Genomic DNA, 129,439 nt, shown 5'->3' with positions numbered 1-129,439 from the left:
GACGTGTGTCAAAAAAAATTCTCGATTTCTTTACTTTTTCATTTTTACACATTTTTAGTCAATTACTTTAATAAAGTATCTACAGTATTATCACTATTTATTCTAAAGTCATGATACCTACCTCGTTTTGTTTGGCATGAACCAGTCTTTCAAACGGAACTACTCGCATGTACACTCTGCATCAAACAAATTGCGACAGCTAACGCCGTGCAGCTAGGCCACCCAGTATACACCTTCTTATCCCATAATCGTGTCTGGTAATGAGACCCCCTCTCTCTCTCCTCCTTTCTTCTCTCCCATCCTAAAATTAGCTAATAACATGACCGCAACTCTAATTTCAAACTATCACATGTACACCGTATTAATATCGATAAAATGAAATAAAACCAAGAAGAAACAAGATTCATAAGTTGATTTAGGGAGAAACTGAAACACACACAATGAAAAAATTGAAACCAATGGATGTCTATTACACAGGGGTTCAGAAATGAGGCACAGAGAGAGAGAGAGAGAGAGAGAGAGAGAGAGAGAGAGAGAGAAGGCGAGAGAAGAAGAAAAAAGGGAGAACAGATATAAATGTGGAATTTTAAACTTAGTAAAAAAAAAGAACCTAACATTATAAAGTTCCGTTATCAGAAATCCAACAGTAATATAGAAATAACGTTTCTTTATATATATATATATATATATATATATATATATATATATATATATATATATATATATATATTTAAAGGCTATTCGAATATATAGAGGATGCTTGAAACATTCATTAAGTCAGTTTCAAAGAGGATAGCATACTCAATTTCCAGTAGAACTGTAGATCTCACACACACATTTAGTTTAACACATGCTTTGTTTTCGCGTGGTTCGGTTGTGAATTCGGTAGTGTTTATTGGACATACTGATGCAAACTAAATTCTAATAAACCCAGTAGGTAGCGTAGGTCATATTTGCCATTCCAGACTACTAATGCAAAGTGAACAAAAAAGAAGAAAGAAACGAAAAGAAAAAGAAAGAAAGAAAGAAAATTGAATGAGTGCTATTTTACAGTTAAATTTTTATCAAAAATATCTTATATTAAAAGTCCAAACCGTATCATAATAAAAAGTTACAAATGTTCAAATGGAAAATGGATGTTCCTTATAGATGTAGCAGACCTTGCATGTTTCAGATTTCAACGTGAATAAATCAGATTGAATTATAGGATGGAAACAAATTTGTGTCGAACTAGTATAAATAAAATTTTGTTTCCAAATAACCAAAGAGGTTGCTATTTTCTAGTCTTTTCCGAAGATTTATCTGTTCCGAACATCCAGCATCATTTTCATCTCTTGCAAATATAACGTTGTAATTTGCACAGATAGAAGGAACACGTTAGAGCTCAAACGGATCATAGTGTCAGTCGGATGATGTTGATTACCTTATGGATCACCACTGGGTAGAGGATTCAAACCCATAGTGACCCGGTAATTCGACTCAGACTCGGTAACCCAGATTATATAAAAAAGATATTTTGCTTATTCCGTTGCGTTTAAACACTATTTCTTTCAGACATGACCAGGAGTGGAGATGTTATCCCCAGAGCACGAAAAATTCGACGTTGAAGATGCCAGTTAATTACATGTTCCAGACCAGGTCTATCGGGCTCTTGCTTCGTTTTAACTTTGGAACACACACACGCACATGAAGTGAAATTGAATAATGCAACGGCAGGATAGGGAAACGTGAAGAAAGAGAGAGAGAGACGAATATCAATATGAAACATACTTATCATTAAAGTGTATGATGAAGAACACACACATTGTTTATTCGAAACACACACATTGTTCTCGCCACTGATGCTTTGTAAGTTCTCCAACAGAAGACTAATCTCTGTTTGCAGCCATTATTTTACATGAAAAGTTATACAACTTGCCGGGGAATCGAACCGAGATTTTTCGCTTGGAGGTCTGGTACTTAACCACTATACCAGTGTTTGCTTTAGCCAAACTTTGTCCAACAAATGCTGTAATATTTCTTTCTGAGAACGATAACACGAAAAGTGTTTACTGCAGATCAATGAAGTGTTTCGAATATCCTGATAAATCCTTTATCCTTTCCGAACCAACATTGGTATATCGTCTCTATCATGACAAAGGTGTTTGCTTCCACTTTTTAAAGCAATGCACGTCTAATATGAGAAATCGATTCTTCACTATCACTTTGTAAAAAAATGCAGCTTTGGCGTGAATAGGATTTGAACTTGTGCTGGACAGCTGTATTAGTCGTAACTCCATTACGTTACCGCTACACTATCAGTTTTATTATTTCCGTACATAAATTACAAGCTGAAAACACAACCATGGGAGCTAAACATAATTAAGTACAAAAGGAGGCTGAAGCCTGTTTACTATATTACATAATATCACATATACTACACATCACAAAAGTATATTATATGACATTAAAAAAATGCCATTTGCTAGTCTGAAAGAGAAGAATGTGCGTTATTGGAAAACAACTTCCAAAAACCGGCTAAAAAGTGCCGGTCCCTGTCGGGGGTATATAACTTTCGACGTGTACGTTTCAAAAATTCAAAATACGTGCGTGCATCTAACAAGGTTGTGAAGCGCTGAAAATATACGAGAGTGCTGGCAATAAGAAACAGCACCGCTCGATGTTTAGTGGGGGGATAAAAATGAAAATCAGTGAACAACATGAATTACACCGTGAAGTGTGAAGGCGGGCGACGGATTATGCGTCCCAACACCTTTTGCATGGTGTGCCAAATTGATTGCGAGCCGACACAGTGTGCACATCGATGGGCTAATGTGTCCTCTTGCTGGCAGTGCTCGCACAAGGCATCTGGGGCTCGTTGAACCTCATAGAGATGCGCCCATGTCGGGAGAAGTTGATGTACTATCTGAAACCACAAAACCTGCATGTACTCAGGTATGACAGGGTTCGAGATATTAGACCACACCTGCGGCCAATCTACGTTTGGATACAGCTGAAGTACTCGTAAATTAGAGTGAGAGAAAGAGTGCGCGGTGAGTATCCTATATAACGAGCGTGCATTGTGTTCTTGAGGATGGAGAACCATCCCGGAATAATTCCAATATCGGATAAACGTTTTGATATAAGCCGGGCACTCATCAACGAATTGGATATAAGGAGGGTTTTGCGGTTGACTATAATCCTTCCAAAAACAACATACCCAATGATTAGTGATAGAGCTGAGTGATGAGAGTGCCGCATAAGTGTCAGCCATAAACAATGTTTGGCACTTGATACGAATATTAACTAAGTCCAACCCGCCAGCGGAACGAGGCAAATAAAGGGCTTGACGGGAATGCGAAAATAAAAACCTTCGCCAAATATGCCAAAGGAATAAGGATTAAATTCGTTTGGCATAAATTTCTGGGAAAGGAAAAACGCGCTCTGTACCACAGTTTAGACACAACAAAAATATTGATAAAATGAATACGGTGAAGTAAATGGAGCCTACGGAAGCACTGTGAATAGAACAACTTACGAATTTGCGTTAAAAGGGGAGCCCATACTTCATCATAGTTGGGAATTGGGTTAGACGTGAAGTGGATGCCTAAAATAGTGAGTGAAGTGACATGCGGTAAGGCCGGAGAAACCAAAGGATCCTCTGGGAGCTGGAAACCATCAAAAGACAACACCTGTGTTTTGTTGTCGTTATACTGCAAACCCGAGCATCGGGAAAAACGGGTCAGTACAGGAAACACGCCCTGTAGTGAGACAGGATCAACTCCTGTTCTGGTCAAATCGTCAGCATACCCAAAAATGTTTTGGCTGCGGAACAGGGAGGGTCCATTCGAAGACAACATGGCCAAACGATGGAGAAGCGGGTCTAAAACCAAAGCAAAAAGAACGGTGCTAAGACAGCACCTCTGGCGCAGTCCGCGTCGTAAAGAGATGTTCGGGGAGAGATGTCCATTTATTTGCAAGCGGAACTGAGCTTGAGCATATAGATTATGATTCACCTAGCAAAAAACAGTGGGAAAACCCCAAGATTCAAGCGTCAGAAGAAGAAACTGATGGTCTACTGAATCATAAGCTTTGGCTAAATCCACTGCGAGTGCGCCAGCGGGAACATTGCGAAGGTGATAATACGCAAATAGATCTCGCAGGGAGCGAAGCGTGTATTGTATGTTATGCGAGTCATGTAGCGCAGCTTGATACGGGCTAATGTATTTCCGAATAATAGGACGGAGTCTGGCAGCAAGAACTTTTGTAAATAATTTAAGACCCACTGATAATAAGGTCGGCGGACTATCATGCCATCTGAAACTAGAAGCCAAATATTACTTACTGTAGCCTTGATCATTGCAACGATCAAGCTTCTTCCTGTAAGGTTATTTGCACCTAAGTGCACAACGAAATTTATTTATTCGACGACCTAGAGAGAAATTAGTGCTCACTAGTAAAGGAAACCACATTCAATCCAGAAAAAATACAGAAATAAAAACATATTAAGCAGTAATTTCGCCATACAAATTCAAAAGTATGCGAATAATAATAATAATAATAATAATAATAATAATAATAATAATAATAATAATAATAATAATAATAATAATAATAACCTATATTATAAAATTGAAAGTGACTGACTTATAATCTCTTGAACCACCCAACCGATCTCGTTATATTCAACATTGATAATGTTCGGACCTGTGAGTATTTTTAACTATTCGTTTTGGTGGTGTTACTTAGGGGAGGGAGAAGATGGAATAATATAAAAAATAAAGAAAACTTAATAACTCTTGAATCAAAAGACCAATCTGGATGAAATTTTCAATATAGATTACGTTTGTGCGTGGAATGCTTTTAATCATTTCACTTTGATGGTGGAATGTAGGGAAAGAGGAGGACGGGGAGATACATAAAAAATCAATGTAAATAAAAATAAGAGTGACTATGTTAATGAGTTAATAAGTCTTGAAGCACCGAACAGATCTACATCAAATTTTCAACATGGATGAACTTCAAGCCTGGATTGGTTTTCATCATATCACTTTGACGGTAAAACTTAGGGGACTGGAGGGGAGGGGAAAGATATATAGAAATAAATTAAACTTAATAACTCTTGAACCACTCGACCTATCTCTATCAAATTTTTAACATAGATGAGGTTCGGGCCTGATATGATTTTTATTATTTCACTTTGACGCTAGAGCTTAGAGAAGGGGAATGAGCAAGGGAGATATATAAACATAAATAAAATTTAATAAGTCTTGAACCACCGTACCAATCTCGATAAAATTTTCAACCTAAATGAAGATCGAACCCGAGATGGTTTTCCTCATATCATCCTGATGGTATAACTAAAGGAAGGGGGAAGGATAGCACGATTTAAAATAGAACGAAAAATGACCGATATTAGTATCGAATCTATAATTTTTCGAGTCGCTGAGATGAACAGTGACATATCTGATGCCGTTTAAATCCAAATTCAGCCCGCAAAATTGAGGAGGGGGAGACATATAAAAATGATCAAAGTAACCAATATCATTGTGGAATTCCTACTTTTCCGGGTGGTTGAGATGAACAATGACACTGAAGATGCCGTGCTCCGCAATATGGGAAGGGATATATAAAACTCATCGAAAATGACCGGTATCAAAGACCGCTTTAGTAATGGTAAAAAGAGACACTAACGCAGCATATTATTAGTTTTCTCAATTTAGCCCAGCAAACAAGCCAAGACGTTAACAATCAATAAAATCTACCCGAATCCAGGGGGTCGGGGGCCGGCCCCCCTAAATTTTCACTACCCCCTAAAAGTTTGACGGTAGGGTTGCAAATGAACTATAATATGGTAATGAACTATATTATGGTTGGATCGGGCTACCTCCTATCTTCTGCCTGCCCCCCCCCTTAATTTTTGGGCTGGCTACCGGCCTGAATATAATTAAACTAATTATTGCAAACTTGGAGGACATTAAAATATTGCAGCATAGCTCTCGATGTGTTTATAAGTCTTTGAGGCTATGGAAGGCAGCAAAGAAAATTACGCGCTGAAATTATTCGTAACATAGGGCCCCTTGAATTAGTCGCCTCCAGGGCCCCAAAAGCCTTAATCTGCTTTTGAGTATAATGTAATGGTAGAAGTAAAAAATATATATAAATGCTATATACCGTAGTGGGAGTGACACTGACTGCTCTGGTGTTAAACTGTAGTATGGTTCTGATCCGATCTTACCTAAGTACAGTAGTATGTCTTGTGCTTAAAATTTCCTCCATTCGCACGATAGTCACAAATGAAACTCCAATTTTAGATCGACTTACATTCAATAGACTGTCTACAATTTGAGATCGACTTAATTGTCAATACATTCCCCAAAATTGATTCAATACAACCATACGAACATTGAGTGTGAATCAATATTTAATAAGTACAAGGTTGGGTCAGAAGTATCGTTAGCTACTTAATTCTGGGGATGTCGCATGGGTTTAAAAAATATGATCACTAAAACACATATTTGCTTCTCCCTTTCCCGCACCAAGATATTTTCAGAGCCATTCCATGCACAATTTATGGTGATCCAGTGATAGTGTACTGTACGCGTCAAATTAAAGAGAGATTGTGTTGAAGCAATAGTTTATTATAGCCTTTACTATATATTCTTGTCTTAGTTTCCTTACACCCACCCAACCAGGTACATTCTAGGAACGTGCCATTTAAGTACCATATGTATCGTTTACGTACCTGGTACTTCAGAAATGTACATTTCATATGCATAGCATGTGTCGCTAGGTATGTGCCTTTCGAGGATTTTCTGACACTTGAAAGGTACTTTTACATGCTTCACTGGAATGTGAGGAATGTGAATGGCACATACCCCATGTACCATGGCATGGTTGTGCGTAAGTTGCTTCGTAAATTTTCGGGAAGACGTAAGTTTAAGTATAAACTAACTCCTTAAAGAAATTCAGCCTGATAATATAGACATCCTTCAGGAAATGTCGCTTTTCAGTGGCAATAAGCCTGAAACCGGTGAAACATCTTTTACTGATTTAGCTTCTTCTTTCACCTTCTGTGGAATTTGAAGATAATATCGACAAAATTGAAAATCAGTGGCGATTATAAATCTTCGATTCAAGAATTTTTAGAAACTAGCTGAACCTGTTCTTTCTACACAGCGCATTATTCGCATATGAGCATAAATCGCCTTATCATTCCTTACAACATCTGTACACGTCTCTTTACAGACACAAGTTAAAGACGTATTGATTAAAAAATAGCCAAGGGGTATCAGAAAGGGGAGATTTTTCGATTATTTTTCTGAATATCTCGCACCGTTTGCAAGATTTGAGCCTACTTCCGGTTGGAGTTTCTAATTCATGTATGACCAGTGTTTTCTTTCTTCTTGCATGCAGTATGTAATAAGCAAATACATTACATACAAAATTAATATAATGTCAGTTATATATGGTGCTTATTGGGAAAAAACACTCCCCAAAAAAGTTCATCTTAGACTGGAGAAATGGTTATCCTTCCTTTTCCATTATTATTTGGCTATGAAACTAATGCCGGAGACATATACAACCGCTATATACAACAGTGTGGTGTTGGAATGTGTAATGATTAGGATGTGATGTTTTATTTTATTTTTTTGAAATTTCAACACTTCCAATGTACCCGTAAAAATGTACTAAAGAAATAGTGCCCATGTTTGTTAAATATCCAATTAGAACTGGACAATCTACATGAAATTTGCAATCGATCAGTGAAAACGTCATCTTTCTAGAGCCTGTAGTTTCTGAGATCTCATTGTCGAGAAACATATATGTGTATTTTAAAAGAGCTCCAAAGATGGCAGCACAATTCATTTGCATGTATTTCGGAGAAGGCTTACTAAAGGCAAAGGCCTTTGAACAATAATTTAAAAGGATAAACTTTGTGAAAAATATTTATTTCAGTAATTTGTTTAAACTACACTCTTTTAAAAATATTTGTCTTTGTTATAAACGTGAAATCACAAATAACCGTAAATCAAAGGTTTGAATGCTAAGATTATAGGTTAGAGCTCGATATTATATGTTTCAGATATGCCGATCCCACCACCACCGGTGCATGCGCTTCAATACGCAGATGACACCGCTTATCTTGCATTGGGGTCATCGGTGGACCGCATCTCTATTCATTTACAAACAGCCATAGATAGTCTCATCGCCTGGTGCTTAAAGTGGAAACTAAAGATCAATCCAACCAAAACCCAGATGACGCTCTTCGGGCCAAATAAAAACAAATATTGCCCCACACGAAATCCGGACCGCCTCCATATCACCGTCTTTGACTCCACTATACCTCTACGCAATAGCCTGAAATACCTGGGTGTGCATTTTGACAGCCATCTGACGTGGCGATTCCACCTTCGCACATTGGAGCAAACCGTCCGCCAGCGTTTATATCTACTGAGTCGGTTGAAGGGCACTACATGGGGCTTAGATTCCGAACTCCTACTCTATACCTATAAGGTGTTTGTTCGTCCTGTAATCACCTACGGCCATCTAGCCTGGCTATCCGCCTGTAAATTCTATTATGATCGCCTCCAAGTTCTGGAACGCCGCGCCATTCGCATTGCCTATTCACTACCAGTTCGCACACCCACCGCACTTGTTTACCAGCAAACATCCATGCCGTTACTTCTAAACCACATTTATCGCCTCCGGACCCGCTATATCACCCAGCATATCAATAATAACCATCCAATTCTTGCCGAACTTCTGGACCAGGCACCTGCACTTCCTCGCCGTGCATATCCTCCTCTGGATCATCTCCTGGCTATCTATGAAAGAGAGGCGCAGACGGCTGATTATAACCCGGACCGCCGAATCTATCATAGCCATCCATCCGTCTATCCCACATAATTTATAATTGACACTTACACACATGCTTACTTATCCACCGTCGCTGACAATAAAGGCTGAATAACATCCTCCTCCGGCTTTCATCACATCCTATTCACCATCCATCTTATCTGGCTTCAATAGTTTAGTCATTACTCTGGCCACAGAGACGGCGTAACCGTCTACGGCCCGCCCGTCGCACGACGGGAATGAAAAAGCTTTATGTTATGTTATATGTTATGTCGCTCGTAAATGTTACTGTAGTATTTTAATAGATAGTTAAATTGCCACACAGATGCCGGAGGAGGGCATATATTTTCAGTTAGTTGCTTGGCTTTTTTTAAAAGTACAAGCTTCTAAATTCGAACGTAAAAATAAAGCGATAAGGTTTTAGTATTTAAGTACTCGCACCCCCAGTTGCATAGCACTGCCCTAAGGAACATTACTGACATGCCTAGTACATTCCTGGCACATGCCAATGCCAAGTAAATGTGTCAAGTACATACACGGTACGTGATATACACATAATAGATACATTCCTCGGTATGTGTCATGCACGTACTTTTGGGCGGAAGTAACCTTATTCCTTACATGTGTATTTCACATGATTGCTCTATTCACGTACCTATCATGTACATTCCAATGTACCTCGAGGAACATTCTTTACACATGATCAGTATGTACTTGTGTTGGGTGGGCATACTGTACATTTGCAAAAAAAAAAAAAAAAAAAAAAAAAAAAAAAAAGCCGGATCATGACCACCCCGACGCCCTCGTTAACGACGCCCGTGGTTATGGATTAGATACACGTCGCTGGAATTTTCCTCACCCCACCAAGTTAATACCGAGATAGTCCCCCAAATATTGGCTGGGGCTGCCTCCTTTCATATCTTCTCTTGCTTCATAAAATTAATAATCACGTGAGACGGCATTTACAATATGATGTATTTATTATGGCAAGAAAGAAACAAATATCAGTTAGGATTAATAAGTGTACCTTTTCTTCTATTGTTGTGAATATATTTTTTTTCAATTAGGCTAGCAGTTAGCGTTTTTGCTTTGAATCAGGAGGTCCTCGGTTCGAATCCGGAGTTCGGCCATCCTGACTGAGACTTTCCAGGGTTTTCCTCAGTTTCACCAAGCAGATGCCAGAATGGTACCTTAACCTACAGGCCGTGGTCGTCTACTTTGGGCTTCCTATCTCAGTGTTGTTATCCTTGCTGATCGCTCCAGTGTAAAATAGCCTGAGGTCTGGTAGCCTAGTAATAAATAAGTAAAAATAAATATATTAATAAACCAATCATGATAAAGACAAAATTTGTACCATTATCAGTGTGCAACTAGTAAAATTTGTGATAACTGAAATAGTAGATTTTTCATTTAAAGAAAGAAGAAGAAGAAGAAGAGAGAGAGAATTTCAGATTTACATTGTATTTTTTATTATCAAGCTGTATTTACGGTATTCCGAAAGAAAAAGTAGCACAGCAGTTTCCTCCTAAAATGACCTCAGAAGAGAACTGGATTCATTTGGCTGGAACAAGATTGGTTCTGTGGAAGGCGAACCGATTTTCGGAAAGTCACCCAGATGGTGGAAAATGCTGAATGACAAAAAGAACTGATTTCCGAATGAAAGAACATGAAACATGAGTAGAGGTGAGGTGATTTTGAATTTTACGTCCCGTTCAGCAGCGAGGCTATATGAGACGTGGACCTACTGATTAACGTGGAATCCGAACCACATGAGCTCCCGCCGGGAATCGAACCCGGGTCTCCCACGCCAAAGGCGGGTACGCTAACCGCTTAGCCACGAAGGAGCTCCAAAAACATGAGTGGAGTATATCTGTCCTTCGTGCTTCTTCTGTAGCCCATTTCTGACTGTGACCCCCGTTCATCCAGCCATTTTCTGCTTCTCATCTCTCAAACATCAAGAACATATTTGTTTCCCATCGTATCTCAGTTTCGCGCGAAGCGAAAAGTAGAAAGAATAGGAGGGATGCTAGGTGTTTGTGACGAGAAATATAATCTTCTCCTTCTGTCTTTCTCACACGCGCACTAACACATACAAAAATCACAGAAAACTATGTGTGTGTGTTTATGGTTGGACAGACCGAGGAAGTACGACCATTTCCGAGACCAAACTATGCGCGGAATGGAATTGCAAATTGAATGAGATGGGTGAAAGAAAGAAGCAAACTACAGAAATCGATCAGAAATGAAAAGGTCGAAAAGATTCGTTCTTTTTAACCAACAATTCAGATCAATAGAATGAAAAGAACGAAATTTCCCATCACTATTAAAAATCAGGAAAATGAAGCAAGGGTATAAATCACCCATAATTTGCTTCTCTAAAAATAAATCATCTAAAACTTTCCGAAATTAGTAAAAGTTTACTTGGCGATAGTGTATCTTCACAGATTTTTTTTTTTTTTTTTTTTATTTTTTTTTTTTATTTTTTTTTTTTTTTACAAGGTTAAACCGGTCAAGGGGTACACCCTTTCTTCGGGAAGGGCATGAAGGAAAAGCTAAGGGATAGGTGAGAGAAGGTGAGGGCTAAGTGATTTATTTTTATTTATTTATTTATTTATTTTTCAGTGCATTTTTTTTTGGGGGGGGGGTTTGCATTGATTAATATAGTTGGGTTTTCACATTCTTTATTTCTTTTATTTCTTTATTTATTCAGGGCATCCATTGCATATATCGGACTCTTCAAATATGGAGGGCATCATTTAGGTCTATAATCGGCTAGAAAATGGAGCTAGGAGTTCATCCACGGGATAATGAGATGATAGATGAATGCAGTGCAATTAGACAAGACAACACACAGGGAAGATGGTTAGTAGAGACAAATGCAGGGTTATCTTCTGTTCTGTGGCAACTCAGAACTAATGAGCACAGATGAGCCTCTGGAACCACAATGATGAGTACTAGTGCAAAGATGGATAGATGTGCCGAATCTTCACAGACCCTTGTTCGAACCCCAATCCAAGTACTTCAATCTCTTCATGATGAAAATTTGAAATTTCAGACTTAGCTGATATAAGTGTTTTGATATATGTCTAGTTTGACTAAATTGTTTAAATACGTCTTTTACAAGAAATTTAGTGCTAAAAAATTTTGATAAATTTTCTATAATTTTAATGAGATCCAACCATAGACTGTAGTATGAATGTGTGCTGCCATCTGTTGCCATCTATTACCATCATTTAAACTATAGGCCTACAAATATTTAAATATCTATCATGCACTCTGTCTAGTAAGGCATTCTAAATGGTATTTTAGATTTTCTTTTATTAACTACACCCATATACAAGAGGAAGGCCTCTACGTGAACTGTAGAAGATTTCTATTTAAACATTGCTAACCATAACATCGTTCTTATTCTATGAAATTGTTGTCAAGACGAGTTCCCACAGGCGGTTTTGGGGAACTGAATACGTTAATGAAAACATTTTCGAGAACATAGTATTTTCATTGAAATTGACTGATCAAACTGGTGAAGTTTGTTTGTCTCGGTTTTCGTTCTTCAGTTCAGAAAAAAAAGAATCAACCTGCAAGGACTATTATGTTTTAGCTAAAAACGTAAGGTGTTCGGAAGATTTGTATAGCTAATTAATTTGACGAAGGAAACAAGGAGTTTGAAAATCATATCCATTTTTCGTCTTATGATTTTTTTTTTAATTTCCAGAGGGAAAAAATAATTTTAAAAAAATATACAAAAGGGGCGTATATTTTCTTGAATATCACTTTCAATAGAGAAGGAAGTCTTTTCCCCGGTGATTGGCTTTAGCTACTAGTTATTTTATACTTCAATCGGCAGCGCAGAACAGCTTCATTGTTTGAACTTTAATCAACAATAGCGATACAGCTCTCAGTCGGTGCATTTTAACCCTGGATTACAAACCTTATTTTGTGCCTACGTGGTTACAAACCATTCGTAAATTTTACGACTCAATTTTAGTCTTTTTGTTATTTCTGTCTGCATTGTTATTTTTAAACCTCAAAATGCGCTTGTTTATAGAATTATATCGGCAATAATATTGGATTCCTTTGGAATACTTTATTGAACAAGTAGGCCTACATGTAGGAGTTGCTAGTTGTATACTTGAATTGTAAATATGACGTCATTAAGAAATAATTACATTTATGTCGGAAAATTGTTTTATAGATATTACAATAATAGATAACTAAAGTAAAAGGACCAAGGCAACTAAAAATCGTAGCACTTTGCATATCAACTTCGAAAAAAGGAATTAGGTGCAAACTTGAAAGTTGTCATTCCAAACTTTTTCATTTTTCCTCGTTACTCACCGCGCAACACGCAGCTTTATTTTCAGCACAAATCGTCTTCCTCCAGTGCTTACACAAGTGTGTTGTCATTCTCCTTTTTCCTGACGGTCACTAAAAGCAAGATTTTCTTATTTCTTGTGGCAGGTTTGACATAGGATTAGTGATGGGGATGCGCCTCATTAGCAATATCACTAGAAAATGGAATGAAATGAAATATTTGAGTTTTACATCCCATGATTATGCCGGTTTGGCTAAAGGAGACGGTTATGATGAGTAATGAATGAAATGGTGGAATGAAGAAAGTGAGAGGAAACGGGAGAACCCCGAGAAAACCCACGCACACGGTGTTTGTCCAACACAAAGTTCACTTGGCGAGGGCTGGGACCGAACCCGGGACTCCAAGCACCAAAAGTGACCGATTTACCACTGAGCCACCGTGGTCCTTGCAATATCACTAGAGTCTTCATCAGAAGATCTCATCCAACAACCTTTTTATTTGATTATTTTCACGTTCTTCCTCACTGTCTCCCATAGTTTCTCCACCAACGAAGACAAGAAATAGTTATAATACTATGATACAACTCTTCATTGTTTATAATCCAAAAACACTCATTTAATGTTAAAAACAAGAAAGTAGGTTTGTCAAAATTTGTGAAAAAAAAAAACATCGTTACAAACCTTTCGTAAAAATTACGACTAGACCTTGAAAATATGCATGATATAACCGACTGACACGGCTGTGAAAGCAAAACTAGCCTCTGCTGTAAGATCTAGAAAGGTATTGGGGAGGAGAACGGCCGCGCGTTCGCGGTTCAGCGAATTCAATAATTTTGGACATGTTGTTTCGTAAAATTTAGGAATGGTTTGTAATCCAGGGTTAACCACATTTAAACTATTTCGCCTTGTATGCTGTATTCTAATGAATTATGCAATCAAGCGTTTTATCCAGTATACATACCTTTGCAAGTGAAATGAAATTAATTTCTTTCTCGGTGTAGAGTGAAGTCATATTTTCAGTAATTTCCAGGGTAAAGTTCCTTAACAACTTACTCTAGCACATTAAATGGCAGTAAAACACATAAAGGTCTGTATCTTGTTTAATTTTGATACTGGATTTATTTCTGCCAAACTTTTGGAGAGCCTCTGTATAACTTTAAAGACTTCACTTTTTGTTTATCGTTCTGAATTTATCGTAAATGTATTTTCTTTGTTGCTAAATATTAAATTTGTATTTCTTTTAAGATAGTGTTTCTGACTCAGGCGATGACACAACAGAAAAAAATAGTATCTCTGCAGGTTCTTATGAATTTTTTTAAAGAACCGCTCGGATAAGATGTTTAGTGGTGTATTCTGAGAAGGACTAGTTGCAAAAGCAAACATGTGATTTTTTTTCAACTAAACGAAAATATCAAATTTTATTTAAATATTTCAGAAACAGGAAAACAATAAATTCTAACCAAATAATTTCTTTTAGTTTTTGATAACAGAATAAAATATAGATTGAGTTTCACTTTCAAACAAATTAGACTATCCGCGAGAATATAATAATAATGGGTAATTCTATATCCCTTTCGGGTACCTGGGTTTTGAAGGGTATTTTTTAGACTTTCAGTCAAGCAGCTACTGCATCGTCACTATTTATCTTAGGATCATGGTTCATACCTTATTCTCTTCAGAATGGAGCTGCCTTTCAAATGGTACCAGTTGCATTCCATATACCAGGAAAGGGAAAATGATGTCAAAGGGAAAATTTCGGGGGGAAATTCTTTCACAGTTTGGGCCCCTCTGGAACGGCCCTGTGTGAACGTAGAGATCTAAAAAAATCTGATAAATAGTACTTGGTATACTGAATGTGTGTGCCAAATTCAAAGTTTTTATCTTGAATACTAAGGGCGGGAGAAATTTTATCAAGAATTCCCACAATGCCCCAAATTACCGCAAAACTTCATGATCTCAGATAAAAAATTTCTTGAGACATCTCTATTTACCCTAGGACAATAATTCGCCAATCATTCCCTTCAGAATAGAACTGCCTTTCTGGCGGTAACATTCACATGTCTCCATCATGTATCTAAGGCGGGAAAATCCCGAAAAATGGGATTTTTTGGTCTAAATATCCCTTTTCAACTTTTAGCCCCTCTGGACCCCCCTGCTTTAACGCAGAAATCTGAAAATAATATGATAAATACTACTCGGTGGACTGAATGTTTGTGCACAATTTCAATCTTCTAGGTGCAAAAATAAGCCCGCCAAAAGTATATATATACCGACAATGTCCCATATTCCCATATACAGAAGTATATTTTGATAAAAATTACCTGACACATCCCTAATTACCCTAGGGTCATGTTTTGCCCATCATTTTCTTCAGAATAGAACTGCCTTTCAGACGGTATAACTCAAGTGTCTCCACCGTGTATCTAAGGCGGGAAAAGTTCGAGAAAAGGGATTTTTTGGTCTAAATATCCCTTTTTCAACTTTTAGCCTTTCTGGACCAACTGTTTTAACGCAGATCTGAAAAGAATCTGATAAATACTACTAGGTGGTGTGAATGTTTATGCACAATTTCAATTTTCTAGGAGCAAAAGTAAGCCCGCCAAAAAATATATATTCCGACAATGTACCATATTCCCGTATACAAAAAGATATTTTGTAAAAATTCCCTGAGATATCACTAATTACTCTAGGGTCATGTTTCGCCCATCATTCTCTTCAGAATACAACTGCCTTTCAGATGGTATGACTCACTTGTCTCCATCATGTATCTAAGGCAGGAAAATCCAGAAGAAAGGGATTTTTGGTAAAAATATCCATTTTTTCAACTTTTTGCCCCTCTGGATCCCACCTGTTCTAACGCATAAATCTGGAAAAAATCTGGTAAATACTACTCAGTGGACTGAATGTTTATGCAAAATGTCAATCTTGTACGTGCAAAAATAAGCCCGCCAAAAAATAATAAACATAGGCTTAATAAAAGAAAATATATATTTTAGAATTATGACGTCATCACCTTCTATGTCTTGACGCAGGAAGGTGTGAAACCATACGTAAGGTCTTCTACAATGCCTCTGGACTTGAAAAACAAAACAAAAAAAAAAAAAAAAACGGACGAAAAACCTCAAATAGGAGAGTTATAACGCAATGTACCATGAAACACTCATATGGTACAAATTGTATCATAAGTAACCCAAAGGGTTAAAGTCTCTAGAGCATGTTCTCATTTGTAGAAAATTTTTACCCAAAAGTAAAATCAGTGTTCTTCTCCATGCAAAGAATAACGGAAAACATACATACCAAAGTTCAGCTAAGTTAACAATTAGGTAGTCCAATTTAAATATACTCTTTTCTTGTGCAACTGGTTTGATATAACTTTTCCGCCACAAAATTTTTGTTGTTCTTCATTACGCAAATTCCTTTCAATTTTCATTTTAGTTTAATTTCACACAATACGAACTTTGTATCGAAGCACAAAATAATAATATCTGATAATAACATCCTCTATATGATAAAGTGACTACTAAGAAATATAAATGTAGTCATTCGCTCCTTACATGGTTCTTCCAATTAAAGAGGGGATGTTTGCTACACAACCACGAAAGATCGCAGAGGGCAGCACCATCGACTACTTCAATCAACAAACAAGGTAGCCAGCTAGTAAACACTTATGATAGCATCACTTGTCTAAAATACACACAGTACGTAGGCTGACTTTTTTCTCTGAACAAATAAATTCTATCACACAACACTCTTCAATCATAAATGGAAGGGTGCGTCGTAATTGGCCCAATATTTAGGACATGTTGAACACAATAAATCGGAATTTGGAATAAGGGACGACAAGCAGCTCTTCTTATGTTATTTTTACATTTTTATACATCCCTTGTTTGGCTTCATTTGTGTTAACTGTGTATAGAATGAAGTGGAAAATTGTGAGTAACCTGAAAACCACAGGTAATTAATTGATTCTGACCAAATGAGTAGGAACCCTGACCTTATATATAGCCTGAGATTGGTGTCCCGGTTGTTCATTTACAAAATCTGGGTAAATTTGGGGAAAGGAAAATTTAGTGAGGGGGCAAAGTTATAAATTTGGAGAACAGAATTCCAATTGGAGAGGAGAGTAATAAATTTCGAAGGTGAATGTTAAATTTGAGTGTGAATAATTTCTTGTGCTCTGGCCTTTGGAGAAATAGTAGTCCCTATACTGACTTCTAGGTTAGTTGGAGAATACCTTCACAGCTGAACCAGCCCAGGTTAGTTTTTGATTGATTTGTTAGTAGGTTTACGTCAATTTCTTCACCGAACTTATACCAGGTGTCCCTAATGTCATTTTCACACCAAGACACTGAGTGGCACGTGGCTGTGGAGCACCACGAAACAACTTCAGTTGCCGTCACTGACCGCTCTTGCGCAACTATATTGAGCAACTCTGTGTCCATCACTCGAGGAAAACATTACTTTAAATTGTGGCTTTCGAATGGGGACACTGCAGGGATTGTGAATATATATATATATATATAAACGAAACATGTACGCTTGATTTAGTCGCGGGTCTTTCACCGCTTCCCAAAAGCGGAAATTTTTAACACAGTAGACAATAATAGTGATAAGAGAAGCTTATTTTATGCATACCTTTATTTCGTATTTGTATAAATTTTATTGAATTTTAATTTTGCATATGCTGTGAAAGAAGACTTCAATTTCTACAAATTCTTGGTCTTTTTTGTTGTTTTAAATAAAGTTACAGAGAATGATGAGTTTGAGTTTTACAATATGCGTTGGTACAATAATAAAAGAAATTCGTTCTGAATTTTCATCTGTAATTGTTTATAATTCAAACACTAAGAACTTCATTAAGATGAATAAAATAATCGGATTGTTGAAATTTATCTAGACTGATATTATGACAAGGTGTTGAGGGGCACATCCGCAGAAGGGGTGCGGAGGAAGTGCAGTGCACCATACTCAACCGACTCTTCGATCTGTCTACTGTAAGTACAACGTTAAAATTCCATTTATCTTCGACGACCAATGATTGAAGCCAATAGACTTACTAAATCAATTATTATTTTGAGACTGTTTGATTTGACTTCAGTTATTATTGTTATTATTATTATTCAACTTTTGCACTTTTCTTCGTCTTGCTTATTAAATTTTCGTTCAAAGTGCGCCCCAATCCCGGGTCTAGTGCTAAACCCAACATTGCCTAGTCGTTTATTATATTTTGTTATTTTGATATTAGTCACTTATATTAATCATTAGGTTTTCAGCCACCTCTAATGCCAAATCAATCACTTCCGGATATTCTATTATTATTATTATTATTATTATTATTATTATTATTATTATTATTATCACGTACCGGAACTTTACGTCCGTCCGTTACTCCCACGATAAATCTTGAACAAATTCCAATTTTTTATATTCTGTTTTAGCAACAGATATGTTGAGCTATTATGGTATCTGGTCCAAGTTAGTTAATGGAGGCAATTGATGAACGGAACGTGGTAGAAATCAACCATTTCCGGTTTTAACGTTGCCATTATAGAGTGAAAGCCGTAATAGATAGCGAGAAGGGGTTTCTTCAATCGATTAACCGTTCCAAGAGTAATTTCCATGTCCATCCTTAATACTGTATTAAAACCGGAAGTGGTAAAATTCCAGCACGACTTCCGGTTTCAATATTAATCTACACATAGGAAAATCGATAAAAAAGCGAGAAGCGATTTCCTTAGATTCGACTTAGCGCTCTAAGAATAGTTCACTTATTCTCTCTTAACACTTTGTTCAAACCAGAAATGGTATAAATCAATTACTTCCGGTTTAAACGTTGATCACTATCAGGTAAAAACGGTAATAAATAGGAAGAAGCTATTTTCTGTAATAAATTGTGTTTCAAGAATAATATTCCATCTCGACTCTAACCTCTTTACTAAAACCATACGTGCTATAAATCTTCTGAAATTTTTGGTTTCCATATTAATTTTTTTTAAAATGCTGGCGTGCTCCTCTTTATCGTCTTTACAGGAATTATTATTATTATTATTATTATTATTAAATCATTAAGCAATGAAATAAAGGATGGAAATATGTTGTTGACAAAATCAAACATATATTGATGGGACTCTTTGTGGCTAAGTGCTTAGAACTTTGCTGTTCTTGCAGGAGCCGGGTTCGATTTCCGGTGGCAGGTACTGTTGTTTGTAGATCTACTTCCATATAGCCTAGTAGCGTAGGTGTTGAAATGAAGTTGAACTGTAAGTAATAAAAATATATACACAAACATATTGATAAATAATTTGAAAGTATGATACAGCCCAGTTTTCAATCTCGTTGATAACATAGGATAAGGATGCACAGTACACACATTCTTTTTTCCCTCTACGTTTATTCTTTTTGAGCACCAAAAGAAGAAGCGCGTGCTTACTACTAACAGCCTTTTCTCACAGTGGAATAACTTTAGACGATGGAAATGATTCTACGAACTACATAAAGGGAACAGTCGCCAATTGGACACTGAAATTTCGAACCAGGAAATGCTATATGTGTGTTTCTGCGTGTTCCATGTATTTCCACGTGTCCTGGGAACACCATCCATATTTTGGGCAATAATAATTTTTAAAAAAAACAGAAACGAACAAGAAACCTTGGTGTCTACTGTCGGTTACCTGGTTCATATTTCTTATCACAAGCAGTGACGCAATTCCGTGACGTGATACGGCTTGCAAAATATCACTGTTTGCTATTTGTATGTAGTCTAGGTTTATTTTCTTCCAGTTGCGTGACATTTTTCTGAAACACTGATGTGAAAAATACTAAATAAATATAGCGTTAGCCAAGTGGAAACACAGGAATTATAATAAAGCTACCTAATGTTTTCACACTTGTGAGTAGAAAGGAGTAGGGCAGTGTCCCAATCCTACGTCCCACGGTTATGCCGGTTAGGCTAAAGGAGACGGTGATGATGAGTAAGAATGAAATGGTGTAATGAAGAAAGTGGGAGGAAACGGGAGATACCCCGAGAAAACCCACGAGGGCGGTGTTTGTCCACCACAAAGTTCACGTGGCGGGGGCTGGGATCGAACCCGGGACCCCAAGCACCAGAGGTGAACGCTCTACCACTGAGCCACCGCGCCCCGCTGTTGTTTACTTAGTGTATAATACGGCAAATTTCAAGAAAAGCTGTATTATCAGCATATGGAAATAACTGAACATTTTGTGGGGGAAGAGGCTTGTCAACAACATAAAGTAGATATAATAAGGGTGATAGTAAAGAGCCATAGATACGCATGTGTGCATAAATATAATTTGATATAACTGTTGATTAATGTATTCGTAAGTACGGTGGCCAAACAAGAAATTGTAAATAAAACGGATATATGCGATAAGAAGGCGAAAATGTAGCAGTTTTAGAAGCAAACCCTAATGCTACACCACATTAAATGCCTTCTCTAAATCAAAGGGTACCAGACAGGATAGCTAGGTGGTATTATACTGCTTACGGATGCAGTTGAGGAGACGCAGAGGCTGATCGTTGATGCTGATTTGTGGGCGGGAGCCTGCTTGATGGTGTGGTAAAGATGGTAATGAGAAAGATAAGCATGAAGTCATTTGGCGATATTTTTTCCTAGGATTTTGGTGAAGATTCTGTTGAGCTGTATCGGACTGTTTTTTTGATTTTAAGGAACAAGAGAAATTTGGACGATTTCTAATGAGCTGGTACATAATTGTTCCGTGTAGTAAATATGACCAAGATGATTGAGCAGTATTGGTGGATTGTCTTACATGTCGATAGATGTTATTGATTTCAGGGGCATTATAACGTTTATGATAGATGACATTAGTGATTTGTGTGGTAAAAATGGAGGCAGTGAGTGCTTTTTGAGTAGATATGTTGTGCGCCATGTTGGGTTGAAGATGAATATGTGATGAATTGAAGTTGAAATGGTCTACAGGAAGACAAATAAATTGCTAAGTGAATGATAGGGGTGTGAAAATCTCCTATAATTCGGAAGCAAAGGTTTTAGCTTTTTCTTCTCTGTGCAATGTGTGATCGTGGTGTAAGAGAGGATAAGAGGTTTACTACTTAATGCGTTGAAACGCATCTAATATTGCGAAGGGTGTGATATGTCAGAAATTGTGTTTCAGGTTTTAATCCACTGTCGTAATTTGTATACTCTAAGATAATTACACACTGTTCGGTGGAGGGCTCTACGATGCTGAAGAGCTTCGCGGTTGCCTGGGCAAACATTCTGTATAGTTTCGAGGTGAGTGTTTAACTAGGCGAAATTAGCGCGGAGGGATTTTAGGATGATGAGGTGATATATATGCAGTTTGAGGGATGAACTGCTCGGTTGCGAGTTGAATGATTGCTGGTTGAGATTAGAGTTGGTTTACCCTTAGAGTACCAAGCCTACAATGTTAGGTAAAGTACTAAGCGTGGGTAATTTTGACCCATTCCTGCTTCTTGTTAAAAAAAATATCAAGTTTCATTAAGGGAGTTAAAATTTCTAACGTACAATGAAAAGGACAATGTACCTGATCGTTCTTTATATTCCAGTAAATTTCATACGCTGTATACTCTGTCAGTGGCGGCTCGTGATTCTTTCAGACAATACCTGAATTATAGTACTGTAACATTAGAATAATACACTGTCTTTAATAGGAATAAATTCTGTCACACATTGTATTTTGATTACACCTGACAGTCCGTGCAGAGCGGTTTGCTGGTGCAATGCGCTTTGCAAACAAACTTGTGACATTTTACATGCTTTTGAAGAGTCAAGAATCACATGTCTTGCTAAAAATAAAACCAAATATTTGAAGGAACTGAACAAAAATATAGCAATTGCTGAGAAAGATATGTGTAGTGGTGAGAGTGGATGGGGAAGAGAGTGGGAAAAAGTGTTTGATAAAACTTTCTACTAATCTCACCCCAATCAAAGCTCGGTAGAACGGGGAAGTGATTGTTGCAGGTAAAAGAAAAAATACCGTTTCAATAAGCATAATAATAATAATAATAATAATAATAATAATAATAATAATAATAATAATAATAAAATATGTTATTTTTGTGTGCCGTACCACAGGGTACCAAGGCTAGGTCAAAACGACCTAGCTACCTTTTCTGTCATTTTTTTGGGTATTTTCTGTTTATTTTTATATGATTTTCGATTTCCAAAAGTAAAAATGGTTGTTAATGGAGGAATACCTAAAATATTAACTCACTACCTCTCTTTGATATTATAGCATTTCTTTATAAAAGAACATCTGGGCCAAATTGACCCAGTCTTGGTATTCGAAGGGTTACATTCATTTTCAGTAAAAGAGGGATAGGACGCTGAGAGTGTATGAGTTTAGTAAGTTTAGTAGCGAAGTATGAGAAAAGGGGGTTGTGAGACAGAGGAGGAATTGTGAAAACTTCAGAGTGAGTGTAATGGGCAAGTTCACTACCCAGGAGATCTAGGATGTAGATGAAAATACTGTGGGCGAGAAATGAAGTGATCACTATGTGAGGAGTAGTGTTAGATCAGGAACGGATTGGTTTTGGTAATGGGTGAATGAAGCCTGTAGTAGAGGCAGTAATAAAATTTTTAAAAGCTGTTTCTCTCGGTCTGAGCGGCTATGGATGTTAATATCAGAATATATCAGCAATGTCGGAAATTATTAGACATATATTGGAATGGGAGACGAATAGGACGGCCTGGTCGAACACAGATGACTGTCATTGTGACACATAAAGATTTGTAATAAATAGTTATGATTAGATGTTCTGGAATATTAGGTGGGGAGTCAATACTATAGCATGTGTAACGATAAAATACTATGCCACGCCGCTGGTGGCGCGTCAACCCGGAAGCTTCTTATCGTTGGATATCCTATCGAATGAGTTGATAGCAGGTAAATTTTTAACTAAGTTTGGGAGTGAGATGCGTTTTACTGATAAGTAATGTGTGAAATTGTTCCTCGTGTAATAGTTGTTCAAATATGAGTATATGAGGTAAGTACAGGAGAATGTTGAGAAATAGAAATAAAAGTCATAGTAAAATACCTAGGTATATGATCACTATGAGGTTAAATAATTGTTTCGACTGAAGATACATGAAAGTGCACGTACGAACCAATGTAAGTCGCAAGAAGATCAAGGTGAAGAATGTTGCGAGCTGTGTGCTGAACGTGTTGTAATATTAATGATTGTACAAAAGATGAACGTTTGAGGAGTGTCGGTGACAAATGTTAATAGTTTATGAATATAAAGAAATTGATTAGTCTCTTGAGAAGTCTTACCTTTTCGATTTTGAACATAATGGGTCAATAGTGGTACTACAAGTTTTTCCGCTTAAATTCTTCTGGAGCAAGCCAAGACTTACACTTCTAGCTGTATGTCGGAGGCGGGAATTGATGCCAAGTGTTGTAGGTTGGAGCTTGTTGGAGATTCGGACAGCTTTTGATAGGAAGAGAAAAAGTGTGCACTTCTTAGTAGGATAACAGGTTCATGGGATATACCTGTTAATAGGATGTTCCTTGTATTCTTGACAGCCTTTACCTCAGAGAGGAAGTGGTCGTAATGAGCAGGATGGTTCAAATTGGCGTCTCTTTTTGAAAACGAAGATTTGTTTATGCAAACGGTCGTTGATAGTATCCTGTGATGTTCTCAGAATTCAAACTATGTTCGTTGGTCCTTGATTGTTCCGAATACGGATGCATTTTTAAAGCTACATCTCACTTCAGTAGTTCAGCTTATATATCGTCATGTGTTATAGATGGAGGGACCCCTCGTAATACTATTGACATAGTATGTGGCTGAGGTTGTTAGTGTCGGATGTTTTAAGAGAAGTTAAAATTACAGTTTCTCTGAAAATTTCAAAACTGTATTGTCACGAATTATTTTGCGAAGTTAGCCGACTGTGATTTAATGATGAATCCATTTTTTTTTTTTGTTTCTATCATTTGCGAAATATCTTTGCGTTGTCGATACTGGAGAAGTTACAGAAGTAAAAGCTTCGAACTCAAGTACTTTGGATTGTAGTTTTGCAGTAGGAAGCTGTAGACATGGTGCAGAGAACGATAAGCCGGTCGGAGTGAGAGTCTGAGCTCGAGATGCTATGTGCATTTGTATGCTTCTTAAATGGTGGTGAACTCGTTGATGATGCTTGGTGGTTGGCACTGATTGGAGAATGAGAACTCTGATAACTTGGTTCAGTGTATGCTCTGTCTCGTCGATTTCTCCGCTTCTTGTTTATCTTCAAAGGATGCGTAAAAGACTGTACATCGTCAATTATCATATGGGATAAAATAACCGAACTGAAGCAATATCCAAAACTATGAGATGAGATCAGTATAAGAATGAAAATGGTCATAATGATGATCAAAAATCATACTACTTGTATACTCCAGCTAGGTTCCGCTCGTGAAAGCTCTTAATTTCTTGCAACCTCTCGCCTGTTAATGTGTCAGCATCACTGTGCGCCCACACGAGTGCAATAAACACAGTCTAGACTTGGCAACTACGCCTCACTACATGTAATCCAGCTGGGAAAGTTTGCGAATCTACTACTTTCTACCGGCCAGTCAAAATGGCTAGCAACCTATGAGAAGGTTACGCCCTCTGTAACGTGAGTGCTGAAAAGGAATTTACGTGCAAAGTGTAAGTGCTGGTCTGTGTTCTATCGAAATTTTACAATTATACGGTATAACATCTACCAAAAAATCAAAAAGAAAAAGAAAAAATTGGGCATGAGGGACTTTGATCCTTAGCATTATAAAGGAAGTAAACTGTAATGCTCGCCCTTGCGCTTACAGGGTTTCAATTTCTATTGCGCAACATATTATATATAGTTCATCAACGCATTTCTGGAAACACGCTTGAAGTAAACAAAATTTGGCCCAGTAAAATTTACTAAAGCCGCCACCGCAGCAACTCGCCACGGAAGAGAAGAAAAACGCAATCTCCAAGTTCGTGTGGGCACAGGAGTATACAGAGACGATATACAAATCACATCGAACGGATTGTTAGAATTTCCGTAACGAACTTAGCTAAGAAAACATAGACTAATTAATATATCAATTGTGGAAATAACTTTGTAAACTGCGAAATTCAAGTTTGAAAACATTATATTATGACACCAGATCATACACGAATAATTCCGAAACAAAACAACTTCGAATCATATTAAGTACAGTACTTTCAAGTCAATAACATTCAATACTGAGTAGGTTTTCATCATATTGTCTTCTTTTTAAACCATCCTTCCATACACTACAATGTTTGGTAACTGAGGTAAGTATTCATTGCTTTATTTAGTTATTATTTGTTAAATATTTATTTCTATAGTGTAGTAGGCGTAGTACATGTTTAGCAAAAGTAAGTTTTAGCATAATGATTCTTATGTGTTCTAAGTTTAGTTTGCTTATTATTTGCGTCCACTAATATTTCGTATTTCTTTTCAGAGGTTTCGTCGAGATTCTTCAAATTCAAGGATCACCAGGCATTCCTCTTCATCACAGGTAAGTATTTCTCTTTTTATTCTATTTTTTATCGTAGACGTTATTATATATTATTCCTTTAAAATTCATTATAACTCTTATTTTATCAAATAAAATTACATCTTATCATATTTCATTATACGCGCTATATATTTATATATTAAACGTCATTATACCGATTCTTCATTTGATTTAATATACTTTCCTTTTACATGTTAACCTAGTTGATGCCGGTGCTAATATGAATCTTCGTACGACACATGTAAGTATTTGTTTACATTGTAGGATCGCCATTGCATTGATCTAAACATATTGCTGAACATGTAGATATGTACACAACTTATTTCGCTAAGAAAAGTTGACATATATTTCAGCACATGAAATTGTTAATAAACGTCAGAATAGTTATTACTGTACCTAGTGTCCAACGAAAGCATATTGATGTTTACTTAGATACATTTACTTTATTCATAGAAACTGCGACTGACATGATGAATATATGAGTCCAAAACATGATATTGGAAAGGATCGTTTCATTTTGATATAACATACGAAATAGATTGTAGAAAACTATTAATTTTGACGAGAGAATAATTTATTTTATTGCATGTTATTCATGATGATTTACAGTGGCTGAATGGTGTTTGGGGTTTAGAAATCCCCAAATCACTTACTTTCTTAATGGGAGTACATTTTAATTATTTCGTCCCTTCACCAAAATCAAAGTATTAATTAAATTCCGAAACACGTTGAAATAACTGTTTCAGACAAATATTGTGTATATTTTACATGATTATCAGTAATATCTTAATAATCAATTATTGTTGCTTCTTTTCCGATGTGAGTCCTTATTTTTTAAAAAAAACATAATTGTGTATATTCAAATTTTCTTCTTTTTCTTCAGCAAGTACCATAATTTAATCTTTCTCGCCAACTTGAATATTTCAAAGTAATATGTCTATACGAAACCCTGGGCACAGATTAAGAATGAGTGGAATATTGCATAACTTCCCATAAACGTAAAGATATTAAAATTAAATCAATGAATACAACACATAATATAAACTGAATATGCGAACAAAGAAGGCAACAAATAAAACATAAATTGAAATAAACAAACTGTAGTGTACAGCTGTCATAGCGGGGCACTACAAAACATATATAACACACAACTTAATATAGACAGATTAATTCAATATAAATACAATACAACTAGAGAAAATGAAAAATTTGTAAAGTGATAGCGAGGATGGAGAATGAGGGGAGGTGCGAAGCACAAGACAACACATGGGTATTTTAATCAGACAAGTGAATGTGTCTTCTGCGTAGGGTCATCTCTATGTGATTATGGGAACCGGGTAAGCCAAACTGAGTAGAAAATGATTACTGTGCAGGATACGATGGATCAAAGAGTGGAAGATGCTAATGAATAAAATAATCAGATATAAACTTCAGCCGCAGATTAGCCCCAATTCGTGACTTTTCTTTTAATCATTTTTGAACAACTGCAACAACAGTTTTCTTAATTGGTATCTTAGCAACTCTGGATGAGACACTTGTCTGTTTCCGGGGAAGATGTGGATTTCATATTATATAGCCAAAAGACTTGCAAAATATGGAATTAAAATGTTTAGTCTTGTTGGGGAAACATTATACTACACAACAAATATGGAAGCGTATGTGGGGACAGAACCAGAAGGTTCGTTCCAGATAGATAACAAACCTGAGGAAGTAGTGAAGAGATTCTGACAACCGATTTATGGTTCATCTCGCAACGTGACCTTTGACAATAATTGGTTTACAAGCTACAATTTAGTTAAATCAATGAAAGGGACAATAAGTTAACAATTATAGGGACAAATCCTAAAAACAAGGAAGAGTTGCCCCCATGTTTGTGAATGCCAAAAAAAAAAAAAAAAAAAGGAAAGAATACAGGAGTGTGTTTGGTTTTCATTAGAACTGCACCATTGCCTCCTACGCACCTAAGAAAAATCGGTGTGTAGTGCTGATCTCAAGTATGCATAATCACAGCAAATTAGATGAGAGTACCGGAGATAAGGGGAAGCCAGAAATCGTCACACTTTACAATGAAACTAAAGGTGGGGTGGACACAATAGACCAGATACGTACTGAATATGACGAAGACAGAAACACTAGACGATGCCCAATGGCGTTATTTTATCACTTCTTAAATGTAGAAGCGATCAATGGTAAAGTTATACATTCAGCGAAAAGAGCGAATACATTCTAAGAGCGAAAATACCTAAAGAAACTGAGAAAAGTTTGATGAAACAGAGAGCACTGAGTAAATGAAATCGCACAGAGCTTCGAAAATCGAAGGCAAGGTTTTCTGGATTGATTCTAGAAGAAGATGCTTTTGTACCTCCTCAACTAGGAAAACGAGGACGATGTTACACGTGTAAACACAGTAAGAGCAGATACTTTTGCCAAACGTGTTGTAAGTGGATTTGCCTAAGGCACGCAAAAATGATGTGTGGAGACTGCTGTAGAATTGAAACGTGAATTTCCCTATGTGTAATACACCGCTATTAGGAGAAATACTGGTTTACTTCTTTCTAGTTAATAAATATTTTATTTTGAGTGCCGGTATTTAAGCAATAAAATAGTCACATAGTTATCGAGCTTATTATAACAAGAAAGATATTGCTTCAATGAAATGAATGTACAGTTTCGCTTAAAGTGTATCCACTGTCTGGTGTATTTTGTATTTAATATTGTAAATATAATAAAAATTTAAATCCTAGTTCCCATCTTATCAGGCAAAACTGTTTCTCGGTCCAGGAGGCAAAATGTTACCATTCATGAATTTTTTTTCACATTACCACTGTAGGGTTAAGAACGATGAATCTCAGGAGAATAAAGTGTTCTGACAGAGTGTAAACATTAGGGACAAGGGATATGCTAATAGCGATTTTGTGTGGGGTCTAAAGTGAAATACTAGATACTGCATGAATAAAGGATGCTGAGTTTGGAAGCGTTTGTTGATATAGGTTAGATTGTTTTTCGATATGGTACTGTAATATGGGGAAAGTTATGCGTTGGTATAGCTCCAGAGTGGGGCTACGTAATCGGACAAGGAAACCTATGTGGAAAACTTATGGTTATAGGATCAAAAGTTTTTGATAGATTTTGGATGATGCGGCTATCCACACCGGAAATCTGTGTTCGGCACTAAAAAAACTTTGAATATACTTCGGATCGTCTATGAATAAAGTTCAAAAAGATGACATCAAACTGTAGAAAAATTCAAGTTCGTGCTCCTGTTTCGAGAAAAATATTTGTGCTTTTTCTGTGCTTTATCATTTCCATTGTGAATCCAGTAGTAAGCTTAGGCTAGTCTGCGTTTGACAGTATCTCCAGCTGGAAATGCAGTGAAATACCGTTAACTCTTATTGCTACATAACACTCAATTAATATAATTTACAATGTTCAACACAGATGCCAAGGAAAGAGTGAGAGTGACTTGGACAACGTGATCCCACGCTAGAGAAGAATGCCAAATCAGGTGCTCCATATTCTCTGTTTAATGTGGTGATGTACAGAAGAATGCTGATCAAAAGTGCAGTGAACAGAAAACCACGTTTAAAGTATAATACCAAAATACACAAAGCGTTAAAAACAATTTTACGGACTGTGCTATGAATATTAGTTTGTTGCTGGAATATGGCTGTTTAGTGGTGAGTGAAACATGTTTGAAAGAATCGGTAAGGAATAGTGGAATGCCGTTTCTCAACCAATTCTCTAAATAGATAAACGACCGCAAGACCATAGGGGAGGAGTGTTCGTAGTATTAAAATAAATGGGGCAGGAGAGCACAGAATCATCTTGTACGTGAGTGTGAAATTATTTGAGCTGAGGTAAGTCTGTCCAAAAACACAAACTTCGTCGGGTGTTTCTGCAGACCATATGGAAACAGTCCTCAAAGTTTACTTGAAACATGCCACGAATCACTTCCAGTTGCCATCACAGGGTGACACAGTTGCTCATTTTGGTGACTATAACTTGGGCTTAGATATCGATCAACTGTAAACATGGGATAACATCAGACACAAATGACATCCCTTTGTCGACAATTCTATTCAAGGACTCGATTTGGGATAATACAATGTTCATAACGCGCGTAAAAATAACAGCTTAGGTTATGTCATCTCTATTTTTCCGACAGAATGTGTCATTTCATATAAAGAGTTGCTTCTCCCAGACCGCGATTTCCCCGTTCCATGTCTTACTCCCAATCCCAGAAGCCAGCAATCCAACTCAAAAAGAAAGTTTGTGCCTGCCTGAAGTAGGCGCCTTAGGATGAAATTTGTAAAGTACTATGGTGTTACAGTGAACACTTTTACTAGATGGAACAATAGACGAGACAGTGGGTTCTTTCGCCGACGTTTTTAATGCAACAATAAATACTTTGTACTGTTCAAAAAAGTAAAAATAATGAAATCTACAACAAGGCACGGCGAACCGAGTCGCCACACATTCCGAAATAAGAAAAAGCTTTGGGAACTGTGGTATGCATTTCCAAATGAACACATATCTTTAAAAGAATTTCTGATATAGGACTTCATATAAAAAAGCTATTAAGATGCAGCAAATACCTAGACTATATTTAAAAAAAATCAGACACCAGCATCAACAACATTAAACAATTTTGGTCTTAGGTCTAAAACTTCTAGGATACCTCTTGTAATGTACAATGATGCAAGAGGTGCAGAGGTTGAGGGAAGAACAGAAAATTTTAATGAATTATTTTGTAATAAATTCTAAACTGCATAATCAACATACTTCCCTGTTCAATCCGCTTGCTCGTCCACTTTATCTCATTTATCTATCACTCCTCCAGAGGATGAGTTACTTTTATTTTCTCTCCGGCCTGAGAACCTCTGGCCAGGACAATATAAGCTAAACCTTTCTGCGTTCGACGTCATCTATTATTTCTTTTCCACCTTCGCTCATTTTTATGGATGTTTCAAGAAAACCTGTTTTTGGAAAACAACACGTTTGTCTCCCATTTATAAATCTGAATTAGAAAGTTATGTGTTATCCTGAAGCAATATCTCGCTACTCTGAAACATATCACTCCTGTACGAGAAAATTATCAAAGACATTACTTCCGGTTCAGTACAATCTTAAAGTTGGTATTGGAGGGTGGACGGCCCATCTGCCGTCAGAGAGAGCCAAAACGTGATTTTTTTTTTTGTTTCCTATTTACATAAAATGTAAGTAAAACTTTCATTATTTTTCAGTCGCTGTTTCATTTTTAACCTCCCTAACACAAAAATAATAAAAGAAGACCATATCTGTATGAGTTAGCATTAGAACTAATAAATGAAAACCTGAAAGCTCGTTCTGAAATCTCAATTAAAAAAAAAAGCTGCTGTTCTTGGCACTGTACAGAAATCAATCTACAGATGATGATCCGGTCTAAACAATCCGAAGAGATATTTGCTACATCTTCGCGTCAAGAGAAAACAGAACTTGCCTTGAATGTAATGATTGTGGGAAAAACGTGTTCAGGAGGCAGTCAACAATTACTACTAGTTTCAATACATGCCAGCAATCTCAGAAAGAGGGCAGTGACGTGGATGTTGATTAACTTTGAACCCGCCTTGAATCTACATATTGTGGAAACACATGTGTAAGAAGCACTCAATGATTACTGCTCCCTGCAGTAAATATCAACATTATCACAGCTAGCTCAGTGACATGGATGTTGATTAGGTTATATTCTGTTCTTTTGTGTTTTGTTCAGTGTGTTCACTCATATTTAGCAGTGTTGTAATTTAATTTAAATTAAAAGTATACTTTTGGTCAACAATGATTTGTCTTAATTTACTAAACCTAAATGCGCCAAAACATACACTTTGCATCATGCACAGTGCTGAAAAATGTGATTAATCGATTACGGCCGAATTGACGTCGTCGCGAGCGGAAACGTGAATTGGCAGTACGTGAGCGGATCAAGGTAAGGAACGAGATATTTAACGAATTTTATCGCGAACTTTTGACAACTAAGATGTTTCGCATTTGTATATTTTATCACGTGTGTAACTTGACAATACCATTTTATGTACAAACATTATTTTTCAGTAAATCGTTTCACATATCTTACAATATCTTTTTATTAACAGAATGTGGACTTCATGTAAACGGTTTCCACAATTCGCATAGCCACCTTTTACCTGTATGAGATAGCATGTTTCCCCAAAAATTGCACTTCGATTACACCATTCTTCATAGTCTTCACACGAGAAGATCCTCCCCATCTGTGTTAATATATCTGTTGCGAAATATAAACTTTAACCCTTTCCGGATCCTGGTATTTTGGGCTATTTTTTAGACTTTCAGTCAAGCAGCTACTGCATCGTCACTATTTATCCTAGGATCATGGTTCATACCTCATTCTCTTCAGAATAGAGCAGGCTTTCAAATGGTATCACTTCCATGCCCATACCACATACCAGGAGAGGGAAAATTGATATCAGAGGGAAAATTTTTTTGTCCAACTTTGGGCCCCCCTGTGTGAACGTAGAGACCTCCAAAAAATCTGATGAATAGTACTTGGTAAACTAAATGTGCGTACCAAATTTCAAGTTTCTATCTTGAACAGTAAGGGCGGGAGAAATTTTATCTGGAATTCCCACCATACCCAAAACGACCGCAAAACAACATGATTTCACGGAAAAAATTTCCTGAGACATCCCTAATTACTCTAGGGTCATGTTTCGCCCATCATTCTCTTCAGAAAAGAACTGCCTTTCAGACGGTGTGACTCACGTGTCTCTATTATGTATGTAAAGGGGGAAAATTCCCCAAAAAGGGATTTTTTGGGTCTAAAAATCCATTTTTTCAACTTTTGCCTCTCTGTTTTTACGCAGAAATCGGAAAAAAACTTCTGGTAAATACTACTCGGTAAACTGAATGTTTGCGCAAATTTTCAATCTTCTACGTGAAAAAATAGGCCCGCAAGAAAACATTTCCCTACCATGCCCCAGTTTTACACTATGCAGAAGTATATTTGGATTAAAATTCACTGAGACGGCCCTAATTACCCTAGAATAATAATTCGACCGCCGTTTTCTTCAGAATGGAACTGCTTTTCAGATGGTATGACTCACGTGGTCCTATCATGTATGCGAGGCGGGAAAATGACGAAAAACGGGATTTTTGGGGTAAAAATATTCCTTTTTTAACCTTTTGCCCCTCTGGTTCCCCCCCTGTTTTAACACTGACGTCGGAACAAAAAATCTGGTAAATACTACTCGGTGGACCAAATGTTTGTGCAAAATTTCAACCTTTTACGTTCAAAAATAAGCCCGCCAAAAAATATATATTCCGACAATGCCCCATTTGCCCTATATAGAAGTATATTTTTTAAAAATTCCCTGAGACATCCCTAAATACCCTAGGATAATAATTCGACCGTCGTTCTGTTCAGAATGGAACTGCCTTTCAGACGGTAGGACTCACGTGGTCCTATCATGCATGTAAGGCGGGAAAATTACGAAAAACGGGATTTTTGGGGTAAAAACATCCCTTTTTTTTACCCCTTTAACCCCTCTGGTTCCCCCTGTTTTAGCACTGACATCAGAACAAAAAATCTGGTAAATACTACTCGGTGGGCTGAATGTTTGTGCACAATTTCAATTTTCTACGTAGAAAAATAAGCCTGCCAAAAAATATTGAACATAGGCTTAGAAAATGAGAAAAGAAATTTTTGACTTATTACGTCATCACTTCCTATGTCTGGACGCAGGACGGTCTGAAGCCATATATAATGTCTTCTACAAGGCCTCTGAACTTTGAAAACAAAAAAAAAACGGACGAAAAAGCTCAAATAGAAGAGAAATAACGCAATGTACCATGAAAAACGCGTATGGTAGAAAATTGTACCATAGGATCCGGAAAGGGTTAATTAAGTTGTTTCTACACACTTACAACACTTTTGTTTTTAATATGTTTTCTCCTGTGTGTTTTAACATATGTATTGCAAAATGTGAGCTCCATATATATATATATCTTCTTTTCAACTGTGTGTTCTCATGCGTGTGAGATTTTCATCTCTGTATTAAAATGTCCTGCCAAACTTGTACACCAATTACTTTTCTAGACTCGTCGTATGTGTAAAGTTTTCCACTTGTGTATATTAAAATTTGTCTTGCCAAGCTTGAACGCGAATCAAATTACGCACTAGAATCAGAAGTTGCTAACTCATTATTGCTAGATTTTACAGGATCACGCTTTAAATTTTATAGAAATATGTTGTAATAGCGATATATCAATTCAATGATCTAAAATTGTGTGCTGGTTCGTTTTGACAGGTATGCGATGTCTTACAGTACCAGATACTTATAAGGTAAACAAAGTTTGTGAATAAACTTAAAAGCTGACTTAGCAACTTTTCTTATAAAACGAGTGAAAAGTTGGTAAGTCAGTACACTCAACAACTTCTGAGTACACAATAAAGACTAGGTAAGGAATACGAAACATAGCTACGAACTTTACTTTTAACAACCCACATGCACATTCACTTTACATCATCATCCCGCGCTTCAGAAACAACAGTGAGCGAAAAAGAGTGTAAGATACTGTGTACCGAAGTTTTGGTACACAAACTCTTTCCGAACATACACCACGAATTCCGTTAACGTCATTAACACTTTAGATAAGAATGCCGTTAAAGTCGCTTTAAAATCAAAGACGTTAACAACTGGAGTGAAATCATGTTGACTATTATTTGTGAGTCTTCTTTTGACACATAAACCTTAATACGATTTTTGCGTGAAGTTGGTCTGATCAATTTAACCCATGTGGAAGGGAGGACTTGATTTTTGACCCCTACTTTTCTTCAATTTGCCCAGTTTCCGTTAATGAGCATGAAAAAATATCGTGTGAAATGTATGCGGTGAAAACGGACCTGCGCAACTATGTATCGGCCAGCAAGATGCGGCCAAATCGCAGATGGTCCAGAAGGCCCTAGTGTTGGAATAGACATGTAACATGTTTATCCGCTGGACATACACTTGTAGCTGATGAGGAAGGTGCCTGTTTCGTAGGATATTTATCGTGAATTTAAGATTTTTTCTCAAAACTTGACTTAACATCTTGTGACTGCGTCAAATCCTTTTCTATATCCTATGTCTAGTTACATGTCTTGCCAAACTGATTCCAAACTAAATCCTATTCAACACCATTTGCATGTTTTAGGTTATTGAAATCTGTGTTTTAATATTGCCATTTGCTAAATGTGAACTGCCAGTAAATGCTTTCCTACACTCCCGCACTTGTGATTATTGTCCTGTGTGGATTAACATGTGTCTAACCAAATGTGAACGTCGATTAAATGCCTTACCACACTCTTCGCAAATGTGATATTTTTCTCCTGTGTGGATTAGCATGTGTGTAGCCAAATTTGAACGGCGATGAAATGCCTTATTACATTCTTGGCATTTGTGATGCTTTTCTCCTGTGTGGATTAACATGTGTCTAGCCAAATGTGAACGTCGATTAAATGCCGAACCACAGTCTTGACATGTGTAAGGTTTTTCTCCTGTGTGGATTAAAATGTGTCTAGCCAAATTTGAACGTAGACTAAATGCCTTAGCACACTCTTGACATGTGTAATGTTCTTCTCCTGTGTGGATTAACATGTGTCTAGCCAGATTTGAACGTCGATTAAATACCTTATCACACTCTTGGCAAGTGTGATGTTTTTCTCCTGTGTGGATTAGCATGTGTGTAGCCAAATTTGAACGTCGATTAAATACCTTACTACACTCTTGGCAAGTGTGACGTTTTCCTCCTGTGTGGATTAACATGTGCGTAGCCAAATTTGAACGTCGATTAAATGTCTTAGCACACTCTTGGCATGTTTGATGTTCTTCTCCTGTGTGGATTAACATGTGTGTAGCCAAATTTGACCGTCGATTAAATGCCTTACCACACTCTTGGCATGTTTGATGTTCTTCTCCTGTGTGGATTAACATGTGTGTAGCCAAATTTGACCGTCGATTAAATGCCTTACCACACTCTTGGCAAGTGTGATGTTTTTCTCCTGTGTGGATTAGCATGTGTGTAGCCAAATTTGAACGTCGATTAAATGCCCTACCACACTCTTGGCATGTGTGATGCTTTTCTTCTGTGTGGATTAGCATGTGTCTAGCCAAATGTGAACGTCGAATAAATGCCCGACCACACTCTTGGCAGGTGTGATGTTTTTCTCCTGTGTGGATTAACGTGTGTTTAGCCAAACTTGAACGTTGATTAAATGCCTTACCACACTGTTGGCATGTGTAAGGTTTTTCTCCAGTGTGGATTAACATGTGTGTAGCCAAAGTTGAACGTCGAGTAAACGACTTACCACACTCTTGGCAAATGTGAGGTTTTTCTCCTGTGTGGATTAACATGTGTGAAACCAAACTTGAACGATGTTTAAATCTATGACCACACACTTCGCATGTGTGATGTCTTTCTCCGGTGTGGGTTAACATGTGCTTAGCCAAACTTGAGCATACACGAAATTCCTTTCCACATACTCCGCTGATATGGGATTTCTCACCAGTATGAACTAACTTACCGCTTGACAAAATTGAACTTTGATTAAAGCGTTTATCACTGTTTTGGTACGTATGACGCTTTTCATTTTCCTGTGTCAGCATATGTCTTGACAAACGTGATCGATGAAATTATTTGCCAAACTGCGTCGAACTATGACGTTCCTCATCTGAATGAGAAATGGCTTTCTTTAATATAATAAACGTATTCTCTTCTCCGTGGGAAGCAAATACGTTATCGGGCCTGTAACATATTCAACAAACAACGAAATGTGATTGGAGATAATGATTAAGTAGCAAAAAAAGGAATAATTCGCTATATTTCATGATAAAATTACGCTCAATTTGTTTTGTTACATGAAATATTGTAGAAATATGAAATGGAGTACCACTGAGAAGTCTCCATATCTTTCCACTTTCAAAATAAGAGGCTGTAGTTTTTTTTCATTATATCAAATTGAACAATCGTTTATATCGTGGCGGTCGTAAGTCTTTGACCATGTAATGGTGACTCCTTTGAAACAAATGGAGAGTATCATGATTAAATCTGTCGTATCTGTAGTTTCGTGTGAAGAAAAAACAAAGTTGTGAACCAAAGGTTTAAGAACAACTCAACTTATTATTATAAACTGTACCGAAGATTATTCACTTATATCATCATAAGTGGAAAACAAAAGACGTTTTGGAACGAAGAAAAAAGTAACATAGAACTTTACAAGCTGAGGCAGAGAGACTTAACGTAGCAAGACTAAAGACGAATCGTTTACAGCGTAGTGTTCGTGGTTCAGTGGTCTAGACGCTTGACCAGTAATCTGGAGGTTCTTCCACCAAATGCACGTCCAGCAACTTTTTTTCTCTGTACATTAGGAATTTTTATTGCGATTGATCGGCAATGACAGACGTTTTATCGCATTCAAATATTTGAATACTCGTTTGTTTCAATGCTTGAACTATCAAGAATTCATGAATAATACTAGTAATAATAATAATTATCTCGTGAAATACTTTAACAATAAAAACTTATTAGCTCAAAGGTCATACCATTACAAGCAGAACGTGACATTAGCAAAAAAGATGTTTCGGTTTTGTGTAATGTTGCCCATTAAAATGGGAATTTCTCATCTCGATCCAAAACATACCGAACAAAATCGGGATGAGGCTTAATATTTTAATTCGAGACGGGACAAGGCTAACTCGCAATATCGTCACGCTTTGGAGATGAGAATCGAGACGAGACGAAAAGTATCGTAAACATTGCTCGTCTCATCTCGATTCTCGAAAGAGTATATGCTACTCTTTAGGTAACAATTGCTCTGTAGACTGAATCTTATATATTATTTTGTTACCTTGTATTTCAGTGCACACTAAATTATGGTCGGTGTATATATTTTTGTACCAAAGCTTATAGAATTACATCTGCAAACTGCACATGTAAGTTTATTATCACCCTTAGCGTTCAATGATATTCAGTTCTTTTTATTACAGTTATTTTCCTCAAAACGTACAATAGAATATTTTCTACAGGAAACTTTAGCAGAAAATTTTCGATTAAATTTGAGTAGCTGGAGAAATGTCTCACGAAGGTACGGAACCCCTTTCCCGAAACCTCTACGTTTAAGTAAGTTTTGCCAAATTTTAGAGCAACCTTAAAACATTTAATACCATTATTATTATTATTATTATTATTATTGCTGAAGTGTTGTAAATTTAATGGTTCAACCTGTTTCACCCAACTCCCGCCTAGTGAGTATTGTGCTGAACAAACAGAGTGTGTTTCGGTTTTTTCCGTGTTCCGCTTCCTCCCACTTTCTTTATTCAAATATTTCTTTCGTTCTCATCATCGACGTCTTCTGTAGCTAAGCCGGCCTAACCATTACTTAAAACCAAATTTTCTTACGGGTCTTGTGAATTCAGAATCCCTACTTTCTACACGAAATTTGTCTCGAAGCTTTCCGTTATAACATTTAGCTAGTTGTAGGGACGTATGGAGAGTGTATGTCCTCATGGTCCTGACACTTCTCTTTAATCCCGACTATATTGTAACGTCTGGCTACTGCTACGGGCGATTTTACAGGCTTAATACAATGTGTCCTTGTACGGAATTTCTTATCTATATTTTTATTATTATTATTACTGAATATTTGATACCTCAATATTGCGTCCTACTGCGATGCAAATAAGCATACTGAAATTACGAAAATGAAAATAAATTCTTTGGACACACTATAAGGAGGAATTGAGTTATAAGAGATACTTTGCAAAGAGAGGAAAAAGGTGTCAGCTACTGGACAATATGAAATTCGAAACTTCGGATGCCTTAAAGTAGGATTTGTCTTCATCACGATACCCTTTCGAAGTAACACCCTTTATTTGGGTAAAAGACGTTGGATTATGGTTGCGTTATATTGAAATATCATCAAAACATACCAAAAACAATAGTTACTATTTATCAATTTTTCTTGAACGAATATATGGAACGTGTTGAAAATGGAGAAGGAAACATTATTATTGTTTCTAGTGAGAGTAGAAGAACAGTTAGTAACAATTCAGGCAATTTTGTGACTCATAGACCTGAAGGATGACCCATTTGTATTCATGAATTGTTTTCGAAACAAGTGAATTTTTCAGACAGTAGGAATCGAGATTGTGACGTCATGTAATTAGTTTTCCCTGTGAAAGAAGTCGTTTCAACTCTAACTTGTAAGAACAAGAGAAATTGACAATTCTTCATTTTATTACACATCAGAAATACTAACATTCTAAATTATATTTTTTTCTGAATATCTTCGAAGAGAATCGAACCGCGGACCTCTAACACACAAAGCGAATTATCAAGCCACTACCTTAAGCCCGCTCTTTTAAGTAAGAGTTGCGAATTGCTCTTTTATGTAAGAGTTGCTATGTAGCGAATTGCAAACGTTTACGATTCCAATTTTTATTAACCATTAATCACTGATTTTGCTCAAGATAACATAGTGTAGTACAGTGAATTCAAGATTACATTTAAAAAAGACCCAAAGTATCTCCGTAACTTATCTCTATTATACTTGGTTATTCTTGTTTTACAGGTGTTTCCAATAACCTTGAACGACCTGGACACGAACACAGATACATCGAGGACATTTAATATTTAAAAGGCTTTCCCATGGGGAATCGAAAGTGAGACCCAGTCTAATAAACAATCTGATGTGTGGGGTGCGTGGTTCGTTCCCAAGGCAAGCAAGGTTGAGACTGACATCGTGCTCGTGGGTTTTCTCGGGATACTCCCACTTTCTCATTCCAACAATTTGTCTATCATAATTCACTTGCTTTAATCATAGTCTTTCTTAACCTAACAGGCATAATCGTTGGACATTAAAGGATTTTATTTTCAAGCTGTTAACCCAAACCGATCCGAATCGAAAAAGTTGTGTTTTATATTGCTCATTAACGTTTTCTCACGAAAAAATATGTAGAAAAAAGCCACGGCGAATCGCAATTCTATTCAAAGATGAAACAGTAGACTAGCAATATCTTAACCTAAAATGTAACCATTACATATTGTTTGGAATTTTTCCAAAACCTGTACGGATATTCCGGGAAGTGCCACAGTTGGAGTAGTTTATTGAATCGGTTGGTCAGTCGGTCGTGGGTCAACAGCATATCATCCACTGCGACCCACCACCATCATGACACACTACGACCCACCACTCACCAAGAACCACTGCGATCATGACCCAGAAGTATGTTTCTTGTGCACATGAAAATACAGATATGAAAGACCTAATTCTCATAAGCTGCATTTGTTTCAAAGCAGTCGCCATTACCTGGTCAAGGATTTATGTCCGTCACGATATATACGATATCAGAGTTAACCTGGTGCATACCAAAATACTTATTTTGTGCTATGTGGAATAAACATTTCATTATTATAAGTGAAAATAGAGACCCGTTGTCGCTAACATTAATTATATATCATTACTTTTGTGTCAGAAAATTTACAAATCGGAAGAACTTGTTGCAATTGCAGCTACAAAAAACTGTCGCTATGATTACAAAGAAACAAAGGGACGATATAACAACTTTTAAAATTTTGCACAAGATACGTGATTTCCTTAGCTATACAAATTTCTAGTTGCGATTTTATATAGTCTGATACCTTGAGATAGTAAAATTTTGCGTATATTGATATGTAGCTACGTAGTTACATCTGATACATTCTTATTAAATAAAAACTTTTGAGAAGCATAGAGTTTTCAATTTCTTGTAACTTTTATCTACTTATTTGAAATACATGATATAACGATTCCAGAATTCCACGTTAAGATAATGTGGACAACCATTAAAACCTTCGTTACTCCTAGATTATTACTAGTGTTTTTATCTTTGTGCTCTAAAGATATAATTTAAATTTATCATAACCTGGTGTAATGTCATTCGCACAAATCGAAATATATATTGGGTTTGGAATCTTGCTATTACAGGGTTTTTGCAAACAATGCCTCTCGAGTGTTATTAGCATCGTGAAACACTCAAGTCGTTATTGTTTTTCACTTTAAAAGTAAATAGGGCGTACGAAGAAAAATGCTACACTCCGAATACCGAAAAATTGAAGAAATTTGTTATGCATCACATTATAAAATACAGGCAGCTGAACGGTTTAAAATAAATAATTTAATATGTTAAGCGTCTACATTTAAGTAGCATTTTATTACGTTACGTACATTCAAATGGGAATCATAAAGACGGGAAGAGGATTAAATTCGTACGTCAACTCTTATAATCTAAGTGGTCTCTCTTGTTAGAGAAAGGACAGATGGCACAATAACTTTTTTACTTTTAAAAAAGTGTCGCGAGCAGCAGTGTTACAACATTCAAGAGTGAGAAGACGAACAATCTGCATATTATACCTCAGTACAAAAAAATTGACATCAACCTAATCTGGTATTAACAACAGAAATGGCTGAATCGATTGAAATTAAATTTTACATGTCTGGAATTAGCCAGACATGTATGATGTATCTCATTTAGAAAACTATTTATCTTTTCTTACGTTACTGACTCTAGAATGAATATCCTACGAATAAGAGAAAAGCTATAAATCTTACGCTAAAATCAGAGTATCTGATGAGTAGATTATGCTTGGGAGGTGAAATTTATCATGAAAAATCTTTACTCTATACCAGTGAGCATGTTATCTACGACTTACGAGATGAAAAGGAACAATTTTGCGCAAATTTTATAATACATAAATTTACCATATGATATGAAATGAATATGCAATTTACAGAACTTCATCACGTTTTGTCTGATGCACTCAAGTGATCATAATTTTGCTAGCATAAAAAAATGTAGAAAAACTACGTTTTCAAGGGGATGTTGTGAAATTAAGCTGTGAACTTCAAATCAACTTATAGACTTCTTTAGATGTTTTAACAAGAGCAACGCAAAACGTAAAAACAACAAAATAATAATAATAATTAACATATGAAATAAATTTTCAAGAAAACCTTTTCCCGACTTTACCATCGCATTTCGAAGAAAGTATACATTTTGTTTATACTATGTCAGTCAAAATATGTTTTCTTCGCATAAATGCGTGTTGAAACTAGTCCGCATCTCAATAAAGTACGAATTAAATCAAGTTCCTGCACAAATCCTGAACCAGGGACAATAAGCATAAGCTTGGTTCTGGTTGTATTTACTGTACAATCTGTGAAATTTCAAAGTTGAAGTTAAGCATTGATTTTCTACACACTTTGTTGCAGAGGTAGCACCCTCGTGATCAGGTGTTTGTTTCGCTGGTTACAAAAAAGTACAACATACTGAACATACGTTCGCGAAATTGTGAACGAAAACCGAAAGAGTAACTCAATTGCAAGAAACGTGACCTTCATTTGAAGTTTTCATAGTAATTTTCAATGTGTACTTTTAGCAGTAATAGCTTAAAAGGTAAAATATATATTTCACTTTACATTTTAGTATAAATTCAAGAATATGCGAAACTCATTCACCCACTGATTAACCAAACCCGAAGTCCCACAACTCATAAATTTAACTTCTCGACTGGGTATCATCCTACACTAAACCATGCCAACTTCCATCATTAGAGCCCATTCTTAGAGTATCGTATCCTATAGTATTATCTTTTCCTTTTTGACACACCAAAATTTCACAAAAGTTTTACAGCTCACAAGCATATTAGTGACGCAAGCGACGTGGCCCGCCTATCGTAGACATATCGATTTCATTATTTGTGTAAAAATGTGATGTTTTTTTATTGTAATTGTTAACTAAATATATAGCACGTAAAATTTATTTTCGTTCATCTCACGCTACGTAAGTTATTCAAAATCTAACGTCTTTTTTTGATTGTTAATAACCATCTTTAACTCTTTCAGCACTGACCTACACAATTGTGCAGGTAGGTAGAATCACCAACATATACAATACCGGCTGAACATTATGTTTACACTAAGGTAACTATAATGAAGAAGTTCAAAAAGTTACAAAATTCGTAAAATATCTGTGTTTATGAACAACTGATACGGTGTTAGCGGAATGTGTGAATTTACCAACGAAATGTCGGAATGGTAAAATCTTGTACTGGTTAAAACATACAATATTGGCTCGAAAACGAACAAATAACAGCAGTGCCTAGTACTAAAATAATATTTCAAATCAGGATAAAGGTTAAAATTCATGCCAGTAAAAAAGAAAGTGTGAAGGTGTCACATTTTTTTTATTAATCATTGACGTAACTTCTGCCAAATATCTGTTACGTAGCTACAACTTTTTTATGCATTGTTAAAAGTATCAACCTGGTGGGGTTTATTAAACATTTTATACAATACCCAAATTAAACAAGTGAATATCGTTTCACAATCGACTTCCAAATTATGCGAATTCAATATTCAAACATGAGGTAGTACATCTGTAACAATATGTTCCCATATATTAACAAAATCGACGAAGGAATCTGTTACTTGGACGCTAGATCTATCTCAAATATCTATTACTAGTTATCCGTTTTCTTTCATTTCTATAGAGATAAATGTTGAAAAAACTTGTTAATTTGAAGCACTTCTAATCTGAATAGAAAGCTAAGGAAGAAGACAGAACGTATCGTTGGGACGCTGACCCGATCGCAGAGGAGCTGCTCGACAGCTTATACAGTTTTTCTCTATGAAAATCCGATAACAGGATTACTAATCACTTACAAAACAACAGCTGCTACATACCTGTTATTATTTTCGTTTTATAGCGATAAATGTTGAAACCGGAGACGGATAATTTTAACCATGTCCAGTTGGAATTGAATTTCAACGGAAAAAATGAGCATACTATTTGAATGCAGAATCGATTACAAGCAACTGCAACGTGATAGATTTTAGCACTCTTCCTCTAATAAAATAAGTAATAAAATTGGATGTAATAGTAAATTTGAACTACTTCCGTATTTGAGATGTATACAGTTAAAAAAAATAGTCGTGATATTAAGCCAGATTCGACACCAGTTTTGGAATATGTTAATTTTAAACTTTATTAACGAAGCCTCGTATATGGAGGAGGACACTGATCACGTGAGTGCTGCATTTCTGGTGACTGTTTCTTTATATCTGACTTTCGGGACAATCACCCTCCATCTACGCACTGCTATAACTAAAAGCTAATAGGACGATAATTCCGGTCCCGATACTAGGAGTGAAAAACGGGATTTTCCCGGCTGACCATATACAAGCTTTGGTTTGCTAAAAGAACCTTGAGTGCTTTGCACGAACGCCTGGTCGTCGCTCGGAAGGGCACACACGAAGGCGTGTAGGGTGCATTGTTCTAAAGTAAACACACGTTATACTCTTATGAGTTCTCCCCTTGTACGGATTGAGCTTCGCAAGCTAAATTGCCGTTTGCATACGTGAGAGCCGATTTTTTTTTAGTTTATCATCAGTGATTGTACGATATTTGCATACTCCTTCGTGTAAAATATTTTTTCTAATATTGTGCAGAAATCAGTAGTGAAGTGAATAGTACATATGTATTAGAACCTTAACATTCGTTTCTAATTTCAGTTTTGTGAGACAAACTCTGGCTCCAAATCATTGAAAAGGAAGGAATAATTGTGCCGGCTTGGACGATCGCTTATTACTATCAGCAGAGGACTCCAGCGGATCCTTGGGATTATCCGACGTGGAACGTCTGAGATTGTTATAACTGCAACGCCCCTGAAGGAGTTGACCGGTCGAAGATTATTGTGAGTACGTGAAATCTTAATTTATCAATTGTGCCATACGGCCATCTGTATTAAAAGAAAAAAATAAGATAAAGGTGGAATTAAAGAAGTCGAAGCGGTCGTAAACATATACAGTAAAAGTTACTTGTGCATTTTTAACCTTTTGATGTTCTTTTAATTTTTATGAATTACATTCAGTATTATTAGATTTTCTATACAGTTTAACCAGGTTTTGTGATTTGCACCGCAAGATAATTTTAGTTTTTTAATATCTGAGCTTAATTTGATCATTTGCTCACTTTTCCATTTTTACGATATCTACGCTTTGTCTACCGTTCTCCCCAGCTTCGGTTTATGACAAAACGTAGGTACGTAAGAAATCGTGATTTGCCGTAGCAAAGCTGGGATAAACGGAATAAACAAGTGGCAGAGAGAGAGAGAGAGAGAGAGAGAGGGATGTGAAAACGTTTGGGAAAAAGGTGAAAATCAATATGAACGTTACGATTATATTTACAAGATTCTAACAGCGACAAAAAACACGATTTAACGGCCACAGGAATAACCCATGGAGTCAAAAGAAAGAAATAGAAGTGTAAAGATATTTGACCAAAACTAGCCTCCACTAAGCACTGGTAAATAAAACTAAGATATCTACAAGAAATGCAGAAAAAAAATATTAATAACAAAACAATATGTTTTGAGAGTAAAATATAGCTTGCACCACGCGATATTTGAACGCGTGTTATTTTAAAAAATAACACGATATAGTTCCGATGTATTCCTGCGAGAGCTTGCGCATATTATTTACGTAGTTTTATTTACACTGCACGAACATTACCTAACAAAGCTACGAAATGTCGTTCCCGCATGGATACCTCCTTGTAGAGGTAGAACTGGCTTCGTAGATTTATGAAATCAACTTTCTAATCATCCTTAAGCAAGTAGTGTGAATATCGTAAATTTGGGAGATCACTCTTCAAATCATCGTTTCCTTCCTGTTCCCCCCTACCATAGGTAGGTGGGAAAAATGGAAATTATGAAATTTTTTTCTACCATGGAAAATCAGTTTTAAAATTTGATAACGTCTCTTCTTCGTAACTGTCTACATACTATATCCTTGGTCTTCGTTCTCCTGGAATTCCTATTGCATTTCTCGCTATCAGCATGGTGATAAAATCGAGTGCCGAATAAGGTAGCCAAGCATGATTTTTTTTTTTACTATTATTTTCATGATCTGTTGTTCTTCATTAGCGTCCCTTAGTCCTTGCTCATTTATTTTTTTTTCGGTCCATGTTATACGCAACATTGTGCGCCAATACCAAATTTGAAGTGCTTCTGTCGGATAGATTAGCTTTCCTCAATGCAAGACCTCGATTAATCCTACATATATGTAGACGCAACAGTAAGTTCTGAAGATTGTGGATTAACATTTGCCTGATCTTGATCTACAGATCCAAGGTTTTCTTTCTGAAGCCACATGTTTAGCCATAAACATCTAAAAACCGTAAATAAAATTAAAAATTGAAATGGAACCGTGGGCAACTATATGGCAGTGTGCAGTTATATGGCTGTTTGAACATACGCCTTAGATTGTTCCTCTATTTGCACAGCTTGTGAGACTCATTCTAAATATTCTCCATTCCATTCGTCTACAGCTTGTTTTTCAATGAATTAAGCATTGTAAATTATGCTCGCTATTGATTCTAAAAGCGATTTATTCCGTAAGGAAAGAGAAAAACCCAAACAGAAACATGGGACAGGAGAGAAATCCAGACTGTGTATGCTTAAGAGTTAAAATGTTGCTGTTTTGTCCATCTTTCTCTGTCTCAACATGATGCACATTATTATATTCATTTTGTTTGCATTAATTTTCATCTCTTAGAACTCAACGTGAATGTAATTTATCCTATCTATCTAGTTCTTCTCTAAATGATGCCGAAATATTAATTCTTTCTTGCTCCAATTGGAGAAATATCCTTGCGTGTCATGGTCGGTGTCCAGCTATAAGACATACACTGAAACAATTCACCTGGATTAAGGAGCTACTATTTCTTAGAACGCCAGCCTCCTTAAATGTTAATGGTTAGCTGACTAGGACAAGTAATAAAAAATTGGATTAAAAAGAAATAGGTGACCATTTAAGAATTAATTCTAAAAATTCCGATTAGTAATGTAGCTAAAAACAATCATCAAAAGAAAATGCAGAACATGGTGAAAATTAACCATAAAAGGAAAAATTGAAATAATACATTCCGACTATTAAAATTAAGAAAGGTAAAAGAGTTGAGTTGATTTTAGTTTAGCGTCCCTTTCAGCAGCGAGGCTATATGAGACGTGGATCTACTGATTAACGTGGAATCCGAACCACATGAGCTCCCGCCGGGAATCGAACCCGGGTCTCCCACGCCAAAGGCGCGTATGCTAACCGCTAGCCATGGAGGAGCTCAAGAAAGGTAAAAGAGGATTACACAAAGAAACGATGGAAATTGTTACAGATCATGGATCCTGTAATTTTTATACTAGAAGATTAAACATCAAATATGACTAACATGTTACTGTATGGTAGACCAAACGCTGAACTAACCTATCGGCCATGGGTTTACGCTCCCTACAATCAACGGCTTTTGTGTCAAATATAGTGAAATGCCACATGATCGTTTTTCTGAAGTTTGATTCCACAGATATAAAATAATCAATCTATGTGACTACTCTATCTTTGAATTATATTATATTCAACTTTTCAATTTGGAATTCATGCTAAAATTTGTACATGTTTAAATATTTGGTTCTGTAGCTATATTTTGCACATTTCAAGTTGGTAGCATTGTTATCCTGGATGTGTATATAAAATTGCCTTCTGCCAATTTTGATGACTCACTATGGCACCTGTGTTTCGAGCAGGTGTGTTTCCAAACCTAGTAACTTATTGTGAAATAGCTATCATTTCGCTGCGTTTTTTTTTTTTTTTTTGAAAGAAGAAGGTAAGATGAATATTGTGTAGAAGCTGTACCGTATACTGTATGAATAGTGTATAGAAGCTGTACCGTATAAGAAATACCAACCGTATAAGAAGAGTAACTACCAACCTTATCCCTCAAGATTTGTGTGTTTCTAAGACTCTTGGTGGCAATGGTTTCATGGTAAATTCAAGGTCCAAACATAATAGTGTCTGGAGGAAGGTAAGATCATTATGTCGTTTCATTAGGTTTCTGGTTTCAAGTTTGTTAAAGTTTAGTTCTGCGCTTAAATACAATTACTATTGATGCGAATACAGTGTATACTGGACATTTCTGACTGAGTATATACAATTCATTTCACTCGGTTTGCTTGTTTGGAAATAGTTCCGCAGCTGTGCTAATGATGACACTACGAATGTAGTACCCAAATCATGTGCTGTCCTATCATGATATTATTGCCACCTAGCATACAGTTTTGATATTTCGTGACTTTTCACGTCACACTCAGTTAAAATATAAATTAGTTGATTAACAAATTGTTCATTACCATAAACAAGTTAAAAATATCATTTAAATTAGTTTGACGATTCTCATACTACTTGCATACAAAATAGAAAATATCTATATCTATGTTGCAAGTGCTATGTTGCTACTTCCTAGTATCCTATGAGCTTTGACCTCTCTGCAAGTGCTAATCAAACAAATGTCAAGCATGGAATATTTTGCTGGTAAATTATCAGTATCTTTAATTTCAAAACTGACTTCGAAAAAATCTCAGCCTTCCACTTTTTTTTCGCCAACTGGTAATACTACTTGAAATGTAAAATTTAACTCTAAATTTTGAAGCTTCACTCGTAAACTGCCTGATTTTATATGGAATAGCTGAGCGTTTACATCTTTAAGTGAAAAAATATGGAACTGTCCAAAAAGGCAGTATGAAGTATGATAAAAGCTATCAATACACGCAAGTACTGACAAAATGGTAGAAAACTCATATCTTGGTGGAATTCTATCGAAAATAGTGTGAAAAATAACTTTTAAAAATTGAGAAAAGGTTCAAATTAAAAAAGGGAAATATACGTGGAAACACAAAATACATAAAAAAAACTGATACACAGTAAACTATAAACCATTAGCACCATAACCTTCTCGTCAGTCTTAGTTCCTTGTACTCTCACGTTCCTGCACTTTCGATTGGATCATGGAATATATTCCCCCGTGTAAGAAATATAATAAAAGTGGACAATAGTTTTTCTTAAAGCAGTTTATATATTTCTCTCATAAAACCTTGGATTCATAGCCATGATCGTGCTTTCCTAATGTAAACCTGCAATCCAGAATGAAATTCAGCTTAGACAGTATAGTTTTCTATGCTACTAAACTATTTTGTTCGAAAGGCGGGATGTATTTAATAATTTCGTATTTACAATTATATTCCTAATCTGGACTGTACAGGGCTAATTTATAAATAAATAAATAAATAACGCTTCGCTGGCATTTTATGAGTACATCTCATTAACCCAAAACGAAATTTGACTTAACATCGTTTTGAAATGAATTTAAATAATAATGATGATGTCAGGCTACAGGAGTTCTATATATAAGAACGAAAAGTCCATTATAAAATACAGTTCTCAAAAGTACTGCGAGAACATTATCTGATAAAATGCTGCTGCCCCTTAACAAAAACTGAAACTAACGTTACTCAGAAATCGATTAGCAGTCATAATGACCACTTCCCTTTAGAGGAAAACTAAAAAAAGGCCGACGTTGGGCACATTTTTAAAGGTACTAAGATTCTATTTTGTCAAAAAACATACTTTGCATAGTTATTTTGTAATGATAAATCTATTCTTAATCTTCTATTCCAAAGCTTTTCTTAAATAAAAAATACAAAATCCTGCAGGACTTGTATCTTAGGTCATTCTCACTTGCCTAAAATTTAAAAGCAGAGTAACAAAATTTATTTCAATCAAATAATAAGAAATATCTTGATCTCAAATTACATTCTCTGCAATTAGAAGCAAAAGAACTGGCAATAGCTGATAGATTTCGCAATATGTTTCAAATAGAATGGTTGGGAATTTTTTTTCAAAATTCGTTCCTGGGTTATTCTTACATTCGTCTATATTCTCGAATAAGATCTCAATTCATTTCACTCCCCTAAAAGAAATGAAACGGTCTCAAATTATACCATCCGCAGAGTAGGAGCCGTTCTCATCAAGTTTGAAACAAGTTTAATGCTACGATCAAAATTTCTTTCATTGTTTGTCAGTACGGACATTAATACTTCCATCATTTGAAAAAAAATACTGACGAGTTACTTGCCTCTTATAGAAAGAGTAGCAGTATGTCAAATATATACCTCTAGGATAGGCTCAGAGCACCGCAAAAAAAAAAAAAAAATCGAATTTGAAAGCGCTTGAAATAGAACGAGTTGAAAATTTCTTTGTAGTTTCCAGCTAAAGATATTCTTACAAATTTCTAAATTGTAGAAATCACACTCCTAATTTGTTACAGTTAACTACTAAAAATGAAAATAAATAAATTATTTATTCCGTAAAGTTGGTTGTAGAATAGATGGAAAGTAAAAGGTACAAATCCAAAACAAGGAAAAAATGAAATCTTTAAGTTTTACGTCCCACGGTTATGCCGGTTAGGCTAAAGGAGACGGTATGATGAGAGATGAGTGAAACGGTGGAATGAAGAAAGTGGGAGGAAACGGGAGAACCCCGAGAAAACCCACGAGCGCGGTGTTTGTCCACCACAAAGTTCACTTGGCGGGGGCTGGGATCGAACCCGGGACCCCAAGCACCAGAGGCGAACGCTCTACCACTGAGCCACCGCGTCCCCTCCGAAACAAGGAAATCCGAAGTCAGGAAAATATTTCCAATCCTTTTTCTAGAAATATTATCAAACTTGTGGTTGGTAATAATACTTTTTCCGCTTCTCAACACAAAGGATAGAATTTGAAATTGTCTTATCCGTAATAACTGAGGGAAACACATTTGTTGCTATATGATACAATATAAAACATACAATTATGTCTGTAGATAACAGAAAATAAAATCATCCATTTCTTCTTTTTTTATACCTACTCTAAATTTTGACCTCTCATTTACGCGCTCTGAGGGACTAAGTTGGAGTTCTTTCACTTCAAATCACATTATCGCTACCCGATGAGTGAAATAATTAGTTATCATTTTCTACAATCTAGGAAGGGATAATAATATCCTAGGTAATAGCTATACAATTATACCCAATCGTTTTCTTGTAACATGTTAGAATTTGGATCTATTAATGGCGTGCGTTTTGCTTTTCACCATAGGGGTTATAATTTGAAATCACACCATTTAAAAGACAAGTGAAATGACTAAAATTTTCGAGGACCTTACAGAAAGAATGGGCCTAGATACGAATCAAACAATTCCTTACTTTCTTATTTGAGACCCTGAATATTCCAGGGTTATCTTCCTGGCCTATAAAATCCCGGGAAGGTATTTATTTCCATTTCTTTACTTTATCTTCCAAATTATAAGAACAATATGACTAATTACTTTATTTTAATATATTATGACTTACTTCTAGTTTTTAAAGAATTAGCTCGTTAAAAAATCTAAAATTATTTGACTGTACTTTATATAACTAATATGATTTTCTTAAGTTCCATTTCCATTTGAACTAAAAAGTAGGGTAATTGTTTAGTATAGGGGCCAAAAACTATCAAAACGTAGGACAATTTACGGAACAAAAGAGTTGATAGTGATGTTCAAGTACTCAAGAAAGTATCGAACACAATTTTTTAGGGCGGTAGGGAATTTGCACAAACCGTAAGTGTAAGAGGAAATGATTTATGTGAGAAAAGGAAATGAATTGCTGGTAACGAAGATAGAAAACAAAGAGCCCTGCGGGGCTCTATCCCGACCTCACTCGCTAAAGCTCGCTCGGCAATGCTGTCTGAATTTAACGTAACGTAATTTAACATATGAAGCCATAAAACAACCGTATCAGAATAGAATATCGCGAAAAGTAGGCGCATATGATGGTCCACCAAAGATAAACAATAACCAAAATAGCAAAGTACTAATTTACAAATGATGAAAAGGAAACATTTTGTAAAATAATGTAAAATTACGTAGAAATAGAAATATAGCACTATTAATAAACCCGAAAACAATGTTAATAATAGACGTCGGTCTGTCTCCTGTCTCTGGCTTGAATTTTTGAAGAGGTATTCGGACTTCACTTACATGTGAACTAAAGGATGACATTTCGAGAAATGGGCAGAAAGAAAGGTCGTGTGGCAATATTACATGCAAAATTATAAAGGTAAGAATTTTTCTTGCAAATATTGTGAACATACATATTTATGCCTAAATGTTGACAAAATTGTGGGACATGTGTCTTCTGGCAGTTACCCAACCTAATTTGTTTATAACATGTAAAATTTAATATGTTTATATCAGTAGTAGAGTCAAGTTTAGAAAATCCACTTACATGTAAATTTAACCTTTTTAGCGGTTTAAAAGTATGTGGACTTACTATACCATTTTTGAAACATATTTTCTTTCGTAGAACATATTGTAAATAAATATCCATTTATGCGTACTCTCTAAATACAATAAAATATTAATAAAATAACATCCTTCAGAATATACATTTTAAAGACTCCTCTGGGGACAACTGTAATAATATACTGTGATATAAAAACGATTTTAACTTTGAACTGATATATAGGAATAGAATGCATTTTATTTGTGATTGTTCATAAATTCCCAAAAAATTCTCATTTTTGGGAATCTTCCCGAAAAATATCTTTCCGGGCATTTGTCTATCACTAGTCTTGTCATAGGACAGTTTGTGCATTTGGATAAAGCCTTCGCCGTTGTTCGAATTGCTAGCGCATGCCATTGGTGCACGTGGTCCCGAGTTCGATTCCCGACGTAAAAGTGCTAAAAATTAATTTTACAATCAGTTACATTAATTAATTACCCGTCATCAGCGCAGAAGTTAGAGGGAAAAAAGAGACAAAATCTATTATGCCTATAGTTTCGAGTAGCTATATTCATATTTTAGTTAAATTCTGAATTGCAAAATAAATTAATATCAGTATAACATATGTATTGTAGGAGAGCTGTAAAGTGGTACTGTTTTATTTTGTTGGAGACACGGTGGCTGAGTGGTAAAGCTATGCTAGTTCGTTTAGCTTCCGTCAAGCGGGTTTTGTAGTTGAAGAAGAAAAACGTGTACCTGGGTTTTCGCGGTATTCTGACGTTTCCTTCCACATTTTTCACTCTACCGTTCATTCATTGCTGTCATTACCGTCTGCCTTGGTGCATAATTAAGTAACATTAAAGTAAAAGTAATAAAAACTAGAACACCTTCTTCTTAATATATAAAATGATTAGCCTGCTGGCCGGATTCGGGCTTACAAAGCATAAATCACATCTGGTCTGAGTAGTAAATTTTCAAAAATACAACCATATTTCTCGGGACTAGCTTTGTAAATATGCTTTACAACGATATTTATTGGACAGTTTTTTCTGGAGAACTTTCAAAGCACAACTGCATAATTAAACCTCCAATTGCTGTAAATAAAAATACAACTTTTAACAATACAATACAATACAGTACAAAGAATACAACTTTCTTTGTAGTATCCAGCTAAAGATATTCTTAGAAATTTCTAAATTGTATTAAGCACAAACTCCTAATTTGTTACAGTTAACTACAAAAAATGAAAATAAATAAACTATTTATTCCGTAAAGTTGGTTGTAGAATAGCTGCAAATAAAAGGTACAAATCCGAAACAAGTCGGGAAAATATTTCAAATCCATATTCTTGAAATTTTATCAAACTTGTGGTTCATAATAATAGTTTTTCCGCTTCTCAATACAAAGGATATAATTTGAAATTGTCTTATCCGTAATAACTGAGGGAAACACATTTGTTGCTATATGATACAATATAAAACATACAATTATGTCCGTAGATAAGAGAAACTAATGTCATCAATTTCTTTTATATTTTACCTACTCTAAATTTTGATTTCTCATTTACGCGCTCTGAGGAACTAAGGTGGAGGCGTTTCAATTCAATTCACGCTATCGCTACCCGATGAGTGAAATAATTAGTTATCATTTTCTACAATCTAGGAACGAACAATAATGTCCTAGGTAAGAGGTATACAATTATACCCAATCATTTCATTTGTAACATGTTTAGAATTTGGAACTATTAATGGCGTCCGTTCTGCTTTTCACCATAGGGGTTATAATTTGAAATCACAACATTTAAAAGACAAGTGAAATGACTAAAATTTTCGAGGGCCTTACAGAAAGAATGGGCCTACATATGAATCACAAACAATTTCTTACTTTTTTATTTATTTGAGGCGTGTTTCCAAAATGTAATAATTATTGATGTTATTTTCGATTTCGAGTGTTGAATGTTTTAAAGATTATTATAAATATTTTTATACATAACGGAATCATTATGTATTGTCCACGATTACTCAATAGGTTATGATTATTAATATATATTTTTTGCTATATCTTTTTTATGTTATGTTAAACAAATGATACACATTACGAATTTTATCCGTAGTATTAGGTAAAAATTCATATTATAGTACTGTACAAACTTGTATTTTACCATGCGCCAGGCGAAATAGCACTAGCTTCAGGCAAGAAATGTGCATACAAATAATTTTGAAATAAGAAACTGATAAGAATAAATAAGAGGAGCAACAATCTTGCGATTTTAATGTCTTTACCGGTACATTTCTAATTCTTTAGCATAATTATAATAATAACTATTATTATAAAAATTAAACAAAATAAATACCAATGAAAAACATCAACTGCGCTAGAAGACTATGGATTCGATAGTGATAGCGGCCCTATTTGATCATTTTCTCATCTCTACTTTTCCTAATATTTTGGGGTCTTTCACGTCTATAGAACCCTACTCCATAATGTTAGTTATAAGTGTATATTAACTAGCTCTTATAAATTAGTATACGAATCGAGCTTCATCCTCCTAACGTGATGACAGCGAAAGAGAAAGAGTTAGTTAAAAACATCTTTAACACTTCCTTTTCCCAAGTTAAGGTAAACCAAATAATGATATAAAACCTACCGTTTAATCAAAACTATGATATCTTGCATAAAACTACTTTGTAGTAACATAAGACGGGGTTACTTTGCACAAAATTTGAAGAGAGATTCACAGTACTCTGTCGGTAAAACGATGAACAGTAGAGAGGAAGTTTCAATTGCCGCCGTAACATAGAACATGTAACTGTATTTCGGCTATAATGTTTGCGGTTAATTCAGTTCAAATTACCAGGAAAGTTTGTTCTAGTAGAGGTAAAGGCTGCAAAGTCACTGTAAAGGATGATAAAATTTAACAGATATCATCTATAGAATTTCCGTCGAAGTTAAATTAGTTCCGTAGAATAAGACCATGTATAATGGGACTTTGATGCAGTAGTTGAAATTGAAATGTGAAACGTTCTAAAGTCATAAAAAAAGTAAAACTGAGAGAAGGCGTTTAAGCCTTTACTAGGGGTTAATTTGCACCAGTGCAAAATACCGCTTAGATAGGAAATTATTACCACAGGAGCCTCCTGTGTTTTAAATTTAGGTAAATTTCCTATTTAGGTAGATGCTGGAACGGATTGCTTGTTAGAAAACAAATAATGAACAGTGGCAGATCCAGAAAAGTAGTATGAGGCGCTTCATTTAAAAATTCTTTTAAAAAAAATCACTAGACATTTGGGGACTGGGCTTGCAGCTTACACACGTAGGAATCACTACCAATAGATTTTTAGGCAAACCTTTACTTTGACTCAAACAGTGACTGCAACGATTTATCTGATCCTGTGTCGGAAGCAATTTAGAAATGATTCCCAAATTGCTCCAGTTTGCTCCCGGAACCTGATCAGTTGAATCGGTTATAGTTACTGTCCGAGTCAAAATAATGTACAATGTTAAGAATTATACTATAAAGACAAGGGCCAAAATGTTACTAAACACCATTCTTAATCAATCCAGGTGAAGTGGTGACTATCAATATTGATATCTATATGGGGACTACCACCCCACCCACACCCTACTCAAGTCCCATAAAAACATCCAAAAAAATATTTAGTCAAACCACTACTATAAAGCTAACATAAGAAGGACAAAAATTAAAAAAAAAACACTTATCACTAATTATAAATCAGTGAAGCATGAGCAGGAAAACTAAATTACATTTCCCCAAGATAATGGAACAACCAGCAGCAAAATAAATACTTTGCCAAATTCTCAAATGCAAAGCAAATCAAGAATAAAAATAATATCAATTAAAAAACGAAAGCACTCGCCGTTTCGCCATACCACAACACACATGAGTAATGAACTCATAGTTTCTGATTCCCGAAAAAGTAAAATGGCAGGAACGCATGCGCAATACTCAACTACACATTACTGAAAAATGTTCGTTTCTGCACAGACGTCGATTTATTAAAGCGAGCAAACTTGTTATTATACCAAACAAGACTAACCAATAAACGCCCAGTTTTACCATACGTCGGGAATATTTCAGCGTTCGACCACAACCATCACAGGCTTTCTCTAACTCAATTAAACCACAGTGCTGAAAAGCGATATGAGTTAGTATCCGAATCTAATAAAAACATATTTATAAACGACAAGTTCAAATTCCTTGAAACGAAAATTCAATTACACGCTCACCGCATTCCACCAGCAACAGCACACACATACAAGGAGACAGAACATGTGAAGTCACAGTAACAAACTGCCATATGAGTGTACAGAGACACTTAGTGGAAAAAATATGAACTACCACCAATCTCTGAACTAAGACGTCACACCAAAGGCACGAACAATTCCAACAAGTGACTCACGCAGAAACAGTTCCAGGAAGTGACTAAACCTGTAAGAACCGATTAAAGTCACTGTTTGAGTCTAATTGCAGACTTGCCGTTAAAAAAAAAAATAATGCAATTTTGGCTGGGTTTCAACCTGAAAGTTACAAACCCCGTAAATCTTAAACTGATTAGTGTTCGGATCATATTCTTGGACAAAGGAATAACCAAATAATTGATTTTTTACAAAAATGATTTTTTCTGTTCGTCAGCTGGCACTTTTGTGGGACATATTTTAAACTATTAGAATGAGGTTTCAGAGTTGGTACCAGAAAATACATAATTTCCCTGACAAATATCGATAATTCAAAGTAAGTACTGATACCATCATTATAATACCAATGGTAATAAAATGAATGCAGTTTTGTGTAGAGTGTAAAATGTTTAAATACTAAATGAAAACATTGCACAGAAACGTATGTTCAACATACTTTTTTGTATGTTGTTGAAAGGAACCCCACGTATGAAACGTTTCACATTTCAATTTCAACAATTGCATCAAAGTCGAATTATACGCACAAGTATTCTACGAAACTAACTTAACTTTGACGGAAATTCTTTTAAATTTAGGCTGTTTTTACAGTAACTGATTTCCATACCACTGCAACAAACCCTCCTGGTAATTAGAACTGATGCTAACCCCCAACATTATAGCCAAAATACAGTTACATGTTCTATCTTATAGCGTAGTTGAAACTTCCTGTTTACAGTTCATGGTTGTACCGACAGAGGACTATGAAACACTTTTCATATTTCGTGCAAACTAACGACCGATGTGCAGATTAACCGCGTGTTACGGTATTTAGTAACCACTGTAAACGAAATGGAGTATCAAAACTCAATGTGTCAAATCATGACAAAGGACTAGAAAAATGTTTGGGAATGAAAGAATCCACATAATTAAGAAATTACGTCCCTAATGTAATGTGTTACTTCGGAACACAAATACGCAAGCAAAGAAAGCATTTCAGAATGTTACCTATAAAAAACTGAGGAACGTTCAAGTACACACTCAACACGCAAGACATGTAATTTTCTAAGCCCTCCGGAGAAATGAGGCTAGACCCAAATGAGCTCAATCCTGAGTAAAATTACAAACGTTCATAGTTTTTGTTCCAACATAATACATTCCACGTTTAATTTGGAAAATTTTAGGATGAATATCATTCTCGCGATTTCATATTTTACAAAAGTCTCTATATAAATAAAACAATATCGTCGAGCACCTATATTTTAAATATGTGCAACAATTAGTGAGTAATGTGTAATCAATAATAAAAGAATCATTTTTTTAAAAGAAGATATAAACTACATAAGATTTGTATGAGTAGTAGTTTATATCTTTAAAAAAATATATTCCTTTATATCTTGACAAAAAAATCGATTTCTTGTTATTATTTGGTATACAGCTACTGTATGTGTGCCACGCCATTTCCAAATTGTAGATTTAGGCTGTATACTGTATACTGTAGGATATAGGGGCTATATACTGTAGGATAGATCCTAAGAATTCTCTTACGATTTGTCCTAGAGTCAAAATCTCAACGTGTATGGCATCAGATCGCATGTCATTTCCTGTGTTCTGAAGGATCCTATGAGATTTATCTTGTTTAGAGCAAGCTCTGTTTTGGAAAGAAAATTCGTAAGATTTCGATTTAAGCGACATCAGGTGAGAGAAAGTGAAAACACAACTGATGAGGAATCTTCTGATCGTTAAGGATTACTTTAGGTGTACCACTCGAAATAATTGTTGAAAAATTATAGTTTATAAGGCGTGCTATACAGTACGAGATCAATCCTAGGAAATATCTTAGAATTTATCTTAGGAAAAATGTTATGACATATCTTGTAGGAAATCCTACACTTTTTGTGCCATACACGTGAAAAGTTTTCCTGTCTGACCGAATGACGTTTAACATTGTGAAATAGTTGTATTTAATAAAAGTACAAAGTTCAAGAATTACTATGCTAACCATACTGCACATCCCACTTATATTAATAAATGGCGCTATATTGTTATATGGGATACTTCTAAAAAAATGTCAGAAAGGTGCTGGTATACTTTTGGCGCACCACATTTACAAATAAAATTTAGAAGATTTACAAATACAATTTAATACTTTGCATGAAAAGACATTTATAAGGTTCAAATTTCTGCAAACAACATAATTAAATACAAAGTAATACAGCTGCATTTTATGTTTACAATTGTAGGGTTACTAGTGTAAAATCATTATAAATGTTTTAACGACGGATAAAATAGGTTAGAGACAATGTTTAGCAGAAAGTGTCAAGCTAATTTTTCTAAGAAATGTTACAATTTCGGTAGTTTCTATTTACATTCGTTTAGTTTAGGCTGGTTCAGGTTAGTTAGGGTTATGTTACGATAGAGTTTATTAGTAGGCTAAATGGCTCCAGCTAATTTTCAAAAAGTAATAGAATTTCGCTTACTTCTATTGATATTAGGTTAGTTTAAGTTTGTTAATTTCATTAGGTTAGATTTGGTTAGGTTGTTTTAGGTTTAAGTACTTCCATCTTCCATTTCTCCTATAAATCTTGTATCTTTTGCCTACTTCTGGACACCTTCTGCGAAACATTTACCTATCTGAGTACATATGAAAGATCACCGGTGATACTATTTTCCACCATCGGTTTATTTCTGTATAGTTTACAGAATCTATAGTTTATGTTTACAAGTGGAGCGCTACTACCACGATACCGTGATAATTGCTATTCAAACTCGTATCATTGCCGAAACCCACTCGTTTTCACTACATTCACTGACGCGCCTGCTTCCTTCGCTCGCATCCGTTGACTGACGCTCGGGCCCCGGCTTCGCCCTGTTTTGACTAGGGTTAGATAGCATTCGTACTTTCCAGAGGCCACCTAGCACAACTTGGTTAGCGTTTTTAGCACTATAGTTTTTATACTATATATCCGGACCCCGTATTTGTACGCAAATCGCAGAAAAATTGTAGTTTAACAACAATTGCTTTTTATGGTCCATTTGAGGAATTTTATCTATGCTGTGTGAATAATTTTCATGTCTGCCAACGCAAATCATTTAGTAAACAGTGATAAAATATAATTTTTCAACAATTATTCCGAGTGGTACACCTAAAGTAAATCTGCAGGATCAGAAGATACCTCATCAGTTATGTTTTCACTTTCTCTCACCTGATGTCGCTTAAATCGAAATCTTACGAATTTTCTTTCCGAAATAGAGCGTGCTCTAAACAAGAGAAATCTCGTAGGATCGTTCACAACACAGGAAATGACATGCGATCTGATGCCATACACGTTGAGATTTTGACTCTAGGACAAATCGTAAGAGATTTCCTAGGACCCATCCTATAGTATATAGCGCGCCTTACTGTTTCCTAAATAATTTGCGTTGACCGACATTAAAATTATTCACATAGCATAGATAAAGTCCCTCAAGGGGGCCACCAAAAGCAATAGATGATAAAGTGCAATTCCTTTACTATTTGCGTATAAATACGGGGGCCGGATATATAATAGAAAAACTATAGTGCAAGAAACGCAAACCAAGTTGTGCTAGGTGGCCTCCGGAAAGTACAAATGCGGGTTATCATATCGAACCGAGTCATCTTTCATATCTAACCGAGTCAGAGCAGGGCAAAGCCGGGCCCGAGCATCAGTCAGGGGGTGCGATCGAAGGAAGAAGGCGCGTCAGTGAATATATTGAAAACGAGTGGGTTTCGGCAATGATACGAGTTTGAATAGCAATTGTCATGGTATCGTGGTAGTACCCCTCCACCTGTAAACATAAACTATAGATTCTGTAAACTATACAGAAATAAAGTGGAAAATAGTATCACCGCTCATCTTTCATATGCACTCACTTAGGTAAATGTTTCGCAGAAGGTATTCAGAAGTAGGCAAAACATACAAAATTTACAGGAGAAATGGAAGATTCAAGTACTTAGACCTAACACAACCTAACAAAATCTAACCTAATGAAATTAACTAACTTAAACTAACGTAATATTAATAGAAGTAAGCGAAATTCTATTACTTTATGAAAATTAACTGGAGCCATATACTAATACAATCTAACGTAACATAACCGTAATTAACCTGAACCAGCCTAAACTAAATTAATGTAAATAGAAACTACCGAAATTGTAACATTTCTTAGAAAAATTAGCTGGACCCTTTCTGCTAAACATTGTCTCTAACCTGTTTTATCCGTCGTTAAAACATTTATAATGATTTTACACTAGCAACCCTATAAATGTAAACATAAAATACAGCTGTATTACTTTGTATTTAATGCTGTTGTTTGCAGAAATTTAATCCTTATAAATATATATTTTCATACAAAGTATTAAATTTTATTTGTAAATCTTTTAAAATGTGGTGCGCCAAAAGTGTACCAGCACCCTTCTGACATTTTTTTAGAGGTATCCAATTTAATAATATAGCGCCTGGTATTAATACAATGGGATGTGCAGTATGGTTAGCATAGTAATTCTTCAACTTTGTACTTCTATTAAATAGAACTATTTCACAATGTTGATAAACGTCATTCGGTCAGACAGGAAAGCTCTTCACGTGTATGGCACAAAAAGGGTAGGATTTCCTACCAGATACTTCATAACATTTTTCCGAAGATAAATCCTAAGATATTTCCTAGGATTGATCTTATAGTGTATAGCTCGCCTTACTTACTTCGAGATATCACCCATATTAAATACTTTTTGTGAAGCATTTCTTTTAACCAATTCTCCAAACCCATGTAACCGTATTATCAATCTGAACCAATTAGTATATGAAAAATTGAACATTACCTTTCTGACCGAACTGAATTTAAATTTTTTGTGGTTAATTGTTGGGAGTCATTAGAGTACGACGCGCAAGTATCCTGAAGCACTACTTTTCTTAGCGTTTCTATATTACTTTCTAATGCAGGATCTGATTCTGCAAATTCTGATTTCAGCATATCAACGGTCACTTTCACATCCAAAGCTGTACCCTTGTCCATTGTTTGCTCTCCTTCCGTTGTAGATAATATTAACACTTTGTTGTCAGTCATCAGTTCGTATGTCCAACCTTTCCCTTCGAGTGGATCTTCCTGAGGTAAGTCATAAACAATTTCTTCTTTACACATCAATTCCAACTTAACAGACGCCTCACCAGCCATTCTGAATTCTAACTATATAGGAATTTAACACTGTTCTTATTCTTCCCTTATATTGTTAGCCAGTGTTTTAATGAAATGATTTACGAGAACTTTCAGAAAAGTAACTTTATTTTTCCAATCTTCTTCTTCTGCGGTTGCGTATTTCTTTTGTAAAGTGATTCAAGGTTAATAGAATGTATAAAGTTGGGTTTAACGGGTAAAGGGACGCTGATTGGCTAGAGAAATGACGTCACTGCAGGAGCAGCTATGATGGCGAGAAAGTGTAGAGCAGAAGACAAGCGAAGCGTACAGCCACAAGCAACACAAGACAAGGTTTGCACAGAAAATAAACAATAATAAATAATTTTAAATAATAAACCTACGTGCCTTTTTCTGCTTAGTTGTAGGCCTCACTGTGGCTGAGGCATGCCTAGTCGAGATTTTCTTTTATGGGCATTTGTTGATTTTAGAATTTTATTTCTATTATTCATGTATTTTATGCGAATGAACATCGTAGTTCTTACATATATTTTAATTAAATGTTCATTCACATCAGGATACTTTTCACTTATTTTCGCGGTTAGTCTTTTTACAATGTTTTTTTCACCGGACATTTTGCTGGTACCATTAATGTCATTGAAAATAAGTTCAAAACCCCTCATTTTTGACATCCATTCCTGGAACGAGGGGACCACCACGCGACAGAAACTCGATCCAACCTTCAGATGCTGTACCGGGTATGGAAGGAAGTACATCTCTACATAGTGTACCCATTGATGTGTCGTATTTTCTTCCTCGATGAGCGATGTATCCAGCAAGAAATCGAAACCCTTCCACTGAGCAATCTGTCTGTTGTTCAATAGCCGGCGATTCGGTAGATGTTCCGTCATCTGATACAAAGATATTTACGATTTCGGTTTCGCCTTCAATCATTGCCAAGGGTTGCGTCATATCTGGTAGAATTCCTTCTAATAATTTCGATGTCAAGAAATCTCCATCATGTTCTTGCGCGATAGGAACTTCATTTGAAAGATTTATTTCATTTATATTTTCCCCCATAAGCAAAAGCCGCAAACGGTGTTTAAATTCGATTGGTGTCGGATGGTTATAGCCCATGTAACCAAAATGGCTGGGCCAACGTTAAAATATGGTTGGATTGATTTTTAGTGACAACAACAACGTTGGTCCAGTGTTCTTTACGCCGTTACGAGCAACCAACCAAGCCCCAGTGTTGGCCCAACATCATTTTACGTTGGAATAGTTGTTGAATTCAACCAACCTTTTTCCAACAGTAGGCCATTGTTGAAAGTAAAACAAATATTAAAACAGAAGAAAACAGAATTACGTAATTTAGATATGATATTTTTCATGTTGAAATTACCAGAATTTCACGTCTAGTTCATACTGTGGAAGGTAGGAGGCAGAAGTCATTCCTACCCAGAGTGCATCAGGTGAACCGCCAGACGTCCGCCCAGCAGTGGATTCCGTTTGCTGGATTTCGGTAAGTTTTCATGCAATTTTATAATTATTTCATGTCATTGTAGATATGTTCAGTAGCATGCCTAACCTATATATAATAAGTGGTTGTAGTTCATTACGCAATCAAAACTTTCGGCGTACAAAAATTCCAGTGCTGTGCTCGCTAGGATTATAAACAGAGCAGCAGCCCACACAGCAATGAAATATTTTCAAAACGTTTCTAAAACGTGCCATCATTTTCCTTCAGAAAATGAATCCTACTTCCCTTAAGGAAATATATTCCATATGTTGTTGAAAATATTTTCCACATAATACTGAAAATATTCTCTGAATATACTCAAGAAAGTTGTAGAAATATTTTATACGCCGTTAGAGAAGTTTTCCAGAAAATGATTCCTGTACGATTTCCAAACATTACTGAAAATGTATTTGAAACGTTTTATACAGTGTTAACGGAATGGTTTTTAAAATGTTTCTCATGGAATATTTTAAAATTATTTACCAGTAACACAGACAATATTTTCCTACATATGCCAAAATATATTTAGTGAATATTTTTTGTATATCACAGAAAATATTTAGAGAATAGTTTCTGTGCATGACAAAATATTTACAGAATATTTTCTGTACATGATAGAACCCGAAGCCCATAGTCCAACTCGGTTACTATTGCAGATACGGAAAACAGGTAAGATATAGAAGGAAATTTTTAAAATGCAGCAAGTTTTGTATTTATATTAGTATACCGCCCAATAGTAACGAGAAGTACAACGCTGCCACTGTTCGATAACACTGAATGAAAGAAAGTGTGGTTTGAAATTATTTGGACCAAAGGGAACGGAAAGATACAATGAAAAATATAGTGCAAGACCCAATTTCGTGTCCTTCGTATCTGCTCTTACCCCCCCCCCACACACACACACCGTGGTTGCTACGCAACTGGCGTAGATATTGCATTTGCATGTTTATCCTTCACTGTGTCTCCTTTCAATTCTTCTCGGTGTAGCTAATTTTAAACCACACAATCTTTCATTCGTGTAGCCCAACATGATGTATGGTAACGCATTTTCTTTATTGAGCGGTACACTAGTACAAAAACAAAAGTGTTGCTGGAATTTAAAAATGTCCTTACATATCTTACCTTGTTTTCATATCTGCAATAATAACCGAGTTGGCCTATGGGCTCCGGCCTTTGGCGTCACTCTGTATATATAATGGCTTCTTGCTGGGAACAAATAGTGGGTCGAAAACAAGGCGGCCAGACTGTGACACAGCAGCTGGAAGAAAACATAATATTCTTCTGTCCAATTTTACCTGCTTAGACGTCTTTGCCTCACTCTGTCTTCATGACGAGAAACCATTGCGGTCCACAGACTCAGACAAAAATAAATAAATAAATAAAAATAAAAATTAATAATAATAATAATAAACAGTGTAAATTGTAACAACATAATGTTAGCTTGTTCTCATAATTTTAAGCATTTTTTTACTCAAAATCTTATTTACACAAATGGTTTCTGGGTGTTCCACTGGTGCTACTGGTATATGGCCACGCCGTGCATATATGTTGGGTATCTTATGTGACTTACGAGATTCAAACTGGATATCAGTGTGTTCACAATCGTCGCCTGCCAGTTTTGAAAGCGGCTGTATTGGATCAATAAAAAAAACGAAAAGGACTGAGGTTTAGACATCCAATTCAAGAAACAATTGTTGGCAATCCTTTTCCTATCTTAAAAATAATAAATCCAATATAGCCGCTTTGAAAACTGGCACGCGATGATTGTGAAGACTAATTTGCAGTCTGAACCTCGCAATATGACATAAGACACCCCAACATACATACACGGCGTAGCCACATACCAGTAGTAGCAGTGGAACACCCAGAAATATTCTGTGCATAAATAAGATTTTGAGGAAAAAAAATTAAAATTATGAGAGCAAGCTAACATTATGTAGTTATAATTTACACTGTGCACTATAATAAATATACATATATATCAGTTTATATCGGTTAGTATTTAAATAAAAATATAAATGTACACTATTCTGGCTTTATTTATTTAAATTCTCTTCAGCAGAATCTTCATGCTGCTCGTATTATTTGTTTCTATACATTAAGAACAATCTTCTCAAATATCAGAAATTCACATTTTAACTTGTAAAAGCTTGTTCTAGAAAATTATGTCACTGACAGGCTAATTCAATAAAAATCAACAACAACAATATTTATGTATGTTGCTAAAAATATTTTCCACAAATCTACGGCGCATGGGGAATAGATCTTTTCACGAAATGTCACTTTTTTGCTACTTTCAAGAAATATCACATTGCTGAATAAGCAGAAGTACTTATTTGCTTCTGTATAATCTCACTTTTGATTACCACAACTAACTCTAATTTCGACGCTGCGAATTGTCAGTTCAAGTTCTGTGGAACTGCAGCTGAATTCGTAACTGAATTTCTTGTTCGTCTATGTATGGCATGTTGAAGCCAAATCCCAATAATCTACGCGATCTCATCGTTAGTTACGTTTCTCTCGTGTTGCAGTTTCTGAAAATAAAAATAATAGCCAGTGTTTAATAACATAATAACAGCAGGGAATGATTAGAGATCAATTATTACATCTTAAACTTACAAAAATATTTAAAATGTTTGTGTAGGACCTACAGCAGCTTGTGAAGACAATAATGTGTTACAAAAGTAACATCCTGAAGGAAATATAAAGGGCAAGGAAGACAACAGCTAAAGCTGAAAGTGACATACTTCAGACTGTAGCTTAATTACGGACGTTGTAACATGTTGAAGCGGTCGCACTTTTATTTTTAAAAAGTATAGCTTCTTATAAATATTAAACCTAATATTAAAAATAATAATAATTTGAAAAACGCGTGGCAGCATTTGAGTTGATGAAGAACTAGCGTCTCATTCCGAAGCCTCCGATCTCAAATCTGGGCCCGATCATTCTTTTTCCCTCAGTCGCACCAGATGAATGCCGAGATGGTTACTAAGGCTTTGATGACCGCTACCTTGCTCGATTTCTTTGCCACGGAGCAGGCCATACATATTACTTTGCCTTATACAAATGGATAATTTTGATAATGTAGGAATTAATCGTGAAGTGCTCAAGAAAACTACCAACATGACAGAACAATTCAGTAAAAGGATGAACTATATTTTATACATATTCAGCTCTCTCTTCCACGGACACAAATGTAACGTGTCACTTGAGGACAGGAAAATTGCACATTTTGCTAAAGTAAGGATTTCCAAAGCCTTTCAAATGTTATAACAGCGGTTGCAGTATAGGCTTTTGGGAAATAAAGTTTACAGGAAGATGATTCTGAGAAGTATTCATAGCACAATAGTAAGTGTTTAAAGCGAAGAAAATAAAAAGGGCACCAGAATGTTTTTTTCCTTTTTTTAAACAAGAATTTAAACATAGTGTATCCCTCTTCAAATGACAACTTCTATATTTTTTCCACTCTGAAAATGAGATTAAAGAACAGTAGGGAGAGTTTCTTACCTATTATTGCGTTAATGATTAACGAGAAAAGCTCTTTCCTTTTGCACCGTGCCAACTAAATTGCTCAGCTATTGCGCTTGTCTTTTTCATGATGTTTCTTGTGATGGCTTCTAAGCTGTGACCTCCCAGTTTTTCATTTCTTAGACCTGTAATGAAACACACATTAAGCACTCAAGTAATAGTAATGGAAATTTAGATCATACAACTGATGCCCTTAAACAAATTACATTGATTTTAGACGACAGTGTCACCGAGTCAGTTGCAATTGGCGCATCCTCAAAAATTAATATTTGCACTGACGTTTTATTTTTTCAATAAAAGTTACATACTAATTTTCAAGCAATTGTACAGGGTTGGCCAAAACCATGGTTTTTATTGAAAAAAAGTTCTATTGTTTAAATAATTTACTCTATATGGACAGAAATTAATTTGCTTCGCTTTGGTGTTATTATGCAACAACAAGGTTATGCTGAAAGGGAATCCAACCGCTTCTCGGCTTACATCCAAGAGAAATTGTCCATTTCGACACGAAACCGGGACTAATTGGTCACATGTGAGATTGTCGACTCACTCACGAAGGACTCCTGATAAAGATACCTTATACTGATCTTTACATAGGCCTAGTTGTTAATTTAATTGTCAAGAGTCATTTCAGAAAGACAAAAAGGTAAGTAGTTACAGAAGTAAAAACATTATACAGAATTACATGTAAATCGGGAAACTCCCGCCTTAGCCATTGGGAAAATCCTATTATTAGTTTAATTGTATTATTATGTAAATTTTAAGGTCAGCCTATCATATTAAATGACAAATTTGTTACGTAGATAACATTCAACAAAGTTAAAACAAAGTCGAATCCAAAATGATGTTGGAAGCTACGTAGGCAGTTGATACATTTTGCCAATTTCTATCAATATATTTAAGCAACCTTGGCTTCTTTATAAAACTACAGGCATTCAGGCAAGTAGAAATATACAATTTGGTTTCGTTTCGTATGTTTAGGCTTAACATCCTTATAAAATACCAAAGTTATCACGGAGAAGACTTTCGCTTAAAGGGACACCTCGAATCGCTACTTTGTTTACACTTGAAAGAAGGGTTGTGGTTCGACCGAGAATTGAACACGGGAACCCTTGATTAAAAGGTGAAAAGTAGATAAACGTAATGCAGATGGTGTGATATGTGGAGACGTCACTATGAAGTTCACAAGATTTAAAGCATTTTTCGTTCTTTTTTACTTTTTTGGTTTAAACCTGTTGGTTAAAAAAAAACAGCTGTTTAAACCAACCAACCCTGCCGTTGTAAATTAGAAATTGATGAAAGCAACGTATCTATAAAAAATATTACGAAATCTACAGGAAGACGAGGAATAATTTAACAGTTTCAGAATATACATGGTGGCTGTAAAGTCAATACCTATTTTTAATCTAGATTATCCTAGAAACTAGCATCAGATTTGCTGGCGTGTGATATTGTTAACATTTTAGAAGTTGTGGAAAATGCGGGTGCATACGTTGAAATGTAACTTAATAACCAAATGGTGCACTCTAATAATGTATTCGATGAAAATAAAACTGTCATAGGTTGTTTAGTTTTAGAAATATTCATTGTTACAAATAATAACTGACTTTACACCCACGCTGTATTCAAGGAGTAGTAAAGCAGAAAACAAACTATTCGCGAACATGGATGAGAGATACTTTCCAGCATGCATTGTTTAACAAGTCACGTATTTCCAAATTACTTCCAAAGCAAAGCCTACACGAAGTTGTTCTATCAGAATTCATAAATACCAAATTCTGCGGAGATTTGTAGGCACTATAACGTCAGCAACCTATATTAATACACTAGTTTAGCATTGTTCACAGATTGAAAATATTATGTATAACTCAAGAAGCAGGTACAACTCAAGAAGAAATTAAGATGAAATGAAACATTTAGTTTAGCGTCCCACGTTTATGCATCCAGGGTGAGACGCTGATGATGAGAAATGAATGAAATAGTGGAATAAAGTTAGTGGGAGGAAACGGGACAGCCCCGAGAAAACACACGCACACGGTTTGTCTACCACAAAGCCCGCTTGGCGCTAGCTGGGATCGAACCAAGGACCCCATGCAGCAGAGATGAACTACTTACTTTCTAAACGTTTCAACTAGTTCTAAACGTACTCGCTTCACTGTCAGACCAACAATTGAGCCTCTATTACTCTAATATACGGAATTTTCAAAAACTCTTGGACACATGTCTACTAACTTTTACCACCCATCTCCCTTAGCCTTATAGACATAATCGTGGGACGTTAAACTGAAAGATTTCATTTCATAATTTTTACCACCTCCATTCTCCCTCCATCGCCGTCAGTACCCTTCTTCTTCCCTTCTAGGACATATATTTAAATAAGAAAGCTTAATTTCTTATCTAATTATTTTAAATTAGAAGTTCATGTTTCTAACCTTCAAACTAAAACTTTTTTCCTTTGCCCCTCTTTTCTTCAAATTTTTACTAAAATATCAAAAATCAGTGAAACACGTACAAATTATTTTGAATGAGGAGCCTAAATACAAAGCATCAAGTTTCGAAGCTTAAGGGATTCGAAGATGTGGCCATCTTATTAAAATGCTTTTCACCCCTTTCCGCGTATCCGCCCTATTTCATCCATTCTAAGTTGTGTCAAAATAATAATAATTAAAAACTGAAATACGTGTCTAATTATGTTAAATTATGAGTCCGAATTTCAAACTCCATGTTCCTAACCTTCAAATCTTCCGGGATACATTTGATAATAATAATTGCAAACTCATCCCGTTTTTCATTTTCCCCTCTTATCTTCCCATTTTTACTAAAATATCAAAAAACCCTTAAAAACGTATCAAATTATATTAAATGAGAAGTCCAAATAAAACTTCAAGCATCTAAGCCTAAGACATTCAGAGATATGGCCATTTTATTAAAGTACTTCCCACCCCTTATTCCCCCTTTCACGTAGAATTTCCAAAAAATCTTCTTTAGTGGTACCATACGTCACAAAACCCTTGTACTGTCGAAATTTCATGTTTTTAAATTAATCGGCTTAGCTTGTGCGAGGATCAGTCAGTCGTCACTCAGACCTTTAAATTTTAGGTGCTGGATTACTTTCGGCGCACCACATTTTGGAAGATATGCAGGTAAAATTCAAAACTATGCACGAAAAGACACATTTATAAAAAATAAATTTCTGCAGGCGATAGAAATTAATTCAAAGTAATATACATGTATTTTAGGTTTATAAGTGAAACGTTACAAGTGTAAAATAATTACAAATGCTTTACGATGGATAAAATACGTAAGTGCATATGAAAGACAACTGTATAAGATACTATTTTCCACCGGCGCCGTATTCCTACATATTGTACAGAAGCTGTATTTTATATTTACAAGAGAAGCACTACTAGTATGACTTTTGGTTGGTTTTTATTTTTGGCACTGTAGTTCTTCTCGAACTTCTTTTAAACCTCTATTTAAATTTCTTGAAATCTTATCTCTTCCATGTTTATATATATATATATGAACTTCTAAAATTTGTAAAAAAGATAAATAGATAGGTATAACAAGCAATTTCCGGTTGAACGCAGATATTCGTATGCATAATACAAGACAAGCGCCGGATCTTCATGTAGTCTTCACGTTTAAAAGTGCATAAGAATAGTACATTTCCTATGGCAGTGAATATTTATAACAAGCTTCCTTCCACTTTAAAAAACAAAACATCCGGCTTCAATAAAGCAATCAAGTACTAACTATTCGAGCACTTCTTCTATTCTGTAGGAAAATATCTAGCAAATCCATAATCACTTATATTAAAAATGTCTGTAGTAAATAAGGATTAAAGTGTATATAAATTTCTGCATATGTATAATGTAATGCATTATTAACTGTTATATTGTTTCATATCGTTGTATGTAAATTAGAATAATGAAAAATTGTACCTCTTTTACTTAAATTGACGCTATTTTACTATTGGATGTAGATTTAAATGTATAAATATGTACACATTCAATGTTCTTGTGACGTGTCGAACTCATACGTTCACGTTGTGAACAATTTGTATGAAAACGTGTGAAAATAAATACAATACAATCAGAGTTTCAAAAACCCGGACTTTTTTGAAAAAGCCCAACACACCTGGACCCATATGGGGTTTTTCGGTTATTTTCGGGTTTAATTGAGTTTTTTTAATATTCCAATGCCTTGAGGGTAAAAGTGTTAAAATGTGATTTATATTTCAAGATTATGATTGTCACAACTTGCAACAATTTTCTTTTCACTGCTGTTTTAAAAAATGACTGTCATTTTGAAATTTTACGTTTGATCGCCACCAAAATATGTACAGTTAATTTAGAGTGTCTTGTGCTTCTACTCTGAAAATTTCAACTTGAAAAACTGAAAATTGCGGCGTGGATACCCGCTATTTTGAAATTTTAGGTTGGTATGCCGCCAAAATCTGAACATGAAATTTAGTTTGTCTCTTACTTGTATCCTGAAAATTTAAACTTAAAAGACGGAAACTGGTACCTCGTTGTACGTGTGGCACAGACAGATGAACGAACAAATATAGAACAAATCAGCCTAATACCCTCAGTGACATTCGCCAAATATGAACACCAATTATATTAATTGAAAACACATATATTAATTTAATTTAGAACAAATCAATCTACAACCCATGTTTTATAAAGTAAATGTTTCAAAATGTCTTATTAAATAAAATTAAATATTTTCTAGCGTAAAATAAATGGTTCTGTTCTTGAAATTCACTTCCGATACGTTGTACGTTCAATTACGGGAATTTCTCGAGCAGTTGTTGCAAGACCGTTCTCCCAGAAAATTAATTTAAAACAATTAACATATATGCAGGGTGTTTCAAAACAACACCGACACCGGTTTGGGAGGTGATACCTGACACCAACGCAAGACAAAAAGTATAGATCAACCTTGGTGACCAAATGCTTCCTTTCGGAGTTATAAGCTGCCGAAAACATGAACAAGAGGTAGTTGGCCAGTACTCCAAGAGGTAGTTGGCCAGCAAGGCTAACTCCATAAAAATTGTTGCGTGAGTACCGCAGGATTCTGAAACGTGTATTTTTGGAGAGTGCACATCTCTGTTTTTAAGTGAAGTCACGACACGACTGCGGTAGGTCCCATAGTTTTGGCGTTATAGACCTTTAAAGTTCATCTTTTCATGTTTTCGGCAGCCTACAAGTCTGAAAGGAAGCAATTGTACACCCAGGTTGGTCTATACTTTTTGTCTTATCTTGGTGTCAGGAATCATCTCAAAAACGTTGTCGGTATTGTTTTGAAACACCCTGTATAATTCAACAACATAAAGTAAATGTTTCAATATATCTTAAATGAAACTAAATATCTTACAACGTAAAATAAATTAGGGACGCGGTGGCTCAGTGATAGAGCGTTCACCTCCGGTGCTTGGGGTCCCTGGTTCGATTCCAGCTCGCGCCGTGTCGACTTCTTGGTGGATAAACACCGTGCTCGTGAGTTTTCTCGGGTTCTTCCGTTTCCTCCCACTTGGTTCATTCCACCATTTCATTCATTTCTCATAATCACGGTCTCCTTTAGCCTAACAGGCATAACCGTGGGACTTAAAACTGAAAGATTTAATTTTTTTCAAATAGTTTTATGGTTGAAGTATTCAGTTCCGATGCTTTGTGCGTTTAATTGCGGGAATTTCCCGAGCACTTCTTTCGCGACGAAGGTTTATTATTATTTTCCGAAAATGCAAGGTTTCCTTACTGTACATCGAAACTTTCACTAGTACAAAGTTTGAATTCAGCACTTGAAATAGTAAGCGTTACGCACTCTTCGAAACTCCGAGCATTAAGATTCTTAAATTTGACACGAATTTTTACCCGATTGCTGCTGTTAATTCTACAGAAAGCTTATTTGAAAAGTAGCAACAAATAACTAAACTGTTGTTGCAAAACCAAACTCTACTGAAGAATACCAGTGTTACCATCAAAGATAATTAAAAATAATAATAATAGTTTTATTAATACACTACATATTTACTAGTACTACCAGCACCTATGGCTCTAAACCCATCAGATGTATGAGGTATAATGTCCTTCGGCGTCGCCGAGTAAGCGAGCACAGTATTCACGGCAAGTATTTTCTAAAATATAAAATTGCATATTTTACTTCAAATAGGATATAAGCACTTAGGTTTGTCAATTTTGGGCAAAATCTGAAAAGTTGAAATTTTTATTAAATTTTGGCTTGTACAGTCACGGCAAAAATGTATAGTTCAAGGGGTTGCATACCTTCCAGTAATGGTTGCATTCAGTTATCGAAATTCGGGAAATAAATAATATAATTGAGTTTGCCATATCATTTGGAGCAAACACATATATATATATATATATATATATATATATATATATATATATATATATATATATATATATATATATATACTGTAGTATGCTTGTGTATTTTAGAGTAATCTTTGGAAATTCTAAATAAACGTTGGTAATTTGGTCTGTGCCCATATCATTTGCTAGTAGCGTTCTATTTACTCCGTATACACCTCATCAGCTGGTACATAGAACTCATAAGGGAACATCTTATATTGAAAGTAGCATTGCCCAATCAAACAATGCGCTATCGAAAGAGGAGTGAAGATAAGTGAGAAATCCAAAGTTTTCGGGGCGTCACCAACAAACACAGGACATACAGAGGAAAGAAGGATCTAGAATCATGTAAAGATAGCAATGCAAAAGATATGCTGACACAAAGAATTTCAAAATGATTAAAGTATTCAAAATTACATTTACACAACAGTATAGTAAGGAAACATTGTACCCGCAGACATGTTCAATAACATTGTATGTAATACAGTGTTGCAAACTGAGCACAAAATGAAGTGTTGTTAAATGGTACGGAACACAAATTGTAACATCTAGAAAATCTAATTATGAGTAGAACCATACGTATGAAGTCTTGATGTACAGTATTGCCAACGTTTGAGAATATTCCTATATGAATTCCTCTATGCATCTTGGATGTGGAAGAGGACATGCAGTACACGATTCGAACTAGTTGAAACCAAAATATGAGACCACAAACAATAATATAACCATTGAAGTACAAAAATAACAGTCGAACCAGAGTGTCGAAGCAGTTTTGCCTCGAGTATTTTGTGCTTAGTTGCCAGCACTGCATTACATACGATCTTACTGAGCATGTCTGTGTGTACAATATTTGCTTACTATATTGCTGTATAAATTTCATTTTGATTACTTTGAATATTTTTAAGTTCTTTCTGTGTCAGTGTATCTTTTGCATTGTTATCTTCACATGATTCTAGATTCTTCTTTCCTCTGTATCTCCTGTGTTTATTGGTGTCGGCCAATAAAACTTTGGATTTCTCACTTTTCTTCACTCTATCGATTGCGCATTCATTGATTGGGCAATGCTACTATCAATATAAAATGTTCCCTTGTCAGAATGCCTCCATCAAACGCAATCATGTTTGTCTCACGGTTTAGTTTCTTTCCACAGATATTTTATTATGTATTTTTCCTATTTATTTGTTTGCTAGCTTCAAATCTCGCTATTCAAATTTCATTTGCTTCCATAACAACTAGGGATGTAAAATTTCCTAGATATATAAAAACCGATGTCAGAACAAGCCTCGTGCACAAACCTCCAAATCAACATGCCATGTGTCCGATCACCTCAACCTACACTTACGGGAAAGAGTCAAATCGATGTTTTAGACTCTCTTGAAAGTGATCACATTCCAGTGAAGTTAACTATCAAACGTTCTTCCCCTATCAGTTGTCTGGAAGAAAACTTGTTTACATGGATTCAACATACGAATAAGAGGTGACCAATTTTGATTGAGTTGGAATTAAACTAGTTATGACTGTAGTTGACCTCTCCACAGTGACAGGACAGGACAAACTATGAGCACTTTCTGACACCTATTGAGAAAACTAGAAAATGCTTGGAGTAACTCAAAACCTCATGATATACGTATAGAATTCTAGAAGTAAGTGAGCTCACGACAATGCATATATTCCTAAAATTATTTAAACCGTATTATATTCAAAGGAAATGAAAGCAAATGACCTGTCTCTTATAATCTGGTATCTTATAAAGCTGCTGTTGAACAACAGTTTTAATGATATGCGTCTTTCATGACTACTGGCCCGTATTTAGTCATTTTGCGTCGCTGTGCCCCTAAATTGTTTTTTCCCTGCTGATTTGTCGTACGTGGATTGTCCAAAAAATATCTAACCTTAACTCTTTTTCGGGGGGAAGTAGACGAACATAGTTAGGGAACATGACTTGATAAATACCTTTTTTTTTTTTTTTTACTTTGTAGCCTGCCTGAATCAATCAGTCGCCGAAACACAGCCGATGAGTGAAAAGGTATAAGTAAGTGGCACCAGATTTTTTTTAACAGAGTCACTTAAAAATTTGAACAATGCTACTGCATTACATTTTTTTATCAAACTTGGCGAATCTCAAATTGAAATGATTCTAAAATTGAACCGGTCTTCGGGGACGAAGAAGTGAAATTCTGGTCTTCAAGGAGAAAGCATTTGATACATAGATTAGTCTAAAACTCTGTGATTACATATTTTTAAATGAATAAAAGATGGACATTTTTGAATTATTAATGTGTAAAAGTCGGAGTTCCACTACATATAATTTTATTCTACATTTTTTGTGCATATATAATTAAGTATAAAAACATTTCTGGCTCTTGTGAACACGGAAATATGGTTTCTTTAGCAGTAATATAAATGTGTATGGTTTAACCATATTTAGGTTTTAGGCTATTTGGGCTTAAAGTGTTATAACATAATTTTGTTCATATAAAAACATAATTTTGTTCATATTTTAAGAAGATATTGCTTTTTACTAAGCAATGAAGTTATTTAGGATCTTTTCTTCTCAAAAGTGTTCAGCCCTGTGTAACAGAATTTGAAGGAACCAGCATGAAGGAGAATCAAAGTGGTTGATCTGCGTAAAATTTACCACTTTGAAAACGAAAGTTTACACCTCAGGTTATATCTGTGTTTATATCTCTCTTTCTACTCTCTATAACATACTTAAAATGCAGTATCTTTGTTACACAGCTTGAAAATACAGAAGGTGATTAGAAACATGGAAACACTTGTAGTTGGCAACACGTCAGATGTATGGGTTGGAGTGGTGTCGTGGCGCCCGCAGCGCCGGACCGCTGGTGGTGTTGTGTTAGGTCGGTCTCCATACTACGTCAGGCGCAGTGGAACAGCAGTGTCCAGTGGCTGCAGCAGACGGAGGTAGTGTAAAATGGGAGACCTCTCAGATGTTCAAAGAGGGCAAATTGTTGGTGTGCGGTTATGTGGAGTGAGTGTGACGGCAGTGGCTACTGTGTTAGGTGTGTTGCGTGGGACAGTGTCGAAGGTTGATGACGGCCTACACAACACACGGGAAAACCACATCGGGGAAGCGGAACAGTGGGCGAAAGAAAATCATGAGTGACAGGTCACGCCGGGTATTAAAGCGCATTGTCACACTGAACCGTCGTGCCACTGTGGAGCAATTGACGGACGAACTCAATCAGCACCTCCCCCACCCTGTTTTGACAATCACAGTCTGCCGCGAATTACATGACATGAACTTACGGGTTCGTGTTGCACGGGCCAAACCGCTCATCAGGGACCATAACGCTTTCGCACGCCGCAAATGGTGCCGCGACCATGCAACTTGGACCGTTGAGGACTGGAAACATGTGATATGGTCGGATGAGTCATCCTTCACCCTATTCCCCACCACGGGCCGTGTTTATGTGTGGAAAACGCCCAAAGAAGCTTATGATCTGCAGTGTTTCCGCTCAACTGTGAAACATGGCGGCGGCTCGGTGATGCTGTGGGTCGCCATATCATGGTTTTCATTGGGTCCTGTGGTCACACTTAGTGGACGAATCACTGCCAACGATTATGTCGCAATTGTAGGAGACCACTTGCATCCTATGGTCCGGATGTTGTTCCTGGACAATGACGCCATCTTCCAGGATGATAATGCACCCATTCGCACAGCTGACGTTCTTGCAGCGTGGTTTGAGGAACATCGGGATGAAGTTCAACACCTCCCCTGGCCCGCCCAATCTCCAGATCTCAACATAATTGAACATCTGTGGTCCGTCTTGGAAACACGACTCCGGCGACGATTTCCACCTCCATCCTCTCTCACACAACTGGCCGATGCCCTGCACGAGGAATGGTGTAAAATTCCACTTGCTACCATTCATGACCTCTATGCCTCCATCCCACGTCGCATCAAGGCATTTCTGAAAGCGAAAGGTGGCCCGACACCATATTAATCTGGTAAGTTGCAATTTCGTTCAGGTGTTTCCATTTTTCTGATCACCATCTGTCTATCCTTTTACGTTCAGGGAAGATTTTAAATGCGCAGGAGATAAAAGCAGCACTGCGCAAATACTATTGTAATCTATTTTGAGCACAACTCCAGCAGAAATTTTCCCCGGGATACCTAACTAAATCATCGCTGATACTTATCATAAGATGCTCTGTTATACCTTCACACTGAAAATACGGATATATTTTAAATATTGGGGATATTTGACAAATATTTGAAAGGTTTTTGTTATAGGCTCTGGTATCATTGAATTTCAAAATACCTCAAGCCAAGAGCTCTTGTTTTCTGTATTTGTGTAGTTTTTTAAGGAGTGGCGTAATTTAAGGAATTTCGTGGGACGGGGAGAAAGCTCTTTGATATAAGCAGAGCTTTACGGTTTTTATTAACATATTATTGTATTGTATTGAGAAAACAACGAAGCTTTTGTTTTTAAATATTATTTTAGAACATTTTTTTTTTTACGATAGAGGTAAATAAATGTATGTTTTCAAACCTTTTAGGTAATAGAAAGTTGAGCCTTAGTAAAACCAAGAAGAAAGATATTAAAAAAAGAAAAAAAAACATTGTAGTGTGTCTTTAGGATACAAAAGTCACTAATATTATTACTACTAGTCTACTGATAAGTACGGGGTCGTACGCTTCAGTGCGGATGCCAGATTTATTTTCTTGGCCGTTAAACGGGAAAGGGGGATAAAAAATTGTTTATTTGTGTTCGTTACTTTGAATTTCATAAATATATATGGAATAAAAACTTTTAAGTGCTTAGGACCCTGAAAACCTTAATTGAGTCCTGATTGTATCAATATTATTTTCGTTATAGATCTCTCTCTCGTGCATGCCATTTGTAAATACTTTTCTGGACTAAAGACAACTGAGTGATCTCATGTAGTTTGAATGCTATCTGAAGCTTTAGCGTCACACTTGATGTAGTCTCGGAGTTGAAGACGACTTTAACCTACGAACGAATCAAACAGAAACCAAACTGGAATGGTTCAGCTGTAATTCTTTTTATCCTCTCTCCGCCTAATCTAGAAGTCAATATACGGACGACCATCTCGTGAAGGCTCTAGAACACAGGTCCCCCCATATAGGTTAATAGCTAAGTTGGTTCTTTTCTGTACCAAAGTAAAATATTTAATTCACATAGTATTGCCAAGCGAGCGTGAGCGAGTGAAGGCGGGTTAGAGCCCTGCAGGACACGTTGTTTTGTGTCTGGATTACAACTAGTGATGGGCAGTGGGAATATTCCCGGTTGGAAGGAAAATAAAAATTGGGAATATTCCAGTTTTCTTTCCTGGCATATAAATTCCCGCGAAGAAATTTATTTTTTTCTTTAATTTATTTTCTAAATTAAAAGAACTATATGAATAATTAGTTTATTTCCATTTATTATAATTTACTACCAGATTCTAAATAATTTGGAGGTTAAAATATTGAAATTTTTTAAATACTTTTTATAATAGTTAATAATATGATTTTTAAATTTCCATTTCCATTTGTACTACAAGGTAGCAAAACACTACTTTATAAATGAAAAGGAACAACTCAGTAAAGCAATCTAGAAATTCTATGGAGGTAGAGTTGAAGTAATATCAATACATTACGAATCACCGTTAGTAATAGACGTGTCTGCTGTCTGACTCAGAGATTCTGAATAGGTACTCAGGCTTCTCTTACATGTGATTTAACGCATGAAATTTCGAGATATGGGTAGGAAGGAAGGTCGTGTGTGGCAATCTTACGTCCAAAATTCCAAAGTCAGTATCTTGCAAATATTGTAGACAAATATGCGCAAATGTTGATAAAATGGTGAGACATGTGTTTTCTGGCAGTTGCCCAATAAATTTGTTTATAACATTTAAATATTTAGTATATTTATAACAGTAGTAGGATCAACTTTAGAAAATCCACTTACATATAAATATAAACTGTTTCGTGGTCTAAAATTATGAGGACTTCCTATACCAAATATTTTTCAACATATTTACTCCCGTAAAGTATATTATAAGTAAATATACATTGTGCGTACTCTCTAAACATAATAAAGTAACACAATGTTGTTCAGAATATACATTTTCAAGAACCCTCTGGAGACAACAGTAATAAATGTACTATGATTAAAAAAAGGAATTTATTTTTAAATCAATATAGTAGTTGAATGCAAGTTTCTTTCGTTTGAACATAAATTCCCGGAATATTCCTATTTAGGGGAATCTTCCCGGGAATTTTCCCTGGGAATATTCCCGGGAATTTACCCATCACTAATTCCAACTAAAGGAACCCTAGGTATTTATCAGAGCCCGATTTTCATGAAACTTTGTATATAAATAGAGTACCTCGGGAAACACGCACATCCAAAATTGTAGCTGCAGAGTCCAAGACGTTGGAACACTAGGGCTCGAGAAAGATCAAATGTGGAACGTCAGCACATTAAGGACATGGTGAGAAAATGCAAGTTTTTCTTTAAAACTCGTCATTGTAACCACACGAAATGAGCATACATGGATACGAGATGGTAAATATGATCTGGTAAAAGTGATGAAAAGAGTTGAGTTGATTTTGAGTTTAACGTCCCGTTCAGCAGCGAGGCTATATGAGACGTGGACCTACTGATTAACGTGGAATCCGAACCACATGAGCTCCCGCCGGGAATCGAACCCGGGCCTCCCACGCCAAAGGCGCGTACGCTAACCGCTTAGCCACGGAGGAGCTCAAGTGATGAAAAGAATATCCGCCATCTTGAAAGAGGCCATGTTGAAACTGGTGCGATTGGTATAAATGAGAAGAGGGTATGCGATGCATCAATTTGAACATAAATGTACACAAAAAAACAGTTGGTGAAGTTTGTTGTGGGATTACATTACTTCTGTGCTTCTGGCAGAGTGGTTAAGGTACAAAATGAGCAAAGTGTATCTCATGACACCCGAGCAGATGCAGCTTATGGTGCGCTATGAGTGGGATCAGTGCAACTAGAAAAATAGAGCGAAATATAATTTTAGCACTACATGATTTGTGTCCGAGTCAACATATAATTGGTGTGGATGTGCTGATACAACGGGTTCTTCATAATAATGCCATGGTTAGCATTAATTTGTAACTGTTTATTATATTTCCATTAATTCGAACAGAAATCAGAACGCCTATCAGTTCACTCATAGCGCTCCATACCCTCCATCTGTTCGAGTGTCATGAGATACCTTTGCTCATTTTGTAGTTATACGGCTCTACCAGAAGCACAGAAATAATATAATCCCACAACAGACTTCACCAACGGGATTTTGCGTCTATTTACGTTCAAATTGATGCATTTCATGGCCCTCTTCTCATTTACAGCAATCGCACCAGTTGCAACATGGCCTCTTTCAAGATGGCGGATATTCTTTTCATCACTTTTAACAGATCATATCTACCATCTCGTATCCATGTATGTTCATTTCATGTGGTTACAATGACGAGTTCTAAAGAAAAACGTGCAATTTCTCACCATGTCCTTAATATACTGACGTTCCACATTTGATCTTTCTCGAGTCCTAGTGTCCCAACGTCTTGGACTCTGGAGTTACAATTTTGGCTGTGCGTGTTTCCCGAGGTACTCTATCTATATACAAAGTTTCATGAAAATCGGGCTCTGATAGATACCTAGGGTTCCTTGTAAGTGGGAAGGTGGATTTGTGTTCTGGAACCTTGTCGACCATCTCTCCAAGGGCTCTGACGTAACATATCTTTCCCCTTCAAATTTCTCATTCTACCAACAAATTTATCATTATTCTACCTTTTTGTATATTTATGTAGTTAATAGAAGAAGAGAAAATCAAAGATATTATATAAAGTACCTTTTTATTTAGAGAACAAGACTAGATTTATAAACGTGTCTGTGGTTTAAAGGAAGTCATAAGATGGCAGCACAAACAACTTGTATTTATTTTGGGAAAACACGATTACAAGTTCTGAGACTTTGAACAATATTTACAAGAGATATATTTCCTGTAAGAGGCGAATTTAAATAGTTTACTCAATCTACACGCACTTCAAAATATGTAAATTTGCTGAGCATGAAATTTCTAATAACTGTCACTAAAATATTACATTCAGTGAATTGGATGAGAAACTGAGTCAATACATCGATGACTCCTTCCTTCGATGGTGCAATAAGTGGCGACTCCACATAAACTCTACTAAGACGCAGGCAATTGTCTTTATTCCACCTCGCAAGCGCTCTCGAGTACAGAAAAATCCAAATCTCCTTAACATCAGTGTCGACGGTACACGAATTCAACCCACTAAACAGGTCACTTACCTCGGTCTCACTATAGACCATCATCTAACTTGGCGCCCACATCTTAAAGAAATGACTCGCAAGGCCTATAATCGTTTAAACCTTCTTAAACGTCTTATTGGTACCACATGGGGATTACAGCCTTCTACAGTACTCAATACCTACAAGGTATTTTTGCGCCCCGTCTTAACCTATGGACATCCCGCCTGGGTTAGTGCATTACCTTACTTCTACAACAAATTAAAAGTGCTCGAGCGACATGCTTTTCGTTTAGCGTACCGAATCAAGCTTCCGAGTCCAACGCAGGAGTTGTATGACCGCATAACGTTTCCTACCCTACTTCATCACATCGAAAAATTAAGGCTCAGGTTCATTACTACCCGCTTTCAGCAACGGCATCCTCTACTTGTGGACACGATGGATATCGATCGCAACTACGATCTGGGTTATAATTTCGTCACCTGTCCTTTATCTCTGCTCTTCTCCCTTTATTTGAAAACAATTCCTCCTGACCACCCCGATCATTTTGTCGCTTCTGCCTACTCTTCCGACCATCTTCCCCATCACGTTTTACCTACATATGTTGCACTGTAAACTCATCATACTAACAGGGCTTCACTCGTCTTCATCACTGTCCAGAGTAGCCCCTGGACAAGAAGATAACCAGCATTCGTGTTTCTAACAACTTGTTTGTGTTTGTCCTGTCAAGTGCACCTCATCATCATCTCTTCATGACCTAATGATTATGATCACAAGATCATAATGTCCGATGGATACTATAATAAAATGAAATAAATTTGAAATATAATATAGTGCTACTTAAATAAATGATGTTCCAGTTCTTCTACATCCCATAGACCAGCTCCAATCTCCTTACTACCCCAATACTTTCACCACTCACCCCGGATAGAGGGCGTAACCCTCGCAAGGGAGCTAGCCTTCGGCTAGCAAGCAAAAAAAAAATACATCGAGATGATTTTTGCCACCTGTCTATCTTGGATGTTATTTTTTGAGAAGCAACTACTGGGTGGATTATGCCCTTGCTTCGTATTTTAAATCTAGAATGTTCAAAATCTAGAATCGTGCTGGGAAAATAGAGCACGATTATCAACTCTATTTTCACAATCTGGGGGTTTACTTTAATTTTTTTGGTTGTTTGTGTGCGTGTAGAGTGTTCTTTATTTACGTAATTCAGAAACTATGTATGACTGAAGTGAGTGAACATAGTAGTCGTAAAACATTTTTGTTTTATTTGTTCGTGTTTTTGTTATTGCTGTTAATTGTTGATTAGTTATTATATTATCGTCATGAAATTTCTTTGTTCGTGGGTTGGCAGCACTGTTGGAGTCTTGACTATAACAAAAAGTCGAAATTAACGTCGAAGCAGTCAACATAAGGAAAGATTAGTGATTTAAAGATGTGATACTGAATTTTCTTCCTGATAAAATACTGGTTGTAACACGGACTAGTTCAAAATTTACAAAAAAATAGATTAAGTATGGTTAAAGTGCTTGCCTTTGATTACAAGTCATCATCAAGTACTCAACGTAGATGTGATACCGTATTTCAGATATCTTATTTCCTAATACGCAATGGCTTAAAACAAAGACACCGTTACATATCGCTAATGATCAATCAATACACCATCCAGTACTCTCATCATCATATTGAACCGTCATGAAGTAAGTATGCCGCAGTTGTGATGATGTACTACGTCAAAATGAAATGCTAGTAAACAGGACTATTATTAGGACTGAAGGAGACGATATTCCAATACCAACATCAATAAAACCCGATGTGCTATGAATAATTTCGACAGAGAAGAAGCTACATTTTGTGGAATGGATGGAACTCATGACACAGTACTTGTCTTGTTTCAAGATCATCATCTGAATGATTAAATTAATGCCCCGTTAGAAGAACCTGATAGTTCAGAGAGATACCTGGGAACGTTTGGCGAACTCTCACTAAAGATATAGATACCCAAAAACTATTGTACTATACAAAGCCAAAAACAATGTGCAGTATCCTCAGTATTTTCGTTCCTAGCTGTGACCAAAGTATAGCAAGTGAAATAAAACAGCCAGGTAGAAATTTGGATCTCATATAGTTTCTTTCAAGAATTCTTAAATAGATCCAACGTACCTCAAGCAGATTTCCCTCAGGAAGTTGAGATTCCCTCCAGAAACGCTTTTATGTGCACTGTCTGAACATCCATCTCACAGGACCATTACGAGATACACTCCAATTCTACCCTACCCTGCAACTCAGTGTGACTCTATTTATACGACAATCTGTGATTTCCAAGAAATCTTGCACCAGTTAAATGTTGAAGAGAACTCACTGTGGTGTGACGAAAGAGTTTATCATATAACTAAAGAAATCAATTTCCTTCAACCCGAAAATTTTAAAGCATATTTCTTGGTCATAGAGGATTTCGTATTGAAAAAGTTGTGTTGCATGTATTGGTCTATATCTCAAGGGCAGTGGAGCTTTGGAACTTCTTCGAACCATGGGTCTACACATTGTTGAATGTGATTTAAAAGGAAAGCACCATAGCAGGGGAGTTAGACCAATAGGAATGCTTTGTGAAGTAGTAAAAACATTGGAGTGGAAGGTGTTCATGGAACAGACTAATATAATTAAGTATTCCGAATTGTTCTCAACAGTTAAACGCATACAGTTATTACTGTATGAAGTACAAAGTTTATCTAAATCACAAACCTGAGTGCCATGAGAATGAAGTGCGAGAAATTGAAAGAAAGTAGAGCACAAAGAAGTTACCTTATTGGGAGCAGTTTGTCTCCTCACTGACTCCTCTTCACCGAGACTTAATTCAAGGGGAAAGAGAAAATAACGGAGATTTTCATGTGTGTAGCCTAAGAGACTGTTCGCCACTTTTCTCTTTATTTGACAGAACAAATTCTACGCGGTGGTGTATTTTATATTACCTTTGATCTATAATGAATTTAAAAACGGTAATTTCACAGTTCGACATAGTACCAATAGGTTTAGAGCAGTACTACAATAAGCCAGCCACGCGATATGGAGGTATATTCGAAGTAACCAGATGAAAAGAAGCCGTGACAAAACATGATCTTATCAAACATGAGAAAGAAGATATTACATACTTTCTGAGACAGTTTTGTGCCCTTATTGAAGATTATGAATAAGCTCTTCATCACGAGATTTCAGTCTTTAACAATCCAAGAGCAGCAGAACATTTGGTAGATATTAACTCTTGTGTTTAAGAGAGAAAATCCATTCTCCAAAGTTGATATTTGTGGAATTTCTAACATTATAACTGGAACAAAAATTGATCAAGCAATAGCTGAGCACTTACGACCACGATTTACGACCACCTACTGTCCTCCATACTTTCAAAGCCTTAATGCGGACTACTCTAACTTATGACCTTACAGCTTGGGCCGCAGCTCTAGACAAATTTTATAAAGAACTATCTATAATGGAGAGACATGTTTTCAGATTGGCCTATCGAATTAAATTACCAAGCCAACCAGACTCCTGTATGACCTCATAGATTTTCCATCATTGCTCACTCATCTAGAACAGCTTCGTATCCTCTACATTATGAAACGCTTTCGCTTATAACACCCCATGCTTTAGGACGTAATACGCTATGACCTAGACAATGATGCACCGCCACGATACATCGATACTCCGCTCCAAGACTATCTCACATTGTACCAGTTGCAAACGGATCCTGCCGACCGAGACCCAGAAGTATTTGCCATATATCATCCACGTCGTCTGTCATCTTCCATATATCCATCATATGCACAGTAATTACCAACTAACATGGGCCTCCCCCGTCTACATCAGTTCCTGATTAGCCCCAGGAACAGAAGATAACTGCATCCGTTCACTAACAGAACCTAGTACAATTCACCATCATTTCTAAACATTATTTCTTTGAATTGTATTCCTGTTACTGTTTTTCTTATTTGTTATTATATTCACGCACTTAGCCTTCATGCACTGATAATTTTGTAATTTTCTTGTTTCATATTTCTAATAGTCTCCATGCACATATTATCTTTATGCTGTTATTATTATTATTAGATTTATGTGTCACCTGTTCCTACTTATGTCTACTGTATATGTATTTTAATTACTTAAAATAATGAATGAATAAAGGAAAACCTCTTAGATCAACCACAATTTTTGTAGCCATTGCATTCCCAATGCAATACTTCCCCGAAGAAAGGGCGCAACCCTTTAAACGAGTAGACGACAAAAAAAGCAGATGTTTTTAGTAAATATTCAACGTTGTTGATATTTTTAGAAGAAGCAAGCTGTGGGTGTTTTATGCCTTTGCTTTTTCAACATTCGCTATTTAATTCCATGTTTATTAGGATTACGGTAAGGCAACGTACGTATACTAACGCAATTTACGAAAAATTCACCTGAAACATAGTTCACCTGAAGCAATGAAATGTTAAAATGTTTGTTTAAATTACTAACAAATTCTTGTTCCGTTTCCTTAAGCTTACTTCAGACGAGCCTGAAGTAAGGATGAACTCACGACCTAACTTAACGATCGTATAAGAAGTAACTTGTCCTTAGTTCAGGTTGAAATTTTCTGCTGTCTTTATTTAGATCCTGACTTGGAAAAAAGAAGCAGTTTCCATTTTCTCCTGGACTTCCATACAACTACCAATCAGAAAAGAGTATCGCCTAACGACATTCAACTTTTATTTCTCACTGTCATTTCAAAACATGTTTACCTGGACTCAATTTCTTCAATCCCAAGAGGTTCATCTAAAGAGAGTCCTCTATTGGACGATTCAATAGTGACGTTACAGCATCTCAAGTTTCTTTTTCTTTTATCTTTAAACTTTGTACTGTGTTCAGTTTTTGATCGAACTAGCTTTTAGTATCACTGATCACCTCTAATCTACCACTCATCATACTAATCATTTCTCATTGTTTGGTATTAGCAAATAGGAATAACACTTCTTAGTTTAGATGGTCATTAATCTTAGGCATGCTAAAGAAAATCATTAAAAGCGGTAGTGATTTTTTTCAAATAATAAAAGCTGGGATAAGCAAATTTAAATTCAAGTAATAGCTATAAGTTAGGTGTGCAGCACATGGGGAGAGGTAGTAGTAAGTTAGAAATAGCACATAATGTAAGGCCGACAATCAAATAAGCTATTATAAGATAATACTGGACACACTTTTTCTCTGCCATGCGCAGAATAAGAATCCGTCTATCGTTTGATAAAATGACTGAAAATTCACGTTTCTTAGTTTGAAAATATACTTAGAACGTTTTATTGAATTGCTGCCTCCCAACCAAGTACTCACGGATATACAATATGTATGCAAAAGTGCTACCAGATTAAAAGAAACAGATGTGGTTATTCCATTTCTTTCTGTACATTTTAAAGAGAATATTTATTCTTTGTTCCAGTGGAAAGTGCCAAAGCCGGAGTAAGCAGAGAGAGAAGAGCCGAACACACAAGGGTGACCGTTATTCGGTAACATTTTATATTTAAAAAATAAAACACACTATTCAACTTGTACAAACGTGCTGCTCAAGCACTACGGAAATCTGAACACGTTTGCCCTGCTCCTGCATTTTCCAATTTCCCGTTTATTCTCACTTCACTCACGTACTTTTCTATTATCAATGTTTCCCCTTTCGATAAAATCAAACTGCTTTATTCACACTATCGAGTTTCGTTGCTAGTGTTAGAATGAATTTGAGTTTAACATCAATTTCATAACCGATGCTATATGAGATGTGGATCTAAAAGTTAACGTTTGATCAAAGTACATGAGCTCCTACCGAGAATCTAACTTGAGTCTCCCACGATAAAACACAAAGTGATAGTGTAATAATTGAGAGCTCATGTTACTAGTGTCACCGTCACTACAACATATCGCTACAGTTACGTTTTAATGAAGGAAACTTTATATTGTTTATGAAGTAATATTTCAATTACATGTTTTCACTTACACGTTCAATGTATACACATTCGTATTGATAGTTCCATAAAAATGCTTTTCATTTCTAAATTACTACACACAGCTCGCTCGTGGCTATATGTGGAACGTATGACCCTTTTGCGCGAGAAGCTCTTAGTACTAGAAAAAATACCGATCTGGCTCAGTGTTTGGGGTTTTGGCGTTTTTCCGCAGTGATCCCTGATAGCATGTACTCGGTTTCGCAGTGTTCCATGATATGCTATGACCAACATACCATCCAACCATGGAAAATTGACCATACCGAAAACTCGTTCTCTTTTACGACTCCTTCTCCTTTATGACAAATAATTCAATCACAAATTACACAGAGACTACGAACACAATTACGTAGCCTAGCAGAGATAACACAAGAAAGGCTACGTGGAAAACACTATAAACACATCTATGGCATACGCAACCTTTATTTAACATAGTAGATATTAAACAAGAATAGCGACATAGTATTAGGCTATCAGCACATTTTCTAACCCCTATTTAACATAGCAGAGATTTGACCAGGTATAGTAAACTTTCATATGACATACATTTAGGGGTGTACTCGTTCTCTTTAATGGCCACTTTCTTCTACTCTATATAACATAGCAGAAAGGCTACTAACATAGTAGTAGTGTATTCGTTCTCTTTCACGATCCCTTTTACAACCCCTACTTTCACATACCAAAACTACTTAAGACTACGAGCACATATTGTCGCAAGACATAGCAGAGCTGATAAAAATGTGTGGCTTATATTTCAACCCCTTCATAACACATCAGAGAATAGACCAATAGGAGTATCTTTTATCAACCCCTACGTAACATAGCAGAAATTACAGAAGAAAGGATACATAGCAAAGAATATAAACACACCTATGGCATACCGCAATCCTTATTTACAATCCGAGGGAACACAACAACAAAGGCTACAAGCATGGTTTTTGACATAGTATAGATTATGAACACATAGCAGAGAATAATGGTGGGAGCGGTCGTTCTCTTTTTCAACCCCTATATAACATAGCAGTAATGAAAAAAGAGTATTGGGCCTCTCTAACCCTTATGTAACACAGCAAAAAATACACACAGACTACGAACACCTATTTTCGCAACACCCTTATTTACATAGCAAAAAATGACATAAGAGTATTAACTTATATTTCAACCTGTATTTAATACAGCAGAGAATACATAATACTATGAACCAATAGCAGGAGTGTATTCGTTTCCTTTTATCAACCCATATGTAACATAGCATAAAATACATAAGACTATGAACACATAGCAGAGAATAATGGGGGTATTCGTTCTCTTTTAAGAGTTCATTTTTAACATAGCAGAGACTACGAACTTAACACCCCTATGTAATATAAAAAAGTATGGCTTATTTTTCAACAAATATTTGACATAGCAGAGATTACACAAGAAAGGCTACAAGCATTTTTAACATAGCAGAGCTGATAAAAAGTATGGCCTATTTCTAACCACTACAGAATACAACTCCTATTTAATACAGCAGAGAATATGAACCAATAGCAAAAGTGTATTCGTTCCCTTTTATCAACCAGTATGTAACATAGCAGAAATTACACATGCATTCATCAAAAACTACAAGTCCCAAAGTGCTGACTATCGAGGTCAGAAGTCAAATATTTAAACATAAAAAACTTGTCATTGGAGCAACGTATTGAGGTCCCCTTTCCGCATTTAGCAATAGTCCATCAAGTAAAAAATGTCTCGAAAGTACTGACCATCGAGATCAAAGTTCAAATATTTTAACGGGGCAAATATTTAAATAACTTGTGAACGGGGCATAGTATTAAGATAGATCTTTTGGAACAATATGATGAATCCATCCGACTTGGCCTAGAATCTCTTCTCAACTGCTCTCTCACAGATAAATCATGGCTACAAGCATCTCTCCCTGTGGATCACGGAGGTCTAGGAATTCATCGAGCCCTTGACTTGGCTACTCCATCTTTCCTTTCATCCATGTATAGCTCTATGCCTTTGATCACTTCTCTTCTTCGCCAGGATATTCATCAGGATTCAGAAGCTGAGGTAAATGATTGTATCTCCCAGTGGATATCGTGCGGCGGACTCGACCTACCTGATTTTGATAAGAGAAGTTTTCAAACTTCATGGGACGCTCCTCTTATAGACTCCAGATTATCTTCTATTCTTCAGGACTCCACCAATCTTGAAGATAAGGCACGTCTTCTTGCTACTTCTTCCCCTGAAGCAGGTGCCTGGTTACAAGCTATTCCATCTTCATCCCTAGGGCTGCATCTTTCCGACAAAAGGTTTCTAATCGCTTGTGCATTACGTTTCGGAGCAGATGTCTGTGAACAACACCAGCGTTTTAACAATGGAGTGCTCACAACAATGGAAATAATGACTGAATCAAAATTTTGCACGGTTAATGCACTAGACGTTGTATTAGTACATATGTCTGCGTGATTTGACATCCACTGGTGGATTACTGACTGAGATATCGTGCCCAGCGTTTTCAACAATGGAGTGCTCACAACAATGGAAATAACGACTAAATCAAAATTTTGCACGGATAATGCACTAGGTGATGTATTAGTGCATACGTCTGCGTGATTTGAGATCCATTGGGGAATTACGCACTCAGATATCGTGTCCAGCGTTTTAACAATGGAGTGCTCAAAACAATGGAAATAATGACTGAATCAAAATTTTGCACGGGTAATGCACTAGACGTTGTATTAGTACATATGACTGCGTAATTTGAGATCCATTGGTGGATTACTGACTGAGATATCGTGTCCAGCGTTTTCAACAATGGAGTGCTCAAAACAATGGAAACAATTAAGAAATCCAAATTTTGCACGGATAATGCACTAGATGTTGTACTAGTACATACGTATGCGTGATTAGACATCCATTGGTGAATTACTGACTGAGATATCGTGCCCAGCGTTTTCAACAATGGAAATAACGACTAAATCAAAATTTTGCACGGATAATGCACTAGGTGATGTATTAGTGCATACGTCTGCGTGATTTGAGATCCATTGGTGAATTACGCACTCAGATATCGTGTCCAGCGTTTTAACAATGGAGTGCTCACAACAATGGAAATAATGACTGAATCAAAATTTTGCACGGGTAATGCACTAGACGTTGTATTAGTACATATGTCTGCGTGATTTGACATCCATTGGTGGATTACTGACTGAGATATCGCGCCCAGCGTTTTCAACAATGGAGTGCTCACAACAATGGAAATAACGACTAAATCAAAATTTTGCACGGATAATTCACTAGGTGATGTATTAGTGCATACGTCTGCGTGATTTGAGATCCATTGGTGAATTACGCACTCAGATATCGTGTCCAGCGTTTTCAACAATGGAGTGCTCACAACAATGGAAATAATGACTGAATCAAAATTTTGCACGGGTAATGCACTAGACGTTGTATTAGTACATATGTCTGCGTAATTTGAGATCCATTGGTGGATTACTGACTGAGATATCGTGTCCAGCGTTTTCAACAATGGAGTGCTCACAACAATGCAAATAATTAAGAAATCCAAATTTTGCACGGATAATGCACTAGATGTTGTGCTAGTACATACGTATGCGTGATTGCACATCCATTGGTGAATTACTGATTGAGATATCGTGCCCAGCGTTTTCAACAATGGAGTGCTCACAACAATGGAAATAATGACTAAATCAAAATTTTGCACAGATAATGCACTAGATGTTGTACTAGTACATACGTGTGAGTGATTTGAGATCCCAAGTGAAGTACTGACTGAGATATCGTGTTCCGCGTTTTCAACAATGAATGGTTGTAACAATGGAAATAATGACTAAATCAAAATTTTGCACGGATAATGCACTAGATAATGTTGAGCTACGATAATGTTCTAAGTTTGGTTTTATTATTGCTTTGAATAATGTAGTTATTGTGTTTCAATCTTTTTTTTATTTTCTAATACACTTCTATTGGCCGAGGATTGCGCCATCTAATGGCTCAGCTTCAAACTACTTAGAAGTATTGAAGAACCTTAAGTAGTAGTACGGCTGCCGCTACATTAACCGATGATCGCCAGCTGGAGACAGGACTAACACAGGATGTAGGTAAGGTAGGACTCGCCTCTTTTATACTCATGCGACCGTTGCTATTTCATCATATTTCACCGTGTTTCATCTTTTTTCACCATTTACCATATTTCACCTTATTGCATCATATTGCAGCATATTGCACAACGCGTGCGTAGATAGTCAAGGCCAATCTAGCTTCTTTTCACTGTCTTTACGACCTCTATCTCACCTTTAAGGAGCTCGTGGGCAGATAGCCAAGGTCAAACCAGCACCTTTCAAGGAGCGCTCGGCAGAAACCTACACGTGGCAGGAAGGAGAGCACAACTAGCATCAAAGTTGCCTTAGCGGCCAACCGTGGTACTAGCCCATGCTAGGCTATTACCCAGCTGCGAAATCCATATTTCTATTGAAAAATTATTTTTTTATTTAATTTTTTAACTGTCTTTTCTTGTTAACTGTTTCTCGTTCTGCCATCATGGATGGCACAAGACTCTTTGTTTCGCGTTTTATATTTGTGTTCGCTGCTCTGCGGTCTTACAGCCCACAAAGGCCAGGAACATAGTTTAGCCAGACAGAGTATAAATAAATCATTCCCGAATGGATGTTTTCTTCCATGCCTCCTGTCACCACATTACTGCCTCTCGCACACATTCCAAAACACAGAATCGAAACCCGGCCATCAGGGTTACAGGATACTTTAGATGTTAACACTAAGCTTTTAAGACAATTGAAGATGGTGCGTGTAGCTGACGATGATGTCGAAAAGCTTCTTCGTTTTTGGTATGGATATATTCTTTGTAATGGGCTCTGGAATGCCGTATGAGAGGTAAGTATTGCGGAAGTAACGGAGGACGGCATGGAGAAAGCTTGAAAGACCTGACAACTTGGCATAAAAAATTAAATAAAAACGATGTTTTTGGTTTGTAATAATTAACATAAATACCTTTCACATTTCCACTTAGAGTCCCATATTCGAAGTAGTTATGTATGTATATAGTTAATACATAAGCAAGAAAAATAAAAAAATAAATATACGATATAAAGTACTTTCCTAGATCGCGTGTAGGAAGTTGGAATTGTTTAGTTTAAAAAAGGAACATAGATGACAGAACAGTTTACTAATAAATAATAAGAAGAAGTGTATCAAACCTTTACATAATTTTCTACAATATTTTCAATAAGCTAAATGCATATAAAAGGTCTATTTAACCAATTACATAAAACTAGGCATACTTCAAACTATTTGCATTTATTAAACGCGAAATTTCAAATACTCATAAATAATTTCGAGCAGTATATGAATTGGGATTAGTTGTAGACTGCCAAATGAGAGTAGTTTTATTATTAAATTTCCAATTTTTTGAAGAAGCAAATTATGGGTGTTTTATGCCCTTGCTTCTGATTATATAAAAAAAATGATGTTTCTTCTTTACTTCACAAATTTCTCATTATGTGTGGTAGAACAGCCTAGTGATGAGCAAAATGGTTCATTTCAGAGAATTAATTCATTTAGTCTGATTCACTGAAATGATTCGATCACTTAATTCGTTCATATGAATTGGTTGTCAGCGCATTCCCTTCGCGCAAGTGAATTGGTTGGGAATGATTCGCTCATTGAATCAGTTGGGTTTCCGCGCATCTATTTTGCGCAGATGAATTATTCGATCATATGAATTGGTTGGGAATGATTCGCTCATTGAATCAGGTTTCCGCGCATCTATTTTGCGCAGATGAATTATTCGATCATATGAATTGAGTGGGAATTATTCGATCATATGAATCGCTTGGACTACTGCATTGCTTTTCTGCGCAACTTAATAAATTCCTTGTGAGGAGAGGAAGTACACCAGATGACACGGCCAGCGTTGCATTGGGGTGAGTGGTGGCTCAGTGCTATTATGAAGTTTCAATAATATGGTGTTGCTCTGCTCCCATTGTTGTTATTTTTGCATCTTGTTTTGACATTACGGCTTGAGGCAAAAAGTAACACTGTTGCAGTCTCCATGTTTTTTCTGCCAATTTCAGTTCTCGAGGAAGTACTTTGTTGAAATATACTCCATAAAATTTTCACGGGATACTAGCAGTTTTAAGAATTTATTTGTAACTTCTTATTGTCGTACATATTAATATGGGGAAAAATATAGAGTCCTAAGTGTAATGTATAGGCTACATTCATGTTTTTGGTTTTCAATACAAAAGTACTATGCAATGAGTCCGTAGTAATATATTCATTTCTGGTGCGTATTATTTCCTCAGGTTATATAGGCTAAAGAAGAGGCGGATGATTAATTAAAGTAAATTGTTATCTCGCAATCCATTCTATTCTATCCTAAGGTCACCGTGGCTCACTGATAAAGCTGTTACCTCCCGTGTGTAGGGTTCTTGGTTTGATCCACTGTTAAATAAGTTTGTGGTGTACATCATGATGTCAGTGGGTTTTGTCGGGTACTCCCGTTTCCTCGCACACTCTCATTCCACCTATTCTTCCATAATTATTTACTTGCCTTAATAATTCGTTTTCCTTAGATTAATGGACATAAACGTGGAATGTTAAACTGCAAAATTTCTATTTTATCCTATTACATTCTAAAATATGTTCTATTTTATTCTCGACTGGCAAAAATATATGATCTTTTTGAATTCTTTTGAGCTAGAAAAGAAAGGGAGTTAACACATCAATATATACTTAATATTATTGTGATCATTTTATAAGGTTTCCCTCTGGGAGACATTGAGTAAACGCGGAATGAAATGAAATGTTAAAAACTTTTACGTTCCATGGTTATCTTCGTCGAGACTAAAGGAAACGATGATGATGAGGATGAATTAAATGGTGAAATGAAGGAAGTGAGCGAAAACGAGAGAACTCAGAGAAAACTCACACATATGGTGTTTGTCCACCATAAAGCCCATTTGGCGTAAATAGGAGAAAATCAGGGACCGCATCCACCAGAGGTGAACGTTTTAAGATTGAGCCAATACAACTTCAATAAGCTAGAGATGAACTTATATTTGCGAAAATACTGGTAACCCCAATTGAACCCAATCTGAGAAATGCCCCAGGGGATAATTCTTAGCCTCGGGGTATTTTCTCCTCGCCTACCCCTGAAATCATCACTGTTCTTCTATATTCTTAAGAGAAAACCATTAGCTAGTTAAAATTGAGTTGAGTTGATTTTGAGCTTAACGACCCATTCAGCAGCGAGGCTATATGAGACGTGGACCTACTGGTTAACATGGAATCCGAACCACATGAGCTCTTGCCGGGAATCGATCCCGGGTCTCCCACATCCTCGTGTTTAAATGGAAGCTCAGAAAATCATTTTATCTCTACGTCCATTTCAATAGTAGTAAAGCGAAAAATATGTGCCACTAAACAAGGACACCGATTTCTCTGTAACTTGGGGGGGGGCATTAAGGTGTGTTTGGTTGCAGACAAGGGTCTAAAGGATTTTAAGACTAATTCAAGTTATGCTAAATATTGAATATTCATAAAAATACATTTAAGCATTCAGGGGTCCGGTCCCCCCAGAATCGGCGCCCTTGCCACTAAGGTTTTTGCATGTGGACAAGTGTTTCTACTGAAAAAGGCAATGCATTATCTTTCCAGAAAGAATCTGCGTTCGTCTTTCTATACATGTATATACATTTGTGAAATCCATTGTGTACAGTACAAATAGTTTACAGTGCATTTTTTCTGTGTAAATATTGTATTTATAGATTGAATATAATATAGTACTTTGAGCTGATTATGAAACATTAAAATTGCCTTTTTTGGCTACTGCAGTTGAAAGTGATGGTAATATCTTTATCCAATGTACGTATAGTATCTTGATAAAATAGATAAGGGATTATCAACAGTATGTTGAAACTAACTACGAAATCGTATTATATCAAATTGATCAACACTGTCAGTACTTCACGACGAGAAGCAAGCAACAGAAAAGTTTATTTTGAAAGTAATTTGCTTCTAACAACGCGGCTTCCTCTCTTCGCAAGAAGCAACCCTACCACACAGGATGAAAAAACAAAAAACGCACACCATCTACGAAAGCAGGAAGAAAAAACGTGCGTACGGTTTTCTTTCTTTTACCATTCCCCGTGAACTGTAAGCGCATTTGCAGAAGCAACCCTACCAATTCTCTCACACAAACTGGCACTTCGTGGTTCTCAATTCATTTCGATCACGGCAAGCAATTCAGTGGAAAGTACAAATGATTCATTAGAAGAATCGATTCATTTCTAGCAAGAATCATAATTCATTTGATTCACGCCATGATTCGTTCATAATGATCGAATCGTTCATGATCGACACAACACTAGAACAGCCTGATGATGACAGATTTCAGCGTTGTTAATAGACTCATACTAATTGTGGCTCCATAATTCTGCAAAAAGGAAGTGACATCTAGAATGCAGGCAAACCTAACTCTCGTCTGGGTGCTCAAGTATTTTTTGTCTTTGAAGACATTCTATATGTTCTCATTTGACACAAATATCAGAGGAAAACAACAGATTTCCCATTTCATATTTATATGTACAGTATGTATGCTGCATAATTATGGAACTCCCTTTTAAATACAAGTATTTTACTCAATACAAAGAATTCAAGAAGCAGGAAACAGTGTGGCAACACTGCTCCACGAATTCCTGCAGTTCCGGTTTCTCAATTGTTTTTGGTGTAATGCAGAGGTGATTGTCTTCGCCATGCTTCAGCGCGATTCCCTCAAATTAAGCATTCTTTCACCCAAAATGTAACAGATAAGACGACACCATCCAAAATGATGAGTTCCTACACTTATTTGTATGTCCTACTTGAATGCCTTCGCACTCTATTCTTCAAACATAATCAGTCTACAATCTCTTACCCTCTCGCTAAAAGTATGTCCTTTGAATCAAAAGAAAATACGTGAAATTTTGTTACGTGCCACAGATATACGGTATAGGTTAAAGAATACGACGATCATGACAATGACTGAAATGGCGGAATGAAGACATTGGGGAGAAACGCGTGAACCTCTATAAATCACACGCACACGTCACGTTTTCCATGACAAAGCCCACTTGCACGCACATTAGCTTGGATCGAACCCTGTAAACCATAGGCTAGCAGAAATTGGCTAGATTTGGGCTATACCTTGCGTGAAAGTATGCCCAATTTTTTTCTGTTTCTTTTTCTGATACTTCAAAGTCCATAGAGTCGAAATGCGGAAGGTGCCGGCTCGACATTGTTGGGCATATTGATTTACACCATCTTTTTCAATATGGCGACCTGCGCGTCCTTTTCGTTATGAAAAATTCATACTTGCTATCGTAATTAACTTAATATTCAGGCAATTGCACTAATTTCTTGCACGTACTTTAAGATTGACTAAATGAAGTTTTATATCACATTAGAACAGTGTTTCCAACCTAAAATCTTGTAAAAAAACATCGAGTTTTGTAAAGTTGAAGCATAATCCAAGGTAATGCTAAATAGGATATTGACAAAATTGTCTGGTACATTTGGTTTATTTCTGACACAAAAATCAAAATATGTAGGGTATCACTCAGTCCAGTTATGTTTTGTGGCTGCTCTCCCCTTTTAAGTAACGTTCATATACTATAATTAATACTGTACATAGTTCCAATTTCATTAATTTAATATTCTAACCCTGTTCTTAACGTTAATTGCTGTAATATTATTTGATCTCTTAATCTCCGTTCCTGCCCCTTCCTGGCTCCGTTATTAGCTCTGAATATCTTTCATAAGAAAATTATTCACTGATTTAGTTGTTTTCCAGAAATCCAGTTTTTCAATTTACAAACATGTTGTATCTTTCTGTTTTTTTCTTTTTTAATATATCCGAATTTTAATAATCCCAGGGCTCATAGGGGTCTGATCTCTTGTAAATAGTTGAAAAGTGACCAAAAAATGGCCAAAAGTACACGAAAAAGTGACCAAAATCTCATCATGCCCCTTTTTTCCTTTGTCAATTTCTCCATCACCTCTCTCTTTGTTTGTTGTTTTTTTTCTTGTTTACTTCTTCTTTTTGAGCTTCCTCCTTTCTTAGGTTTTCAAAGTATGCTTTGTAGTTATGGTAAGCAGACTTAGCAGATGTAAAAAGCTTCTAAGTGGAACAGTTCTGGCCTATTTCCGAATTTCTTCATCCCAGACATTATATTTAACTTCGCATTAAGAGTTCTCAAAAACGTGAAATATTCAAATTCATCACCTACTCTTAAGAAGAACATATAAGAAGCATAGCACAAGACGAACATGATGAACCACAGAAACACACACACATAACGTTGAACGGAGAGTTAACTATTACGAGAGAAAACTAAAAGATTATTATGATAAAATGAAGAATAGACACAGAAGGGTTCAAAACCCCACCTTGAGAGCTTAAGCATCCACCAACCGTCCACTGTGCTTTAGAAAGAATAAAAGCTGAAGTGAGAATAAAGCTGATTGTTTTACATACGGCAGCAAGTACTGAAGCTTTCAGAAGAGTAATGAGTAACAAGTTTCTGCCTTTTTCCATTTGTTTTCATATTTTTCTTAGAAAACTGCCAATGCAAAACATAAATCACTCGAAAGAGTAAATTTAAGTGACCAACTTGAAAAAAAAGTAAATTTTAGTTAAAAAAGTGACTCGTTATGAGCCCTGTTCCGCTCAATGAATTTACGTGAATAAAAATATACTTTACAAAAATTAAGCTAGCGCCAAATGTGTTCCTACATAACACGAGACTCAGTCTAAAAAATATATAATTCTTACTTCGATCGATCTCTTCATTTCTAAAAAGTCTTGACTACACCCTTCTAACGTCCGTCAAAACACACCACTTGCAGAGCAGGCTCGAAATCAGCCACAGATCTTTGGGGGCTATGAATATATTAGGAGGGGCCAAGTCATTAAAAATTCTCTTAAAAATATCTAAATTGTGCATTTTGTATTGCGGTCTGGATGGGACATGTAAAATTTAGGGAGGGCCAGGCCCTCCCTAGCCCCCTCTGGTTGCGAGCCTGTTGCAAAGTAGCACTTACCAACTGAATCTGGTATAGGCTTATTACTATGTTGTTACATTTTTCCTTATTGAGGAGGAGGTAGATGAATGACCGCTCAAGACGTTGCCGATTTCAGTCATCTGCATCTGTCCATCCATCTCTTTTCTCGGAAACGACTGCGGAGCCCAGGAGGGTAGATATCAGCGGTCTGTTTTGTCAATTGTTTCGATCAAAACACCTCCCGAAACAATGAGGTCATGTGGTTCTCAAAGCCGTACAGGAGAACGAGATCGCTTCGTATTTTGAAGTGAAATAAATAAATAAGAATATTGCTTTCTTTCCTAAACGCTAAACCTTTTTTAACTTGATATAATAAATAACCTATATGATACTGAATGATACAATTGGATTTGGGGGAGTATTCTTTTTCCATCCAGGGATGTGTGTAAAGAAACATGGAGGGGTGTTAGGGGGTTGTTGGGAGGGTGTAGATTACTCCCTGATAGACAACATTTGCATTGATGCAAAGACATGATTGTATAGAATGTGACCAAAGTAAAAATTACGATGAAATCATAACCTAAATAGATTTAAAATAGGTTTGTTAATAGATTGGAAATTATGATTAATTCTTATGCGTTCCTCGCAATCGTTAATATAACTGTACAGAATTCAAACGAAGCACCAATTACAAATGAAATCATAACAATATTCTAAGTGAAACAAAACATAAATTAATTGGATATGTTTGGACGGACGCCATAAATTGCTACCTACCGTTTCCCTTGGGTGCTGGCTTGCGTAGAACTCCCTAAGAAAATAGCTGATAACAATTCTGGTCCAGGTTGATACTCTGTTCAGGCGCAGATTGATAATATTGAAATATAACAAGTGATTTGACACGAGCAACGTTGGTGCTTTTCAGACTCAGGTTGTATTATACTTACTTTTGCGTATACATTCCTATACATATATGCAAATGGTAAGCCGAATGCCCGCAGGGATTCATACACACATGAATGAAGGCGAGGATATTTCCTTAGATGAATTCCTATTTATTAAATATGCATATATGCGGATACTGATTGGATAAGTAATATATTAACAACACACAAAATTTTCACTTTACAGAGCTTAAGCGATCAAACAGAAGAAGTTGCACTGATGCAATCAAATAAACGAAATAATGAAAACATAAGACACTTAATACTGCATGATAAACGTAGATATGCGCACACTATATAAAAACACTAGAAACATATCCCTTGTATTTGATATCACTTGCACTATAAACTTATGATTCGCACTGAGGCGAGACTTTCACTAATGACAAGGGGAATGGGGAGGTACAGGAAGCACTGGTTGATGAAGTTTCTTGACTCCAAAAAAATACTACATGTCCGAAAGATATTCGTTCACTTGCTAACTTCACACCAAAGTAAAATTCTTCTTACATATTTAGGTTTTCGTGGCACTCGTTTATATTAATATAGTGACAAAATGTTTTTCCTGATCATTCATTTCTTCTTTCTCCGATGTCTTGGGCTTACTCCTCCACTTCCACTAACGCTTGGCAACAATCCGTTCGCTATACTTCGGGTTGGTAGTGCATTATACAAAATAATAAAGGAATGTTAAAGTTTTCTGCATTCATACACAATGCAAATATAACGACGGTATAGCGGAGAACACTGGCAACATTTGTTAATGTCCCGTGGCAGCAAAACTTGAAATTAATAGTAAAAAAAAAGTGTTGCAGTCTGAGCTAGTAGATTCTTTCCATGACTATTGGATTTTTATACATTATTATTATACGTAAAACAGTTCAGTGGAAAGAAGCGAACGTTGGTAATTGTGTGAATGAGTCATTTCACCTACGACTCCTACAAGCCATGAACACTGTTATCACGGTAGGAAGGATGACGTAATATGAGTGTGTGAGAACATGACGGACGATGAAAATCCGTTCACACACAATATCAACTTCGTGTCCAAAAATATTCCAAATCTTAATAAATGTCATTATGGAGAAAATATATATGGAACAATCATGGTAACAAAAATATAAGTTGGTAACTATTTTTAGGGAAAGAAAAAAATGAGCTTGCTACGACGAAGCACATTGTCCAGACGATAAGCGTTGTATTGAAAAACAAGGAGTTCTTTGTTTCATCGTGAGAAGCGATAAGAGCGATTGAAGAACACCTGCAGACAAAGAAAAAATTGAAGTTCTCACCAAAAGAAAAATAGCTTCTAATTTCTATGAGTAAAATAATGATATCGTTGCATGAATAAAAGTTAAAAAAGAGATACACTGTTCGTCTAAAAACGTAATTTTGTGGCCGAGGTGACGGTCACAAAATTTAGCTTAAGTGACATTACCAAATGACTCGATTAAATTGCATTGAATAGCACAATCTTGAGTACAGTCCTCTATATCATTTACTACAGCAGTTCTTTGATTTCTATTTTGAAAATTTCTGCCACCTATGTAATTACTGTGAAATCTGGGATTACGTGTGAAATTTGATAGATTGTTTATATTATTCCTAAAAGCGGTACGATTATTATATCTGTTTCTTCTAAATTAGGGTCGATCGGATTGCCATTATGAGAAAATCCAACATTACCTCTCGTATTACGACTACAATCTTCTCTAATATTGATATTTCGTAAAGAAATATGATCAGCCTCGTTTCTGTTAGGAAGTATAATCACCTTGCAATCTAGACTGACTCTCATAATTTTGAACTATCATTATTAAGTAATGGAAATTAATACACTGCGAAGAGATCAATACTTGCTGTCGCCTAAACGGTAATAATAATATTCTTATTGATGCAATAATGCGTGATTTTTGCTTGTGTGGATTGATCTGCTTCAAGTCATTATATGCTGAAATTACAAAATCTGTATGACCTTTGTCTTCTTTAGGATCAAAACATCGGTTTGTAATTCCGATGTGCTAATATAAAATCGTTTTCAAAATTTGCTAACAGCGTATTTTTAAAATCTGAATAATTGCGCAACTACCTCTGATCAATTTATACCATGCCGAACAAGTTGGTAACAACATATGTGGCAATATTTTGAGGAAATTAGCTTTATCTATACCAATAAGTTTATATTGTTCTTCAATTTTTTTCTAAAAAGGTACTCGCTGGGATGTCCTCCGTTCTACCACTGAATTTAGTTAAGGATCTGATTTCAGTGAAGTTCACGCGATTACATTTAGTACTAAAATACCTTAGATATCTAGGTTTTACGTGTGTATGGTTCGTTTAACGTAATCTTATGTCTTCGTCCTTGATATTAGAGATGGTGTCCTCGCTTTCAGAATAACTTTCTGATGGGTTGCTATCTTCTTCATATGGTATTAATGCATTTCACCTATGTTCCTCATACACTACGTTAAGGGCAGGATCAGAATTAGCTACACTTTGCAGTACTGATTTTCTCTTTGATCTACTGCACCTCTTCTTCCAGTCTTCGAATTTAATGTGTATGTGCGTTGACTAGTGTTTCTACTACATCAACGGTACTTCTCAGCACTGCAAGGCTATGCATAAATTGCTCTATCCTATTATCGGTTATTTCCAGTTTGGTATTTACCTACTGCCTTACTTGCTCCAATTTAGAATCCATCTCTTTTCCTATTTGTTGGATTACTTGTTCCAGTCTGGAATCCAAATTTTGTTATACTCGTTCCAATATGGTAGCCAATTTGGAATCCATTTGCTGATCTATTTGTAGTGTCACTTGCTCCAATCTGGAGTCCATCTGTTGTGTCATGAAATTCATCTGCTGTTCTAGCTGTCGTAAAAGATCAATCACGTCCGTTCAAGTCTCAGTTGCTGAAATATTGACATCTTCAGCTACTGTAGTGGTATTCATTTTAGTTATTCGATATATTTTTTTCTTTTGTTACGTAGTAAAATGCAATCCGTGATGTTGAGATAGTTTACTAAAACTTCCGACAAATCCCAAGGTTCCACGGTTTCGGCACCATATAAGTATTTAACGTTATTTCTTCCGTTACAATCCCTGATTCCCAATATATATTGATTATTTATATACTACGTAACATTATGATGAAATCACAGCTCGAACAGAGTATACACTTCAGAATATATATTTTGTACTATATATATCCAATTTGTCACATTGAAATAACATACATAGAATTCTAACAATAGGGGAAACGGGGGGAATCCCGGTTATTCGGTAATGCCGGCCATCCTGATATCCTTTTGCTGTCTGTCTTACAACTCTACACGTGAAGCCCGCTAGTCTGGAGAAGAACGAGAAAGAAACAGGAAGTGAAGTTGTAATTTTGCAACTTTTCATATAAAATTCATAGATTCGAAGAAGTGCTTGAAGTACCATTATTATGATAATTATTTTCTATAACCTGTTTACATTTAATATATATTCCTTGTACATTTTAAACGTACATTGAAGTTGCTTTGGGGTTTACGATTAGTCGTGGTGTTATTAGGTTTACGACAACGTCCGCGATAGGGGTAACAGCAGTCATGCTGACTGACATTCCGCGCAGGATACCGCAATTTCCCACAAAAATATTGTCTGCTAATTATCGTGTGGATGTGTGCTAGGTATGTGCATGAAAGAGTTCATGTAAAAATACGAAGATGTGTGCCACTTACCAGAGAATGAGTGTAAGTATGTGGTTTTGTTGTACGCTTAAGTGTAGACTGGACCTTTGATCCAGAAAAATGTACAATTTGATATTTTGCCAGTTTCTCATAAACGAAAACAGATAATGAAATATAACTTACCATGATAAAAAGTAATACTGTTCTGTACAACCCGCGACTGGTTTGAATCATCTTCAGTGTATAATCTTTAGAAATTAGCAGTGTTGCCAGAATATTAAAACCCCAAAAATTTTCGGTTAAGACAACAGATAGAACAATGAACTCGACGGCATGATACTTTCATGCGGGTAAATTCTTTGAAAGTAACAACACCACATGACTTCCCGGCATTGTTCAGCAAAGCATATTCTCATGTAGCTATTATTGCAAAAGCCGTATCTACTTTTCAAAGCCAGTGGTATTTATCCTCTGGATGCGAGACTTTCTGGGAGATGTACCTGCATGTAAGCCTAATGAGGCTGTACCTACAGCTGTAAACATCTGTCAACCTCCTTATATGTCTGCACATAATAACCACTTGACAGCTTCATCTGCATCTCCAAATTCTCCGGAAATTCAACCAGGAACTTCTGCATCTGGATCCACAGCTCCATCTGCATCTTCAAATTCTCCGGAAATTCATCCTGGATCTTCTCCACCTGTATCCACATCTACGTCTGCATCTCCAAGTTCTCCGGAAATTCAACCTGGAAATTCTACATCAGGATCGACGACACCTTTTCGTGAAATATTACCGTTACCAGGACCAAGTCATGAGAGGTATCATGTCAAACAAGAAAAAAGTTCGCTCAGAAGTTTTGACTGGAACTCCAATGAAAACATCTTTGCAGCTAAAGAAAAGGAAGAAAGAAGAGAAGCTGTTGCAGGAAAAGAAGGCAGAGACAATAGTCAAGAAGGTATGCAGAAGAAAACACCTTTCGGGAATTCTAAAACGTTCGGACAAGTGTTTTGAAAACATTTCTCAGAAGGTAACAATATTCAAATAAGTGATAATACAAACCGGGGGAGTCTTCTAGTAGATCAAGTGGATACATGTTTGGTTTGTGAAGACGTTAGTATGGATGACGAATTGTGGTATAGATGTACTGTTTGTGGTCAATTTGCATTCATTCATAGTGTTCTAGCTAGGTTACTGCTGAGGGAAGTATGTGCGATAATTGTAACAGGAGGCTTAAATGGGTGTAAGTGTAGTAGTAGGGGACTAAAATGTGGCATAGATGTACTGTTTCTGGTAGATGGATTCATTCAGAGTGTACTGGTTGGAATACAGTTGAGTGATACATGTGTGATATGGGTAAATGGAAGTAAGTTCCAAAAATAAGACATTAAATGTATATTACAATTACTTATGCGAACTGCTAACTCAAAGAGCAGTCAAATATACTGACGATTATTATCACTGTCATTACCCCGACTTGTGGGAAATCCCGGTCAATCGTATGTTTTTTTGTTTTTTGTATCTAGAAAAAACACTAAAGTTACAAATCTATTTACTCCTATGCTATCTTGTAGCTAAGACTCTACTAGTGATGGGCAGTGGGAATATTCCCGGTGGGAAGGAATTTAAAAAATGGGAATATTTCCGGGTTTTTCCCTGGCCTATAAATTCCCGGGAAGGAATTTACTTCCACTTCTTTACTTTATCTTCCAAATTGTAAGAACCATATGACTAATTGCTTTATTTTAATATATTATGATTTATTCTAGGTTTTAAAGAATTTGGAGGTTAAAAAATTTAAAATTATTTGACGGTACTTTATATAACTAATAATATGATTTTTTAAGTTCCATTTCCATTTGTACTAAAAACTAGGGTAATTATTTAGTGTTGGAGGCCAAAACTAGCAAAAAGTAGGATAGTTTACGGAAGAAATGAGTTGATAGTAGTGTTCAAGTAATCAAGAAAGTATCGAACATATATTTTTAAGGCAGTAGGGGATTTATACAAAACGGAAAGGTAAGTGGAAGTGATTTATGTAAGAAAAGAAAGTGAATTGTTGGTAAGGAAGATGGAAAAGAATGTGCCGCGCGGGGCACTAACCCGCCTTCATTCGCCAACGCTCGCTCTGCAATGCTATCTGAATTTAATGTTGGTAACGTAATGTAACGTATGAAACCATAAAAGAACCGCATCGGAATAAAATATTGCAAAAAAGTAGGTGCAAAAGCTGGCCCCCAATGCTAAAGAACATCCGAAATTAGCAAAGTACTAATTTACAAATGATGAAAAGGAACCATTTTGTAAAGTAATTTAGAATTATGTACAAATAGAGATAAAGTACTATTAATAAACCCTGAACCTCCATTAGTAATAGACGTCGGTCTGTCTCCTCTCTCTGACTCGAATTTCTGAAGAGGTACTCGGACTTCTTTTCCATGTGAATTAACGTATGGAATTTCGAAGAATAGGTAAAATGAAAGGTCCTGTATGTTCGTGGGCTAAAATATAAAGATAAGGAAGTATCTTGCAAATTTTGTGAACATAAATATGTATGCGCAAATGTTGATAAATTGGTGAGACATGTATCTTCTAGCATTTACCCAATCTAATTGGTTTATAACATTTATAAATTTAATGTGTTTATAATATCAGTAATAGAGTCAAGTTGAGCAAATCCACTTACATATAAATTTAAACTAGAGAAACAAGTTGTCATAGCAACGAAAACAAGGAAAATCTCGATATAATAGAAAATATTTAAATTATATCTTAATCTAGTTTCTTCATCTTCTTCTTAATAGCTTGTGGCCTTTAAATAGCATTTTTGTCCGTAAATAGAAACGATACTTAGAAGTACATACAAAATATACACTATCGTTGTAAGTGAAAATATTTCAAATATATTTTTTATAATTTAAAAAAACAAAGAAATATAATAGTAGCAGAAAAAGCGAGTTATCACGGAAAAATCGACAATAGTGAAATTAAAAGCTGAGTACAATAAATCACGATGAGCCCGTATTAAATCCCGGGCCACCTGATACGCATGTTATTTGCTTAACGTCCGCACAAATATCATCGAGCCTGACACCAATAAGCTTAAAAATTCCGTTAACTAAGGTTTCAGCAATAATTTCTGTCATTTTCGATTGTTTTATCACTTGTCACCCCTCCATAAAGGGGTAAAAGTGGATCTGAAATGGTAGGGGGACGGTAGGTAACGGTATGACTTCACGCCTATGTTTGTGTTTTGCAATATTTTGGAACTGGGATGAGGCCGTATTCTTGGAAGTTGGGGACGGTGTCCCCAACGCGTTATCCCACTTTTACAACTGCCTCTAGAGAGATGTGGTTGAACTTGGACTTAAATCATATCCAAACTGTTACTATTCTTCCCCCAATACAGGAATATTATGAATCACCACTGATATCGGTTTTTCTCCTTCATTTTTACATTACACACTCCTCACCTTCCTCCATACTATTGACTTTTTATCCCCGGCACAGTATTTTTTTCATGTTGTAAGACACGTGTTTATGTTGTCTTGTTTTTGAAAATGAGCTCAGAGACAGTGTTTCATCTTCCTAATATATGAGAAAAATTACATATTTCAGTTTAACTTCCCACGTAATAAAGTTTCAGGCTAAGGGAGACAATTATTAAGGCAAGTGAATGAGGAACGAATAATTGGTGGAATGAGAAAATGGAAGGAACTGGGAGTACCTGGAGAAAAGCCACGGACACGATATTGTCCAGCACAAACTTACTTAGCCGGAAATCGAACTACCAACCCCATGTACCAGAGGATAGCGCTCTACCCCTTGAACTCCGTGCCCTCCGTCTAACATGGTGAGCCTTGTGAAATACTCTATTTTTGGCATAAATCTTAAACACCCTCTTTTCTTTCAAACCTTCTTCCTTTCTCATAGAATACGTACGGAATCAAAAACTTTTGAATCACTTACACTCCCTTCCAGACTATGTTCTCTTCGACGTTTTTTCTTAGTACTATGCCAAACAACTGGCCTCGACTTATATACTGGACTATTAAGTAAACAGATATTCACTTTTACATTTAAGAATATGCTGTGCGAGTAGATCAGAAGTAGATCAGAAGTTGATCTAAGTTTAAGTTCCAATTACCACGAATTACTATCTACTAATGGTTGGTCATTAGTTGGCTAACTGTAACAGCCGAGTCGCTGATACCAACATCGTCCTGTTAGGGAGAGACAGAGCTCAACAGTGGATATTCGTCGTTCCAGTCTGATGTTAAATCAACCAGGTATATGTATCTCAGTTATAGGTGTTATTCGTGATCGAAACTCCAAACATTTGACTGTGATCTGAACAATTAGGCCATATTCATTTATTCCACACACTTGTACAATGACATTCATCATTCAAATACATGAAACTTAAATGGATTAATGTGTTTCTGTGATTAATTAGAATATTCCTCTCGCTAGAATATCTACTTACTCGATACCTACTCATTTCGGATAATGAGTAGTAGCAGCATCTTAACGTCAACACGAAATTATACCCAAGCTTAATAGGCACGACGTAAGGAGATTGTTATCGTGGAGATGCTGGGAATTAACCAAAACTTCTTCATCCATAAATTGACACTTTTCTACAGATAACTTCAAACCATATTTTCGCAATCTTTGAAAGATAGACTCCAATACCGACACCATCTTCTCTTGTTCATTGTCGTACACAAATACATCATCCATGTAATATGACACCGCCTCCGGACTAACGTTAGCGAGTGTCATAGCCATGATTTTCGTGTAAACAACTGGCGATTGAAAGTATCCCATGGGAAGCACTTTATCCGCGTATGCTTCTATTCCTGGTATGTTAAATGCAGTGTACTGTCTTGAGTCCTTTATTATGGGCACGTGATGATACGCACTCTTTATGTCTAGGACGCTGAAAAATTTATGGCCCCCATACAAGTCAAAATTTGATGTATGGTTGGTAAAGCCACGGAATGGAACTTGACCTTGGCATTGATATGACGACAATCCAAAACGGCTCTGATAGCACCAGATGATTTTTTGATGAACAGCATAGGTGCATTGTATGAGCTATTACTCTCCTCGATAATATTTTGCTCTAACAAAATATTCATTTGCTCCATGACTTTTTCTCTCAAAGCAATCGGTATAGGATGTTGCTGTTTTCTAAAAGGAACGTCTGTTTCTAATTCAATCTTGTGCTCTACACCTTTCACTCTACCTAAATCATTTTCCTTCCACGCATATACTTCTGCGTAGTCATAACATAGTTTTTCCAATTTATTTCTAATTTCAGGTTTAGTTTTTATTCCAAATTTTAACCTTGTCTTATCAAAATTGTTCCGTGGCTCTAAAACCTTCTCAATCTTCTCCTCAGTCAATCCTTCTTACCTCAACTCTTTCTCTCTCATTAATTCCTCAGCTTCACCAATTTTCATATTTCTTGTCAACATTATTACCTTATTGGATGGATTTACTATTTCTAATTTATTATTCTCCTTAGATAGTATCATCCTTGGTATAAATACATTTATTGGTTTTCTAATTTTCTATCCGGTTCCAACAAATACTCGTTACCATTCCAAGCGTTAACCAAATTCACCTAAACAGTTGTCCTAGTTCTCGGCAACAATCTAAGTCTGTGGTTTAGTACCCACTTAGGCCTTAAACTCGTCCTAGTACCTATAGCTGTATTTTCAGACCCTGATTTCGGTTCTTGGTCACTCTCATCTTTCATTTTAGGTCTTCCAAATCTTTGTACTAATATCTTACTATTACCGTAGTCAATTTGATAATTTTGTGCGTTCAAAAAGCATTTCCTGTCAATACATGATAAGGAAAATCCTTAATAACTCAGAATGCTTGATGAAACGTTTGATTTGAAATTTTGAATTCCACAATACCTAACTTGTTAATAACCTAGACATTTTGCGTTATTCCTCGTATTTTTGTTTGCTTTGGGACTAATTTAGCACCGGGTGGTATTAATCTTTCATTAATGATGGAAATTTGAGATCCACTATCTAACAATGCTTTAACTTGTCTATTTTCTATTTCTATCGGCAAATACACCATATCATTTTCTTGTAATACTGAGGCTATCACTTCCCGTATTCTATTATTGTTAACTCCTGTAAATGTGCCTCTACCATTTACAGTCCTTCTTAGTTTAAATTTTGAACACCTATAGGCTGATAATACATAGTACCGTTCACTTGTGCCGGTACCACTTGAACAAATCTCTGTGACCCTTGACCTTGCTGACTTTGGTTTTGGTGACAACACGTATGTTGGCATTGGTTGTTTCCATGCCATTGCCCTCGCTGCACTCGATCTCTATTATTCTTCCATTAACCATTTTGGTTTTTTCTCCTATTCGAAAATCCATTATTACCTCTATTTCTTCTAAAATTATTCTGACTTCTACCATTACTATTGTTGTTCCATGATCTATTATTGCTATTTCGGTAATGATTTCTTCCACTACCTCTATACTGTCTATTTCCTCTATTATTTGAAAAACTCTGATTTTTCACCGACTTATTTTCTCTACTCCCTCGCTTATCACTATCCTGCGTTTTCGCCGACAATGCTAATTGAAGCTGGTCAATTTTCTTTTTTAACTCTGCTAATTGTGTAAGACTTTGGGGTTCCTGCTTTATTTCTCCTTCGTCTTTATTTTTCCTAAATACTGCTCGATCTAACTCCGTATCACTTTCGTCTTCTTCTAACTGCTCTCTTATCTTTTTTACTAAATCTTTTATTGTTACCTTTCCGGTTTCTCGTTTTACTCGTTTCTCTACTTTACATTTATTTCGCTCAAACTTTTGCAAGTCTTCAAATTTATCTAAATTTGAATAGGTTACAGTCCCTACCTTTTCCATATATTAAGGCTGCAAACCGCTGACTCTAATACCAATTTTCTTCTTATCATTCATGTTCGAGTCTAGTCTCTCGCACATTACCAACATGTCATAAATGTAACTTATAATTGGTTCATCCTCCTGCTGTAAACGTTCGCGGAACGGGTCTTCTATATCTAGGCTTACGTTAGTTCGCCTAAACTCATCAACAATTTCTGCATGCAAATCCTTACATGACATCTCATTTAAATTTTTCCGTTTTAAAAATACCTTGATCCATTGTCTCCTAATTCCTTTAAACATGCTCGGCAGTAATTTCTTTCTTTTATTTTCCGCCAAACTCGCCATCGAATAATGCTATGATGCCTCCATCATTCTTCAAATCAACTTTCGGGAGTTTATTAACGTCCGCGAAAAAATGTTACGTTTGAAGCCATATTTAAATTCTCTGTTTTCCTATCTTTACTAACGTGTACCAAATTCTCGTCAAGCTGTATAATTGACGGATAATCTTCCGAAAACGATGTCACAAACGGACTACTAGGGAAATTAAATACTGGACCTTTTTCTACTTCGATTTTTGGACTAGCGGGTTTCGCGGCTGTATCTTCACTTATGTTTATTTGTCTTCGTCTTTCAGGTGTCCCCACACTAAATAGATCATTAAACTAAATTCTAATACATTTACTTGCTTTTTGTGGTCTAGATAACACTCTGTTTTCACTCATCTATTATTAAACTTATAACATTTAAATAACTTTGCCCTAATGACTAGTGAGGGTGGGTGGTGAGGGTTAACCTATTTTATTATCTTAAACACTATTTTCATTTTTCTAACAACGATAAGTTACTACGTGAGCCAGATGTGAGCCAGCCGGGACTCGAACCAAAAGTAATCTCACCATAACAATGGTGGATTTAATATTTTAACTGCACCGGAATCAAACTGAACATATCTTTACCATAATAATGATGAGCTAATATTATAACCTCGCCGGGACTCGAACCGACAACATCACCATAACAATGGTGGGATAATATTATTACGAACCTTAAAAACACACCTGGGACAAAACCAAAAGCATCTCCACCATAACAACCTCCTTACGTCGTGCCTATTAAGCTTGGGTATAATTTCGTGTTGACGAAAAGAAGATGCTACTACTCATTATCCGAAATGAGTAGGAATCGAGCAAGTAGATATTCTAGCGAGAGGAATATTCTAATTAATCACACAAACACATTAATCCATTTACGATTCATGTATTTGAATGATGAATGTTATTGTGTAAGTGTGTGGAATAAATGAATATGGCCTAATTGTTCAGATCACAGTCAGTCAAATGTTTGGAGTTTCGATCACGAATAACACCTATAACTGAGGTACATATACCTGGTTGATTTAACTTCAGACTGGAACGACGAATATCCACTGCTGGACTCTGTCTCTTCCTATCAGGACGATGTTGGTATCTGCGACTCGGCTGCTACAGTTAGCCAACTAATGACCAACCATTAGTAGATAGTAATTCATGGTAATTGGAACTTAAACTTAGATCAACTTCTGATCTACTTCGGAGCTATGACTGATGTATCGCTCATCCGCGACTCCTCTGAAACTCCTCTGAGACTGACCGCCGACTGATCCAAGACTCATCACCGACTGATAATCATTCCTTTCAAAATTGGATGTTTGTCTCTCCTTGCAGACGATGGAATTCGTCTTTCGTGATTCGACTTTGTTTACCTCAGCTATTGGTCAAACATTTGTTTCAAACCGTATTACATCGTGACCGAATTCCCAGACTATCAATCTCTGCGAATCTGAATATTATGCAATATCCGAATTGTGTCAATGTTAACAAATGATATTATTACACATTTCAAGCTGACATTAATTTTCTTAGTTTCTATTTACATAATCTTGTGAGTTAGCGTTTCGCCAGGATTTCACGAGTAACAAAACATAAACATAACAATGTGCAATTACTTACAAAACAAATAGACAATAACAAACAATAAACACGTGCAATACCTGTCACAATTTATCTTCGTTGTAATTGAGTTTTAAGTTTGATTTTTAAATTATACTTATCCCAATCACCTAATAAAATATAATAATTATTGGTATGTCCCTACAATATATATATATATATATATATATATATATATATATATATATATATATATATATATGATATTCTCAATTTTTTATTTTCCTTTTTCTACAACGAGGTTCTACCTCTCCGGTCTGTATTCCCATTTGTTTGCAATAAAGAAAGCAGTCAACCTGACTGCTAACCCACCTTAACGTATGTATGCGGGCCAGCATTTTACAACCTTCCTTTCGTTTTCTATTAACTACATACGGTGATAAGAGGGACAAATTTAGGCAGTTGACACCCCACATTTTTTTTAAAAAGATTCATTTTTAAAAAAGTGAGACTACGTAAAAATCTTGGTTTCTATTTTCAATATTACAAACCAAAAGCATCATTTCTAGGGAATAGGTATTAAGAAGAGATTTAGCGAAACTGGATCTGATGTCTTGATTTTAATGTCTTCGTGAGTATTGAAAAGTTTTGTAAATTTAGTGCGTGGAACACATTCGACGAGTCGGAGATAAAGAATTTTCAGATCTTGATACTTGGGATCATAGTTTGTGAGTAGAAAACAGTGAATCTAAGGCTTCGTGGTGCGTGCCATAGAGTCACGGTCATGTGGTAGTCTGATGATGAGTGTGAAGATTCACTGAAACTATCATGACGTTTGGCCATTATAGCATGAGCTTGATGATCAAGTTGAGAGTCGTGAATGGGTGGATCAGTATCACTAGAACGTTTTGAGCGGGCCTTCCGCGTGACTGACGAAGCAACCGAAATAGAAGAGGCCACAGGAACTGTTGGTAGTTCAGAAAAACCTGTGGCCATGATAATACAAACAAAAATAGCAAACAGAAACTGTTCACAAAAGGTACACAGGTAATGACCAGTCTTTCGGATAGTGGCCAGGTGGAGTTAAAATTCAGTTTAAAATCTGCAGCATCAAGTTGCACTTTACTAGAATAGTCTTACAACTGTTGCTTGATGTTTGCTTTGAGCAGCTCCCAGAATCAGGAAAGGATGTTCGTATGGACCCTATACTAGTTCTAAATCGAATTCACGCACTATGAGTTCTAGTGATTCGTTGTCTACAATCTCATGTTTAATAAATACAAAAACTTGAAGTATCTTTAATTTGAGAAAAATAATTAAATGCATCTTTTACAAATAATATGTTTTTAGAAAATATATTGAAAGTTTATTTCACTTTTAATTAGGTTCTTTCAAAAACAAATATTAATTTGTTGATATCTGCTTGCTGATGAATAGCAAAATAAAGATTACTTTGAATTCCAAAACTATTCTAATAAACTCTATATTTTTTTTATTCCAGTTACTGCACAGGAACTTGAACGCTTCATTAATGAATTATCACCAAAAACAACATCTGGTATAGATGTATTATCAGCATTTGTACTCAAACATTCGAAATCAAATAATAATAATAAAACCTTGCCAATATACCTTTAACCTAAGCTTAGAAACAGGTGTATTCCTGGTGATTTCAAGACTGCTGTAATAAAATCAATATGCAAAAAAAACACTCAAAGGCTGATCCTTATACCTATAGACCTACAGATGGTGATCAGAAAAATGGAAACACCTGTAGTTGGCAACACGTCAGATGTATGGGTTGGCAGTGGTGTCGTGTCATCCGCAGCGCCAAACCACTGGTGGTGGTGTGTTAGGTCGGTGTCCATACTACGTCAGGCGCTGTGGAACAGCAGTGTCTAGTGGCTTCAGCAGACGGAGATAGTGTAAAATGGGAGACCTCTCAGATTTTCAAAGAGGGCAAATTGTTGGTGCGCGGTTATGTGGAGTGAGTGGGACGGCAGTGGCCAATGTGTTAGGTGTGTCGCGTGGGACAGTGTCGAAGGTGATGACGGCCTACACAACACACGGGAAAACCACACGGGGGAAGCGGAACAGTGGGCGGAAGAAAATCATGAGTGACAGGTCACGCCGGATATTAAAGCGCATTGTCACGCAGAACCGTCGTGCCACTGCGGAGCAAGTGACGGATGAACTAAATCAGCACCTCCCCCACCCTGTTTCGACAATCACAGTCCGCCGCGAATTACATAACATGAACTTACGGGGTCATGTTGCACGGGCCAAACCGCTCATCAGGGACCATAACGCTTTCGCACGCCGCAAATGTTGCCGCGACCATGCAACTTGGACCGTTGAGGACTGGAAACGTGTGATATGGTCGGATGAGTCATCCTTCAGCCTATTCCCAACCACGGGTCGTGTTTATGTTTGGAGAACGCCCAAAGAACCTTATGATCTGCAGTGTATCCGCCAAACTGTGAAACATGGCGGCGGCTCGGTGATGCTGTGGGCCGCAATATCATGGTTTTCATTGGGTCCTGTGGTCACACTTAGCGGACGAATCACTGCCAACGATTATGTCGCAATTTTAGGAGACCACTTGCATCCTATGGTCCGGATGTTGTTCCCGGACAATGACACCATCTTCCAGGATGATAATGCACCCATTCACACAACTGGCGTTGTTGCAGCGTGGTTTGAGGAACTTCGGGATTAAGTTCAACACCTCCCCTGGCCCGCCCAATCTCCAGATTGCAACATAATTGAATATCTGTGGTCCGTCTTGGAAACACGACTCCGGCGACGATTTCCATCTCCATCCTCTCTCACAGAACTGGCCGATGCCCTGCACGAGGAATGGTGTAAAACTGCACTTGCTCCCATTCACGACCTCTATGCCTCCATCCTACGTCGCATCAAGGCTGTCCTGTAGGCGAAAGGTGGCCCGACACCATATTAATCTAGTAAGTTGCAATTTCGTTCAGGAGTTTCCATTTAAGTTAACAGAGATTGTTTGTAAAAACGCTGATAAAGCTGGAAAAGTAATAGCAGTTTTCTTAGTCCTACCTAAAGCATTCGACACAATCTTACACAAAATTCTATTAAACAAACTAGAGAGATGTGGAATAAGGGATATGTCGCTATTTTGGTTTAGCAGTTGTTTGAAAAATAGAAAACAGACCGTCCAAATAAGTAATTGCCAAAGCAATTATTCATATATAAAACAAGGAGTCCCACAAGGAATTGTATTAGGTCCAACATTATTTTTAATTTATATAAACCATTTGTTCAATTTAAAAATGGAGGTCAATATACAATCATTCGCTGATGACACCTCATATCTATTAGTAAAACATGGACAGATGTATTCAAGAAAACTGAAACAGAAATGAAAAAAGTAAAGCAATGGCTTGATAATCATCAGTTAGTATTAAATACTGATAAAACAGATACATAACGTTTTTTCCAACTTTAACAGGACAGCCGGAAAACATATCACTACAATTGCTTCATTGTTAAAGTACTGAAAAATGTAATTGTAGGCCAATTATTAGTGAAAATAAAGTAAAATATGTATTTATATTTATTGATTGGCATCTAAAATGGTCTTCTCACATTACACATATCACCAGAAAATTAAGAAAATTGTATATGAATTTGCTCAATTACCATGCATTGTAAGCATAAAAATATTACGTACTGTATATTATACTCATGTAATGAGTATACTTACATATAATACATTAACCTGGGATGGTGTTTGCCCTACTCATTTAAAACCTTTGATGGTTCAGCAACAAAATATTGTAAGAATATGTTTAAAAAAGGACTTGACAGTAGACTAGGCAGACTCTATGACCAATTTTCAGTAATACCACTTTCAAAATTATATTTATAGAGGTTGTTAATGAGTACTTTAAATCATATGCCCGTACCTATACACCTTCTATGAAAATGGTTGCGTGAATACTACAGGATTCTCAAAGATAGATATTTAGATAGAGTACATATTAATTCCTAAGAGTAGTATTGACCGACTACGATAGGTACAACAGTTTTCCAGCTCAGTATAAAGTTAATTTAGCATGTTTTCTGCAGCCTTTAATTCTGAAAGGAAGTATTTGTGCACACAGATTGGTCTATAATAGGGTTGTGTCGATCATGAACGATTCGATCATATGAACGAATCATGGCGTGAATCAAATGAATTATGATTCTTTCCACAAATGAATCTATTCTTCTAATGAATCATTTGTACTTTTCACTGACTTGCTTGCCGTGATCGAAATGAATTGAGAATCACAAACTGCCAGCTTGTGTGAGAGAATTGGTAAGGTTGCTTCTGTTCATGAGCTTGCAGTTAAGGGGGGAGTAAAAAGAAAAAGAAAATTAAACGCGTGCTGTTTCTTCCTGCTTTCGTAAATGCGTGCGGTTGTTTTTTCTTCTTCTTCTTGCGTGGTAGGGTTGCTACCTACGAAGAAAGGAAGCTAAGTTATTAGAAAGAGATTACTTTAAAAATAAACTTTTCTGTTGCTTGCTTCTCGTCGTGAGGTACTGACAGTGTTGCACAATTAGACGTAATACAATTTCGTAGTTAATACTAACATACTCTTGATGAGCATTTATACATTTTATTAAGATACTGTGCTTAAATTGGATAAAATTATTTTTATCACTTTCAACTGCACTAGCCAAAAAGGTCAATTTTAATGTTTTATAATCAACTCAATGTAATATATCATATTCCATTTAAATACAGTATTTACACACAAAAAGTGCACTCTAAAATGTTTGTAATATATATAATGGGTTTTACAAACGTATATATAGAAAGACGAATGTAGATTCTTTATGGGAAGACAGTTATTCCATCTTTCAGTAAAAGCAAATGTCCACATGGAACAAAGCTTAGTAGTATCTACTTTTCGCTTTACTACTATTGAAATAGACGTGAAGATATACAAATGGTTTTCCCAGCTTCCATGTAAACAAAGATATGTTGGAGACCCGCGATCTATTCTTGACAGGAGCTGATGTGGTTCCGATTCCATGTTAATCAGTAAGTCCGCGTTTCATATAGCCTTGCTGCTGAAAAGATCGTTAAACTCAAAATCAACTCAACTCAAATTTAATAGACGAACAGTGATGATTTCAGAATTGGCCGGAGAGAAAATCCCTCGGGACAAAGAAGATTCCCCTGGACCACTTCTCTAATTGGGTGCAATTGGGGTTACTTGTATTTTCGCAACTCGTATATGTTCATCTCTTGCTTATTGAGTAGTAGTGGCTCTGTGGTAAATTGTTCACTTCTGGAGGATGGGTCCATGGTTTGCGCCAAATGGTCTTTATGGTGGATAAAACATCACATTTGTGGATTTTCTCTGGGTTCTTTCGTTTTGGCTTACTTCCTACATTTCATTCATTCTCATCATTATCGTTTCCTTTAGTCTACACGATGATAACCATGGAACGTAAAACTTCAAAATTTCATTTCATTTCTCGTTTATTCAAAGTCTTCCCAAGGTAAATCTTTAAAATGATCACAATAATATTAAATATATGTTGACATCTCAACTCTCTTCCTTCTCTAGCTCAAACGAATTTAAAAAGGTCATTAACAATTGTTGTCAGTCAAGAATAAAATAGAACACATTTTAGAATGTAATAGGATCAAATATAAACCTTGCAATTTAACGTTCAGCGTTTATGTTCATTAACCTAAAGAAAAGGAATGATTAAAGCAAGTAAATGGCGATGGGAGAATCGGTGAAATGAGAGTGTGGGAGGAAACGGGAGTACCCCAACAAAACACAAGGACAACATACTATACACCACAAACTTACTTAGGAGTGGATTAAACCAGGGACTCCACGCACCAGAGACAAGAGCTTTATCAGTGAGTCACGGTGACTCCCAGGATAGAATTGAATGGATTGCAAGAAACAATTTACTTTAATTACCCATCCGCCTCTTCTTTACCCTACAGGGCATAACTGTAAGACATAACAAGAGAAGAAATCCATTAACATGATGTGTACTTTACAAAATTTATATGACCTGGGAAAATAATACTCACCAGAAGAGAATATAGAAGTATAGACCCATTGTAAAATGCTTTCTGTATTTAAAACCAGAAGCATGAGTATCGCCTATACATTGCACTTAGAGATCTATATTTTTCTCCATATTAATATGTACGACAATAAGAAGTTTAAAATAAATTGTTATAACTGTTCGTATGCGTATCCCGTGAAATTCTTATGCAGTGTTTCTTCCCGGCCTGCTTTCTAGGAGGCACTAACTCCCCCTCAGAACTCTGAGAGTGTCCCCCGAAGCGGACCAAAATAGTACATTTATAAAATAAGAGTAAATAGAATAGTATCAGCAGTGCCTCCCCTGGAATAATTAGTGTGTTTTCCTCGAATATTATTTCTGAAATAAACACTGTTCTTATGGAGTAGGCCTATATTTCAACTATTTCCTCGTAAACTGAAATTGGCAGAAAAAAACGTGGAGATTGCAAAAGTTTTGGTCTTTGCCTAAGCGCTAATATGAAAACAAGATGAATAAATAACAACAATGGGAGAAAGGAACAATTTATTATTGAAACTTCACAATAGCACTAAATCGAATAATTACCACTCAATTCATATGATCGAATAACTTATGCGCGCAAAATAGATGAGTAGAAACAATGAGCGAATCATTCCCAACCAATTCACTTGCGCGAAAGGAATGCGCTAACGACCAATTCATATCAACGAATTAAATGATACAATCATTTTAGTGAATCAGAGTAAATGAATCGATTCTCGGAAATGAATTGTTTTGCCCATCATCACCAACTACGATCAAACTATATTTGGTATCCGGAGGTTACTCAGCCACACATGATTTTTTTGTATTTCATGAGGCAAATTTTGACATACCTAATGCGAATCACCATATAGTTTATTTCAAACCTGAACATCCTAATAAACAAACAGACACTCAATTTTAATTTAAATGATGAAGCAAGGGTATAAATCACCCACAATTTGCTTCTCAAAAACCTGAAATTGTTTTCTACATAGAATATCCTGCAAATGCCACTCAAAGTTGTTTTTTTTTTTTTTTTTTTTGCTAGCCCTTGGGCTAGCTACCCTGTAGAGGGCTACACCCTCTTTAAGGAAAGGGATGGAATGGAAATTAAGGAATTAAAGGTTATAATTGGTGGCCTAAGAGATGTTACTTTATTTATTACTGTATATACTTGGTCATTATAGTCTTTGCGACTATAATCATTTTAGAGGTGAGGTAATTAACAAAATTATATATAGTTATAAATACAATAATGATGATTACAACGATACAAAACACTATTGTGCAAATAATGCAAATGTGTATAAATGAATATGAGGTATGAAATGAGGTGCGATGCACGCCACAACACATAGGTATTGTTAATAAAGACAAATGCGGGTTATCTTCTGCCTAGGGGCGACGCTAGGCCAATGTAGACAGAGGAGGCCCTGTTAGATGACAGAGGGGTTACTGTGCTGGATATGACGGGTAGATATGAGGAAGATGGACATGAAGGCGGTGATCGTGCACAAGTGCTAAGTCTGGATGATTAGGCGGTAGGGTATAGCAATATAGTGTGAAGAGTAAATTGAGTGGGAGATGGTAGTATCGCGGGCGAATAGATGAGAGGGCGAGGTGATGCATAGTTTCGAAAAGCAGTGATTGTTCTTGCTGATAGCGAATGGTGATGAAGTTTCGACGTAGAGATTCAATGTGATAAAGCAATGTAGGAAAGGTTATGAGAGAGTACAAGTAACGAGTCGGACTGGGAAGAGAAATACGGTGAGCGATACGAAAGGCATGGCGCTCGAAGGTAGCCAGTTTGAAGTAGAACGAAGGTGGAGCTGATATCCAGGCAGTGAACCCATAGGTCAGGACGGGACGGAGAAAAACCTTATACGTGTTTAGAACGAGGTGCGATGTAAGTCCCCATGTCGTGCCTGTCAGACGTTTTAGGAGATTGAGGCGGTTATAGACTTTAGTTTTAACGTAGTTCAGATGAGGAGTCCAAGTAAGATGTTGATCAAATATAATGCCGAGATAAGTTACTGTTCTGCTGAGACGAATTGGCGAATTCTGTATGGAGAGAGAGAGAAGTGATGGATTTCTGTGAATTCTGGAGCGTGTGCGTGGTGGAAGAAATACTATGGCTTGAGTTTTTGAAGCATTGATAGTGAGCTTCCATTTTCGGCACCACTGAGAGAAACGATTAATTGATTCCTGCAATATTAGGTTGATGTGTTTAATAGTACGGCCGAGTGCAAGGAAGGCGGTATCATCGGCATATTGAAAGATATGTACGTCTGCAGGCAGAGTTGGAAAGTCGGAAACGAATAGCAAGTAGAGTAAGGGGGACAAAGCTGATCCTTGAGGGACACCTGAGTGTAGAAAGATTGGATGAGATAAATGATTGTTAATATGAACATATGTAATGCGGCAAACCAAGAAGTGATAGACGAAACGAATGTATGAAGTTGGTAGTTTAAGTTTGATGAGTTTGAAGATGAGGGCGAGATGCCAGACTTTGTCAAATGCTTTTTCAAGGTCAAAAAGCACAAGACAGGATGGGCGTACAGAATTATAATGATTTGTGATAAGGGTGCTTAGGCGTTGGAGCTGATCATTGATGGAGTATGACGGACGGAAACCGGCTTGGAAAGATGGAATGAGACTGCGTGCACTGAGATAAGGGTGGAGCCTATTGACTAGAATGCGTTCAAGGACTTTGCTAAAAGTTGAAGTGAGTTGTATAGGGCGATAGGAAGATACAGCACTGGGTGTTTTTTTTCGGTTTTAGGAACATGAGCGTTTTAGACATCTTCCACTCGGCAGGAAAAAAGCCTGTGCGAAGGATGAAAGTGAAGATAGAGGCTAATAAAAGGAGTAGTGACGGCGGACTTTCCTTGATGTGGCGATATGTAATTGAATCAAAACCTGGAGCAGAGTTTCGTTTAGTCCGGACAACGGAAGTGATATCAGCAACAGTAATGGGAGAAGTGAGTTCATTGGGCGGTAGTGTATGGCTGACACTAGGTTGAAAGAGATGACTCGCTGTGTTGACTTTATCGACTGGATGAGAAAAAATTAGATCAGAGGGTTGAGGGGTGAAGATGTCTTGAAGGTAGTCGGCAAATGCATTCGCCTTGTCCTGATCAGAAGCGGCTTGATTGTTGTTGATGATGAGTGGGTAAGACGTTTTGCTGAATTTACCACAAAGTGCATTGAAACGTTTCCAGTAACGTGATGGATGTGCTGTGTCTGCAAGAGTGTTACAAGCTTTAATCCATTGGCGCTTTTTGTACGCTTCAATATAGTTTTTTACAGAACGTTGGAGCTGGTTGTGAAGACGTAGTGCTTCGGGATTTCGTGTCCGGACGTAGTCACGATATGCTTGACGAGAGCGTTTGATCTGAGCTAGGTAGTGCGGAGGTAATTTAGGTTGGTATGGAGTGGAGCTAGAAGTTGGGATGAATAATTCGGATGCACGGGTAATCTCCGAAGTGATAGTAGAAACATGGGCATAGAGCTCGTCGGATGATGTAGGAGGGTGAAGATCTGTGACAGCATGGGTAAGATATGTGCGATATTGATTCCAGTTTGCTTTATCAAAGCGAGGCGTTCGAAGTGGTGGCAGTGCAGTATGTGAATGAGCGGTGCCAAAATGATATGAAAGTTTGACCGGGGCGTGGTCACTACCAAGAAGATCAAGGACTGTAAATGTACTATTAGCAGCGAGTGTATTTGAGGTGATGGCGATGTCGGGAGTGGTATTGGACACAGGTCTAGTAGCAGATGGGAGAGTATGTATTATGCCGGTAGTGTGAGTGGTGATATGGTCTCTAAAGCGTGTGCGTTCATTCGGAGTGCGACTATGAAAGTTTATATCGGCGAGAATAATGAAATGTTTATAGGTAGTAGAAATATGACTGAAAAATTCAAGTGGGATGGGGTGACCGGGTCGAACATAGATAGTAGCGAAAGTGATGATGACTGACTTGAAGTACAATGTAATGATGATATGCTCAGGGAGATGTGGAACAGGACAAAGGTGATGGCGAGATGGTATGTGATTGCGAAAGCCAATTGCTACTCCCCCATTGGCCCGTAATGCAGGAGCTGTATTGTCATGACGTGTGAGTGTGTAGCGAGGGATATGACATATGGTAGACTTGGTGAGAAAGGTCTCATTCAGCAAGAATACAGATACGTGTTCTTCGAGTAACAGTGCTTCGAAAAGGGTTTTATTGGTAGGTAAGGAGCGAATATTCATGAAAAGAAAGACTAAATCCATTATGACGGGTAGGTTAAACAGCTGTTTCTTGACGGGATGTGTGAAAATGAACGTAATTGTTGGTATAGGTGGCGTAGAAATTGACATTGAAGACTGATTTAGCAGCTTTGGTAAGTTGTTGCAGAATATGATTGCGTTGAAAAGGATGGATATTTTGTAGGGTGAGCGTGAGAAATTGAAGAAGCTGCTGGATGGTAACTGGATCAGTGGTTTGGAGATCGGTTTTAGGTGGAGAGTCTGGCATCCGGAGCGGTACGACTAAATCAGGATGTTGTTGATCAGGTTGTGGTTTATTCTTGCACTTATAACTATAGGCCGGATGTTGTTCGTGGCATGTGGGGCATTCGGGTGGCTGTTGAAGGTTGGTGCATAGGCGCGTAGGATGAGGTCCTGTGCAATGTCCACAGACTGGCTGATTTTTGCAATTTATAGTGTTGTGATCATTGTACACTTGACAGTTTTCGCATCTCACTGGAAGAGGAGCTGGAGAGCGTGAAGGTTCAACCCGGTGGCGACGTTTATAGATGTATGCGCCAGTAGTGAGTAAAGTATCTATTGTATCTTGGGAAGAGGTGAGAATGCGCACCATAAAAGTTGCACCTTGATTGTTCCGTATGCGGATGACCTTATGAATATTATGTCCCTCATGTTGAAGCTCTTCATGAATTTCGGCGTCGGAATATGTTGGGTCAACCCCCCGGATGACAACTGATAGATATGGTGGACGTTTTGGCGGCGGTGCTTGTTTCTGACGTGTAGAGGAAAGAGATGTAAGAGTGGCGTTTTTCCCGAAGATCTCAAACGAGGCCTTGTTTCTGATGGTGATTGCGAACTGCGGATCTATGGACTTTAAGATGTAACCATTACGTGTCTTAATTATTTCTGCTAGTGGAATGCTTGGAAGATATTTCCTAAGTTGTAACATAATGAACTTTTCATTGCTGTATTTCGTGTCATAATTTTGAAGAAGGAAGGAATGTAGAATCGGGCGATGAGGAGGCTGATTAGTGGTATGAGATGATTGAGAATTTGGAATGGGTGTATTGCTATTGTCATCGGCTGCATCCATATCAGAGTGGTCTGAAATATTGTCTCTGTGTTGCTGCTTCGACTGATGTCGAGGCTGCTTAATAGAATCAGAATACAACTGTGTGTTTCGTGGAGACCTAGACCTGGTGGAGACATTCGAAGCTGTTGATGCGGTAGAACTGCCGGATATGGTTCGCTGCCGGTTGCCAGTATCCTTCCGCTTGACCACCTTCGTGTTCGAAGCGGACGGAGTGACAAATACCGGAGGAAGACCACCGTGCCGTCCATCCACCTGTGGTCCAGAAGCAGCTTGATCTGCCATAACAGAGACCGATAGATTTCTAAAGAGCCGTGAGACCCGAAGATGATGTGTCGTGAGTGATGAAAATAATGAAGGTAGGACAACCCGTTTGGATAGTTGCCCAGGAGGAGCGGCTCCTCTGGCTCGATCCGTAGATCCGGACGCCCTTGGCTTGATGAGTCTGACGGACGGATCTCTAGAAAGAAACAGAGAAAGAGGCTCAGGATATGGAAAAGGAAGGTTAATTCAAAAATCGTCACCATATACAAGGTAACGCTTCAGAGCGAGCTCTGGGAAAGTCCACTTAAAGTTTTTTTTTTTTTTTTTTATCAAGAGTTTCATTCCCATCCAATGGATGGGCGGGCCGTAGAAGGCAACACCTTCTCTGTGGCCAGAGATATTTTCAACTTTTGGAAGTAGATGACATGGAGAATGATTTCAGGCTATAGAATAATGTGGATTGAAGTAAGGAACTAATAGCAAATCAAGTTGACGAGGATCTGTAAGAGGTGGCTATTGTGTTAAAAGTTTTAGACGCGTTTATTTGGAATTTTAGGCTTAGGAAATGTAAACATTTTAAAGTATGTGTAGTTAGAGTAAATTCGTTAAATACAACTTTTGAACGCAATAACAATGTGGAAATATTCTTCAATGTCTGGCTATGTTTTATCCATGTTCTCCAGCAAACATACCAGTACAATGTGCTGCCATCTGCTGATAAATTTTAATCTTCTAGATTTTTAAAAATTACAATTCGCAATCTTTCTGGTAAGGTACTTTACAAGTGATATCTTAAGAGTTCTTTTTTCCTCTATAACTATATACATGTCAGGGGCGCCGGAACCGGGGGGAGGGGCAAGGGGGTCAGTTGCCCCTCCTAAAATTTTCAAAGGGGTAAGATACTCGTTTTGCCCCCTCACTTTCAGACTGTAAAAACATCACACAACACTGATTATAAGAACTAAATTTTGCTTTTTATGGTAATGTGAAAAAATTCTCTATTCCAGATTCATCTTTCTCTTTGAAACAAGGGACCGGGTGCTTTTTCTACTCATATGTTAGACAGAAAGAGTTAGGAAAAAGAATTGAAAATTCTCTTTATTTCCATTGGTATACATTCTCAAAACACTGCAAATTCTTTAAACATTTGTTGTTTAAGTAATCGTAAGCTGCAATATGAAACGAATCGTCGAGCGAGATTTTAAAATTTAAAAAATATAACAGTTTAAATGAATAACAGGACATTTAGGGCCTAGATACATTTTCCATAAAGTTAAATTAATGTTCTTACAAACAATATGCAGAGTGCAGTAAGTTTTATAGTGAGGAGGAAAAATGGATAAGGCAGGATTAATAATTCAGAGCACATGAAAAATGTGAACTCCATTGTCGTTCCGTTCGTTTAACCCTTTCACTACCATTTTTTTCGGACTGAGAAACATTATTATGGCTATTTTATGTTGTTTTCAAACATATAAATATATATATTAAAAAACATTTTCCGCTGTTTCGTTTTGTATCCCACTGATATTTTTACGTGGGATCTATATGTCTCAGTAGTAGTGACATGAATGGTCATCTTGTATTTTCAATTATGATACGTATATTGTAAAAAAAAAAAAAAAAAAAAGAAAGAAAAAAAAAAAGAAATCGATTCATAGCAATAACATGCAGTAAATTACCAAGGGTCCTCTGAAAATGTATCGTGGGACACATATGTCCCAGTCATGGGCGGCGATTAGGGGGGCCAAAGGGGGCAGTTGCCCCCTCACTTTTTTGAAGTGACTCATTAATGTATTGTTTCATTTGGAAATATAAAATTATTGTATGCATTACTGGTTCATACAAAAAATGATGCCATATAATATTTGCGATTACGTGAGTACGTAATGGTTGTCTTCCCGTGAAGTTAAGAAAGCTGCAAGAATTGCGTTGTGATTGCCACGGAATATGGCCCAAAAATTAATTGTCTATTGGAGCGCAACAATTCTAGCGTACTTTCATTTCTTCTTACAAGAGCTCGATATGTTAGTCAGCCGCTTTGAAACTAATTAAGAGAACATTTCTCCAAAAATGAAAAGTCTTTCACAAGTTATTCTTTAATTACAGAGAAACCGACATTTCCTAAAATGTCCTTTCTTCTTTCTAATAGTAAGAAATATTGATTAAAAGGAGAGTAATAAGAAACAACTTGTACCTTTTCCATTGTTTCTCAGTGTAATATACAAGTGAAGTGGTGTGTTTAGGGGAGTACGAGCGTACATACAATTAAATTTAGAGAATTTAACATAACTCTAGGCTTTAGGATTATTTTGTATAACTGGAATGTGGAGTGGTTCTAAGTAATGTTGAGTTTTGATGTCTTGCAAGAAAAGTGAAAACTGCACCTTATGGCAAGAATGTGTCTCGGGAAGCTGCAGAAGTAAATATTTCTTTCAATGTCGTAGTATAGGCTTGTAGTATTTACTGTCTTTCTAAGAGTAAGAACATATATTTAACGGCATATGTGGAATTAACTTCTCCAAAACAAGCCTCATTATTCATTACTGAGATTAATTTTATCCTTTCTATTTGTTTTGCAAATTTGTTAAATAGTCTGATCACACACACTTCTCCAAAATTTTAAGATGTTCATAAGCAAGGAATCAAATCTCTTCTTACATTTTCGTTGTTTAAGAGTACAAAGGGCTAATACCTACTTGAGTTGCTCTTGTCAATTTACTTAATTAAACATGAAATACGATTATACAGTATTTTAACTGAAGAAGATAGTATTCAATTAGTTATACAACCTTTCGTCAAACAAAGTGTTAGAAACAACTGGGAAAACTAACATTGATATACAAACATTCAGATCATGTCTTGCCCCCCCCCCCCACTTTTACCGTCCAATCGCCGCCATTGGCCCAGTGGTAGTGAATGGCTTAAGATATGAGTGCCGAAACAGAACACTTGTTTCAACTCTCTTTTCAGACCAAGTTCATAAACAAGAATAAGAAAGACAGTCACTGCTTATAATAATTAGTAGTCTTAGATATTTAGCTTGCAGTGGTCAAGCAATCAGTGGACATTAGCATAGTACGGATAATTTGATGTAACTCCTGGCTGAAAGAAAAATGGATGTGCCTGTTCTCAATCAATGAATTAATCGACGGGATAACTGGCTTAGTGCTGATTGAAAGAATGAAATTTTAAAGATTATGGGACATGCAATATAGACAGACTTGGTAGCAGAAGTTAAAGAGTCTCCGTTTTATGCAATCATAGCCGACTCCACGATTGATATTTCAAAGAAAGAACAGTTGTCTCTGTGTGAGCTGTATTGACTCTGATTCATCAATCCCAACAAAATATTTATGGGAATGATCACCCCGCATGACACAAACAGAATTCACGATAAAGCTATTCTAACGAAACTTAACCTGAATGTAGAAAATATACGCGAATAGTGTCATGATGGTGCAGCTATTACGTCAGGACGAGTCAATGGTGTGCAGAAGATAACTTCGACTCAACATCCGAAAGTTGTATACATTCATTGCAATAATCATGTATTAGATCTTCCATTACAGGAAGTAGCACGAAAATGCGAATCTGTGTGACGTATGGGTCATAGTGAAAGACGTTTGAAAGATCAACCTGGATTCTGAAAACCGATAGACAACATACACCAACATTGTTCTTGAACCCTGTGAAACTATAATCCTAAACATTTGCTGCCTCTTTGTCCTACTCGCTGCTGTGTTAGACGAAAATCTCTAATCAGATTCCAATCTACTACAAACGAATTCAAATCACGTTGAAAAAATCACCAGTAATACAAGTGGTCCCAATGATGATCAAACAGTAATTCTAAAAGTGTATTTGAAAAGAATGAATAAATTCGGAATGATATTTTTTTCTGATAGTCAGTATACGTGCTTATGTACCTTGCGGACAACTGGCGAAAGTGCTTCAAAATTCTGAAGCTTCTGCTTCTGGAGCTAGAAGAGCAGCAGCAATTCTATCTAGAGGATACTCTGAGAAACATACGAACGGACAGTTTATTTGAAAACATCTAAAAGGAAGCAAAGGAAAATATAGACAGATTACACTTAAAATTGCCCACTTCATGAAGATCAAACAGAACACCAATTAGGTTGCAGCAGACTGATAATTCTTCTATAGCACCCACCCTAGAATCTGTATCAGATCTTCCAAAAATGTACTTCGAAATCATTGACTATTTGTTGAATGAAGTGCAGCGTTATTTCAATCAGCCAGGCCTCAAACAACTCATAAAACTCTAGAAGATACTTTGTGAAGGAGCTATATGTTCTGGTGAGCCTCTCTCCAGAGATTATTTGAAGCAGGAATTGAGAGTACATGGGTCGGATTTTAGCCTGGATAGATTATGAGCTCAGCTCAGGCTGTTTCCACCTACTTTGATGACGACTGAGTCACTGACGACCATCAGAATATTAAAACTTATTAGTGCTGAAACCCCAACTGTTTGCAGCCTTCTCGACCAAGTTGTTCGTCTAGGGACTTTCGTTCTCACTATGCCAGCTTCTTGAGCATTTGCGAAAGATCAAACGTATTATAACCAATTATTTAAATCACAAAATAGCACATAAAATTCAATATAAACTTGAATTATTTCTTATTAATTGTGTCGTACTTTATTAGTGTGAAGTGAAGTGAATATAATGAGATTAGGAAGAGAGGTGAATGTATTAACAAACTGGTTATACTGAAGTAAGTGTAGTAAAAAATACAAATAACTCTGGATAATAAGTGTAATTGAATTTTCTATATACATTTTATAAAGTCTTTAGTGAAAATTCCATTTTTTCCATATCTGGCACTAAGTCAACTAAGTAGAAAAAATATATTTTCTTATTTTTTACTTGATTATGTAGCCTGTTTTATAATGTTCAAGTTACTTTCTACTACAAAGTGCTATAAAGCTTATAGTTCTAAATAGCAATTTCTAATATTACGGCGTACTGCAACACTAGAGCTGGATTTTTAAAAATATAATTTTAATTTTCTCATTTCCAAGTGATTTAAGTAGCTTTAAGATTCCTTAATAGTGTCCGTGTGACCACGTTCAATACAGTTAAAAATATGTACCAGTATATAAAATGGTAAAAATTGTACTTACAAATAGTCATTGTGAGCAGTACAAATTTTACAATTTTATATGTTTTTAATTCTGATTTCAGTGGTTGAAAATTTCTTCACCAGACCAAAATCCAGCACAAAACTGACACGGGATTAATTAATCTAAAGATGTAAATTAAGATGCCTCTCATAGATGGAAATTCCACTCTCACGAAACTGTTTACAGCTTCTATTATTATTATTATTATTATTATTAACCAATCAAATCAAACTATTGTTACATTACAAACATATATTCGTATTATCTTACCTATGTTACATTCCTGTGTCTATTTCCAAGACAGCAGTTTGCCCCCCCAGCTGAAAAATACTTCCGACGCCACTGATACATGTACAAAACAAGTGGAACTGTATGAGCAAATGTGGAAACTTTGTTTTGCTTTTAAATATTACAAACCGAAAAAATTCCTTTTATTTATTCCACATAATTGTTTTCAGTTTACCCTCAGGCAGGTTTTGGGCCTCTCAGAACGTCTATGAAAATATTTTAGAAGAAAACATTTATAAAGTGTTTTTATTTAAAGTGGTACAATCAAACTGATCAAGGGTAAACTTAATGGAGAAAGGTGCATTTAGGATGAAATGGTATATTTGGAAAACACTTTTGTAATTTTTGGGAATGATAAATTTGGTAGAGGAATGGTACATTTGAAAGGAAACAATAGATTGCTTGCAGCTCTTGGAGAGATGGGGGTTGGGTGCTGATAATCAGGCCATATGACTGTATGTGATTGCTCCGCGTACAAAGAGTTTATATGTAGACCTAAGCAGTAGAAGTTTTGTATTGAAATTACCAGAATAAATCAAGAATATTTGAAAAGATTCTGCTATTCTTGTAATATGTGATTCATCCTGTCCTGGAACAGTATTTCTTCCAGACCTGTCTTTTTGGGGAGGCACTGCCCCC

General features: G+C 36.4%; 1 protein-coding gene across 4 annotated transcripts; it reads right to left on the bottom strand.

The window, feature by feature from the left end:
* Window positions 1-9,621: 9,621 nt before the first annotated feature.
* Window positions 9,622-61,676, bottom strand: LOC145669623 (uncharacterized). Of its 4 annotated transcripts, none has more exons than XM_081737859.1 (2): window positions 61,129-61,676; window positions 9,622-10,127 (listed from the first exon to the last, which is right to left on the bottom strand). In XM_081737859.1, the coding sequence occupies exons 1-2, from the start codon at window positions 61,479-61,481 to the stop codon at window positions 10,052-10,054; spliced, it is 429 nt and encodes a 142-aa protein (XP_081593985.1). In that variant the 5' UTR covers window positions 61,482-61,676; the 3' UTR covers window positions 9,622-10,051. The 4 variants fall into 4 exon arrangements, with proteins under 4 accessions (XP_081593985.1, XP_081593983.1, XP_081593984.1 ...); XM_081737857.1 differs by lacking the exon at window positions 9,622-10,127 and adding an exon at window positions 25,291-36,456 and having other exon boundaries at window positions 61,129-61,267; XM_081737858.1 differs by lacking the exon at window positions 9,622-10,127 and adding an exon at window positions 36,313-36,456.
* Window positions 61,677-129,439: the final 67,763 nt, after the last annotated feature.

This window comes from Thermobia domestica, chromosome 14 (assembly GCF_964235325.1).
Source record: "Thermobia domestica chromosome 14, izTheDome1.hap1.1, whole genome shotgun sequence".
In the NCBI taxonomy this organism is placed as follows: domain Eukaryota; kingdom Metazoa; phylum Arthropoda; class Insecta; order Zygentoma; family Lepismatidae; genus Thermobia; species Thermobia domestica.
Note: the sequence above shows the minus strand (reverse complement) of the source record. Positions and strands in the feature narration are given on the sequence as shown.

What these genes read in the sequence shown, in the direction of transcription:
- LOC145669623 (XM_081737857.1), bottom strand. Translation starts at nt 36,317, where the DNA reads ATGCTGACACAGGAAAATGAAAAGCGTCATACGTACCAAAACAGTGAT.